At 33.5% G+C, this 121896-nt stretch overlaps 5 protein-coding genes and 1 long non-coding RNA gene across 10 annotated transcripts in view; 1 reads left to right on the forward strand and 5 right to left on the reverse strand.

Annotated features, from left to right (window-relative positions):
* Positions 1–7276, forward strand: part of LOC117318106 — a 13182-nt gene extending 5906 nt beyond the window's left edge. Inside the window, exons 3-6 of the mRNA XM_033873107.1 lie at positions 1–923; positions 1861–1904; positions 4086–4254; positions 4970–7276. The exon at positions 1–923 is cut by the window's left edge and continues 274 nt beyond it. Coding sequence (XP_033728998.1) covers positions 1–923; positions 1861–1904; positions 4086–4254; positions 4970–5292 — 1459 coding nt within the window. The 3' untranslated portion in view covers positions 5293–7276. The remainder of the gene's footprint in view (positions 924–1860; positions 1905–4085; positions 4255–4969) is intronic.
* A 4772-nt stretch (positions 7277–12048) lies between these two features.
* Positions 12049–14915, reverse strand: LOC117317551. The gene is made up of 2 exons (XR_004530196.1): positions 13131–14915; positions 12049–13097 (listed from the first exon to the last, which is right to left on the reverse strand). It is a non-coding gene; the product is annotated as an uncharacterized LOC117317551 (long non-coding RNA).
* A 3488-nt stretch (positions 14916–18403) lies between these two features.
* LOC117317988 lies at positions 18404–34069 on the reverse strand. The gene is made up of 4 exons (XM_033872957.1): positions 33680–34069; positions 28580–28634; positions 19834–20756; positions 18404–19361 (listed from the first exon to the last, which is right to left on the reverse strand). Exons 2-4 carry the CDS (start codon positions 28621–28623, stop codon positions 19201–19203), a joined length of 1128 nt encoding a protein of 375 aa, XP_033728848.1. The 5' UTR covers positions 28624–28634; positions 33680–34069; the 3' UTR covers positions 18404–19200.
* A 1880-nt stretch (positions 34070–35949) lies between these two features.
* LOC117318013 lies at positions 35950–65196 on the reverse strand. Its single transcript, XM_033872988.1, has 23 exons — positions 65087–65196; positions 64174–64221; positions 62325–62447; positions 61039–61098; positions 60402–60446; positions 59553–59627; positions 58373–58450; positions 57308–57352; positions 56740–56811; positions 55553–55618; positions 54758–54811; positions 53585–53650; positions 52950–52997; positions 49446–49517; positions 48842–48928; positions 44885–44923; positions 42218–42274; positions 40735–40818; positions 38268–38324; positions 37723–37776; positions 37337–37503; positions 36698–36817; positions 35950–36184 (listed from the first exon to the last, which is right to left on the reverse strand). The coding sequence occupies exons 1-23, from the start codon at positions 65112–65114 to the stop codon at positions 36077–36079; spliced, it is 1653 nt and encodes a 550-aa protein (XP_033728879.1). The 5' UTR covers positions 65115–65196; the 3' UTR covers positions 35950–36076.
* Positions 65197–66091: 895 nt separating this feature from the next.
* Positions 66092–71459, reverse strand: LOC117317799. The gene is made up of 2 exons (XM_033872734.1): positions 70451–71459; positions 66092–68228 (listed from the first exon to the last, which is right to left on the reverse strand). The coding sequence occupies exons 1-2, from the start codon at positions 71067–71069 to the stop codon at positions 67150–67152; spliced, it is 1698 nt and encodes a 565-aa protein (XP_033728625.1). The 5' UTR covers positions 71070–71459; the 3' UTR covers positions 66092–67149.
* A 3510-nt stretch (positions 71460–74969) lies between these two features.
* LOC117317650 (flagellum-associated coiled-coil domain-containing protein 1-like) lies at positions 74970–116488 on the reverse strand. Of its 5 annotated transcripts, none has more exons than XM_033872513.1 (16): positions 116412–116488; positions 113969–114105; positions 94794–94904; positions 87087–87198; positions 86503–86615; positions 86104–86127; positions 85419–85512; positions 83438–83499; positions 83001–83098; positions 81825–81977; positions 80544–80647; positions 80166–80237; positions 79924–80013; positions 79024–79133; positions 78262–78361; positions 74970–77392 (listed from the first exon to the last, which is right to left on the reverse strand). In XM_033872513.1, the coding sequence occupies exons 2-16, from the start codon at positions 114091–114093 to the stop codon at positions 77057–77059; spliced, it is 1704 nt and encodes a 567-aa protein (XP_033728404.1). In that variant the 5' UTR covers positions 114094–114105; positions 116412–116488; the 3' UTR covers positions 74970–77056. The 5 variants fall into 5 exon arrangements, with proteins under 5 accessions (XP_033728404.1, XP_033728405.1, XP_033728406.1 ...); XM_033872514.1 differs by having other exon boundaries at positions 116408–116479; XM_033872515.1 differs by lacking the exons at positions 113969–114105; positions 116412–116488 and adding an exon at positions 104725–104841.
* Between the last annotated feature and the right edge of the window lie 5408 nt (positions 116489–121896).

Genomic DNA, 121896 nt, shown 5'->3' on the forward strand with positions numbered 1-121896 from the left:
TCTATCGCCTTGTGAGAAGGACTTTGAGTCAAGTCTAGAGGGCAGCACTGAGCCTTCCATAGACAGTCTAGGTGGCAGCACTGATTGTTTGAGTGATAAATCTGGGGAACCACATGTTGTGTCATATGAAGATGATGCTGATGCCGTACTTGAAAACATGGCGGTTCAGAGCGATTCATTTGCAGATGAGATGGCTGTGTCAATAGCAGGAGGTGTAAGTGTTCATTGCAATTCAGAATCAAACAATCAAATTACAGAGGGCATTCTAAGTATTGACATTTCACAGGATTATGACCTGCCATCAGACATATCAGAAACTATTAAGACAGATTCAGCTGAACAGGAAACAGAATCCATATCAGATCCAAGTGATGATAGAGTGTCGTCGGCATCCACACTGAGTCCCTCTGCTCGTCTTCCTGATTATTACTACCAGGACACGGAGCCAGTTCACATGTCTCTCTCTGAACTAGGCATGTCTGATGAGCAGTGGGTTGAACCAGAGCCCATTCACATGAGTGTAAATGAACTAAAAAGATCAAAATCTCACTACGAGGGTGAACGTGAACGACGATCTCATTTCCATACTCCTTCACCGTCGCTCTGGCAGTCTCCACCACAAAACGACGCAACAGAATTACGGAGCTCACCTTCAACGCGAGACCACTCAATTCTTCCTTCAACACAGTGTAGTAATGTTTATGAAACAGTTGATGATGATGATCAGCAGGATCTGGACACAAATTTTCGCCATCCTGGACATCCGGTAATGCACCCTGCCTACATAGGTAATCGTGGAGCGCGACAACGCAGACCGTACTCCGTGGAAGTGTCAGCATTACAAACAAGAAGAGATGAAGATTTTATGAGACGTCTTGACTCGCGACCTCCTGCCATCATCCCAAGGACAAACCCAGAAGAAGGTAAGAAATTTATTATTTAAAACGAAATGTGAAGTGAAATTTGATAGAAATATAACAGGTTCATATTTTACATTTTATCTGTAAATTAAAACGATATCAGGAGGTTTTTGTTTCAAACAATTTCAATTTCCCCTCATTTTGTGTCAAATTTCTTCTATATTGTACAGTAAATACGCAAAACTTCTAATCTCCTTTCAGGAGTGTCCATGATAGTGCTTGATCAATGATTCATGGTTATTCCGTTAAAGCATTTTGTAGTCAAATGCTTGTAATGATGTTAAATATTTAAATAAATGTTTGTTGAATAATTCTTGGTTCAAAGAATGGTATACATTAATATTGAAACCAAATAATTATAACTTCAGATCTAGATAAAATTGAAGAATAACACATGCCCAGTATATATATATGTGTGTGTATTTCACATTTGGTTCTTGAATGATTTTCTCCTTATAAAATATATTTAATTTCAAGTAATTACTTAAAATGCCACTTCAAACACTTAAATTTAACTGGGTAATTGAGTTCTTCAAATTCATAGCTAGATTAATATTGTCAATCCCTGAAAGGTGAAAAAGAATATAATTGTATCTTAAGTCAAATGATGAATAAAATATTATTTGATTAGCTGAAAATAAATTGGGTATTTTGATTAAAATCAGAAATTGCTGTGAAGTCCCTCATTGATTGGTTCAATTTGAACTTATATTCAAATTTGAAGTAAGACAATAGAAATTTTAAGACCAAAATTTTCAATGAAAGAGTCTTAACATTTAGATAACATATATACCAATGTATTTTTTGTTTTATCCTATATCACTGGAGCCATATATATATATATATATAATATATATATATATATGGTCATAAAAAAATTATTAACATATTTTCAAAGTGTAAAAGCTATCAACTCTTGATTTATGTAAAATTATTTCAGCAAGCCAAAGAGACTTCATGGAAAGCATGCGCCAACTTAAAGATGTAAGTATGGAATTAAATGCTATTTATGATATAATGTTGTGATTCATTATTTTCATTAGTAAATGTTTGTCACCGATTTAGATTTACCAAAGGTGATACTGTATTTATCCTCTAATAAGCCCCCTTCCCAAGTGTAAATGTTCAGAACCATATTTATCCTCAAATATGACCCCTCCCCAAGTGTAAAAATTTGATACCATATATATATTTATCATCAGCCCCCTCCCCAAGTGTGAAAGAATCACTTTGAGCTTACTTATTTGAAATTGATGATTCTGCAACAATGAAGAAGGGGCCGGGGCTTATCTAGTTTGTTAACTGGGGCATATTTGTGGATAAATAAAGTAGTCCAGTGATCCTGGCTTTTATTACCTTGGAGTTAAAGGCCGGGAGATCTAGATGACCTACATAAAATCTGTTCTACAGAATTTTTCATAGCTGATCATGACCTTTTATTGATTCTAAGCTAGAGTTTGTGATGTTGCTGAATTGGGTGATAATTATACCCTCACCATATTTTATGGGGATGGGGGAATATAGTATTACACATGTCGGTCTATCCTGTCCTGTTCCATTCCAATCACTTGGTTTGTTTAAATTTGGTTTGTTTGGTTTAACGTCCTATTAACAGCCAGGGTCATTTAAGGACGTGCCAGGTTTTAGAGGTGGAGGAAAGCCGGAGTATCCGGAGAAAAAACAACGGCCTACAGTCAGTACCTGGCAACTGCGCATGCCCCATGTAGGTTTCGAACTCGCAACCCAGAGATGGAGGGCTAGTGATAAAGTGTCGGGACACCTTAACCACTTGGCCACCGCAGCCCCCCATTCCAATCAACAATATACACTAACCCTAGAAACCCCTCAACCTTATCACATTCTCGTGGTCCTTGGTCAACGTTAAAGGCTCAGAGTTCACTTTTGACCCCTTCTGCACAGGATCAATTGTTGCACATATATATATATATATATAGCTTTCATTTCTTACTTACTTTACATTTTCTGGTTTTCTTTGAGTAGCAAGAGCAACCTTTATTTTGGAGTCTTTTAAGGTTTTTTAGCTCACTGGTTACGAGTAACCGTGAGCTAATGCTGTACCCCTGGCATCCGCGTCGGCATCCCACCCCACTTAAAATTTTTTGGGATCAGTTTTTGGAAAGCTTGTAAGTCCAAAAATATACACCTCACACCCTTCTAATTTGGTTTATACATTCATTAGAGGTCTAGGAGTGATGTTATAGCAAAATCATGCTGAAAAAAATGTGATTTTGTCACATTTTTTTGGAAAGTTTTTGGAAAGCTTGAAAGCTTGTAACTCCACACCCTTCTAATTTGGTTTATACATCCATTAGAGGTCTAGGAGTGATGTTATGTGACATGAAATTTCAAAATGACATACTTATACATGTTGCATAAAAATGAGTGCATAGTGTGTGCATAGTGTCACTGCATAGTGTGATTGCTGCTGCCGGTCAGCTTCGCAATCATTGATTGGACTTGTTTACCTGCTTGATATTTTAGATTGGAAAAAAATGATAATTTATCTGAATCAGGTATGTTAAATGTTTGTATGGTCTATATTTATCAGAGAAAATGATCATCGATTCCTGATAGGACAACATAATGAATCACTTTCTCTCTCATTATTCCTGGAATATGTCATGGCAAAATCAGGCACAAAACGAACTGGCTCTTTGAGATCTGAGAATTAAATTAGTTTTGGTTTCACTTGCAAAAGCAGGAAACATATAGGTATCACTATGTCGGCGGTGGCGTCCACACAGAGGTATCCGCGCGATAATTCAAGTTCCCTTGGGCAGATCAAAATCAAACTTCATGCAGATCTTCCTTACCACAAGTGCTTGTTTGGGATTGCTTTTCAGGTCTGAAGGTCAATGGTCAAGGTCACTGTTACTAAAAATAGAAAATCTGTTTCCATGCTATATTTTGATCACCCAACTTTCTGCACAGACGACACATCCACTTCTCGGGAATTCTTGTTTTGTTTCAACCACATTATTGCGATGACTAAGTTTTTAATTTTGTTATGACATTTTTCAAGGGTGCAGAGAAACTTAACATAAACCCTGGAGTATCCAGGATGATTGGAGGTCTGAATCGGTTTAGTTTAAAAAAAAAAAGATGACGGAGATATGATCTGTGTGTTTGATTTGTGACTTTCAGTGCGGTTGGTACTGGGGACCTCTTAGCTGGGACGAAGCAGAAATCAAACTGATGAACAAACCAGATGGCTCCTTCCTGGTGCGGGACAGTTCCGATGACCGCTACATTCTCAGTCTCTCGTTCAACATGCAAGGTCGAGTCCATCACACGCGTATTGAACATCACAAAGGTAAATATCCATAATAACATTTCAATTATATCAGTATATGTTGTTACATGTACCTGGGGATAATATTTCATACAGCTGGGAGGCACAGGTGTATAGTAATTTTTTTTTTTTAAGATTTTTTTTGTGTTTTGCTGGAGATTAGATTACCAGGTAATAGAATCTTTCACTGAATTTAGGGTGAGGCCAAATGTACATGTAGAATCTTACCCTGAGGGTTGGGTTCCTCCTGTCTCACTCTCACGGGGGTGAATTATTATTTTTTCTCTTACCCTGTTTACCCACATATGTATCTAATTTTGCCATTACATCAATGCAAAACAATGTTGATGTGAAGTCATTGTATTGTTGCCATGACGCCACTGTATTGTTGCTGTGATGTCATACAATTGTTGAGAATGCGTGTAGCTTGTCTCAACCCTAGGCTATAAGAGAAATAGCATTCCATTCCTATGTGGGTCTGTAAGACATTCGTATGTTCACTTTTTGTCGAGAGCCCTAGCGACTTCATTTGATTTTTTAAGTGGATTTAATTTTGATAAAACCGTATTTAATACCCAAGTATGAGAATACCTGATACAAGGAAAAGTAAAAGAACATATAGTCTTTTAAATTTATTGAATATATAAATTTTTTTATTTGATTTGATTTTCTGAGGGAACGCTCGCACACAATATCATATAATACAGAAGGATTCTTTCTTCTTTTCTCCAAGCAGGGAAGTTCAGCTTTTGGTCCCAACCTGATTCTCATGGGAAAGCGACCATCCGTGAATTCATCGAACAGTGTGTGAAGAACTCCCGTAATGGCCAGTTTTTGTATTTTATCCGCCCATCTGGCCCCGGCTCGCCTCCCATGCCAGTACATTTGCTGCATCCCGTCTCGCGTTACAAACAGATGCAGTCACTTCAACATATGTGTCGATTTCAAATCCTACAGAAAGTTCGTCGTGATCACATAGACACACTGCCCATCCCTACACAGATTAAAAACTATCTCAAAGACCCACAGTATTATGTGGAGTACCTTGAGGAAGATTAGCAATCAAAGATGACTGACACTCCATACCTGGAGAAATTTCAACGTTATTCTCACTGAAAGAAAATGATAGGATGATTTGTATGGCTTTCAGAGTTTATTCTGCTGTTTTTCTGTACTGAAAAATGGTTATCTCTAAACTCTGATGTCAAAAAAGTATAAACGGAAATCAAATCATGCTTAAACAAAATGTCAGGACATGTATTTTGATGAAAAGTTATTGGCAGAGAAATGGTTATAAATAACCTCCCAGACCATTTATTTTCAAGATGAAAAAAAGGAAATGTACCATTGAAAATATACAGTCAAACCTGTGATATGTGACTTTCCAAGGGAGGCAATAAAAAGGTTACATGTGACAGGTGGTATCTTAGTCCAGATTCTGGTAATAATTTAAGTAATATCTTTGAGAGGGAAAAATAAGGTTACATGTGAGAGGGAGTCTTTTAATTCAGGTGGTCGCTAATTAGGTAGGTTTGACTGTGACTGTTCACAAAATAACCTCATTTTATGAACAGGTACATTTTCAATTTTTGATTTTTTACAAAAATGTGGGTAACAGATTAAATGTGTGATATTTTGAAGTTGGTGGTGTTCAGATTTAAATGATTTGCTCTGTAGTCATTGTAATCTTGAGTTAATGTCAAATTACATTATAGTATTAGAAGTCTAAAAGCCAAACTTTACCAAAGCCCGATATGTGTGTGTGGAACCAATTCCGAAAAGAAAGAACACCGAAAGTCGTTAAATGTCACAAGTCATATTTATGTTGATAACGTACCCAGAAGGAAATGTTTCCTCATGATAATGATCATCATCATCATCTGTTTCAGTTTTTCATTGTTTTGAATATTATATATTTTTTATGTATAAATAAAACTTCTCACTGCTGTTAGAGTAACTTACCAGGGCAGTATAAGTGTTTGAGTGCATGAATATCATTTTGGAGTTGTACTTAATTGAATGTTATAGTATTGTGATGAAGTTTAAATGTGATGTACCCATGTTGCTTAATATGTTACTCTGGCTGAAGACTTAAGTCAATAGGCTGACGGGCAAAGGAATAAGAGCTTCCTTCATTTGAGGGTGGTCCATTTGAGTACAGATGTTTTCTACGAACAACAATATTTTTTACATATCTATTGGGGCAATAGGAATGATGAGCAAACACTCCCATGCCCATTCTCTTCACATTTAATTACATTTCTGTAAGTCTTATTAGTTGTTTGAGAAAGTATGATTTTAAACAAAATACGATGTTAAACAATATCGAATCTCAGAACTTAATCTCAGTAATATAACATTATTTATTTAAAACATTAAAAGCCAAATGTAGCCAATAGTCTTGTGTATATCATTCAAAGCTCTCTTCATTCAGATATCGTTCAGTATTCAATTGTTAGATAAAATGCATAAAATGCAAGGATTAACAATGCTTCATATTTTACATTTAGTACATCTTTGAAATTTATGTTCATTTGTTTATGCTATAGCTATTAGTATCTTAAATATAATGTATTATCCCAAAATGTCATACAAAACGATATCAAATCAGTTTATTAAAAAAGTGTGTACTGCCATTCCAAAATATAAATATATTTTTTTGTATTTGCTCATTTTTGTTAAATTTTGTTTTCCTATTATTTCATCATTTATCCAAATCAGTATTAAGGTTTTATGTTGTGTCATTATATTTTTGTTATTTTCATTATTTTTAATTTTGTTTGATTTGTGTTAATTCATAATAATAATATACGACACAGCTAACTTCATTTAGGGCAATTTTGACTCCAAAGAGATATCACACACTTTAACTAGACTGGACAAAGAGGCATCATCATACACTTTAACTAGACTGGACAAAGATACATCACCATACACTTTAACTAGACTGGACAAGGAGACATCATCATACACTTTAACTAGACTGGACAAAGAGACATCATCACACACTTTAACTAGACTAGACAAAGAGACGTAACCATCACACACTTTAACTAGACTGGACAAAGATACATCACCATACACTTTAACTAGACTGGACAAAGAGACATCATCATACACTTTAACTAGACTGGACAAAGAGACATCATCACACACTTTAACTAGACTGGACAAAGAGACATCATCATACACTTTAACTAGGCTGGACAAAGAGACATCATCAAACACGTTAACTAGACTGGACAAGGAGACATCATCATACACTTTAACTAGACTGGACAAAGAGACATCATCACACACTTTAACTAGACTAGACAAAGAGACACCACCACACACTTTAACTAGACTGGACAAGGAGACATCATCATACACTTTAACTAGACTGGACAAAGAGACATCATCATACACTTTAACTAGACTGGACAAAGAGACATCATCACACACTTTAACTAGACTGGACAAAGAGACATCATCACACACTTTAACTAGACTGGACAAAGAGACATCATCATACACTTTAACTAGACTGGACAAAGAGACGTCACCATACACTTTAACTAGACTGGACAAAGAGACATCATCACACACTTTAACTAGACTGGACAAAGAGACACCATCATACACTTTAACTAGACTGGACAAAGAGACACCATCATACACTTTAACTAGACTGGACAAAGAGACACCATCATACACTTTAACTAGACTGGACAAAGAGACATCATCACACACTTTAACTAGACTGGACAAAGAGACACCATCATACACTTTAACTAGACTGGACAAAGAGACATCATCACACACTTTAACTAGACTGGACAAAGAGACACCATCATACACTTTAACTAGACTGGACAAAGAGACATCATCACACACTTTAACTAGACTGGACAAAGAGACACCATCATACACTTTAACTAGACTGGACAAAGAGACATCATCATACACTTTAACTAGACTGGACAAAGAGACATCACCACACACTTTAACTAGACTGGACAAAGAGACATCATCACACACTTTAACTAGATTGGATTACCTGCCTTAATGTCTTTTCTGCTGCACTCATGAATAAATGTAATTTTGAAGCAAAGCGAAATGGAAAGTAGAAAAACTATGCCAGGTAATCCTGACTATTATTTCAACAAGAGTTAGGGCCTGTTCGTTTATTAAATGTAATATTTCAAATATATATCTTGACGGACCTGTAAATGTTATACAGGCCATGGGAAGTCTTTGTCAAGGCTCGTCTGAAAACAATATAAAATCTCCAGGTCCGTCTTTATTTCATGAATGAATAACACCGGTCCAAGTGGTCTAACCGTTTGGACTGCAAAAATTATATGTATCTCCAAAGGGAGATAACTCACTTCATGTACATCTCCTTTGAACTTGCTTCAGTCCACAGTGTGGTGCATTATCTTAATTATCTGTAGGAACTATTTGTACACGTAAAGCCAGACCAGATTAGATTCATGCTTCCTTTAAAAGTGAATTTTTCTATTTGATAGAGATTCTGACCTCTCATACTGACATTCATTCTTGTATACACAACAAATACATTTAAAAGACTTTAAAACCAAATGTTCCTGGATATCAGTCTGTGTCTTGTAGATGATTATTTGTTGGTCCATAAAATGGGAAACTGATCTATTGTGTTTACATAAAAAGTTATTATATAATTATGGTGCTTGTTTAGTGATTGAGAAGTTTACTTTGAAATATCAATATTGTTTCAAGAAACTACTCTGTATGTTTTGTATGCTTGAATGACTTGCGATAAGATCATCATGAAATCATGTTTTAAAATGTCATAGTTGACTGTTCTACGCATTTCTTTTTTTTTTTTTTTTTTTTTTATTTTCTTTTTAGCATTAAGTTGTTAGGGAAACATATCTGCACAAACTCATGCATGCTGAAAATAGCATTGAGTTGACACACCATTAAAAGTGGTAAGATTTTGTATTTTTGTTTTACATAAATGTATATTTGTTTTATAGGTTTATACCAACCAATGATATATTTTCATGATCCCAAATCAGTTGATATCATTTATCTTTTTTGACAAAATCTGTATTAAAAATAATTCAACAAGGTCTTAACAATGCTTGAATTAAATGCTACAAGTAGTAAGATTATGTTGAAGTTTATACAGTGTACTTTCAAATTAGATGCTTGGTTTTAAGAATCTGTCTTCAATTTCTTTACAACAGCTGTGAAATAACTTGATATATTTGTCACTCTTGTCTGCCCAAGCGAGGGTTTGGCCAAGCAAGGGTCTTCCTGTGGGAGGAAGCTGGAGTATGCGGAAAACCACACTAGATCAGGCAGGTGACCCTCATACCTTTTCATGTGTGATTAGTTAATCATATCCTGGTCTTCCAGGTGAAATACATGTGCATTTCAACTGCATCATTTTAGTATCCTCCGCTTGTACTATAAAGAGGTTCTGAAGAAGCCTTTTATGGGCAGGAACATAATAGAATAAATTTGGTTGTAATTACATTGGAAGTGTGTGATCACATGTATATTGATTAATAGGTTAATAGAGAAATGAAAACTGCCCAGATATTCTATACAAAGTATCTTGTCTAAAACAGATTCAGAATTGTTTTTACTGAGTGCAAGATTAGTTTATTTTTATGCATGTACAAAAATATTTTTTCTCTGCATGTAAAAAAAATACCAACCAAGATAATTTTTGCACTTTTTGAGCGAATCAGTATGTTCTGATTCTGCAGATTTATACATGAGGTGAATATTGTAATACATGTATAACACATACAAATCTGATGTTTTTTCTGCAATTTAAATATTAACTCGAATTTGACCAAAAAATTGTCAATTAATGTTAAGTGGTACCAATTTAATTGGTAAAGCCTTTTTGTCCTTCATTACACATTGTTTACTCATTCATAATTTCATTTTTCAACTGCTCCAAAAATATTCTCCAGAAATCCTAGAATCATCTACTCAGTCATCTACTCATAAATGAAATTTCGTAAGGTGCTTTTATCAAAATCGTGATTTTCATTGCTTCAAGTGGATACAGTTCCTATAAAAAAATTAATATATATATATATATATATACTTCACAATAAATTATTAATTCTGACTTAACTTGGATATTTTTCATAAATTGAGTTTGTGTGGGTTATCATTAGATGGCGATTCTTTCTCAAGACCTGGTAGTTATGTTCATTTTCAATGTCTTGACAGATTTACATGAATATACATGAAAACGTAGATTAAGTGTTATTACATCACCCCGAGACCATAGTCATGAAACCATTCTCATGCTCAAACATATATTCTGTGCTTAATTGTCCCAACTTTCTTTGAACGTACTTTAATCATGGAATAGCAATTTTGAAAAAATCCTTAATGTCGTAAATAATATCACTCCTGAAGTCAATTTCCAAAATTCTGTCAAATCATTAAAAAATATTAAATCGGATATCAGATTTGTTACCAGGAGTATTTGAGGCTGTGTTCAAAATGTGTATTTGAGCATGAGTATGGTTTCATGAATATGAGCTGAGGTCTTCAGGAATGAAGAACAGATTTGTTTTAAAATTGATTAATGAACCATATGTAATTATTAACTACTTATTTGTGGAAAAAAGTATTACATGAGTCTTATTTTAAAGTTCCATATTAGGAGATATTACAATCCTGAACAACCTGTTGTATATTCTTTATATTGGTGAAATTTGTTTATACACGAAGAAGGTTGAGGAAGAGACAACATTTTCTTGCTGGGTCACGGGTGTAGCTGAATATCTGGTTTGTTTTGTTTAACGTCCTATTAACAGCCAAGGTCATTTCAGGACGTGCCAGGTTTGGGAGGTGGAGGAAAGCCGGAGTACCCTGGAGAAAAACCATCGGCCTACAGTCAGTACCTGGCAACTGCCCCACATAGCATTCGAACTCGCAACCCAGAGGTGGAGGGCTAGTGATAAAGTGTCGGGACACCTTAACCACTCGGCCACCGCGGCCCCTGTGTAGCTGAATAAGTTGAGTTTCTTGTCACCAGTGTAAGAAGTGATGATATCCCTTATATGAAACATGGTGACTTGGTACAAATTCCCAACCATAATTTCATATTATGTACTGTATTACTGTATAGTTACCAAATTTCATGGGGTTTACATTTCACAGTTGTCTAAGAAGGACCTAGTTCTCTGTCACGGGTATCAGATTTCACACAACCATGCCTTGTTGTTATTCTGCAGTAAATATTTCTATCTATATGTGTGTATGTATATATGAATATTTGATGGCTATTTGTTTTTGCATTTATTGGCGTGATATTAGCGAATTTGAATCCCCACAAATATTACCAACAATACAATATATGATAAATATAAAAGGATTCTGTATTAGATATTAGATAAAATGCTTGTAAGAAGTAGTACCTCCTTTGAAATGCTTGTTATAGGTGTATAAAATGCTTGTTGCAATATAAATTGAAGTTTTCAGAAATTATTCAACATTTCTTTACTTCAAAAATTTTAAAAAGAATATTATTTTTTTCAACCAATAAGACAAATGATATTGTTTGAATATACTTTTCAAAAGTCCAAAGAACTTGATGATAAACGAGGCCTTATTGAAAACTTCTTGTTCTGGACCTAAATCATGAGTCAATTTGAAATGGAAAAATGTAGTCACTATCAAAATTTATTCTACAGATGTTAAGAGAAGTGTTTTTTGATCTTTTGTTGTATATACACCTATGTATCATTCTGATCTTTTGTTGTATACACCTATGTATCATTCTGATCTTTTGTTGAATACACCTATGTATCATTCTGATCTTTTGTTGTATACACCTATGTATCATTCTGATCTTTTGTTGTATACACCTATGTATCATTCTGATCTTTTGTTGAATACACCTATGTATCATTCTGATCTTTTGTTGTATACACCTATGTATGATTCTGATCTTTTGTTGTATATACACCTATGTATCATTCTGATCTTTTGTTGTATACACCTATGTATCATTCTGATCTTTTGTTGAATACACCTATGTATCATTCTGATCTTTTGCTGTATACACCTATGTATCATTCTGATCTTTTGTTGTATACACCTATGTATCATTCTGATCTTTTGTTGTATACACCTATGTATCATTCTGATCTTTTGTTGTATACACCTATGTATCATTCTGATCTTTTGTTGAATACACCTATGTATCATTCTGATCTTTTGCTGTATACACCTATGTATCATTCTGATCTTTTGTTGTATACACCTATGTATCATTCTGATCTTTTGTTGAATACACCTATGTATCATTCTGATCTTTTGTTGTATACACCTATGTATCATTCTGATCTTTTGTTGTATACACCTATGTATCATTCTGATCTTATGTTGAATACACCTATGTATCATTCTGATCTTTTGTTGTATACACCTATGTATCATTCTGATCTTTTGTTGTATACACCTATGTATCATTCTGATCTTTTGTTGAATACACCTATGTATCATTCTGATCTTTTGTTGTATACACCTATGTATCATTCTGATCTTTTGTTGAATACACCTATGTATTATTCTGATCTTTTGTTGTATACACCTATGTATGATTCTGATCTTTTGTTGTATATACACCTATGTATCATTCTGATCTTTTGTTGTATACACCTATGTATCATTCTGATCTTTTGTTGAATACACCTATGTATCATTCTGATCTTTTGTTGTATATACACCTATGTATCATTCTGATCTTTTGTTGTATACACCTATGTATCATTCTGATCTTTTGTTGTATACACCTATGTATCATTCTGATCTTTTGTTGAATACACCTATGTATCATTCTGATCTTTTGTTGTATACACCTACGTATCATTCTGATCTTTTGTTGTATACACCTACGTGTCGGTGAAATGGTTGCAGTGTTCAAATTTCCCTGCACAGAATTCCCAATAATGTCGTCAAACTTGCATTGAAAGCCCAATTCCCCATGGCTGTTTTTGATGCATTCATTGCATCAAATTTTACTGCAAAATGCAAAAGTGTAGGTATTAGAAATCCTAATTCTTCAAAAATACAATTTTGGTGTCAAAGTAAAATGTTCAGCAATAGTATTGTCAGTTGTGTATTTATGTATATATTGATAAGTGTATGCCTAGAGCTGTTGTTGTTTGTTTGTTACTGAAATCACTCTAGACTGCTGCAGGCTTTACAGATAGAGTGGTTGATAAGCTATTTGTGTTTTACTGGATTCTTGTGAAGTTTTGTGGTGGGCTGACTATCAGTGTTTTTTCGATAAGATGCAACAGAATACAAACTCTGTTCAAATCTAAGATAGATTATTGTGTATATGTATAATTATATTGTCTTTATTGGGGAGCATAATGATGTGTAAATTCAAGTTGAAAACAGTGTTGAACACCAATGCCAAATCAGAAATGTGTTCATTTTGCATAGAGTCACAAAGTAAAGTTATTCTAAAGGAAAATATAGAAATAAGATAGATATTGCAGATGGATATATTTAAAATGTAAACATATTTTTTCTGCTTTACTTGACCCAAATCTCCAACACAGATTCCATAGTATTGTGAAAACTTTACCTAAGAACATAGTGTAGCTCAAATCTTCAACACAAATTTTATACTTTTGACTTTCTTTCAATTAAATTGTGTGAGCATTTGTTTTGCAGAAGTGCACATATTGTGTTAATGCAATTTTTTATTTTGAAAATTTCTACATAAATTTGGTAAGAATGGTATCTGGTATGCTTCCTGGTAATGTATCATACTAAGATTTCCATAAAAAGTTAGATTTCCACTAGATATTTTAAAAAGTTTTAACTCGAATAAGATTTCTGCCAACACATTTTTTCACTAAAATAACGTTTTCGCTAAAATAAGATTTCAACTATAACATTTTCAATGAAATAAAATTACCCCTAAAATAAAATTACCCCTAAAATAATATAACATTAACGCTAAAATAACATTAACGCTAAAATAAAATTACCGCTAAAATAAACTTACCGCTTAAATAAAATTACGGTAATCTATTCGTCATGGCTATGCACCCATTTTCACAAACATACTAAATATGGGTAATTTGTTGAATTTAGCTTAGACCAATAAAGAAATCTCAAGTTGTGAAATTTCTTTCTTCCTTTGGCCTGTCATTTTGCTATTGTCTTCATAAGAACGTTGATGAATTAGAACCTACAAATATGTCCGTTTTTAATTTATATTGGTTAATACCGATTTTGAAGATGTTGCAAGATATCTCTAAAATATGTAATATATACAAATTGTGTTTGTTATATGTATTTGATAATAGAACCCGTCTGTACATTATCAAATCCCCATTCTTATTTGATGTTGTGATTCATGCCACACGGATAAATATCTATAAATAGTTTTTTTATTCGACACTCCTCTAATTGGGAGCAATTTGTATTGATGTTGTACCAATCCTCAGAATTGATGACGTCATTGATTGTGTTATGCCTATTTATTGAATGTTAGCTATGTCCTGGTGATATTTAATATATGAATGTTGTAATCACCCCCTTTGTATGGTTCTCATCCCCAAGGAATGAGTATTTTGCTAGGTATGCTATCCAGATGATATTCGTTCCGAGTGAGCAAAATATCAATTTATTATTATCAAAGAAATAAAAACTTTGAAAAGAAACTTGTTTTCTGTAGTTAATGTCCACAGGCGAATTCCGTGTTATCAGTTTACTTTGGAGGAGGGGAATATGGATTAGAACACCCGACTCCTTCTTTTAACCTTGCATGAAATCGCCAGGTTTTAACGAAAACTTTCACTTCGTGCCAATATTGTGGATGTTTTATGACAAAGTGTTGGTTATTCTTTAAAATCTGCTTGACCAATGCGTTCTCACATACATGCCTACTTCAAAAGATGACGATTTGTTGCAAGACTGAAATCGGGTCTCGCGCATCGCCGTTTATTTATTTCCCTATAGAGTGAAGGTAACTGTTATCTGATTTCGTACACTTTTTAAACATATTTGCATTTGGGAATGTGATTTCGTACACCCTTCAAATGTGTGATTCTAAGAAAATATGTCAAATGTTAGCATATGTAGATTTAATTCAGCATATTTTAACCAGGTCTGCCGATTTTCAAACAATAGAAATGCCTTTTGATAGAAATATGAACTTTTTTTAAAAACGTCTCACTTTTTGTGATGCCATCGACCTGTTCTGTGGGAATACAGCAACTACAATACATATATTTTTTAAGGATTATCTGGCTGGAATTGTTATAAACAATTTTAAAGCTCCGTGCAGTTTTTAAGACCAAAAAACAAATAATTATGTCAACCATTTTCGGAATAATGAATAGTCCCTTCGATATCTGCCCTGTCGATGATTGGACTTGTACGTCAATATACGGTGTTATTTAAATTATTGGGGCTTCTTATTAAAATATTTTTGATGAAAATGGTAAAATATTATCTGTTTTCAATAATCACACAATTATCACAGGTCAGCTGGCTAGATTATTTTTCAATTTATGTTTTTAAGTTACCTCGGTCCCATTCTGCAGACGACAATATGCAAATTCTAGTGCCCTTTTGAAAACGAGGTTATTCTATATTTAGCATCACCGAAGAGGTATTATGGCGGTAGTTTACCGTGGGAACGATTTCAAACCTCCATCGTAGACGATCGATTGAAAAATAAGAAAAAGCAATTTATTGTACGAAATCACGTCCTGTACGAAATCACGTACCCTTACTCTATATACCTAGTTATGTTAAATTTTTCCGGCTAGTTTGTCCGCAAGGGGAATCTGTTGATTGGGCTTCTGAACTTTCAAGTGAAAGAAAACGTTAAACATTGCTGTGAGTCGCTGGGAATTGTTATTATTGTTCGACATTATTGTTGATATCACAACATTACAGAAATACTGATGTTGGGTAATTTTGGTGTTGCTATACTTGTATGACAGCTTTCCAGAAATACGTATTTTTTTTTAATTATGAGTTGCAGATGAGAAAAGCAATTATCTCGTCTACGAGCAAATGCATAATGAGTTAACAAATTTAATAAAGAAAAAGTACAAAAAATTAAATCATAAAATGATCTAGATATAGGTCTAAAATGGTATAGCTGTATGCTTTCGAGGACCAAATGACGATCCCGAGGCGTGTTATGGAGAGCGGTTGTATTGTTATGGTCAATGTATATTTCATTGTGTCTTCCACAACATTGTTGTTTCTAGTTCCTTTCTCCCATCATCATGACATATCGAGAAAGACAATACATGTCAACAGATGTTTATACAAAATACACAAAAATGTTTAAAGCTCCATCAAGTATACATCTATTAACAGATTCAATTGACGCCGAACGTCACAATACAGGAACATCATACAGTTGTCTCGTCGTTCTAGGACTCGTCAGTAATGCTAGGGATATCATACAGCTGTTTCGTCGTTCTAGGACTCGTCAGTGATGCTAGGGACATCATAAGTTGTATCGTCCTTCTAGGACTCGTCAGTGATGCTATAGACATCATACAGCTGTTTCGTCCTTCTAGGACTCGTCAGTGATGCTAGGGACATCATACAGTTAATTCGTCCTTCTAGGACTCGTCAGTGATGCTAGGGACATCATAAGTTGTATCGTCCTTCTAGGACTCGTCAGTGATGCTATAGACATCATACAGCTGTTTCGTCCTTCTAGGACTCGTCAGTGATGCTAGGGACATCGTAAGTTGTATCGTCCTTCTAGGACTCGTCAGTGATGCTATAGACATCATACAGCTGTTTCGTCCTTCTAGGACTCGTCAGTGATGCTAGGGACATCATAAGTTGTATCGTCCTTCTAGGACTCGTCAGTGATGCTAGGGACATCATAAGTTGTATCGTCCTTCTAGGACTCGTCAGTGATGCTATAGACATCATACAGCTGTTTCGTCGTTCTATGACTTGTCAGTGATGCTAGGGATATCATACAGTTAATTCGTCCTTCTAGGACTCGTCAGTGAAGTTAGGAACATCATACAGGCCTAATCCATATTTTTGTATACTGTATAGTTCGTAAAAACAAAAATCAAACGAGTATTGATATATACTAGCGAATAGAAACGCATGTTGGGTTTTTATGACATAACTTTTAGACAAGTGGTCTAATTTCAATTAAATTTCACACTAAGCTACCTCCGTGCACGATGAAAATGTTCCTCGATTAAGATTCAGCTGACCGTGACCCTATGGCAAGCCAGGTTGTCATTTATTCGCGGAGCAATATTGATCCAGCATTTTACCAAATTATATATGTTTATAACATATCTTATATAATATATGATATCTTATATCTTTTATAAGATATCTTATTTAATTTCCTTTATAAGATATCTTATATCGTTTATGATATATCTTATAAATTATATAAGATATCGTCTTTTATGAGACATCTTATATATTATATAAGATATCTTATAAAGAAAAATGTGTAAGATATCTCATTTTATATGTAAGATATCTCATTTAATATGTAAGATATCTTATAAAGTATATGATATCTTATTAAGTTTTTAAGATATCTTATATTATTATATCAGATATCTTATATAATTTGGTAAAATCCTGGATCAACGTTGCTCCGTGAATAAATGACAACTTGGCTTGCATGACCCCGTTGGATGCTGCATGCTTTCAGCAAATTTATCAAGGAAGTACGTATAAGGCAAGCCAAGTTGTCATTTATTAACGGAGCAACGCTGATCCCGGATTTTACCAAATTATATAATTTTATAAAATATCTTATAAACTTTATAAGATATCATAAGCTTTATAAGATATCTAATAAAATATTTAAGATATCTCATAAAAGATATCTTATAAATAAAATTGAATAAGATATCTTACATATTTGATAATATATCTTATATATCATGAGATATTATATAAGATATCTTATAAAGGAAAATTTATAAGATATCTTATATAATTCGATTATAAGATATCTCATAAAGAACGAGATTTGAATTTAAGATAATGAATTCTCCACCACTCGATGAAGGCGACGAGATGAAGCTGAAACTACGTATAATGGTTTGAAGCAGATTTATAATTTCCATATCTGCTTTTTTCCGCTAGTATGTATTCACAAATGGAAAGAAATGTTTACAACGAATTGTTGGAAATGCTCGAAATTTAATTCGCAAGAACTAGTCCTGACTGTGACAATCGAGAAATATTATCCCCCAGCGAAATTTAACAACTTACACCATTGGACAAACATTGTAAATATTCGATGATATAGGATACACTCGTCTTGCCGACCACTATATGGTCATCGAACTATTGATCTGGGGCTCTTAAACTGAGGATTGAACTGCATATTATATAAATAATCTGACAAATTACTGAGCTTTAGTCCGGAAAAGTTACAAATGTATATTACATTATGTTGGTAGACCATGCAACCACGACCAAAGGACAGCGTTTCTGGACAAGAGAAAATATTTGCATCCATAGTAATTGATGGCATAAAAAGCTTACATATATGTATATTATGAAATGACGTTCGTTCGTTTTTATTCAATTAATATTTCTTCACACGGTAAGTATACCAATCTAATGTATACTTGTCTTGATGTATCCCGATACTTAAAGTAAGTCTGACTTTTGTAGTTGTTTTTAGTGTTAAATCCTCTCAGTAATGAGATAACACACAGTGAATTCTGTACTTCTATTTTGTCCGCCGCGTCCAGTAAATTTGAACTGACCTTGTCTCTTTTCGACGTCGTTAATAAGGGTTTAAGTTATTTGTACAGTTGTTGATATACCTATGATTATATGTTCAATGATGAAACTCATTGCTGATGTGACAATTTCCTGTTTCGTACTGTTAAAAAAAACTTTGGGAATTGACTTTGTCTCTTCGGTTGAATTTGGCTGTAGTAATCCTCAATGACAGCTAACTTCATGCTACCTAACGCTATCCTTGGTCGTACTGTATATTCCAATATTCTGGAGATTGACTCGGTCTCTGTCGCTCAAACTTGGCTGCATTAGACATATAACCAACCCTATCACACATCCCATGTAGATGAGAAACTCCATCCGGGTATACACTTCATACTGGGTCACTACAACAAACATAAAATATATTTTCTCAGTAAACTGTATTAAGTTGTAAATGGAGATATTTTTTACCCTTGAAATGAGACCAAAATATAACTTCTGAAGAACCTATACAAAGTCTTACCCGTGAAATATCAAATGAATAAACATTGTATTATTACCGAGAAAAATTGTATAAAGTCTTGTTTAAAATGGAAATGTTTTAGCTAGTTATAGATATAAAATCTTAAAGATAGGAATACGCGTGAGTTCTAATTGTTCAATATTATGCAAACTATTCATCATTTCAATGATGATCACTTTTTGGTGTTACATCGGAATCTTTTATATACTATAATATTAATGCTTAAGGTACTTATCCCATATGATCAGGAACACCAATAACAGGCAAATAACAATCTTTTAAGTTCACCTAATTGGAGAATTATCATTCTACAAATGATTTCATGGTTTATGAAATAGTAATATCAATCTTACCTCTTGGGGAATTGTTAAGAATCACTGGTATGTTTTTGTCCTTTTCATCTGAATTATAAGCGAGATATACGATGGTTGCAAAGCAAACCGCAGCGCCCCCTGTGATAAATGTTCCATATGCTGTCGGAGAAACACATATAATCTGCAGTAAAATCCTGCTCCACAGGTGTAGTGTTGTTACAAAGAACACCGAATAGTTCTTGAAGACATTTTCTAATAATAAATATAGCGTCACAACCGAGGCAGCCGAGGAGAACAATCCAGTTACGATAAATGACGTCACGCTAGGAATCCCAAGAAGTCCAACAATAAAAATCAGTAACATAAGAATCGACACATATGTACATATCATGGGCATGCGCAGCACGAGATGTATATTTCCGGCTGCTAATTGCTTCATAATGATGTTCCGCAAATTAAAGTAAAATATTATAGATACTGAAAATAATATATTGCCGGTGCCGTCGGCATGATGGTATGACGTCATCAATAATGCGCCACACGTCATCGTACAATGACATACTAATGCAAAAGGCGTTTCCCACATTCCAGTACACGTCCGATTCTGTAGAACTAAGATTAGTAAGCCAAGAAAAGCTACTGGTGTGAAACATAAGTTCTTGGAATGATGGGTAAAGTATTCCGATAAAAATATTCCAAAAGTATGGCAAACAAAAAATATAACAATTCCTTCAAGTTTGTCGCTGATATCCTTACTCGATATTGTATTGATCGAGAAAAAAAGTATAAAAGTCACAGTTTCCAGGATACAATGTAATGTCGGTAGAATCAGACAGTTCATATTGACGAACAGGTCATCTCCTATGACGATGAATTTATACTGAAGCCACTGACCAATCATAAAAAGGACGGTAATTATGGAAGATAGAGCAATGAGGCTGTGACTGGCAGTTTCTTTTACTCTGTAAAGAAAATGGACATGATTTTAAAAGTATGTAACAGAACAGACACAAGATTAATTACTCATTTAGATATATTTTTAGTCATGGGGTCAGATGAAGCCAGACAATAGATAAAATCTTGGTTATATTTTGATTCGCTACATAAGAAAACTCGAGAATAAATGCCAACAATATATATATTTGTCAACACCAAATACGAAATAAAAATAATAAATGCTTCATGGTAAATGTGAATTTGGTGTACAGTAATATAAAACCAAGGATCATTGTTAACTGTATTCAGGCAAATTATATGACACGTGTAGTTTTTTCTATGAAATTCTTATATAGCGTATTTCAGCAAGGGATAAGACTCAGACCGTTATACCATGAAACTGTTACCTTCTATAATAATGTAATCTACTGTAACAACTAATAATGTAATCTACTGTAACAACTAATAATGTAATCTACTGTAACAACTAATAATGTAATCTGCTGTAACAACTAATAGTGTAATCTACTGTAACAACTAATAATGTAATTTACTGTAACAACTAATAATGTAATTTACTGTAACAACTAATAATGTAATTTACTGTAACAACTAATAATGTAATCTACTGTAACAACTAATAATGTAATTTACTGTAACAACTAATAATGTAATCTACTGTAACAACTAATAATGTAATTTACTGTAACAACTAATAATGTAATTTACTGTAACAACTAATAATGTAATCTACTGTAACAAATTGTTATCTACTCTAATAATGTAATCTACTGTAACAAACTGTTATCTACTCTAATAATGTAATCTACTGTAACAAACTGTTATCTACTCTAATAGTGTAATCTACTGTAACAAACTGTTATCTACTCTAATGATGTAATATACTGTAACAAACTGTTATCTACTCTAATAGTGTAATCTACTGTAACAAACTGTTATCTACTCTAATGATGTAATCTACTGTAACAAACTGTTATCTACTCTAATAATGTAATCTACTGTAACAAACTGTTATCTACTCTAATAGTGTAATCTACTGTAACAAACTGTTACCTTCTCTAATAATGTAATCTACTGTAACAGACTGTTATCTACTCTAATGATGTAATCTACTGTAACAAACTGTTATCTACTCTAATAATGTAATCTACTGTAACAAACTGTTATCTTTTAATAATGTAATCTACTGTAACAAACTGTTATCTACTCTTATAATGTAATCTACTGTAACAAACTGTTATCTACTCTAATAGTGTAATCTACTGTAACAAACTGTTATCTACTCTAATACTGTAATCTACTGTAACAAACTGTTATCTACTCTAATAGTGTAATCTACTGTAACAAACTGTTATCTACTCTAATGACGTAATCTACTGTAACAAACTGTTATCTACTCTAATAATGTAATGTACTGTAACAAACTGTTATCTACTCTAATAATGTAATCTACTGTAACAAACTGTTATCTACTCTAATAATGTAATCTACTGTAACAAATTGTTATCTACTCTAATAATGTAAGCTACTGTAACAAACTGTTATTTACTCTAATAATGTAATCTACTGTAACAAACTGTTATCTACTCTAATGATGTAATCTACTGTAACAAACTGTTATCTACTCTAATGATGTAATCTACTGTAACAAACTGTTATCTACTCTAATAATGTAATCTACTGTAACAAACTGTTATCTACTCTAATAATGTAATCTACTGTAACAAACTGTTATCTACTCTAATAATGTAATCCACTGTAACAAACTGTTATCTACTCTAATGATGTAATCTACTGTAACAAACTGTTATCTACTGTAATAATGTAATCTACTGTAACAAACTGTTATCTACTCTAATAGTGTAATCTACTGTAACAAACTGTTATCTACTCTAATAGTGTAATCTACTGTAACAAACTGTTATCTACTCTAATAATGTAATCTACTGTAACAAACTGTTATCTACTCTAATAATGTAATCTACTGTAACAAACTGTTATCTACTCTAATAGTGTAATCTACTGTAACAAACTGTCATCTACTCTAATAGTGTAATCTACTGTAACAAACTGTTATCTACTCTAATAGTGTAATCTACTGTAACAAACTGTTATCTACTCTAATGATGTAATCTACTGTAACAAACTGTTATCTACTCTAATGATGTAATCTACTGTAACAAACTGTTATCTACTCTAATGATGTAATCTACTGTAACAAACTGTTATTTACTCTAATAATGTAATCTACTGTAACAAACTGTTATCTACTCTAATGATGTAATCTACTGTAACAAACTGTTATATACTCTAATGATGTAATCTACTGTAACAAACTGTTATCTACTCTAATAATGTAATCTACTGTAACAAACTGTTATCTACTCTAATAATGTAATCTACTGTAACAAACTGTTATTTACTCTAATAGTGTAATCTACTGTAACAAACTGTTATCTACTCTAATGATGTAATATACTGTAACAAACTGTTATTTACTGTAATGATGTAATCTACTGTAACAAACTGTTATTTACTCTAATAATGTAATCTACTGTAACAAACTGTTATCTACTCTAATAGTGTAATCTACTGTAACAAACTGTTATCTACTCTAATGTAATCTACTGTAACAAACTGTTATCTACTCTAATAATGTAATCTACTGTTACAAACCGTTATCTACTCTAATAATGTAATCTACTGTAACAAACTGTTATCTACTCTAATAATGTAATCTACCGTAACAGACTGTTATCTACTCTAATAATGTAATCTACTGTAACAAATTGTTATCTACTCTAATAATGTAATATACAGAAATAAACTGTTATCTACTCTAATGATGTAATCTACTGTAACAAACTGTTATCTACTCTAATAATGTAATCTACTGTAACAAACTGTTATCTACTCTAATGATGTAATCTACTGTAACAAACTGTTACCTTCTCTAATAGTGTAATCTACTGTAACAAACTGTTATATACTCTAATAATGTAATCTACTGTAACAAACTGTTATCTACTCTAATAATGTAATCTACTGTAACAAACTGTTATCTACTCTAATAATGTAATCTACCGTAACAGACTGTTATCTACTCTAATAATGTAATCTACTGTAACAAACTGTTATCTACTCTAATGATGTAATCTACTGTAACAAACTGTTATCTACTCTAATAGTGTAATCTACTGTAACAAACTGTTATCTACTCTAATAATGTAATCTACTGTAACAAACTGTTATCTACTCTAATGATGTAATCTACTGTAACAAACTGTTATCTACTCTAATAATGTAATCTACTGTAACAAACTGTTATCTACTCTAATAATGTAATCTACTGTAACAAACTGTTATCTACTCTAATAATGTAATCTACCGTAACAGACTGTTATCTACTCTAATAATGTAATCTACTGTAACAAACTGTTATCTACTCTAATGATGTAATCTACTGTAACAAACTGTTATCTACTCTAATAGTGTAATCTACTGTAACAAACTGTTATCTACTCTAATAATGTAATCTACTGTAACAAACTGTTATCTACTCTAATGATGTAATCTACTGTAACAAACTGTTATCTACTCTAATAGTGTAATCTACTGTAACAAACTGTTATCTACTCTAATGACGTAATCTACTGTAACAAACTGTTATCTACTCTAATGATGTAATCTACTGTAACAAACTGTTATCTACTCTAATGACGTAATCTACTGTAACAAACTGTTATCTACTGTAATGATGTAATCTACTGTAACAAACTGTTATCTACTCTAATGATGTAATCTACTGTAACAAACTGTTATCTACTCTAATGATATAATCTACTGTAACAAATTGTTATCTACTCTAATAATGTAATCTACTGTAACAAACTGTTATCTACTCTAATAATGTAATCTACTGTAACAAACTGTTATCTACTCTAATGATGTAATCTACTGTAACAACATGTTATCTACTCTAATGATGTAATCTACTGTAACAAACTGTTATCTACTCTAATAATGTAATCTACTGTAACAAACTGTTATCTACTCTAATGATGTAATCTACTGTAACAAACTGTTATCTACGCTAATGATATAATCTACTGTAACAAACTGTTATCTACTGTAATAATGTAATCTACTGTGACAAACTGTTATCTACTCTAATAGTGTAATCTACTGTAACAAACTGTTATCTACTCTATTGATGTAATCTACTGTAACAAACTATTATCTACTCTAATAATGTAATCTACTGTAACAAACTGTTATCTACTCTAATAATGTAATCTACTGTAACAAACTGTTATCTTCTCTAATAGTGTAATCTACTGTAACAAACTGTTATCTACTCTAATGATGTAATCTACTGTAACAAACTGTTATCTACTCTAATATTGTAATCTACGGTAACAAACTTTTATATACTCTAATAATGTAATCTACTGTAACAAACTGCTATATACTCTAATGATGTAATCTACTGTAACAAACTGTTATCTACTCTAATAATGTAATCTACTGTAACAAACTGTTATATACTCTAATAATGTAATCTACTGTAACAGACTGTTATCTACTCTAATGATGTAATCTACTGTAACAAACTGTTATCTACTCTAATAATGTAATCTACTGTAACAAACTGTTATCTACTCTAATGATGTAATCTACTGTAACAAACTGTTATCTACTCTAATGATGTAATCTACTGTAACAAACTGTTATCTACTCTAATAGTGTAATCTACTGTAACAAACTGTTATCTACTCTGATAATGTAATCTACTGTAACAAACTGTTATCTACTCTAATGATGTAATCTACTGTAACAAACTGTTATCTACTCTGATAATGTAATCTACTGTAACAAACTGTTATCTACTCTAATGATGTAATCTACTGTAACAAATTGTTATCTACTCTAATGATGTAATCTACTGTAACAAACTGTTATCTACTCTAATGATGTAATCTACTGTAACAAACTGTTATCTACTCTAATGATGTAATCTACTGTAACAAACTGTTATCTACTCTAATGATGTAATCTTCTGTAACAAAGTTATCTACTCTAATAATGTAATCTACTGTAACAGACTGTTATCTGCTCTAATAGTGTAATCTACTGTAACAAACTGTTATCTACTCTAATGATGTTATCTACTGTAACAAACTGTTATCTACTATGATGATGTAATCTTCTGTAACAAAGTTATCTACTCTAATAATGTAATCTACTGTAACAGACTGTTATCTACTCAAATAGTGTAATCTACTGTAACAAACTGTTATCTACTCTAATAATGTAATCTACTGTAACAAACTGTTATCTACTCTAATAATGTAATCTACTGTAACAAACTGTTATCTACTCTAATAGTGTAATCTACTGTAACAAACTGTTATCTACTCTAATAATGTAATCTACTGTAACAAACTGTTATCTACTCTAATAATGTAATCTACTGTAACAAACTGTTATCTACTCTAATAATGTAATCTACTGTAACAAACTGTTATCTACTCTAATAGTGTAATCTACTGTAACAAACTGTTATCTACTCTAATAATGTAATCTACTGTAACAAACTGTTATCTACTCTAATAATGTAATCTACTGTAACAAACTGTTATCTACTCTAATAGTGTAATCTACTGTAACAAACTGTTATCTACTCTAATAATGTAATCTACTGTAACAAACTGTTATCTACTCTAATAATGTAATCTACTGTAACAAACTGTTATCTACTCTAATAGTGTAATCTACTGTAACAAACTGTTATCTACTCTAATAATGTAATATACTGTAACAAACTGTTACCTTCTCTAATAATGTAATATACTGTAACAAACTGTTACCTTCTCTAATAATGTAATCTACTGTAACAAACTGTTATCTACTCTAATGATGTAATCTACTGTAACAAACTATTATCTACTCTAATAATGTAATCTACTGTAACAAACTGATATCTACTCTAATAATGTAATCTACTGTAACAAACTATTATCTACTCTAATAATGTAATCTACTGTAACAAACTGTTATCTACTGTAATGATGTAATCTACTGTAACAAACTGTTATCTACTCTAATACTGTAATCTACTGTAACAAACTGTTATCTACTCTAATAATGTAATCTACTATAACAAACTGTTATCTACTCTGATAATGTAATCTACTGTAACAAACTGTTATCTACTCTAATGATGTAATCTACTGTAACAAACTGTTATCTACTCTAATGATGTAATCTACTGTAACAAACTGTTATCTACTCTGATAATGTAATCTACTGTAACAAACTGTTATCTACTCTAATGATGTAATCTACTGTAACAAACTGTTATCTACTCTAATGATGTAATCTACTGTAACAAATTGTTATCTACTCTAATAGTGTAATCTACTGTAACAAACTGTTATCTACTCAAATAGTGTAATCTACTGTAACAAACTATTATCTATTCTAATAATGTAATCTACAATAACAAACTGTTATCTACTCTAATAATGTAATCTACTGTAACAAACTGTTATCTACTCTAATAGTGTAATCTACTGTAACAAACTATTATCTATTCTAATAATGTAATCTACAATAACAAACTGTTACCTTCTCTAATAGTGTAATCTACTGTAACAGACTGTTATCTACTCTAATAGTGTAATCTACTGTAACAAATTGTTATCTACTCTAATAATGTAATCTACTGTAACAAACTGTTATCTACTCTAATGACGTAATCTACTGTAACAAACTGTTATCTACTGTAATGATGTAATCTACTGTAACAAGCTATTATCGACTCTAATGATGTAATCTACTGTAACAAACTGTTATCTACTCTAATAATGTAATCTACTGTAACACACTGTTATCTACTCTAATAGTGTAATCTACTGTAACAAACTGTTACCTTCTCTAATGATGTAATTTACTGTAACAAACTGTTATCTACTCTAATGACGTAATCTACTGTAACAAACTGTTATCTACTCTAATAATGTAATGTACTGTAACAAACTGTTATCTACTGTAATGATGTAATCTACTGTAACAAACTGTTATCTACTCTAATAACGTAATCTACTGTAACAAACTGTTATCTACTCTAATAGTGTAATCTACTGTAACAAACTGTTATCTACTCTAATGATGTAATCTACTGTAACAAACTGTTATCTACTCTAATGATGTAATCTACTGTAACAAACTGTTATCTACTCTAATAATGTAATATACAGAAACAAACTGTTATCTACTCTAATAGTGTAATCTACTGTAACAAACTGTTATCTACTCTAATGATGTAATCTACTGTAACAAACTGTTATCTACGCTAATGATATAATCTACTGTAACAAACTGTTATCTACTCTAATAATGTAATGTACTGTAACAAACTGTTATCTACTGTAATGATGTAATCTACTGTAACAAACTGTTATCTACTCTAATAATGTAATCTACTGTAACAAACTGTTATCTACTCTAATAATGGAATCCACTGTAACAAACTGTCATCTACTCTAATAGTGTAATCTACTGTAACAAACTGTTATTTACTGTAATAATGTAATCTACTGTAACAAACTGTTATCTACTCTAATGATGTAATCTACTGTAACAAACTGTTATCTACTATAATAATGTAATATACTGTAACAGACTGTTATCGACTCTAATGATGTAATCTACTGTAACAAACTGTTATCTACTGTAATGATGTAATCTACTGTAGCGAAGTGCTCTCTGTTAGCTTCTGTATTGTTGTTAGAATGCATTGGTAAAGAGAAGAAAGACTACTTACTTTTCTAACCTTGAAACATGTACAGGTGTATGTGAATCACTCATGATGGCTTATCCTAAAAAACATAATTCATAGGGTATTAATATTTGATATCATATTAGCAATACTGTTATCTACACATGGAGAACACAAACCCGTTACGGTATTAATATAGTTTCATGTTACAAACTTTCACTAATCTAAACAAAGAGTAAAGACTGATTATCGTATGATTTATCTTTACAATAGTTCCTCCTGATCAGTTGAAGCATCTATTGCAAAGTGCGTTAAATGTATTTCAGATTTATTGTGAAACTTGGAAGCTTAAAATTAATATAAATAAAACAAAAGTTATGGTATTTTGTAAGAAAAAAAGCAAACAACATCATGTATTTTTATTGCAAAATGAAACTTTAGAAAATGTAGATAATTTCACTTACTTAGGAATTACGTTTAATTACAATGGCAATTTTGTCAACGCGAGACGTAGACTGATCGATCAGGCTCAAAAGTCAATATTTTCTATATATAAAAAAATCAGGAATCTTTCTCTTCCGATAGATATACAACTAAAACTTTTTGATTCCTTAGTAGAGCCGATCCTATTGTATGGGTCAGAGGTATGGGGATTCGAAAATTTGAAAATGACCGAGCAGTTTCACCTTAAGTTTTGCAAAAGGATTCTGAAAGTGAGGTCTACTACCCCAAATTTTATGATTTATGGTGAGCTAGGTCGTGTGCCGTTAGAAATAAATGTTAAATTAAGATTGGTATGTTTTTGGAATAGACTGTTAAGCAATGATAATAAATTAAGTAGCATTCTATTACAATTAGCCCTACAATTGCAAAATGACGCTAGTTTTTCCTTTAAATGGATTAAATGTTTACAAAATATTTTTAACGAAACTGGATTTTCTTTTATATTTGATAATAAAATACAGATGCCTGATAATTTCTACAAAGATGTTTTGAAACAACGTTTGATTGATCAGTTTATACAAAGATGGTTTTCCGACTGTGCTAACTCATCTCGTGGACAATTCTACTCTGTTTTCAAAACAGAATTTTGTATAGAAAAATATTTACTAAATCTGCCAGAACATGCCAGAATACAAATAACAAAACTGCGCACTTCGAATGTTAAATTCCCAATAGAAACGGGTAGATGGTATAATATCTCTAGAGAGAATCGTTTATGTAATTTATGCGCGGAAAGTATTGGCGACGAATTTCATTACTTGTTTGTATGCAACAATACTGCTTTATCTTCCCTAAGAAACAAATATATACCTCGCTATTATTATACAAACCCAAATATCGATAAGTTAAAGGGTTTTTTATCAATATGCAACCAACAAGTTCTGATAGGTTTATCTATTTTCGTAACCAAAATGTCTCCTCTTTTGTAATTAATTCTTGTGCAAATGTTCATCTATTCTGGTTTAAATATTAAGCTGTTTATAATTTATACATTTATAAACATAGTGTATATTTATAAGAATGAGTTATATATAGGTGCGTGTGCGAGCGCGTGTCTAAATTGTATAATTACACGCTCATGTATGAGAATATTATGTTTTTGAACGTATGCATTGTGTGTGTGTGGCTGGTGTTATTATATACACACATGTACATGTAACTGTTATTACCAAAGTTAACTGTCCATTCTGTCAAATGTATTTGTATGCCTCCTCATGTTACACATATCTTATGTGTCTGAGTGTTGAATAAAATCTGAAATCTGAATCTATTCCTAGAAGGACCAGCGTGTCTTAGTAGCTAACACCAATAATGTGGATAACTGTTGAAGTCGCTTTAGAGGGAAACGTGTGGCACGCTGTATGTGTATGTGTATTTATTGCTTTTAAATATTTGCTGACGTATAGTAATTCATGAATATTTATACAATGTACTAAATATATCATTATTTTTGGAGTTAAGTTTGATTGCCATTAAAGTTACATCATTTTGCCATGTTTTGCTTTGTTTGTATTGCAGTAGTACATTTGTAATTCAAAAATATTCCTACAATGTACTAAGTCTATATAATTATTTTTAGAGTTAAGTTTGATTGCCATTAAAGTTACATCATTTTGCCATATTTTGCTTTTTACGTATTGCAGTAGTAATTTATAAATATTCATACAATATACTAAGTCTATATAATTATTTTTAGAGTTAAGTTTGATTGCCGTTAAAGTTACATCATTTTGCCATATTTTGCTTTATATTTATCGCGGTAGTAATTTATGACTATTCATACAATGTACTTAATACATGAATATGACATCATTATTTTTAGAATTTAGTTTAATTGCGCCAAGATTTTGTGTGACAGTCTCCCATTACTCCTGTGTTAAACCAGATGGTATTGATCACTGTATAAATGCAGCCCAGATCACATCACGTCAATTCCGTCAGCGTCAAATAAATGTTTGGCAATGAGTTGAAGGTGAATGAAACCTAGCAAGGATTTCGACTTAGAACAATCGCGTAAATATGACGTCATTTTGGTGCTTTATTTATCATAGTCACGCCGATGCTTTGTATTACACATCAATTTGAATGCAAACCAAGCACTACAATGAAATCGATTTCACATGTCCCATTCTTTGAATTGAACAAACAGGGGAATAGCTGAAATTAAACCCCAGATTTAGCAAAGAGAAAGTGAAGTTTAACATATCTTAATGTAAATATAACAATTAAACGCTTGCTAGATTGTCATTTATTGGCAAGATCACTGCAATCTGGGATGAAAGATAAATATTCATGACGCCCTTTCCTAACGGGCGTCATTCTATTTATCTGTCACCCAGATTGCATTGATCTAGTTATTAAATACAATTTACCAAGCGTTTAATTGTTTAATTAAAATTACATCATTTTGACATGTTTTGCTTTGTATTTATTGCAGTAGCAATTTATATGCTCATACAACGTACTTTAATATATGACATCATTGTTTTAAGGGTTTAGTGTAATTGCCATTGAAATTATATTATTTTGCTATATTTTGCCTTGTATTTATTAATTTGCAGTAGTAATCTATACATATTCAGACAATGTACTTATTCTATGACATTATTTTAAGAGTTTAGTTTGATTGTAAATAATATCCCATTTGCAATTTTCTGTATATGTAATGTTATTGTGTCTTGTTGAATAAAATAACGTTTAAACTAATATTTCAGTATTTTGTGTCATGTTTTTCTTCATAGTGTTGTTCTATTTTGTACAGGATCTATGTAATTACTATTTATCGCTATTCTTTCAGTTTCTGTATTGTGTTGGTATATTTTGTATGCAAGATATTACGGCGACCTTTATCCGTCACCGAGTTTCACTGTATATTACATTAATGACGTGTTGTATGTAAATAACAAGATATATATATTGACTTTATATAGTACTTACCCCCAGGAAAATTGATATTTAAGATAACACGAATAAGATCAATACTTTCTATCCTTGCCTTTAACTACGCTCAATAACTCATTCACCACTGAGATAATGCCATTCCGAATGTAAAGTGCAGCTTTTGCTTTCATGTTATAAACCTGGCTATATGTGACTTTGAAATGAGATAGAGATCTACATTTTAACATTAAATATTCAATTGTTTCTTTTTAATATTTGTTTTGAATATCACTATTAAATGTTAATATTGACTTCACATGAACTTATTATGTTTATGTTAGAAAAAGCTACACATCTGTTACTGACTCACATTTAATCAATGAATTGTTCAAACAGACTACAGTCTAAGGTTGTATTGTCAGAGGTGACATATGGTCGGAAGATATACGTATGTGGTCATGTGTTATCATATATCGAATAAAAATGATATTTAAATTGATTACCTAGCTTTATTTTTTATATTACATGTATACACCGGTTTAAATTATATCGTATATCTACAATTTCCATATTACCATGGCGAGTCACTCCAAAATAATGATGACAATTTTAAAGCTTCTGGATAGATAAGGACAACTGGCAGAAAACGTCACATGACATGGAGGTATGCAGACTTATGAACGCCAGGTGGTTAGGTCTGTTGTCGTTTTGGATTTTTTCTATAAATAGTCAGATGCATTTGCTAGTCCGTTAAGTTGAAGAAAATCACCATGATTCTCATTTTAAGAACGTGGTATTTCTGGTGGCGTCAAAGAGACAGGAGAAGTTTGCACATTTAAAAAAAAAATGAAATACAGTGTTGCTTACACGTCAGTATTCTTTTGCTTTATGCTTCCTTTCTATTAAATGTTTAATGTAATGAAAGACATTCCTTTATGATTGATTATTTACATTTAAATAATCAATAGTTAGAAAACAACCGAACATACCTTCATGATAACGAAATCATAATTCAAAAAGATTATAGCAGATTAGAAAGGTACGCACAAAATACGTCAAGTTTGTATTCTTCCCAATAATTGTTTTATATTTAAAGTCTTTGATGTAAATGTGGTCGCGTCTTATGAATTGCTACAATAAGATCAGCATGCATATCTACTGTCTGTATTAACTACATTTTTATGTCGTGTGAGATAACTTCACTCCTAACAACCCATTAATAATACCTTTATTTACAAAACTAAAAACAACGTTAATGATAACACAGGTCAAATTAAGTTTTAGCTATTGTACTCTGATAGTTAAGTGTTGCTTTTGGCAATTAATACATATCTAAAGAATTACCTGTAAGACAAAAAATATTAACACCTTTCAATACAAATTGGTAGCTATATACCGTAGACCCAAAATGAATTAAGTTGCTGCTTACAGTTGTTTAACTCTTTTAGGAATAATCAGTGATGATAAGGGGCTAAAGGAGTGAGACATCTCAAAGTATGTAAAAAAGAGAAAACAACAAAATCATAATCTAGATGGAAGAGTGCAATAGCCCTGTAATCCAATATTGAACGTCAAGTACAAATGCTGATTCTGAACTGTGTCGCTATTTGAATGCGTTAAAACATGGCATGGATGTGAAATAACGCATTAAATATTAATGAGAATATGTAAGAGAAATATGCAAAATTTGTGAAAGTTTCGCTAACTTTGCAAATCAAAGCATTACATGAAAATGATTATAAAATATTCGCAATCACTTACCAGTTAGTGATGTATGTAGCTGGATACAAACTGTCTCTTATTCCTTACCTGTAATATACGTTCTATGGATTTTACAAATCGCCTCCTGGCTGTTCAGAAAAAAAACCTTCGGCAATATACAAACAGGTTACATAAGTAAATACAATTAAACTTCCGCCCTAGGATGTGTTCATGTTCGTTTGTTTACTAATTGTCTGAGTGATGTTCCGAGACACGTGGATCATAACGGTCCTTGTTAAATTACAGACATGTTATTGATTTTATAATAACATACATTCACCTCTCCTATACATGTTTATCCATATCCAATACTGCCACGCAGAGAGACCATAGGGTGTTGGTTCTAAATCCAAGACACTGTATAGCATATGTTAGCGTGATATGTAGCGTAACAAAAGTTGTGTTTATGTGTACGAATGCTGGATGACTACATGTCGATTTGGGAGCAATTTCTTTAATATAATATATAAACATACATTAATTCGTGTCAACATATTTTATCTAGATTGATATCTGATTAGACTGATCTAAAGGTATACTGTTCTGTATGGATTTTTCAGATTTGAGCATACGGTGCAAGCAGCAACAGATGGGCCGACATGCTGAATACTAATCCACAGACACTGTTATCTGGGATATCAAGTAGTCATTGCTAAATTAACCATGAAATGGTTGAGATATCAGGTAGTCTTTGCTAAATTGACCATGACATTTTTGAGATATCAGGTAGCCATTGTTATTTTTACCATGAAATGGTTGAGATATCTGGAAGTCATTGCTGTCTTGACCATAAAATATTTGAGATATCAGGCAGTCATTGCTAATTTGACCATGCAACTATTGAGATATCAAGCAGTCATTACTAATTTGACCATGTAATGGTTGAGATATCAGGCAGTCATTGCTGTTTTAGCCATGAAATGGTTGAGATATCAGGTAGTCATTCCTAATTTGACCATGTAATGGTTGAGATATTAGGCGGTCATTACAAATTTGATCATGTAATGGTTAAGATATCAGGCAGTCATTGCTTATTTGACCATGTAATAGTTGAGATATTAACCAGTCATTGCTAATTTGACCATGTAAATATTGAGATATTAACCAGTCATTACTAATTTGACCATGTAATTATTGAGATATCAACCAGGCAGTGTCAATTTAATAAGGTTATGGTAGATACATCATCTAGTGCTTATGTGACGATGGAATTATTGAGATATCAGGCAGTCAATGCTAATTTGGCCATGAAATAGTTGAGATATCAGGCAGTCATTGCTAATTTGACCATGAAATAGTTGAGATATCAACCAGTCATTGCTAATTTGACCATGTAAATATTGAGATATTAACCAGTCATTACTAATTTGACCATGTAATTATTGAGATATCAACCAGGCAGTGTCAATTTAATAAGGTTATGGTAGATACATCATCTAGTGCTTATGTGACGATGGAATTATTGAGATATCAGGCAGTCAATGCTAATTTGATAATGTACTTGTTCGTATATCAGACAGTCATTGCTAATTTGATAATGTCATTGTTGAGAAATCATCCATTGCTTATTTGACCATGTAATGGTAGAGATATCATGCAGCCATTTCCTATTTGAAAATATCATGGTTGGGGAATCATGCAATATGCTAATTTGAACATGTAATGGTTTAGATGTCAGGCAGTAATTGCTAAGTTAACTATGTAATGTTTTATAAATCATCCAAAGCTAATTTGACAACGTAATGGCCGAGAAATCACAAAATACTAATTTGACTATGTAATGGATGAGCTCTCGGGTATCGCTATTATGATAATTCAACGGTTGAGATATCATCCGCAAAATGCATATTTGGCCATGTAGCGACTGTGCAATCAGGCAAGTAATGCTAATTTGAACATGTGATACTTGAATTATTAGTCTGAAAATGCTAATTTATCCATATAGTTGTCCATCTATGAGTCCGCCAATGTTAATATATCAGTTGTTCAGCTATCAGTTTGACAGTGCATCTTGTCCGTGTAATGGTTGAGCTATCACTCAGCCAGTGCTATTTTGTCTATGTAATTATTCAGCCCGCAGTCCGACAGTATTAATTTGTCCATGGAATGCTAATAATGTAATGTGTCCACGTAATTATTCAGCTATCAGCACGCCTTTGTTAATTTGCGCAGTAATGGTTGAACTTTCAGTCTCGCTAATAAATCACCTTGATAAACTTCCATTCTATATTCCAAGCTGTACGTATAAAGGGGAAACACAAAAACTATTCTACAGATGCAATAAAAATTTAATCTAATAATAAATATAACTGATTAAATCAGTTGATAACATTCAGACGGTATAATAAGGGAGGCAACCAAGTCTTGAGGGAAGTAACTAGTCCATCACAGATCCAGTTACCACTTTAAAGTGTAATAATTACGGGCGGAATGGATGTAACTATCTCTACTGTCCACGGGAATATAAAACAGAGACAGACCATGGGTACAGTCCTCAGAGGCTATCTGAAATCAGAAATAATATTCACCCATTAAATATCGGCCTATTTTTCGTGACGTCATTGTTTTATTGTTTCTTATACGTATTTATATTTCGGCACAAAAATTGCATACGTTTCTAAAATATAACATCAAATAGCTAAATAACGCAGTATAGTTAATATAAATAGGTGCTCTATATATAAGATAGAGCAATTTAGAAGGTAACTGCCACGCAAAGAAAATAGATTTCAGCAGCAACGTAATATTACACTGTTCATTGATTATTTTCATGAGTTCATGGTTAAATAACAAGGTACATCAACTAAATATCCAAACTGAAACTATGATGCTAAATCTAAAATGTAATTATAGTATAAATGTAGTGACAAAATATGATATCTTGATCATACTATGGAATACAGCGAATGTCTGTATAGTAAGTGCACATCGGGCAGAAAATGCAGAAAAAAAAGAGGTGTTTTTTGTTTGTTTTGTTTTTATTATTGATGAGAACCATTTCTCTCTTCTGTAACTTACAGTCATATGAGTACCGTTGCATCCGAGGAACACGCCGGCTAGACCATCATGAGTGTACACAGGGCCGGCAAAGGACGCGATGGCTGAGTATTTAGGTATACTGTCACAATTGGGTATCACCTATATTTGTGGATAATCATATTTCCTCTGACATACCTTGTTATATGACTTAAATATAACACCAATCATTTATATATGTAAGCCAAGAGGAATACTGATTTGTTGCCACCCTGTTTAACTCCAGTGTTCAATTTAACACATTAAGCATAACTCCATTATAATTCTTTGAAACGTTTGATGGCATGATTTCAATTTCAATGTTACCGGAACTATGATAAGTATGGACACTGAGCCTAATACATGGTATGCTGTTAGTATCCCAGAATGTATATCTTGTTTATTTATTTCAAACTTATCAAATATCTAAACAATAAAACTCAAATTGTTGGACCAGTTTATCAAGGGTTTTTTTTAACTCCTTAACGTCCACTCTAAATTTAATATCAACACATTTTGCTCATAAGCCTTAAACACCCTTTTTGGAAGAAGCATGTTTAAAATATATTTGAATATGATGCATATATGCCTCAATAAGCAAATATAACACTGCTTGAAATGACTATAAAAATGTCGACATGCCTGTTGACCTTTGATCCAGTTAGACGAATCAGTAGCGTTACACAATTTCATTGGCGCAGCTTCAGAGAGGGCGTGGCTTCCATCACTGCACGTAAAATTACCTTCCTTTACGATTGCGCCATATGCCAGCCCAACCGTCAAGGAAAGGGGGCTGCACATTTTGACATCTATTCAAGAAAATAAAATTCACATTCACAAATCAATTTAACTTATCATAAATGCGTTTAAGCATGTAAATATACAAATTTATGATTAAACTTATATTTAAACTTTATTTAGATGGCCGTGTTTAGCACTGGGCTTCTTTACCAATTCCTGCTAGCTCGAATCAGTTTTAGACAGACGGCTGCTTCAAACGCATTTGATTTCAAAGGAAAATACCTTACCGGGCACAGTAGCCACGGAAGATGGTGGTAGTGTTGTTGGTATTGTTGATGTTGCTGCAAATATTATGAAATATACATCATCCTATGCAATGTATAGTTTGAAAATGCATTTTTTTTCAAATTTTGTACTGACATAGGCTTATATCAGGTATGACAAACTTATTTTCTACTAGATGTACTATATTACTATTATTATCTTTTCTAACTCTGCACGATTTATGAGAGTTGAACTTGAATTTATCTGAATTATATAACACTGATAAGCACAATGTCTATACAATTCAATGAGAAAGATTAAAGAGATATTCCGCACAAGGGAGAGTTTCATTTTATGTTCGTTATCTATACATATATTAAACGTTAAACAGTATTTACTAATATCGTTATGGAATCGAGTGTGAAGGTCTATGATTAACGATATTCAAATGGAAGTTAGAATATTCTTATGTAAGGTTTGAAAAAAAATCACTTGGAATGAAATGTTTGCTAATTTCAATATCAAAACAATTTAAATAATTTCTAAAATATATAATGCAAACACTTACCGACACTGACGCTGACTGGAGAGCAACTGCATTTGTGCGTGGCATGAGAAACTGAAACTGGAATCGACCACAAAGTTGTTGTATATATTTAGTTTTAAATGATATTGTCATTTATGACTCAGCATTATTGATAAGTCCATGTTTTTATGAACAATACTTGACATGAAAGAATATTCATACATGATCCGAAATATTCTAAAGAATACACAAGAGAAATTTGAATGGAAACCAAGTATATCCAACAAAACAACAATCGTAAAAACAACACGAAGACGGAAACCAATAAATACGACAAAAATTGAAATTGCAGCCAAGTGGTTCCTTTCCCTTCTCGAAACAAAGTCACGACGTACGATACCCTGCTCCAGATCAATTCCGACCCATTTTCTAAAGAGGTTAATAACTTGCTTCATCCATGCCCCAGCCTGTTTCTGTTTGCTTTTTTGCTATATTTGTCCCCTTTCCTATTTACTGGTAGATGTATGACTTTTTATAGAGTTCTGGTAGAAAAACGATAGAGAAATCATACATTAAAAAGAAACAGTAATCCTAAATTAAAATCGATAAAGCCTGGGTAAAATACAGATTTACATGGAAACATGTACAAAGTACAAGGATTATAAGACCATGTGTTCCAGTAGAGTAAGTGTATCCTGCTTCATTAAAGATACCTGTCATGCAAAACCGGGTAAAATCTGGATTAAGTAATGCTCTCAAAATGAGAATAAGGGATGCTAACAATGGAACCACTAGGCATATACACAAGCATCGAGCACATCGGATGTCATACCACACAAGGAGTTAGGATATTTCCTGACGAGATCATGATGTCGGCCATAACGTCTGATTGTTACCTTCACTGTCAACTTATTTAACATAACTTGTTCATGGCAAGCCAAGCTGTAATTTATTCAAAGAGCAATGTTGATCCAGTGCTTCAAAGTATATAAGAAAACTTACATTTTTATGGACTATCTTATATGTTTATAAGATATTTTATTTATAGTTTATGAAATATGTTATATTTGTTAGAGGATATCATAAACAATATATCACGGTATTGATAGGATGACGTACACGTATATAATTTTGATCTTGTTTTTAATCGATCATGAATTTTCTACAACTCTTTTTTCGGAGATGCAGTACAGGAACGAATTCCTAGTCATTCCAATCTCATTAAAATCTCGATGGTCATTCTCACTACGTTACACGAAAATCTCACAATATCCCATAAGGGGTCACGTCAGGGTGACCTTTGCGACGTGTATTTCACTTTCAGGACGAATTGTCAATTGTCGACGTTCTGATGACCTTTGAGACGTGTATTTAACTTTCAGGGCGAATTGTCAATTTGTCGATGTAATTGAAGCAAACCATTTCGTCATCATGAATCTGAAGCAAACCATTTTATCACATCATGCATTTAGCTATATGCTTTGTGGGACGGAATGACTCGAAACAGATTGACGGATTATGCAAGCTATGCACTGTAGTCATGCTAATTAGCACATATAAAATTCACTTCCAAGATTCTGGAAGTAGTCATTTGATTGGCAAATCCAAAAGGTTACCCTGACGTGACACCTTATGGGATGTTGTTAGATGTTCACGTAACGTTGTGAGAATGACCATCTATATCTTAATTAGATTGTAATGATCCCTCCGTGCATGAAATGTTGTTCAGCTGTCACCAAGCATACTCATATCTAAGCAACAGGTAAAAAAAATGAAGCATTTTTGTAATCTCGTGGATATTTTCTGAAAAATTAGTCCCTATTGCAATCCATTGTATATGGCGGGAGTTATCTCAGCAGCAAATTATCAAACGTATCTCGTAACGTAATACCGTAATTTAATCATTAGGTCCACATGACTTTAACATTATTGTACCTGTAAGATCATGATGTGTCACTTAATATCAAACAATTCTCACAAGTTTAGGCTTCGGCTTCTAATTACATACGAGACCCGATTGATCGTTCGCCAAAGGTACGCTACTTCAAACCTTGACCACGAATATATATATACAATCATAATAGACTTGTTTTATTGAGCGTCACATATAGATATCTAGAGATGAACTACATAGAACAGAGAAAACTATATCAATATTCTACCAAAGGTGGCAATAAAACGTACAAGTAAGCTAACATTAAATAAGATTATAATTAAAAACAACACTATTTTACAATAAGATATCTTATTGGGTTTTTTTTTGGGGGGGGGGGGGGGGGGGGGGGGGGGTTGATTACTTGATCAATACTGTTCAATGAATAAATGCTACCTTGGCTTGCCATACGTGTTTTATATGCATCTGATGTAGAAAATTAAATACAAAATGCCGGACATTTATCGGAACACTTCAGTGCTATTTATAGAATATATACCATTTACTTTGTACTTCAAACGAGTAATAACGTATTTCATTACTAACAGGTTACATTTAAATCCATTAATAACTTACCTGCTAAATGTGAGATAGCATCTTTTTGACACAGGGCATAGTTGCTGTTAGTGTAATGAGGGATTTGTGCCAGGCCTTTCCACACTGTGAGATATAACAAAAAAAAGAAAACCATATTTTAATATGTATCATATAAAACATTTAACGACTATCAAGCAAATTTATTAATAGCATATGACACCAACTTTTCATTATGAAAAGAATTGATAAATATATCAATAAGCTAGATGCTGATTATCGAATGATTTTAATATGATTTAAAATAGGTTATTGAACAAGGAACACATTTATTAATAGCTTATGAAACTACTTAATGATTTTGAAACGAATTTATCAATATCATGTGAAACGAGCTAATTGAATAAATTCATATTAAATTTCAATTCCATGCTTTGTATTAGTAAACAAATTAAAAGAAATATAAAAAGCAAAGTGAGAATCTTTTTGAAAGTTTGAAAGTCACTTCGATAAACTTTTTTTATATAATAATAGCAACTTATGCATTGATGTTCTGAAAGTACCGTAATTCAAAAATTTGCAAACAAGCATTAACAAAATATAGTAGTCAGAGGACATGACGTGGATCTCAACAAAAAAGAAAATTGTAACAAATTTAAAATCCATAAATACATCGATTGCTAAATAACACGAAGCAATCATTTTTATTTCGACATCGTTCTGTTAAAACTCAAAATAGGATCAACCTTTTAGGTCTGGTATCACTAGACTATAGTATATTGTGTATACGCTGAAGTCACGTACCTATTGTAGAATGATTACAAATAATCATTCAATGTTTGCCTCACAAATTTTCAGAATAAAAATAAAATGCTCTGGTAGAATTATAATTGTTTTAGGCACCATTGTTTTGACGATTATTGTTTAGATATATTTTAATCAATTTACATTAAATCAACTACAATTAGATTTCATACTCATTAAAGCGACTATAACTATTGATTTCATACCCATTAAACGATGATTCCCTCTTATTACAGAGTAAACAATGTTCTATAAATATATGTTTACCGGTTTTAAAACACTGATTTCTTATGTTGATTGTTGTATACTATGCTACACGGAAAAAGTCAAATGGAGTCACTAGGGGTGCTGAGAAAGTCTTTGTTTTAAGATGTGATTTTAGAAGAAAAAAAATAACGTTTATTTTCTATATATAGTCGATTCAAAACAAAGGTTAAACCAAACAACTTATTCACTTATTTACTGACTTTGGGATTGAACAAGACAATGAATTCATCTATTGGAAAACCGAACAATTCCCGATTCTTTTGCAAATGACTTAACCAATACATGTCATATTTTTGTGTATGACGTAATCAAAACATGTGCTATTTTTTGGTCACGTGTTAAATTATGTGGAATCATTTGAGGTATTTTGACTTTTGTAAAACTGTAAATCAAATAAAAGCGAACAATAACAAATTATATCAAACAAATAATGCGTTTTATTTGACGTACTCACCAGTATGATGTGAGGAGCACACTTGATGGCTTGAGTCAGCCAGATGTGAAACAAGGGCTGTACCATGGGAAATGAACAATTAATAGATTTTAAAATGTCTATGCATATGAAGAAACTTTTCACTGTACCAAAGATTATGAATCCCGATACGATACAAACAACAACAGAAGTTAGACAAATGAAACATTATATATTACATAAAAACAAAGGTAACGCGCACCGTGGGTTCAACGGAGCGGTCACTCACCAATTGCTAACCACGCTCGAAGTTGCTTAATTTCGGTACACGACAACCAACCACACAAATCAGGTGAAATGCCCATATTGAAGAATCGTCGATTAACGCATTGAAAAAAGACACTGTCGTGCACCCGTTAGGGAAGATAGCGGGTCAATATTAAGCTATAAAATCGCTTATTTATCAGATAACTTTGACTGCGACAAGTACAAAATTTAATTCAAAAATAATTAAAATCTATATTACAACATTTATCTGATGTCATTTAATTGTCGGAAAGACTCCCCGGTGACATCCCCATTTAGCAATTTGAGGATCACTTTTCCGATGATATTCAGAAAAAAAAACAAAGTAAAGCTTTTACATTACGAATGAGTTTTCCCCAAAAAAACTGTAGCAATTAAAGATCAGTCGAAAACGTTACAAAATGGTTCCAAAAAATGAAGCGGCAATCCTATTTCAGTGTTTTTTCACGTTGAAAGTCTCCACCGAAATTATTATTGCACTAATTGCAGTTTCTGAACATCTTTTTTCTAATACTGTTTCCGCGCCAATTCATTATTGTGCTTATCTATTTCAGTTCAGTTATGCGCTGTTTGAGTATACTGAGTACAAAGTTTAAAGACAATAAGACTTGCTGATCCGGACTTCATCGACAGCACTTGCTATTTTAACGTGCGCCTGTGCGAACATTATTGTCCGGCAATAATCAATCAATTTAGGTGTCGAATATGACATATCTTAAATAGATAAATTATGTAATGATGTTATTATTGTTTTCTCTTGTCATTTATATTGTATAAATTTCATTCGTTTTCTATGTTTCAATTGTTTTTATTACCATTATTCTTGTTGTATATTTGTTATTGATATTATACATGTATATTTTGATATAGCTATGGTTTTAACCTATTCTAATGCGGTGCAGTTATTATTTTCAGACAAGATTATAACATCTTAGTATCGACAATTATCCACATCAATAACAAAGATACAATATAAATAGCTTATATACAATATAAATAGCAAAGATATAATATCAATGACAATGATACAATATAAATAACAAAGATACAATATAAATAGCTTATATACAATATAAATAGCAAAGATATAATATCAATGACAATGATACAATATAAATAACAAAGATACAATATAAATAGCAAAGACACAATATAAATAACAAAGATTCAATATAAATAACAAAGATACAATATGAACAACAAAGATACAATATAAATACCAAAGATAAAATATAGATAACAAAGACACAATATAAATAACAAAGATACAATATAAATAACAACTATACAATGTAAATAACAAATATACAATGTAAATAACAAAGATACAATATAAATAACAAAGATACAATATAAATAACAAAGATACAATATGAACAACAAAGATCCAATATAAATACCAAAGATACAATATAGATAACAAAGACACAATATAAATAACAAAGATACAATATAAATAACAAAGACACAATGTAAATAACAACTATACAATGTAAATAACAAAGACACAATATAAATAACAAAGATACAATATAAATAACAAATATACAATATAGATAACAAAGACACAATATAAATAACAAAGATACAATATAAATAACAACTATACAATGTAAATAACAAATATACAATATATACAACAAAGATACAATATAAATAACAAAGAAACAAATAAATAACAAAGATACAATATAAATAACAAAGATACAATATAAATAAGAAATATATAATATAAATAACAAAGATAGAATATAAATAACAAAGATACAATATAAATAACAAAGATACAATATAAATAACAACTATACAATATAAATAACAAATATACAATATAAATAACAAATATACAATATAAATAACAAATACACAATATAAATAACAATGATACAATATAAATAACAAATATACAATATAAATAACAAAGATACAATATAAATAACAAAGATACAATATAAATAACAAAGATACAATATAAATAGCAAAGATATAATATCAATGACAATGATACAATATAAATAACAAAGATACAATATAGATAACAAATATACAATATAGATAACAAAGATACAATATAAATAACAAAGACACAATATGAATAACAAAGATACAATATAAATAACAAATATACAATATAAATAACAAAGATACAATATAAATAACAAAGATACAATATAAATAACAAAGATACAATATAAATAACAAAGATACAATATAAATAACAACTATACAATGTAAATAACAACTATACAATGTAACTAACAAATATACAATATAAATAACAAAGATACAATATAAATAACAAAGATACAATATAGATAACAAATATACAATATAAATAACAAAGACACAATTAGAATAAAGAAAAATACATTGTATATATAGTATGAACGCGTACTAACTTACAATTGTAATTTCCATTGTGCATACAGTGTGGCAAGGATCCTGAAACAGATATCAATTAATCAAACATTCATAATACCATCACAAATGTCATATGAAACAGACATTTAGAATGGTGCACAACACAGAAACGGTTGGACTGTTTATAGTGTTCTACCTGCTCTTCCACTTTCAGATTCGTTTATAAATGAAAATATTAATGAATGTATGCCTATAATGTTTCTTCTTAAACTTTAGAAAAAAAAATATATCTCAAAGAAATTTTCGGTCTAAAATCCACGCGCTTTAATACAAATAAAAATTGTATCATTCTGATTTTTTTTTTTTTATAATTCTTTTATTTTTTGAAGATTTTCACATATTAAAACAATAGACATGGATGACAAAAATAAAAACCAGACAAAGAAAAAACATACATACACACACTCTTACACATACATGTTGTGATGATGATCATCATCATCATATCATCATCATCATCTTGCATCATCATCATGTATCATATAAGTAAACATGCATTATCATCATATATTATCACCATCATGCATCATTATCAGCATATATATCATCATCATCATCATCATGCATCATTATCAGCATATATCATCATCATCATCATCATCATCATCATGCATCATATACATCATCATCATCACGCATCATCATCATCATCATCATCATCATCATCACGCATCATCATATATCATCATCATCATATATCATCATCATCATCATCATCACGCATCATCATATATCATCATCATCATCATCACGCATCATCATATATCATCATCATCATCATCACGCATCATCATTATCAGTATATATCATCATCATGCATCATATATCATCATCATCATGCATCATATATCATCATCATCATCATCATGCATCACTATCATCATCATCATCATGCATCATTATCATCATATATCATCATCATCACGCATCATTATCATCATATATCATCATCATCATGCATCAGTATCATCATATATCATCATCATCACGCATCATTATCATCATATATCATCATCATCATGCATCACTATCATCATCTCCATGCATCATTATCATCATATATCATCATCATCATGCATCATATATCATCATCATCAAGCATCATCATCATAATAGTCAAACACACATCGTCATCATAATGTTAATCATCATCATGTAATGTCATGCATCATCATCATCATCATCACGCATCATCATTATCAGTATATATCATCATCATGCATCATATATCATCATCATGCATCATTATCATCATCATAGAGAGATTGTTGGGATGATACAGGATAAAACTTCTAAGTTAATGTATATGAAAAATATTATATCGCCAGAAACTGTGATAATCATTTCATAATATTACAATAAACACTGATACAAGAAAAACTAGAGATTGGATATTTTCCCCCATTTTTTCCACTCTTTCTCGAATTTTTCCCGTACCCTTTCACCCTGACTGTAGGCAATATATTTTTGCAAATTATAGTAATCTTTTATAGTGCTGATAAGACTATTGATATTGAGGGACTTGTGGAGGCATCTCATACTGTATATATATTGTTTGATAAGAAGAAGTATTTCGTTGTCAGCTTTGTAGGAAATAGAGTTTGGAGATAGCAATCCAAAAATAAAGGATTGTTTATTAAAAGCAAATGGAATCAATAAAGCATCAAGTAAGATTGTGAAACCAACAAGTAAGGTTTGTACTTATTGGCACTCCCACAAAGCATGTATTATTGTTTCCGTTTCTGCGTTGCATAAAATACAGCGAGGAGTAATGGCAAGACGCGCCTTGAAAAGGAAAGAGTTTGTTGTTAAAATGTGGTGGTTAATCCTATACTGGATCCATTGTAGTTTGGTATTTTTAGTGACAACGAAAGGAGTTTTGTATATTTGAGCCCAAGTTGCATCATTCAGTTCAAACTCTTTATTCCACTTAACTTTCCCCAGTAGGTATAATATTATTTTGTATTAAAATGTTATAGAAATCTCTGGATCCTTTTCTTTTCCTCAAAAATACTTCTATGTTCAAAGGTACCAAAGGATATTGAAGCTTTGATTTAGGAATTTCAACTGAGGATAAAAATTGTTTTACTGCTGATAAGATACTATGGTAATGAAGGAAATTTGTAGTACCCTGGGGTAATATTGTATATCTGAAGAAAGTCATGAAAAGTGTAGAAATCCCCCAAACTATGATCTTTTATTAAGTCATTAACTGTAAGAACATTTTTCTCAAAAAGAGATTTAGTAAACACTGACTTCCTTCCAATAGTTATATTCCTGTTAAACCAAATGGGTGATTTCAGAATGGAATCTTCTCTAAAAGTATTTTTTTCATTCATAAATATTAGCCTATTCCAAGCTTTAAAAACATCAATCCAGAACTTTTTTTTCATTTTTTTCTGACAAATCTGTACATAATCTTCACCACAATTGGCTAGCACATCTATGTTTATAAAACTTTTAAGAATGACTTGCCATTTGGCTGTGGTCTGATAAAGTCTTCGTATCCAACATAATTTTAAAGAATCTACATATGCTTTCAAATTAATCATTTTCAGGCCACCACTTAAAAAATTTAGAACAACTACTTCTCTTTTGATTTTGTCTGTTTTGCTATTCAACAAAAATTCAAATAGAATGGTGTTGAGTTTCATAAGAAAGGATTCATCTGGATTAGGTAGAGAGATAAATATATGGTTAAGTTGTGATATCAGAAGTGATTTAATAATATGTATTCTTCCAATAGGTGTTAAAGATCTCCTTTTCCAAATTTGTAATAAAGTTTTCAATTTTGTCAATTTTTTATCAAAATTCATTTTCGGCATCTCATGTAAATTAACGTGAAACTCAATACCTAAAAGTGTAAATCTCTGTCTACCCCACTGTAAGTTTAGCTGTGGGAGATAAGTGTCCTCAGAATCATTGTGATTTTATGCCCTTATGTTCTGAAGATTTTACAATATATAAGATTTAATAAACTGTCTAAATCTTCAAAATACTATTTCTATTAAAGTATCTTCTTTGAAATAAATTCTTAAATAGATTATGTTTAGGTTTGTATATTTCTGATAAGGTATATTGCAACAAATGGTCATATGCAGAATATCTCATAACTGATGGTAAGTAAAACAATAACCTACTAAGCAAGGTCTTTGTTATCTTCGAAATACCAAGTACCTCATATAGACAGGGGAAAAGACATTCAATTTTCAATATTTACATTTCCACTGTGTGTTCTCTATATCAAGGTACTAACAAAATTAGCGTTCATTCCTAGGTGAACAATTAACCTGCCGCGTATGAATACATACAGTACATTGTTGACGGTGCCAATGCAGAAGTGTGAATATAAAATCGCGTTTGAATACACATGAAATGTTTATCAACTTTAAAACTTGTTAATAATTGTAAAATTGAAGACAACATTTCAATATTTTTCTTTCATGATGATTAAAATAATGAATTTGTGTGGAACTATATTTTGTGTACCTGTGTACTTGATTACCTTTCTCGCCAAATTGGAGAACTATCTGTTACGCTGTTACATCGATCATTCAGCTGTTTCGTCACTACGTATAACGAACGTAGAATACTGTTTCTTATGATTTTTTTCAGAGATTACGTTGAAAAATAGTTTTGAAATGTAAATATCAGAAATAATTGTTATTATTTGTTGTTCACTGATGTATGAACGGCATTTTTTGACAGATATTTCAACATGACGCGCTGGCGCGCGTCATTTAAAATATCTGTCAAAAAATGCCGTTCATACATCAGTGAACAACAAAAAAAATAACAATTATTTCTTAATTAGTACTAACTAATATCGATTATCATCTCAAATAGCATTTGAATCAATTTGAACACAGTTGCTATAATAATAACATCGCCTGAGTAGACACAACAATCCACTGGCCATTACGATGAAATTGAACTTACCATGCGGATCGTTGTACAATTTAAGGGGATCAAAATGTGTACTACAGGTACAGTTTGACGGTGTGTGTGAAAAATGTCCGTATGCGTCTGGAATTAAAATATATGAAAGTTTTGGTAATACAATAACAGATTCTACTGTTATCGAATGCAATAAGGGTCTACATGTATATTCATTCATTCTTCATTCTGTTCACTTTTTCTACATCTCAGTGTCATCTTTCTATCCATTTATTTACTGTCAATCTCAAATAATAAATGACCAAATGACTCTTTTTATGGCCAGAAAAAAATGACGAAAAATTGCATTTTAGCTGTATTCTAAATTCGACATCCTAATATCACAACGAAAATAAATATTTCGTCATAATTATAAAAATGAATTAGAAATATTTTCTAAAAAAATTATAACACCTATTTTCGTTATCTCGAACTGTGATAGCTGGAAAACTCTGCTTTATTCGAAGTAAAAAAAACCATCAGTTCAGACGGTAAACATTCTGTGTAAAATATCTTCGGCTATCTCGAAAACTCGGAATATCTTAAAGTTTGTATATGTCCCCCACCAACTTCGAAATAACGAGGTTCGACAGTACAATATACTTACTATTTAATTTGTCGATAATTGCTATCCGACACGAAGTGCTGTGACCAGACAGATTATTGAGATAGCCCCAAACTGAAATTAAACAAAGTCATAACAAAAAGCCCGATTGGCCTGTATCAGGCGGCTGTTAATAATAGTTTAAAGAGCATGAAAGAGGTAAGAAAATATAATTTTTCTTTTATCCCGGCGTGAGATTTTCTTATCTCACCCTAGGGTTGAAACAAGCTACACGTACTGTTCCCACGTTCGCAACAACTGATTCTTCAATTGACCGCCGTCACGGCGACAATACAATGACGCCACGTCAACATTGCCTTGCACTGATGTAACATCATTATTAGATACATAATAGAGTAAACAGGGTAAGATAACACAATTATTAACCTTCTTTTGAGTGAGACAGTGGTATTTAAATCTCCTGGTAAGTGCTTAAACTACAAACATTCAGCAAGCCTCGTACTTGACAACTTAAGAAGCTTCCCCAAAAGAGGTGGAAGATTCCATTATTCTTTCTATTCATTCAATTACATTGTTGCAAAATCCGTGCGTGAATGGTCATTCAGAATATGATATAAACGTATTTGAAACCAATGATACTGAAAGTGAGCCAATGTAGTGTTACAGTGTATTTGAACAAATTCTCCGTCATCCCAGAGTGTTACAAAATCATCTCTGGGTTATACATGTGGATATGAAGCCCCAGTCAATGTTGGTTATCTTCAACGTAGGACATTCATTCAAACCGATTTTTCCTCGTCCGAGCATGGCACTTTACTTATAATCGCTATGTTGTCATTAACTCATATCTCCAATTTTACCATTTACCAATAACCGAAGTGGTACTCTTTTCTTTTAACCACAATTTTACCATTTAATGCTAATCGCAGTGTTACTTTTTACTGATAATCACAATGGTACTATTTACTTATAATTGCAGTCTTACCATTTACTGATAGCTACTATGTTACCATTTACAGATAACTACTATGTAACCATTTACTGATAACTACTATGTAACCATTTACTGATAACAACTATGTAACCATTTACTGATAACTACTATGTTACCATTTACTGATAATAGTGTTACCATTTACTGATAACTACTATGTTACCATTTACTGATAACTACTATACTACCATTTACTGATAACTACTATGTAACCATTTACTGATAACAGCAGTGTTACCATTTACTGATGACCGTAGTGTTACTATTTACTGATAATTCTAGTGTTACCATTTACTGATAACTACTATGTAACCATTTACTGATAATAGTGTTACCATTTAATGTCAATAGTGTTACCATTTACTGATAATAGTGTTACCATAAACTGATAACTACTATGTAACCATTTACTGATAACTACTATGTAACCATTTACTGATAACAACTATGTAACCATTTACTGATAACTACTATGTAACCATTTACTGATAATAGTGTTACCATTTACTGATAACAACTATGTTACCATTTACTGATAACTACTATGTAACCATTTACTGATAACTACTATACTACCATTTACTGATAACCGTAGTGTTGTCATTTACTGATAATAGTGTTACAATTTACTGATAAATACTACGTTACCATTTACTGATAATAGTGTTACCATTTACTGATAAATACTACGTTACCATTTACTGATAATAGTGTTACCATTTATTGATTACGACAGTGTTACAATTTACTGATAAATACTACGTTACCATTTACTGATAAATACTACGTTACCATTTACTGATAATAGTGTTACCATAAACTGATAAATACTACGTTACCATTTACTGATAAATACTACGTTACCATTTACTGATAATAGTGTTACCATTTACTGATAAATACTACGTTACCATTTACTGATAAATACTACGTCACCATTTACTGATAACTACTATGTTATCATTTACTGATAACTACAGTGTTGCCATTTACTGGTAACCACTATTTAACTATTTACTTATAAAAGTGTTTGTGCCATTTTAAATTTCGCGGACTTTGTAAGATGCGGAAGGTGGAAAGGGGTTATATGCGCATGCGCAACAAATCAGCTGCAGGAACACAAAGGAAAACGGTTATATCAGGTCAGTCAGTATTTTCATTTAATTACAAGTAATTGCGAAGTTTAATTTCAATCCGCCGCCATCCCCTCCTCCTTCCGTATATAATCTCTAATGTGCGAATTTTGATCATGAAAACAACTTTATCATTACTAGTGTCCATCTGTATTCTTATATGGAGAACAATAGTGTTCATTTGTATTCTTATATGTAGAACAATAGGTGGCGGGTTTTTTTTATCCCCACCTAGGACCAAATGTTTTTCTTGTATATCAAGTTGGATGTCAGACTTGATAATTCATATTTTCAAGTCCGTCGTTTATATATAATAAACGGCCAATTTCAATTCTAACTAGTCTCTGTGTTGTCTTTATCGTTGTTTGTATTTGATCCAACGAGCTTGCCCTCACGACGGTCATGTATAAAAAAGTGTTACCATTTACTGATAGTCGTACTGTCACCGAGGACGAAGTCCAAGGTTGACATTTTTTTAGGTTAATAAAAAACTATGTATTGACCGAAATCAAAAGGCTACTATATAGTTTTATAATATAATGACTGTTCTGAATTTTAGTAATCAGACACTAATGTAAGTAACACTTGTATTTGTAATGACAGAGACTGATTTGTGAAGCATTTGTAAATAATTCATTATATCTTATAAACACTACACAATGAAAAGTAAACTAATTTATTACATTTTTACCAGTGAAATATCAAAAATTATTCATTCTATAAAAGTGATATTTTTCATCATATTTTTCACTAGTGAAAAATATCACTTTTGCTGATTTGACCAACCAAATTAATGATTAGAAAATACCAAAATAATTGACCATTCAGAAAGCCCGACATATATGTCAGCACCTGGACAGGGGGAACTACTTTTTTGTTTACAAATTATCGCTGTAGGTCGTGTTAGCATACGGGGTAGGTTTTCCGTTGATAATAAATGTAATATTTTGATATTTTTCACTCGGTCTGCGCACTCGTGAAAAATATCAAAATATTAGTCCCACTCGTGAAATATATTTGGTATTACTGAAGACACTGTTAGATATCCTCTATACATTAAAATGCATTCAATACACGTAGTCTTACGATAATCTAATATTCTAATAATCAAAGATATTGTTCGTCATGTTTCAAAACCTGCAAGCTATTTAACACCTTGGACAATACCAAGGGGAAGTAATTCATAAGTAATTTATTTAACCAGCATTTTAACAGCTCTTTTTTGTATGGCCGGTCAAAATTACTTTTTATTGGGAATATTGGGAATCACGTGTCACTATTTTAGCCAATCAGAGAGTGTGAAAAATATGATTTATAATGATACGTAATATCAAACTTCTTAGGTGGCTTTATAGTTCAAATATATATAACAAAAGGAATTAGGAACCCTAATTAGTATCTTATCATACAGTTAATTACCTTCGTAATGACTCATGCAGGTGTCATGTTCAATCATCGCGTTAAGGTCTGAAATAAAGAAACAATTGCATTGTCTGCGTTGTCCTTGGTATGAACATATGTTCCAATGTAATTCATGACCAGTAATATAATACATTTTATTATGGGTCATCTAATCCGAAATCCAAACAATTATTCTGCATATATCTGAAGATCGACTGTGTAACATTGTAACCTATATCGGTAACCTTGCAGGGTGGTTATTTTCGTTCAAATAATAGCGAATGATTTGAATTCGCAATTGACTCTACTCGCGTACTAATTAACACGACAATAAATCCCAATCGGAATAAGGGGTTTAAAGTATTTATATTATGTACAACAAACGAATTAAACTGTGTTTTAAAATAATTCTATAGACAAACGTTGGTATCCAAAAACGAAATATAAACATATCTTATTTGAATTAACAATGTGCAGTATGACAGAGAAAATATATCCTGTCGTTTTTTTACAATATTCTTACCAGGATGAGAAAGCCGGAGCATTCAATCATTCAAAAAAATTCCAACATCTTAATTTTAGCTTAAGTATACAGTACATCAAACAATGATTCAAGAGAGTGTGTAAAATCAGCGGAGAAAATGTGTACTCGCCTTGGTACGCGGAATACTGCAAACACGAATGTGTGGTGTGGTGAGATGTCCCTCCACCGCTTCCGCCTAATAAAATAATCCCTCATCATAAAACTCTTAGATATAAATATACCTCCTAGCAATATAACTGTGCCATCCGACCATCGGGCAAAACTTCTTGTACTGCGGGAATGAATAAGTAATCCTCTGACGTCAGTATACATAAATAATGTAAATCACAACACATGAATAATATAATAACTTTCCAAGAGCAACGTTTACTGTATATCATTTTACTTAAAGAATTTGAACATTCCACCCGAAGGACGCATCTTTGATAATTTTTGTACGAATACGTGAGTAGAACGTAGTACAACTATATATCAGAAAAAGGGTTATCATGATTTCTGGACGACGACTTGTTCTAGAAAATACTGAAATAGTTTGATAAATAATTAATGTAAAAAGAAGAATCTCACTCTGAATCCATGAGTTATAGAAAGTTTAGCTCGATCAATTTCAGGCTGTTTATGTTCAAATGTATGATCTCATTGACACTTCTATAACCTCATCGGTGATTAATTATTTTTTGCTAATTACATATGAAATGTGTGACTAATTTGATTGTATTACGTGCATAGTACACAATTGCAGAACAATACGGTTCGTGAGAAATTTGTCTTTCACTGGGAAAAAAACGAAGACAACAGAGAATACCGACGAAATAACGAAGCAGCACGTGTAATTTCTATTCAAAGGAAAAAAGAAAAGAGCAGAATATGAACAAAATATAGTGATTGATATGGAAACCATTGAATAGGACAAGATATAAGACCAAGTGTTCCGAAATAGTAAGCGTCTTCTACTTCATCACAAATTATATTAACAGATATTACATCGCTTACATTTGATTTTTTTCCATAAAGTACCGGGTATGATTTCTTTATTTTTCATACATTTGTAAAGCGAATGTTTTTGAAATATACATCAAACGTAGGAGGTATACCTATTAAAATTTCAATAATTTACTTAAAAGAAGATATTTTTTGTGAAAATACACTATTTCAATTATACATCCAGGTCGTTACTGTTAATTACTCTCTCAAATTATGTTTAAAATATTCATGGAAAGTTTCTTTAGTAAAAAGGAGCATGTAATACGACATTAAAAACGAAAGTACGTGCAATATTTACCGTTTGTTTTTTCGCATGTACATCTTCTGTCAGGGTTGTGTGAAAAGAATTTGTCTGAAAGAAAAAAGAAAAACAAAAAAAGAAAGAAAGAAAAATAGGAGACATCACGATAAAATCAAAACAATTATTTCGTGATAATAATCACCTTTTCAGATTTTAACATACAAAAACAGCATTTCTCGATTTTATTTATTTCATGTTTTGTTGTTGTTGGGTTTTTGTTTTTGTTTTTTTTTTTGCTTTATTATTATTATCTATTTTTTACACATTATATAGTTGTATTATATTGTATATTTACAGTTTGTTTAGTCAGAATCGCTCTAGAAGGATGAAACAGCTGTATGATGTCTCTAACATCACTAACGAGTACTAAAAGTACGAGACAGCTGTATGATGTCTCTAACATCACTGATGAGTCCTAAAAGGACGACACAGCTGTATGATGTCTCTAACATCACTAACGAGTCCTAAAAGGACGACACAGCTGTATGATGTCTCTAACATCACTTACGAGTCATTAGAGTACGAGACAGCTGTATGATGTCTCCAACATCACTGACGAGTCCTAAAAGGACGAGCCAGTGTAATATGCGGAAGACATCATATCAGGTATCTGTTACTAAATTCGTATCTAAATGTGTTTCCTCACTTATATGTCTCTGTATAATCCCTTACAACATGTTGTAAAATCAAAATATCACGGCGTTGTTGCTTTCCTTAACATTTGTATGTTATTGGTATTATAAAGAAAGTCTTCACCTTAAAGAAACCATTTATACCCAATTTAATTCATACCATGAAATTGTTCCACCAAATCATTGAAGCAACTGCTTTCTGATATTGCTGCCAACTTTCCCCATTCTGAAATATCAATACAACAATTATTTGAACAAACGCCGATGAAAATATGTTCGTTTGTGCTATTTCAAGATACATCATAGGGTTGATTTGAGTTCGGTGTATGCGTTCTAATTTTGTATTATATTTAAGACAGTATCCTTAAAACTCTTCAATACTTATAAAATACAGGAAAACTTTTTTCAAATGAGGCTTACTTTTGATCCAGTTTATATGGTAAGCGATTGTTGTACCCACATTATTTTTGAAGTACACTATATAAACTGAATTATCTTATATTTCTATTTTCAAGAAAGGCTTATTTTCAAATAAGGCGTGTTTTTATGCAGGGTTGCTCGTAAGAAACTACAGGTTTATTCAGGTAACATGGGAAAATAGTGAATATATATTGCTTTATATATATGATAAAAAAAACTCTCTGGCAAGTGTGATATCATAAACCATCTACGTATTTTACAAACAAGTGGAGGATAAGAAAACGCGATACTAAGTGTCACAGGTACAATCTAATTAATTAAAATAATTAATTAATATAATATTGTGAATTGTCTATACACGTTACATGTACTTGTCAGTGCTGTGTTGTAATGTGGAAAGTACCTTGTCTAATTTTAGTAACGTAGTGTGATGTACGTGTAGTCCATACTGTGTATGTCCATTTTGGTGGTGTTTACGACTTATATGTAAATTAGGGTATGAAAGTGTAAGAAATCGTGAAAGGGTGAGAGCGAGAATAGTAAAACCGGTGGGTTAGGGTAGAACGCCGCAGTAGCCGTTCATAGGTCGGTAGGACATATCCTCTGGGGTCCGGTGACCAATTATGTAACAGATATGTGTAGACACTTGTCGTTTTACCAGACATAACAGTCTTGGAAGGGGTTTTCTTTTGTATCAAGTTATGTCCTAATACCCGGTAATAAAATATAGAAAGAACCAGCAGGACTGTGCTCGTTTTCCTTCCTGTGACATAAGCGTGAGTTCAAATCATTCGTCTCCAAATGTCTTAAGTAAACATTTTAAGTGCTGTCTACGTCAGGATTTTCGTGATAGATACGACTTTTGCTTACAACCTGTCATTTGATTATTTTTTACATGATTTACGAATATTAGAAACAATTACATACCTTCAACATGACGGGTGCACATCCGTGCATCAGTTGACGATTTACTTGGATAGAAGGTTGTGCCGTAGATATCTATAACGTTAGGAACAAAATGGAACTATATGTAAGACATATGGCTGAATTTCAATAATCTTAAATATCGTGTGAGGTGGCTTATACATGTATAACTGCGAAATAATCATTTTTCATCAATCTTTTACAGTATATTCATAATTTTATCATTATTTCAACACTGGAAATTAAACCACAGTTAATTTCATGTTAAATAACGCGTCACAAATTGTGAATACATATTGCTAAATGAATACACTTTTCCGTTTCCTGTGAAAAACTAAAACAGGACCTGCCCTTGCTGTCGAACCACCGAATCAAATCTAGCGTAATAAATGATTGACATATGATAATCGATCAATGATTGATGTTGATGGGAACGTATATGGGTGTATGCATATTGCGAACATGCATGTGTTACTCTTCTTTAAACATTTTTTTTTTTGACAAATGCAATGTGTTATAGTTCGTATGACACTTTGGAACGGAAATGGGGAATATAGAAAGCGTGACTTACCTAAATAGTTATCATCTGTGCCTCTGCAATGCGTTACCTTATCAGCTGAAAGTAAAAATATGGGTCACCAGGTTAAAATATGAATTGACACTGTATGTGACGGCGTTTCATGGTGTTTACATATACATATACATTTACCATTGAAACGTTATTTATTAAGAACGCCGATGTGGCGCAGTGGTATAAGCTGCGAGTATTTCTGGCTTGGGGGATTGAGTGCCGTAGATCGTGAGTTCGAGGCCCAGTCACGGCACGAATCATAAAGTTGTCTTTCTTCGTCAATTGTGTTACTATGTTATATATAACGCACGCGTTGGTGTTTCTCTATTATATGTTATGTGGTGTAAAGTGTCCTGTCGATGTCTTTTCGAAGTGCCAATTTCGGTGTGACGTGTGTTCAGAAAAGGAATGTTGATTCGGTATGAAATCGTATCTGGCAGCGAGTTTCATTGGTCGGAAGGGTCGAGTGTATATGCATGCGTTTTGCCAGTCCTTTCCCTCGTTCAGACGTATTATGTGGTCATCTATCTATACATGTGTTGTTGTAGGTTGCTGTGTAGTATTAATGTAATCAGAGAATATGAATAAACCAGTAAACGAGATTGCACGACTCTTTTTGTCTTAACAGCAAGAAGCACGTGACATATGTAATAAGTTGCTTTTTCAGGAACTAGGTTTCTGATGAACATGTTTTCCTCTATCTTTCTTTTCTTTGATTTAATTATTTTCAATCCTTGTGATGACTTATTGCCAAGATTACGCACATGATGTTTAAGTAAGAATTACGCTTAGTTAACGTCATGCATGTGATCTTGCAATATATCAGCTTTAGTTCTTTGACTTGTACGTTTTGTGCAACGCTTCTACACAAAAGACTTAAAGCGAAATGCTGACGACGACGACGAAAAATCAACATCGCACTTTCGCTTTCGTGTGGTTTTTATCGCAGGTGTGATGAGATTGGAAGAAAACGCAACATTTTTTTTTCTACACAAAATATACGACACATGAAATCAACATAAACATGTTACATAAGATTATACATAATGTAACCAATCTACTTACTGTGCTCAGTATGAGTAAGTACAGTGTTGGAGGAGGAACACACACAGTTTGAACCCGCAGGATGGGCTTGATAGTAATCTACAATGCATGGATATTACAGATATAAATGTACCTAGGTCATTTACAATAGAGATTGATCACTTCTATCCTTTAACATGGTATAGGCTTGTGATAAACCAATACCCTGTGAAGAGATTCTAATTAAGAGTTTCTAAGTATTTGAATTGATGAATGTTTCTATAGAATTGAAATGGATTATTCTACATCATTCAGTTCCATTCATCGTCATTCTTCTGAGATCCACTCTTGTTGCTATAGGAACAATTAAACAAAAGACATTTTCATTTCACAATGAAGGTATACAGATCGAGTGTTCAATCAAAACATGCAAAGGTGATTCACAAAAAAACATGTAAAAATAACGTAACCAGTGTACAGTAAATGGGATAGAATGTGGTCGTCGTCATGTACATTTGAAAACATATGATTACTTTGGTACTTCATATTGTCTGCTGTCAAAAATCTAATTCTCTACGTGTTTTGATTAAATACTTTCGTTCATGCATTAAGCTAGGCCCAGGAGGTTAATGCAAGGTTTTACCTAGGAGTTGTAGAAAATTTCATAAAAATCATTTCAGAACTATGTTTTAAAATGAAAAATAAACAAATGTTGTATAAAAAACATTTATAATTTGAAAGATACGGACTGTCAAACACACCTCATATCACCGTAAGCAATAACGACCACAACTTTTAGAACAAATATGGCTTCTATTAAAAAACAAGAAAAGATTAAATAATGATATTTTTTTTTTTTTTTTTTTTTTAAGGTACAAGAAATTTTAATGCCCCAGAACATTTAAAAATTTGGACTGCTGCCAGGGTTGAGGCCCTGGATTCAGTATCCTGACAAATATATCCTCATACAAGAGGGCTCTCATTCATCACCTTACATTCATTTACACATTTCATTCCTTTATTTTCTTTCATTGTATTACACACATTCATACACTGGATTCATTTCTTCCTAAATAATTTCACTCACCATATATACATATTTAATAATGATAAATTAATTTCAAATATATATATAAGGAAGCAACGAATGATAAAGAGCCAATTCTGAGTAAGTTAAAATAAAAAACTAAGGAAACAAGAATTTACCTTTTAAACTTCTTACCTCGAAGATATTTGGCAGCGTCGCGGGCGCAGTGAGGATGGTTTGATGTCGTCAGATGGTAGAGGTAGTACCATTCTGTATTAGACAGATTAACATTGTAGACGGATGTCTCTATACTATATGAAATGATGTCGACATGCAATTTTACTGTCGAGACCATAAATCGGACTGCAGGATTATTCTTTAGTGTATTTAAGGCAAAATTAAAACTATTCGAAACATTAACGTTATGCACTAACAAAAGACTAAAACGTTTTGTATCACTACCATTGAAAAGCTGATAACAAGTATAAACACATTTTTTTTTGCGAATGGACGAACACTTTTCTTTATAACAATTGTGTAACTTAAATTCATATGATTATGTTTGCTTGTTTATTGAACGGGCCTTATCATCCGATGGACAATGAGTTCAATGGTGACGCGATATTTCCTTGTAGAATAAGGTGGCTACCTGACTGGGCATTACACGAGATACTCTTCGCATGCCATTCACAACAACTGAAATAAGGGGCCTTGTCCGAAGATATATCCACGACAGTACCCGACTGTCCCTGGTATGAGAAACGCAAACGACAGATGATCGAATCACAAATGAGATTTTTACTCGAGGTTGCTTACCCGCCTGATGCTCTACCTACTGAACAATAACTGTCCCTAACTAACATAGAACATAAACATATTACCTGATTATGGTATTGGTATATGGTTAGTGCATCTTACAATATCAATCGCAGTTATATCAGAGGTAAGAATAGACTCGGTTACGTCGAATACTTGGGGTATCTCGTTTTTGTCGTTACCCTACTGGCTTCGAGATAACGAGGTTTGACTGTATGTCATACGTACGATCATCCATTGGTGAACAGCTGTCTCCAATAAGGCTTTTCAAATCTGAATATAAATTCCATAAATGTATTGATTTTACACGTATGTGTTTAAATTTAAAATCCATCATAGTCAAAATGTAAAATTTCCATCTTTTTAACTTTAGTCATATTTCCATTCTATTGACTTTTGTCAAAATTCTATCCTATTTTCTTTTTCATAATCTCTTAAAAGTACATAACAAATACTACATTTGTGATTTAAGGAAAATTAGACCAGGCGTTCCGGAATAGAAAGCTAACATTATAATTCAACCCTTCGAGTGCTACAAAGATGAATCAGCCTAATGGTGCAGTTTAATGTATCTTGACTTTATATTTGTTTTAAAAGGTCCACAATGTACATGTTGTTGACTATAAGAAGGGTACGGACATTGGTTTTGTTCAGCATAGAAAGGGTACTCGGTAGTTTTATCAAATTCACATTCAAACATATACCGTATACTTGCATTTAAATGAGCTAGTCCCTTGTGATTTCTTTGACTTTTTATTAATAGTATAACAATATGTATTCCCTATATCATTCATTTATTGTTAATGAGCTACGCATATGACCTTGACCTTAGGTACATCAATGTAATCATGAAAGACATACGTACGGTTATAGTTGGAGTCGTGTAAACACTCGGATGACTCAGAGAAAGTCGTTGTGGAAGAACCTAGGAGATAAATCACAAAGAAATGATTAATTTAAAATCTTGTCATATTAAAGTTATAAATGAAAAGGATATTAAACTCTTGGATATGTCCGAATTAACCAGAAGAGAATAACGTACTCCAAGCTCGCGATGAGACAAAATATCTACAAAATATAGATTAACATGTACAAATTGATCAATTGAAAATGATAAAATAAGAATCAGACCAGGCGTTCCGGAATAGTAAGCTAGCATTTTAATTCAGCAACTCTCCACACTCACATTGGACTGGTACCTTGTCTTATGATTATTACATACATGTTACTTGTCAATATAGCAAAATAGTTTAATATTTTCGTTAAGCAATTTTTGAGGTAATAAATAAAAACGTATTATGTTGTGCAGGTACACCCGAAAACTATTAAATTATTTACGTATGTGTGATTATGTATGCATCATTACATAATAGTATTAGATGGTAGTTTGAATTGCAGTTTTCTTCATTTTGTATTATAACAATTATAAGTTTATATCCGACAAATTAAAATGTGAAAAATATATTCTAATAAAACAGAGGTGGAATAGCCAATTTTTTAAACTTACCCTTGGAATGAATTGCAGTGCATAAAAAATTACATATAATTGAAATTGTAGTTTATTCAAATTCAAGCATTTTCGACTTTAATTAAATCTTTTTTATGAGAACAGGTATGAACAATGACATTATATTCGTTTGAATATATTGTGATATTTCTCGTTTGCTTTCCTAATTTCGAATCCTCAAAAAAGTACACTTTTTGATATGTGTTTTATTAAATAAGTTATCAACAGGTGTGGCCTCACAAACCACGTGTCTTCTCGACAAATAAATTTGATTCCAGCGGGAAGGCGCAGCAACTAAACCGATGACGTCATATTTTGACTAAAGGCAAAACAAATCGTCATTGTGGAAACAAATATTTACCCAGTCGGAAAATTAAAACATTATTATAAATGTCATTAACTTATTACGTGAACGAATGGGACATTCTAAAAAACAAACAGTATCAATGAGATGTTATCAGGTATATTACGTGAACGAATGGGACATTCTATAAAACAAACAGTATTAATTTGATATTACATGTATATAACGTGAACGAACGGGACATTCTATAAAACAAAAACAATCATTGTTGTGTTACCAGGATTCTCTACACATCAAATCTTAAAACTACCCATGCTTAATACAGAAGAGTTTAACATACCACTTGATGAGGAACATCTTCTACAAGAAAAACGACAAGTGTTCCGAACGTCATGAGAGGTACTACAGTAGCCCTCTCTAGCCCAGTGGTTGCAGTTGGAGTTGTTGTCCACACACGAATGATCTGGAAGAGAACATAATCACTTAACACCATTGATGGTCTCTAAGTAAACATAGTCGTCCAATCAGAAGTGTCCTTCTATAATACATAGGCTTGAAGAAAAAGGAAGTACCCAATCACAGTTTATGTTTTGGAAAACATTTAATATAATGAGGTGTTGACGACAATAACGGAATGTAAACAATGACAAGACGTGTAGACAACAGACAATATGTAGAAAATGAAGACAACATACAATATGTAGATGAAGACAACAGACAATATGTAGATTATTTAGACAACAGACAATATGTAGATGATAAAGGCAGCAGACCATATATAGATGACGAAGACAACAGACAATATGTAGATGATGAAGACGACATACAATATGTAGATGATTAAGACAACAGACAATATGTAGATGATGAAGACAACAGACAATATGTAGATGATGAAGACAACAGACAATATGTAGATGATGAAGGCAGCAAACAATATGTAGATGATGAAGACAACAGACAAAGTGTAGATGATGAAGACAAGACAATATGTAGATGATGAAGACAGCAGACAATATGTAGATGATGACGACAACAGACAATATGTAGATGATAAAGGCAGCAGACAATATGTAGATGATGAAGACAACAGACAATATGTAGATGATTAAGGCAGCAAACAATATGTAGATGATGAAAACAACAGACAATATGTAGATGATGAAGACAACAGACAATATGTAGATTATTTAGACAACAGACAATATGTAGATGATGAAGACAACAGACAATATGTAGATTATTTAGACAACAAACAATATGTAGATGAAGACAACAAACAATTTGTAGATGATGATGACAACAGACAATATATAGATGATGAAGACAACAGACAATATAGTATATTGATGATGAAGACGAAGTTAAAATAGAGGTAAATAGATCTAGACTTGAACTCATGAAACCAGTGTTCTTTACTGTGGGAATAATCATTCTGACATTAAAAAAACAAAAACGAATATTTAATATCTAATCATGGAGATTATAACCATAACTTATCAAATGAACAGATTAGTGCAACGATTAAATTGGCGATCTCAAAATACTGGTCGAGGAAAACTATATTTTTCTTTCTTTTTTAACAGTGTTATTGAAATGTTTTGACTATGATAATTCAGAACGCGATTTTGTTAACACCGAGCAAATTCAAAACCATTTTAACATGCTATGTTGTTCTTTGATCCGTTAAAAAATGTTTTAAAGTAGGTCACCGTTCATGTTATAAAAACATCATAAAATTATAAATTTCACTACTAAGTTTTTGTCTCAAGACGTAATTGTCCAATCCTATTTTCTCTTGATTTATTTGTCGGAACTCATGCTCACCGGGACTAGAAAAATACTGAAACAGCCCGATCTTCAAGCTTTGTTCGGCAGTGACGATGTATATCGAAAGCGGGCCGATATCAACAGCACCACCAAAGCGTAATGCCGCATGACATGCTTCTCCCTTTTCTCCCTTTGACGTCATTCCAACACCAACTTTATTGTTGTTTACTTATACGCCACCAATTAAAGAAAGGTAAGCTTAATACGAGTAAAAAAGCATCGTTAAATATAAACACGTGTAAAGTTACAACCCCATCGCCAGGAAGTGACTCGAGGAATACCGGGTATCATACAATTACCGAACTAAAAATATTGTCCTAATGTAAACTGTGAATATAGATATCCCGTAACATACTTACCATATGCATGGGTTTTCCTCAGTAGCACAGCTATTAGAATCGAGCATCCTTAAACAAAAGAACTTGATACATGTTGATAAGTTGAATATAATCATAAACAACAACAATCGAATAGCATTCCCTCTATCTCTTTGAACTCTTACGTCAGACTTATTAAGTTATTTCTTGCATCAGGATTCTTCCACAACCTACCCTGGGATCTTACTCTTACAATATATTTATTCTGCTACCTTCATGAAGCACTACAGTACTTAGATAGTTAATCGATGCCACTGGGTTTGTTAAGACTGGGCGTCATCATACCTAGGCTTTTTTGTTTTTTTTTTTCTTCTTTGCTTGGTTTATCGCCCCGTGAACAGCCATGGTCGTTTGGAGGTGGAGTCTCATTGTAGTAGTTGGTGACTACCTAACTGAACAACATAAGGAGGGCCGTTGCATGCTATCCAAAGCAATAAGGATAAAGTGTCTTGCCCAAGGACAAAACCATGACAGCACAGGCCGCGGCTCGTTTCTCTGCTTCCCGAGAAACACCAACCGACACGGGGTAAGGAAGTTACGTGGCCAGCGCTCTAACCAACTTAGTTATCGCGGCCTCTTGAATACTCAGGCTGGTCAGTCTTGCAGCAATGAACAATAAGAACAATCTCATGCAAATATAAGTCTAAAATCACCCCAAGCACAAGTGCGATTCATCGGTATTTAGTTCAGGTAGGACGAGCATTCGTAATATGCAACTAAATTTGGGATCTATATTTTCTCTTCTACAAATGTACTATCCAACCAGCATTTCAACGTTTCCGTTTCGTGTGATCCTTTTTATTGTGATTTATATTGTAGCTAGGAATTGCCATTTGTTTATAAAAAAAAAAACCCATCAAAACGGAAGCCAACATTTGAACCGTAACATACTCACCAAGGAAATAGAAAACCTGGCCATTCATGTTGGTATACAAATGTATGTGGCGAGTTTCTAGATCGCGCTCACGTTGGCTGTAGATTGAATTCCACTGTGTTATCTAAACAAGTTCATGACCTCAGACCACTTATCAATGACACATGTATATACGTAAAAATGTATACAGTTGTATATTGTTTCCTACACTGGCGTCCTATTGTGACACAGAAATAAAAAAAAAAAAAACTTCTATAACATTATATCGCATAAAGCAAAACCCTATTCCACAAATTCTACTTCTAGAGATAATGCTTACAAGTTAATATTCTTTCACTTCCAGGCAAAGCCACACAAACAAAACGGAACTTTTCCAACCACATTTACACCGTATTATCTTTGATACCGTCCCTCGTTTAAAAAGGCGATAAAGAATATCGACAAAATAACGAAACTATAATTCTAACTTAAAATTGATATCATAAGTTGGGGGCAACGTATGAACAAAAATATAGATTTGCATGGCCGAAATATCATCAGAAACACGTGCAGCTGAAAATCGTGACCATCATGACGTCATTCTGTGTGTGACATATGTTATGGTGACGTGGTGCTGATTGTGTACGCTCAGCTATGGCTTTATCCATCCGTGATTCTAGCCGTCACTTGAAGGGGAAATATTTAATATAATAAACATTTCATTAAGATAATTTTGATTTTCTTTGTTGCGTGTAATTTCATTGCCTATCTTTTCTCTTTTCTTTTTAGTTTACCATTCCATATTGTGATATTAAAGTTTTCACCAAAGGAATCAGCTGTGTGGACTGTGGAGCAATTCGAATTCAGTAGGAGATTGAGGATTAAGGTTATCGTCGTGATCGTGTAAGGAAATTCTAATACTAAATACGATCTGGTGTTAAACCTGCTCTTTGATAGGCCTGGTGGTTCCATTGTCTCCATCCCGGGTCTATGTTTGAGTTGAGGATTAACTTGAATTTACACAACAAAATAACAAACGATGTAAGATAAATTTACAGTATTTATTAAAAAGTTTGCAGATAAGGGGTGCATATCACCTTAGCAGTTACCTCCCTTGGACCGGGTGGGGTATAGCCGTGGGCTATTTGAACCCCGTAATGCTGAAGAGCATGGTGCTGAAAAGCTATGGCCAACAACCCGTTGAGAACATGACTTGGAGGTATGGCTGACCTGAAGCTCATGGGTACCATAGCCTGGTCGCTCAAATGTCCAGGAGTCGGCAAGAGTTGGGAGTTACATCACTTAGGCTTGGGGTTCGACTTGCTGTCTTACCCTGGGCCAGATAGAGTTGATGTATGCAGTCCAGCTAACCCTTGGTTCTGGGGTTGGATTGACCGATTTGTGGTGTATAGCAGTAGTCTGGCATCATTAATAGTCCATGATATTATGTTATTACATGGTGTCAGTTTACTGCCATAGGCCCAAAGGAGTATGAGAGACATGGTTTATAAGCATGTGATGATACGAGGACCCCAAAGAGGGAATGTAGGGTATGAGACACCTTTATCCCCAGCGCCACCGGGAGAATATGACATAATTGAGAAGATATACATCAAGTCATAGACAAATTCTGGCAGAATGCCTCAGTATCGAATACAGTTATTGTCCTCAGAGGTACTTAGGTGTAAAAGAAAACAGGGTACTAATGTCAATGACTAGTAAACATTTAGTTCGGTTCTGTATCCCAATTCGGAATGTCCAGATGTAATCCTTACAAGAATGCTGGCCTGCATGGCTACAGAATGTGTTCTGTTACCTTCGTTTCTGTTAGTTGTTGAGTATGAGGGCCGTAATAGTACCGTTTAGATATACTCGCCCTAAACGAATACACACATATATCCCATCTGAATGGTGACAGATAAGCACATTTACACACATATAAATCCAATGGAATATGCACATAAATCCTGTGTGAATGATGACAGATTAGCACATCAATATACATGTTAATCCAGTGGAATAATTAGTACTCATTATAGATATACTCGCCCTATAAAGAGTACACACTTAGACTCCTATGAACACAGAAGGCAGCCACTAGGCTACTAAGTATCAGGTGAAATCTTGCACATTTCTGCTTGAGCTTTCCGGAGAATATGATGAGGGGTACGGATGTATCGACAGTAGCTATCCAATTGCCAGCGTCCAAGCACTTTGATGAGGTGATCGGGGACATCTGACTGGGCGGCAGTAGTTGCGGCTCCTATTCTGAAGGAATGTCCTGTGTATAGTGAATGATTTAGACCTAGTCGGATCAAGGTCTGTCTTAGTTTGACAATGAAAACATGTCGAGTCAAGGCAGCAGAATGAATGGAAAATAGGGGGTCCGAAGGACGACAACCATTCATGAATCTTTCTGTTAGCATTCTGATGACAGCGGCTACAGCACATACATGGTGATGGGTGCGGAACAGGTGAATGGTGACTCCTTGACGAAAGGGGTCGGTTTTGGACGCCTTGAGGCGCAATGTCATGTTGTTACTGTCCGGTGCTACTTGAATGTCTCTGATACACAAGTGAATTGAAGAATCAAATGTGTTAGTGGTGCATGTGAATTCTCCGCACCGTAAGAATGCGAAGAAGGCCACACAGCAGGCAGCCTCCATAGTAGTGTCTGTGGCAGGATCGAAAACACCCTGTCGAAATGCTGAGCATAACTTAGACAATATGTTGAAAGTTATGGGGAGTCTAGGTTTTGCCGGAGTTCCCTGTAGTTTCTTTAATCCCCGTAATATGGTCTGGAGTCGGTAAAGTGGTAACCCATGAGTATTCACAAGCGGGTTGCTGAGCCGCTGCATAGTACAATGGAACTTAATTCCGTATAAATACAGCTTAATTGTAGAATATTTCAATCTGAGGTTATGATAACAATGAGTCACGAAGAGTATTAATAATTCTTCTGTAACGTTGGTAAACACACTTGCTTGGTCGTTTATACCATTCATGAGGATGAAGTTCTTGAAACAGGAAACACCTGATGTGTAGGTAGTTCTAGTCGAATGAGCCACTGCAGCATTCCATAGGTCACGCACTGCTGGTTCTAGTATAGAGGCACATTGTCGTAATCCGGAATGGGATTTTGGCTCTTCTTTGCTGCTGGTGCCAAGTCGTGGAACCGGTCCATCTGGAAACGAGATAAGGCATCAGCAATATTATTCTGTTTTCCAGGAATATGCACGGCTGTGAGAACGAAGTTGTGGATAAAAGTACACCAAGTTAAACGTCGCATAAATGGCATGATATAAGCGCATTTAGAACGTCCTTTCCTGATGATATCAACAGTTGCTTGATTGTCACAGTGTAGTCTAATTCTGAGACCTGACCACTTGTGTCCCCATATCATACAGGCCAGTACGATAGGATATAATTCCATGAAAGCAATTGACATTTCAGAACTGTTCAAGGATATTTGATGTGGCCAGTGACCGTGGAACCACTGACCGTCATAAAAAGCACCAAATCCAATTCCTCCGGCTGCATCTGTGTAGAGATTTATATCATGAGCTAATGTTGTCGTCTCCTGGAGGAAGATTGAATTTCCGTTCCATTGATCTGTGAAAGTATACCACATAAATAAGTCCTGCTGACAGGCCCCAGTAAGTTGTACATGATGATGCAACTGTTTGACTGAGGCGGCAAGATTTAAGAGATAAGATATAAACGAGCGTCCTTGAATGATCACCCGACTAGCAAAGTTCATATGTCCCAAAAGGCTTAATAGTTCGCGCTTTGTGACCTTTTTGCGTTTACAGAAAGATTTGATTGTTTGAGTTATTCTCTGCACTTTATTTGCCGGCAGGCGTGCTTCCATGTTACTAGTGTCCAGAGTGATTCCTAGAAACTCTAAACTCTCAGATGGACCCAATGTTTTGTGAGGAGACACTGGAATATTGAGTGCTGTAAAAACCTTGGACAAAATTGCCATTGTTCGTTCAGCTACCACATTTGGTCTGTCGATTGTAAGAAAGTCATCCAGGTAGTGAATTATGTATTCTATCTGATAGTTAGTTGATAAAATCCAACAGAGAGCGGTTGATAAAAGGTCAAAGATCTTAGGACTGGAACGACACCCAAAAGTGAGTTTGGTATAAAAATAGTACTGTTGTTTCCAGCATATACTATAGAAAGGCCAGAGTTTTGGAGAAACAGGTATAAGTTTAAAGGCATATGTTATGTCAAGTTTACACAGCTTGGAGTGTCTTCCTGTATGCTGGATTTGATTTATGGCGTCATCAACACTAATGTACGACAATGAGTATTCCTCTTTAGCAATTAATTCGTTGATGCTGTTACCTTCGGAGTCATGGGGGGCAGAAAGGTCCACGATTAGACGTTTCTTGTCAGAGTACTTCCCTGTCACTATTCCAATTGGGTTAATCCTGTATATATCAAAAGGGGGTTCTGTATAAGGGCCAATTAAGAATTTCTTGTTAACTTCGCTAGTTATAAGTTCATCGACGATGTCTGGTTCAGAAGTGGCACTTTTTAAGTTCTTGCAGATTAGAGATGTCTCTGGTAATGCAGACATTCCAGTGTCAAAGCCGTCTGATAATCCAGAAATCAAAGACTGCACAAAGTTCTTATCAGGGTGGTTTTCTAGTTCTCTCTCCAGTGCTGCTATATTGATAGGAGTTGACGCCTTGAAATCCTGGAGGTTAGCCTTTTGTCATTGTTTAACTGATTCGTTGGTTTTATGTGTTTTAGCAGATTTAATTGAAGATTTCTTAATGTGAAGGTAGGGGCAATTGTCACGGTTACAGCCATCTTGGTCATTGTAATTGTTGCAGACCTCTTTACCATGGTGAATGACCCTGGTCCTTCCTTTACTGTCCGTGTTGCTGTCCCCATTCCTATTGTTTCCTTTACGGTTTTTTGCTGATGATCCTAGTCCATTCAAAATGAGAGGACAGAAGTCTTCGGTATGATTCATGTTGTTGCACAGTTTGCAGCTGTTACTCCGAAATCCGGAACATATCGTGGTGTAAAGTTGATTGTCCCGAATCGCCCAGTTGACCTTAATGCCACGCTGGTGTAATAGTGCTGCGGCCCTAGTGGCGAAAGCTTTATGGTATTCATAGAATACAGGACCAGGGTATGTTGTGGCTAGTTCTACTATGTCTCGCTCGTAGATGTCTAGCTCCTGTCTGCGATTAGGGTAATATTCGCACATGATGCTCCTGTATATCGAGAAGGCCCTGACAAACTATCCGAGGGTGAGAGATTTACATAGACGTGGGTCTGTTTGGAGCGGGACAGTACGCCCCCCAACTTCAGTGAATCGATTGTAGCGAGTGCAATCATAGTCGTAAGATGGCAGTAATAGTAGAGCTAAGTTGACGTCCTTACCTTCTATTATCTGCTGGCGTATGGCTTGAGGTACGACTTCTATTGATGGCAGAGATTCTGATGAAATTCCTGTCTGTTGTAGAAGGATAGCAGGCTGAGGCACATAATTGTTTGGTATGCCTCCTGCTACAGCTAGGGGCTCTAAGGTCGGTGAGGTTGGTGAGGTTGTTGAGGTCGCAGTCAGGACATGACCTGGTACAGCTGGGGCCTGTCCGACTGCTACTGTATTTTGGCACAGTATTAATTGCTCCAGCCTGGTAACATGTGCTTGTAGAGCCTTCATTGCCTCATTTGATGGGAGATTCCTGCTGTGGTAGCCAGGCTGTGTAAGGTCATTCTCAGTAGGTGGCGTAACATCACTGTTACCATCACTAACACTGGTATTATTTTCTTTGTACAGTTTGACCAGCATTGTTTTTGTAAAACCACATGGTGGTCTGATGTTCTGCTCCAGCAGTCGTGTCCTTAGTTCACCTATAGTCCAGTTTTCTGGCTTATTAGGGTCCCAGTTGCTGTCATTACCGCCTGTCGTACTGACAGCAGAATTAAGAGTGTCATTAATGTCTTCAGGTGCCCTTCGTTTGCGCCCACGAGGTTGACCTTTTCCACGTCCTGACATATCTTTAACTGATGAGTGTTTTAGAAGAATGTCTTGCTGAGGATGTAACTGTTAAGTTGTGACAATTTCGGTGAATGGATGAAGTTGTAGTAGTCTCTGATGAGAGGCCAACAAAACACAGAGAGTTTTGGAATATGACTGTTTGTTCGAGCAGTTAGAACAACAATGGCAATTTGGATAGAATTTCTGAGGAGAAATTGACATTAGCCATGTGACCGAGCGTGGTCTTCTGATTGGATCTCTTGACATCCTTACCTTGTTAGTAAGGGGCTGTTTAATTAGAATATGTAAATTAGGTGCAGGAGTGAAACCTCCCTTCATAGATAACCGTAGGGTCAGGGAGGTCATAGATAGAGCCAGACTGGTCAAGACTGGGTGATAAGGGTAATTAGATTCTCCCAAGATGATATCTGCATGCAAGTCTTATCTGTGCCCATTACATTCAGACTGGGAAGTTGCTTTGATAAGGTTTGTTTATCTGAGAGACAGAGAACATAAAGACTAGCAGGTGCTTTGAGTATATATTTCCACATGTGTGCAGTTGACAAGCGGACATGAGATGTCCTTTGATACAGTTTATTTAGCCTTGGCATGACCTGTACTGGTCAGCAAGGAGGAGCATAAATCTCCAAAAGCTTCAAGTGAAGCCATGCAGTATGTTAAATTGACTGTGTTTGGATGACAGGCAGGCCCCATATCTGCTGTGTAAACCTGCCTAATATTTAATATTAGACTTTAAAACATTTTTTATGTTATGCAGATAAAAATATATGTTATGAAGATTGATCATAAAGACGGAATGTAATCTAAAGAAACTGGGAAGCTGTTTACGATAAGAGCACATCCAGGTGTGTTTTGTATAACATAAACAATATATTTAATTCAATCCTTATCAAAAGCGACCATGCGAACGGCGACCTTTGGACTGATAATTGTTTAGCCAATGAAAATGCCTGTTACAAGTAAGATTAGATTATCATTATATTGCGTGCATTTTATCTAGGAACAGATGACGTTTACCACCCCTGAACACTATTAAGTCTTATTCTCATTGAAATTATTCTATGGCATCCAAGTAAATATTTCTTTTAAATAAATTTTGCCTTTGTATTATCAATTCTGAGATGGAATTATTATTTGTTTAAAATGTGTGTTCTTTTTAAGTTTCAGATTGCCGCAGGAATCCAAAACCTGTTTTGATCTGGCTATTCCAACACTGGTGTAATGCATACAGCCACGGTAACAGTTCTAACAAATAAGTAAACAATAAAAAAATTTTTCATATTTATTTTAATCTTCACATTAGAAAACAATCGTACTAATAAAATATCTATCACAGATTTGCAGGAAAGCTCTTTTAATGCTTCTAAGAAATTTCCATTAAACAGAATACTTTTTTTGATAAATCAAAGTTGATTTAACTAAAAAAAAATAAAAAAAATAATACAACATTATTCCTCCTACTGGTCTTTCTTTTCTCCCTCCAACCTCTCAAATAGACCCTTCTTCGGCTAGATAAAGGTCTCTTTTTTGGTTCTGACGACATGACGCCTGTCATAAGTTGTTTGGTATAAGAAAACTTCCTTCTTTTTTTTCTCCATTCAACAGAGAAAGTGAATAATATATAAGAAATGTATTGCTCCAGTCCTTTCTATCTCCAAAAAAAAAGAGGTACATTATAAGTTTCTAAGATAATGCAAGAATATCACCACACTAGCAGTAACAACTCTTCAACTAACAACTCTTTAAGTTCTGTCATAAAATTTTCAATACACAAAAAATACAATAGGGAATAAAATTATCAAATTAAACAATGTCTGTGAATTTCTCTTTAAAAACACAGTAAATTAAGCATGGCTATATTTTTACATCATTGTTTTCGAAAGCTAGCTGTAATTTTTTTCAGATTTCACGTCACTCATTTCCTCGAATAATAACCATTCTACCATGTTTGCTATGTAACGCCAGTTTTGATTGGTTAAAAACCATGTATTATTTTCCAATAACCCACGCTCGTGCCAATAATACACGCTCGTGAGTCACGGCTGTTACAATTTTAAATATCTAATATTCACCCGTTTCTTAAAAGGTTACTATAGCCGAGTGGGCTAATGGGTTAGTCTTACAATATATTTTTATCACGACGCGAGTTCGAATCCTACGGAGGCCCCCACTTTTTTTCTTTTTTTTTTATCCTTTTTTTTAATTTTCAAAATCAATGCCATATGATAGATGCTCTTGATCGTAGTACTGTATTGCCTGTATATTTCATCAACAAATAATGCAATACTCAAGAAATAAATTACAAGGTTTTCCCGGGGTTTCTTTGCTGTTTTTCTATTAGAAAGAGGTCGATCTCAGAACTAAACAGTACATGGTAGAATAGAAATAATCAACTTTGACTCGTGTATTGTTGCAGGATATACAACTCGGACTCGGATATTTTGCAATTTTAATTAATAACTCAGGCCTGCGGCCTTCGTTATTAATTTAATTGCAAAATATCCTCGTCCTCGTTGTATATCCTGCAATAATACACGAATCATCGTTAATTATTTCTTAAGTATAATGAGTTTCAAGATAATCAGAGTTCATATTAAGGTCATATTGACATTACACAATCACATCACATATGCAGCAGGAAAGTGGACAATATACAGTTAATCAAAATGACCACAAAACCATACTGGTAAAATCTAGCATATCACTGATCTATAAGCTGTATAAAGAAAACAGATTCAGTTTCTCTTACAGAGACATATATTTGCATGGTTTTTACAAGAATTAATTTCCCTGAAAAGAAAAAAAAATTATCCGTGTTGATTGACAGGTTAAAAAGAAATTGATTGTGTATGAAAATAAATCATGCCAAAATACTAAATCCAAATTGATTTCTCCATAAACTATTATAAAAGGCCATGCGTAAGAGATTTATAACTCAAATTTAAAATGAAATCATTACAACCAAATAAAGTTGTCTTAGTATTGAATTACTCTCAAGTGGAAAGAAAATTCAATAATAAATTATATATTGTCAATACTTTATTTATGATTTGTCAGTACTTTATTGATAATGTCTTGACTAATAATTGTGGTAGAGAATTACATCTTGGTGGGGAAATTAAAATGTAATACCCAGTTTGTGTTGTTGAACATCCTCTCATAGGAACAGAGTTCAATCAAATATCTAGTCAAACATTTCAACAATCATCTGTATTTAACACTGTTGTCATATGATGGTGATACAGTGGAAATGAAATGCAAGGAAAAACTGATATTTGTAATTAATATGTCAATTTTCTTCATAAAGAAAATGGAGGGAAATAACTTACTGTACTAGTTACTATCTCAACATGACTCTGAATTAATAACAACACTTTAAAAAAATCAAATCAATGATACAGAAAGCCCTATTTCATTTAACACATAATTAAAAAGTGTTCTGTAAAATCTATTTACATGAAAATTAACCACAAAATCCAAACTTTCAGCATATTAAATATTTCTGGCAATGCGAGATTAGAAAACACCACAAAATTACAGAAAAGCTAAGATACATGAAAAAAAAAATCCACTGCTATAAAAAGATTTCCAAGTCCCTTCTGTAAGACAAGTAGCAACATTTATGCAGACATCTATCTTATATTCTTTTGTCTCTAAGAAGCATATCTTACAAGGGAGATATCAATTGTGTCAAATTAAAGGATTTGGAGGTACTTTGCAAGGTGTCTGTTTGTCATTTTTTACTCAAATTATCCAAATCATCCTTTGGTTATAATTTCTGTAAGAGATATTTAAGATATTTTAAATATCATCTTTGTGTTGGTAAGTAAGTATAGCCAATGGCTTCCTGAGTTCTTTAGGAATATGTCAATTCACGAATAAATAAATTGGATTTAATTTTTTTTTTTTTTTTTTTTTTTAAATATTTTGGATTTTGATAAAAAAAAAATATCAAAATACAATGTACTGTAAATGTCATTTGTACAATTTTCAGTAAAATACCAACAGATTTTCCAAATTTTAGGACAGGGTCCAATTCCTAAAACACATGGTGAAATTCCCAATTTCAAGATAAAAAGTCATATACTTCATAATCAATTGTTTCTGTGCAATTTTAACATACAGGTAGCTATGCATGGAAAATAAAATCTATTACTGTTATACATTTGAAATCTATTGATTACAGTCACAGACTGCCTTTCTGAATCAACTGTTTCAGCATATGTTAAGTCTAAGATAAGCAGGTTTAAGTCTGAAACACAAAACAATAACATCATAACAATGAGATTCATGTTTTTGTTACTATCATGAAACATAAAATAAATATTTGAAACATGCTTACACAGAAATCAAAATTTTAGATGATCTATATACTCCATGATATTTGATGAAAATGATAAGATTGACAATATTTACCCTATAACATCTTTAAGTACATTTCAATTCATCAATAAGAATTTCCTCTATGAAATGTATAAGTAATTTCCAAGAAAACAGCCCTTTAATTAACAACAAATATTTAATACTTGACTATTGCTTCATACTTGAATTTGGCAATCATTAAAAAAGTTGTTAAAAAGTCATTTATTAGAGGTATACATTATGCAAAAACAAATTTTCATTTCAATAGTCAGTTGATCATGAAAGGAATACAAAATTACCCTTACATGTACTTCACCAAAATATGTATCCAAAAGTAAACGATTCTGCATTGATATAATTTGTCTTAATTTTCATATATCTCTCCATCCTTGCAACAATTGGGCATATACATGTTAAAGAAAAAAATTCATAAAAATGACACAATTTATTATAAACTTAATCATTAACATTTTTTTATATATCCTCAGGACTGTTCCAAAATGATCCGTGTGAAAGGGGTGGGAGGCATTTATTCAGAGACCCCACCACACATCAAATATTAAACCATATTTAGTATAAACAATTCTAGAAATATGGGTCCTTTAACCCCACTTCCTATCCGACCTATCCCACACAAATAATTCTGGAATAGCCCTTACAGTTTTTGGCATGTGGAAACTCTCATTATTTTATACAACAGTTACCATAGAAATAACAATGTGATTGAATAACATGGAAAGGTCACAGAAAATATCTGAAAGTTCTGATAATATAATGAAACAATAGACTACTGGTATATTTCAATCTCTCTCTCAGTTTTCATTGAAGGGAGTAGAAGTGATCTTTCTAGAAAACCAATTCTTCAAATCTTGTTGAATTAATTCATGATTTAGAGCTAAAGTATCATAAAATGAAAAAAAAATACAGCCAATCTCATGGTCGTTTCATAAGAATTGTTTTCTATATTTCATATCTTTCAATGCATTTTCCAATTGAATTTTATTTGAAAACATTTTACAAAACAAAAATGAAATTTATCTCTCAACTCTAAGCAAATCTAGTCCTATAAATGTCATGATTGCAAATTGTGATAATAATTATAACATTTAGTGGCAAAAAAAAAAATGAAAAAAAATGGGATATACTACTGAATTGAGGTAGATCTACACACTAAAATGAGATTGATATACAATAAAAAAATATCAATATTCTAATTTTACAAAAGGAATTTATTTCATAATTTAGATAGGGCTCCCATTATCCTGTCTGTATCATTTCGCAGTGTTAAAGAAATTAAATAGCCTTATGATTTGTTTTAAAGAAATTTGCTGTATTGACCTCAGATTTAAATTTCCAGAGTTTGTATAGTAGACAATGACTATAAGATGCACTGTGTACAAATGTAAATCGTACACAAACTTGGACAAACCCTTTGGCACTATTTTTATAGAGTTTTTAAAGGTCAATAGACAATGACTCCCATGAGAAATTATCTATCATTATAAGCAGATCGCAATAACTAAGTTTATACAAAAGCATATTTGTGTATTTGAAAGAAAATAATTAAAATGTATACTCATTTCTTGATCTGATAAAACCTTTTTAAGTCATTTTTGTTTGTATTAATCAAATAAATCCAATCTAAGTTCTTCCTCCTCCTCCTCTTTATCCTCTTCCTTCACTTTTTCCCTAATGTCCTCTAACAGCTCTTTCCTCATCCTTTCCACTTCCTCACTGTCCCCTGGTAGAATCACTGAGGGACTGAAGAGGGCTTCTTCCTCTGCGTCTTGTCTCAGCAAGTCCTCGAATTTCCCTGCACATTGTTGAGCACTGTCCAACTCCGTCCGTGTTATTGGGGCACTCCCAGGGCGCTCCAGTTGGGGCTGGTTTTGTTCGGACTTGGGTTGGACCGCGGGGCTAAGGCTGACATTGGCTTTGTGTTTAGATTTAATCATTGACTGGAAAGAAGAAAAAAATTGTCAGCATTTACAACAAGTTTATATATTATCATAAAATTAAAGATTTCATGATTTTTTAATTTTTGTTGAATAAATAAAAAAACACTGATGTGTAAAAAGATTTAAAACAAATTAAATTTGTCAGAATAAAATTATGAAATCATGAAAAAAATATGTATGCCATCGACGATTTTTATACAACAAGAATATTTAAGCATTGATGTCAATTTTTTTTAGTTTCATCGGGGTATGAAAAAAATTTGTTTGCAAATTGTATGAATCTGCATAGCGGATTCTTAAAGAAGTTTGCAAACAATTTTGTTTTCATACTCCGATGAAACTAAAAAATAATTGACATCAACGCTTATAATTAATTTTTGAAAATAATTTTCTTATTTAAAACATGTTTTATGTACAATTTTACTGATTTTATATGGGATTCTTTTTCTCAAATCAATACGCAACGTCAATTGTCGTATTGTGACGTCACATTTTTTGCGCCATTCTCAGAATTTTTTTCATAGTGGTATGAAAAAAAAATCTCAATCAGAAAACCACATTCTGCATACAAACAATGGAAAATTAATTATATGAATATGAATGCTTGGGATGCGGTATAAAATACAGTACTGATATCATGAAATGAAATTATTAATAGACACATCAGGTGTTCAGCGGCGGGGTGCCAAAAAAGGTAATGAGCATATTTTTATTTTTTTTTTATTGAAAATTTAAGGTAAAATTTCATTTTCACTTTTAACACATCACATACATTCAGAAAAAAAAATAATAAAAAAAATTGCTAATAATAAGATTAAATTGATTAATTTATATGGTTTCTGTAGTGAGGTAAATTTCAGTTTTCTTACATGCATGACTTCCTTTGCCGACGAAACTCTTGCTGCCCGTGTTGTTTCCCCCATTACTTTTTCATTGTACAATTCCTCACATTTTTCTACATATAATCGTCTGTAAAGAGTAATAAAACAATTAAGCATATTATTATTATCATGTAAAACAATTGATTACATTTTTACCAGTGAAATATAGAAAATTATTCATTCTATAAAAGTGATAATATCACTTTTTCTGATTTGACCAATCAGAACACTGCTTACAAATGACAATGGTGAAAATTAAGATTCTCATATAGCTCTCTGTCATGTCATATGACGTCATAATGCAAGATAGAATACATAACGTTACAATTTGGCGTACATTTGTGAGCCGTTGACAATTTTATTAATTAAGGGACTTCAATGAATTTTGGGAGAGATTGAGCTGCCTCGGTATATTTTGCTATTAAATGTAATAAACAGAATACCTAACAGTGTCTTCAGTAATACCAAATATATTTCACTTGTGTGGCTAATATTTTGATATTTTTCACTCGTGCTTTGCACTCATGAAAAACACCAAAATATTAGCCACACTCGTGAAATATATTTGGTATAACTGAAGACACTGTCAGATATCCTCTATATTTATTGTGACACTAATCAATATCTTATCTGTAAATTGTTAGATGATTAAAGTTACAGTTCTAATATAAGTATCATAGATATTTAGGGTGACATTAATAGATAAACCATTCATGCGTGGAGATTATTACTCTATCAATGTTAACTTACCTTAGCTCTATATTCTGTGTCATTAGGTCATGGATTTTCTTCTTGTACTTCTCGTCAACACCCGACACTTTCTCTTCAAACTGTTCTTCATAAGACATCAGTTTGACTCTCTGTGTTAAGATAAACAGGTTTGAAGTGACTTTATTGCAAATATTCCATTTTTTTTTTCAGTTCGTTTTTTCTTTTAATTTTTTTTCTTTTTCTAATCTTGTTGCCAATTTTTCAATCCATTTTTTTTTTTTTAATGTTTTTTTTATAATTAACTATCACCTCTAATACAAGAAAGAAACATATTATCTCTAGCTAATTGATGTACATTTTGTACAACAAGTACCTTAATCTTGTTAAAATGAAAACATAAACCAATATTAAAATTATCAACAAGAGATCACAGAGGGATCTTGGTGCCCACCACCAAAAAACCCTTTAATGGATCTCTGTAAGACTGATCTTTTCTCTATTTTTTCTCTTCTTCCTTTTAATCATTTGAAAACAAGGAGAAACCTACATATCAAATCTTAGAAAAATTCAAGAAGAACTTTCTGAAAGATAGGGTTAATAAACTTCAACTAATAGAAGAGGAATCTAAATGAAGCTCCAGAAATGCCATGAAGACCTTACTGAGAAATAGCAATAACAAACTTCAACTGTCAAAAATTCAAAATGGCCACCTGTTTGCTACCTTGAGTTCTGATCGATCTCAATATTAAACATGTATAACTATGGACCAGGGGGAACCTACATATGTAATTTAACAATAATTAAATAAGTACTTCCCAGGAATAGCGATAACAAGATTTGTTAAAGGATGAACAGATGAACACTGGACGGAAAGCGATTTTAATAGCCAACCATCTGATCACGGTGGACTTAAAAAAACAAAGGGAAGATAACTCTTACCGCATCAGCAAGTTCCCGAGTAGTGTTTGCCATCTGTTGACAAGTTGAGTCATAGGCAGTTTTTACTTGTTCCATCTCTACTTTCACCTCCTACAACATGTATTATAAAATGAATATAAACTACATCAATAATTCTAGAAAGTAAACACTTTGTTGATAATTGCAATTAAAAGTAAAACAAAATTTAAGGAGAGATACTGAACATCGAGTAATGAGCATTGAGGTGTGATGATTGCTACCACCTTGAGTTCTGCTGTAGTTTTCTTGAGTCGCTCCAAGTCAGCAGCCACATTGGAAAACCTCCTGATTACCGACTGTAGGCAGAGGAAAAAAACAGAAACTCTTATTACTGAAGATTAAGAGGACATTTTATTAGTGTGTTGGCCTAATATAATGCAACTTAGAATATAATGGAACTTGGAATGTATATTTATATTTAGCTACAATTTTTGATAGATACATATAATCAACATCCATGTGTATCAAAATAATGCAACTAAGATCCACTTTTCATATTATATAGATAATTTATACGAGAACATTCTCAAAGTCTACATACATCTACTAATACTCATTGTACCGCTTAAATATATCATAAGATTCTATTGAAGACAACATACATCTAACTCTTTCTTGTGTTCTCTGCGTAGACTGTCCATTTGGCGACCATGCTCCTTCCCTGATGAGATTCTCTCCGAATTCTTTTCCTGCATTATCTTTGCCTCTGTTAGAGAAATTTGTTTTCCATCATTTAAAACATATTTAGTCAGTTGTGAGTGAACATTTTTTTGTTTTGTATGTCAAAACAAACATTGGAATTTAATAAAATGTAAATAAAAATACAAAATACAAATACATGTACATATAATTACATAATTTTGTTTCTCATCCTCTGACATGGATCTTGAATAACTTTATCAGTAATAGAAATTCATGTTAATTACAGGACTGTAATGCCATTTTCTAAAACAATTTCATTTTACTTGAATCAATTTTCAACAGATCTATAAATGTTGAAAATTTGTTTCTGATTCCAAATTAAACTTTATAAATTATTGTATATTATACAGTGAAACATGACTTATATCAACGACATTGTATGAGACTGAGTGTCAAAATCAGTGTCCTTCATGTCACTGTAGTGGAGCATGTCACTTATTAAGTGGATATGGTGGGATGTTGCAGGATGTTGTTAAAGTCAGTGGTCAGTAAAGCCAGTGGTCAGTTAAGTCAGTGGTGAGTAAAGCCAGTGGTCAGTTAAGTCAGTGGTCAGTAAAGCCAGTGGTCAGTAAGTCAGTGGTCAGTACAGTCAGTGGTCAGTTAAGTCAGTGGTCAGTAAAGCCTTTGTTCATTAAAGTCAGTAAAGTCAGTGGTCAGTAAAGCCAGTGGTCAGTTAAGTCAGTGGTCAGTAAAGCCAGTGGTCAGTTAAGTCAGTGGTCAGTAAAGCCTTTGTTCATTAAAGTCAGTAAAGTCAGTGGTGAGTTAAGTCAGTGGTCAGTAAAGCCAGTGGTGAGTTAAGTCAGTGGTCAGTAAAGCCAGTGGTCAGTAAAGTCAGTGGTCAGTACAGTCAGTGGTCAGTAAAGTCGGTGGTCAGTAAAGCCGGTGGTCAGTAAAGCCAGCGGTCAGTAAAGTCGGTTGTCAGTAAAGTCAGGTCTCAATGTATTCTATAAGATGTTTTAAACAGAAAATAATCTTTGATGAACTTCTTGATATTGCTCAAAGATTACATTCTGAAATTTTTCCTACAATAAACACCTGCAGCTCTATAAGCCAATCTGGGTATTCTGTATTGCTGACATAGATATTCTTGTCTTACAAGAACATACTGGCTACATGGCTACAATTATCTTCCAGTTAGAAACAGAAAATTTCTAATTACATGATTGTATGAATGATCTTACTGAATTCATGTAGGGAGTTGAGTTTCTGTTCCTCCAATTCTGCATTGAGATCTTGTTCCCGTTTATTCCATTTTTCGTTCATTTCCTCGTGAAGTGAACTCTTGTATGATTCAAATGCCCCTTGTAGAAACTCAATCTCCTTCTTCATCTTGTCTGTATAATGATCAAAGACATACACTTATCCACTACTAATGTCTTTTGTTTATATATATCGATAATAATTCATATATTTCCATAAATTATTTAATTACCTACAATTTAAAATTTTATTACACATAATTTGGTCCAGACCTGACATGTCTCTGGAGTTAAAACCTTTATGGTATATATACTGATCACTTACTGATCAGCACTTTTGTTGTACATGTAATCCGACAATAAATCTATACTGAAACTATATATAATACTGATAACATTCTTCTCTGAAATCTATACTGAAACTATACTGATAACATTCTTCTCTGAAATCTATACTGAAACTATACTGATAACATTCTTCTCTGAAATCTATACTGAAACTATACTGATAACATTCTTCTCTGAAATCTATACTGAAATTATACTGATAACATTCTTCTCTGGAATACATACTGAAACTATACTGATAACATTCTTATCTGAAATCTACACTGAAATTATACTGATAAAATTCTAATTTGGAATATATACTGAAACTATACTGATAGCTTACATGTAATTATATCTGCACTTCTATTGTCATCTCACACTAATTCTTTACTGTAAACTAAATCTACACTATATATGTACTGTAACTTATTACTACTGATTACCTATTGATCTATCTCTTGTGATTTTACGCTAAATCTATACTGAAATTATGCTGATCACTTATTGATCTGCACTTCACTGTAAACATCGTAACACTAAATCTATACGGAAACTTACTAAGTTAAACACTTTTATCTGGAATAAATACTGAAACTATGTACTGATAACATTCTTATCTGAAAAATATACTGAAACTAACATTCTTATCTGAAATATATACTGAAACTATACTGATAACATTCTTATCTCAAATATTTATATTGAAACTTAAGAATTGATTGTGTTTCAGTTGTGATCTTGCAATAAATCCATACCAAAAATTTACTGATTTGCACTTTCATTCTGATTCATCGCCAAATCTATACTGAAACTATACTGCTAACTTACTGATCTGAGCTTCAGTTGTGATTTTATACTGATTGTGTTCCACACTTAGTGTGTTTGTAAGTTTTTCTATTTCCTCTTGTTGATCTTCCTGTAGCTCTCTGTCAAAACAAAGGAAATTATTCAGTAAAATCTACAACTACGGTATACGTGTATTCCATAAGCCATTTATTTCTACATCCAGTTGAGTGTTGTATCAAGTTAATTAATGTTCAATTGAACCAGTAATATACAATATATTTTTGAAGCAATCTTTTAAAGATCAAACAAGATTTACTAAATTTCTTATTTATTTTGATTTTCTTTTTAACGTCAGAAATCATTATTAATGCAATATGACCTTATAAAACATAGTAAACTATATTTAGAAGCTTTACGATTTCAACTAAATTGTACAGTTATTAAAAAAACCAAAAAAAAAAAAATAAAAAAAATAAAACCTGATGTTATCTTTGTGCTGATTGTTCATTTCTTCCATTTTGTCTTTGAGGAAATCTTCTGCCTGAAAAAAAAAAATATCCTGAGTCAATGAATCCTTAGTAGATTTCTGTTGAATATACAAAGCTTATTCTGCCTGTATGGAATGTATATTCCTAAAAGTTATTGATTCTCTAGTAGTCATACAGTGAATTGTACCAGGTAATCAAACTGGTATACTCCCAACACCACCAATCTTCACCCTCATATCAAACTTTCATGATTTGTTGGGGTTTTTAAAAAAAAAATATTGAAATTGCATCAATGGATATGGATGTAGCTTAAGACATTAAGATTCTATCTTCCTGACAGACCTTATCGTCAAGGTCTTTAATCAAATTCTTCAAAGGTTTAGGCAATATTACCGTCAATACAAATACAGTGGAACCTCGTTAACTCGAAGTCGACGGGACCACGAAAAAACTTCGAGTTATCCGAGTGTTCGAATTAAGCGAGTTATCGTTTTCGGTGAAAAGTTTGGTCAATATTTGTCAACATTATATAATCATTATAACTTCGCTCTGTCGCTCATCAGTTTAGTGTGAAGACTGGTCAATACATGTAAATATATATGTAATGTTTCGTTATGTCACTTGTAATTTGGTGCAGTTTTGCCGATATACAGTCACGATAAAGTTTCTTTCACTTAGTCACTTCAATAACGATCTGGTGTGCAAGTCATGTTTGCAAAAGGTAAACGATAAAACGGAATTCGACAAAATAACAAGTTATTAATGTCAAAACAAATAACCGTTTAAGTTTAACACAGATTGCATACAAAACGTAACAGAACCATTACCTTTTATTGGACATATATAAAATACTGTTTGATCGGCCTACTTACTTTTTATTGATAACCACGCCATTTCCATGTGTATTAGCACCGGAAGTTGGGCTGCGCATGTGCGTATAAAATGTTACTGTAACTGAGTTGGCGTTTTATCCGATTTAATAGACAGCACTTGTTTCAGCTGTTTAAAGATTTAATAGGCGCCGGTGACTGTGTCATTTCTACACCTGTAAAAACATCAGCCGGGTAGATCTACCGGTGTGTCAGAGATTAGTTCCGCTTTAGCGAACGGGTAGATGAGTTGTTGACTATCGTGTGTACTGATATCGGCGACCGCCTTGGGAAATTACCTGATGTAAGTAAAGCAGTACTTTTTATCACCAAGACTTGTTGTTATAAGATTCAACCGACAATTTCTTTTATGAATTTATGAAACACTTATAATAGCATGTAGGTTAGCAGTGCCGATATGTTCAGTATTACAAATGGAATTTAGCTCTTAAAAAATGTCGGCGTTTGCTACCGATCGACGAAAATTATACTTCGAGTTATTCGAACATTTCAAGTAGGATTTTTATTGTTGGGACCAAATTTTTACTTCGTATTATCCGAGTTTTTCGAGTTATCCGAATTCGAATTTTCCGAGTTTTTTTTACTAAGATAAAGAGAGAATTCGGCCGGGACCGGCGAGGTACTTCGAGTTAAGCGGGGTATTCGAGTTATCCGAGTTCGAGTTAACGAAGTTCCACTGTACATATATATGGGGTAGTAGTGAGGCAGAATCTTGCGAAGTTTTAACAATCTTCTAATCCAAATAGTGGTTTTAATTCTGGCCTTTGTAGTAATTAATATGACTGGCTTACAAAATTTAATTTTAAAAATAATTTAGTTCCTCCTCCATTCCACCTACAGTCTTGAAGTAAACTTGAATATAATAGGAAAAGTAACCAATACATAACACAGATACATAAGGGTATTACAGAGTTGTCTTTCCTTAGAAATTTTAAAGAGTTTAGACTTTTTGTATCAAAGGAATAAAGAATTGTCTTCCCTTAGGAATAAGGAGTTGTCTTCCCTTAGGAATAAAGAGTTCTCTATCCTTACTTTCCTTGTCTTTCCATGGGAATAATTTAGAGTTGTCTACTCTTAATTACCTTCTGTTTGGTTTGTCGATGGTTTAGCCGTTCCTCTTCCAGGTACAAACTGAGGTCTGATATCTGCTGCTGTAGTTGACTGATGAGGGAGTCCCTGAAACCATACAAGATTTTATAGATGTTAACTACTTAAATCAATATACAGCACTGGGAGAGTGATTTGGTACCATACTCAAACACTATGGGAGTGACGGTCGAATGATGAGGATTAAAACTACCGTGTGATGTTGCTGCAAAGTCGCTCCCACACCAATGACATGAGCGATGGGGATTTATATATATGTTAGGTATAAATGTATCAGTAAATTTTGTTGAGACATACATTTGTATTCAGAAAATTTATAATACTGAAAATTGCCTGTATTTTTAAGACATTAAAATATATTTATTCCTCTGGCCTGACTGTGCTAGAAATATAACATTCATGTTTCACTACTCTATGTGTTCTTAAGATATATTTGATATTTTGGTAGGGATTGAAATTAACACTCCTAATATTTACAGTTGCATGATAGTTTGGAACTTTGTTGAGTGCAAACATATAGCATCTAAAATCTACTACTTTAAAGTGTAGCATCATAATGGAGTATATTTCTAAGCTATAGTAGAGCCTTAAATAATTTTCAATTTCTTAAAATCGTTAAATGAATGTATTCAGCACTGCTTACATTAAGGAAGGACTTACCTTTCATTGTTTGCTTGTTTCTTCCTAAACAATGGAAATTATATACAGCATTTAGTACAAAATTACACTGTTATATTTTGAGAAAAAATCTATTAAAACCTAGAGCAAGGCAGATTGCAAAATAAACTACAACATTTCTTTATTTATTTATCTATTTATTCATAATTTTAAGTCAAATTAACAAATTTAAATGGCAAGATTTTCCTCTCTTTTTTTCTTTTCCAAAGAACCTAATTAATCTGAAATATATCATTTTACGACATACATACATGCCTTGACTTGAATATGACTTACAATTAATTTATCGTATTATTTAGTGAGACATCATCATTCTAAGGCAATTAATGCATGAAAACATTAAAACATTGAAAATGATTATGCTTTCATACATATACTCACTGTGATTCCTCCACAACTGGGTCAAAAAATTCATCTTTGATTGTGACTGCAAATTTACTTTTACTTCGAGACAGAAGGTATCCAGGGGCAACCACACAGGGCACCATTGGGGGCTTGAAACAAAGATGAACAGCACTTGGAATTACTATCATTTTTATTATCCTGGAGAGTGTTTTCATTTATTTTCAAACACAAAAATATTTTGGCTAGACTTTGAATGAGTTCAAAAGCCTTGCTTCCTCTCAAATAGCACATATACCTCTTGTGATTATTTTATTTTTATTTGTGAAATAATCTCCCCATGTGACAACCAAACACTGAAGCTTTTATGGGATTTACTGCCCCTTTCACAAAATATTTAGTGAATGAAGTATTCATATACTTTTGATTAGTAATAACTAATTTCATGTTTTGGACTTTTTTGTCAACATGGGCATGTACAATGTGTCATAATTGCACATCTATTATTATCTATACCCAATTAATTTTTCATCTTAGAAAAATTCTACATGTATTTTCTTTAAAAACTTATTGATATAAACACTATACATGTATATGTAACAGTTTTTTAAATAACTTTTTACCTCCACATTCTTCATCCATGGTGGTGCCTTGGCCGAACGTTTGTGGGGTATGTGCGTCTCGAGATTGTGTCTGCGTGTCGGCTCATGCTCTACCTGGAACACTCGGTCACACCTGAAAATAACATATCATAATTATTTCTGGGATGAGCTTACCCTTCCGGAACATCTGGTCCTATTCTCCTTTTTAATTTTTCTAATGTCTCTGTATTTTGTTCTTATTTTGCCAATTATCTTATTGATTTTGAGATCAAACTACAATGTATAATTAAATCTGTATTATTTGTTTATTATGTCTCTAGTACTAGCAATAAGTTTGTGAAATCATACAAGATATATGTGTCTGATTTCATAGAGCTGGAAAGATAATATTCTTCCATTTTGTAAAACCAGAGACATATATACAGAGAGATTGGCAGCTCTCTATTTGCCCTTGTGTTTACATAGTGGCCCCTGACCTTCCCACAATCCTTTGCGGTCGCTCGGTTCAGTCTTCACTAGACGCCATATTGGAGAAAACTTGAAAACCAGACACATAATTATCGATAATTTCTATTTGAAATCATCAGCAAGATCCAATTATGTGCTTTAATTTTATTAATATCAAAGTGCAGAAGTGTCATCAATATGAAATATATCACAATTTGCTGTCCAAGTGTTTGTATTTTGAGTATGAAAGTCAAGCACAACGCAGGAAAGATCGGCGGGAATCTCCAATTTTCGAAAAGTCCCTATGGGTTTTTCGAAAATACGGATAAATGACAACAATATGCATGATCAATAAGACTATATCCCATAAGTTTGATAGTTTTTGGTTAATGTGGTAACTTTTGTAGTGGCCAAAATAAAACGATGTGCTTTTTGTGTGCGTTTAAAATTGACGATGTTTTGGTCGGACGTAATGGCGGCTATTTACAAACTTGGACATGTCGAATAGGACCCACTGGATTTTAGAAAATACGGATAAATGACAACAATGTGCATGATCAATAAGACTATATCCCATAAGTATGATAGTTTTTGGTTAATGTGGTAACTTTTGTAGTGGCCTAAATAAAACGATGTGCTTTTTGTGTGCGTTTAAAATTGACGATGTTTTGGTCTGACGTAATGGCGGCTGAATTACAAACTTGGACATGTCGAATAGGACCCACTGGATTTTCGAAAATACGGATAAATGACAACAATGTGCATGATCAATAAGACTATATCCCATAAGTATGATAGTTTTTGGTTAATGTGGTAACTTTTGTAGTGGCCTAAATAAAACGATGTGCTTTTTGTGTGCGTTTAAAATTGGCGATGTTTTGGTCTGACGTAATGGCGGCTTAATTACAAACTTGGACATGTCGAATAGGACCCAATGGATTTTCGAAAATACGGATAAATGACAACAATATGCATGATCAATAAGACTATATCCCATAAGTTTGATAGTTTTTGGTTAATGTGGTAACTTTTGTAGTGGCCAAAATAAAACGATGTGCTTTCTGTGTGTATTTAAAATGACGATGTTTTGGTCGGACGTAATGGCGGATTAACCAGAACATGTCGAATAAGTTCCAATACTACGATACACACATGCGCATAGCCCGATTTACCTGCGCTCGCGTGTGTTTGATAGGAGACAGGACGCTCTCGATAAGGGATATGCTTGAGTGGTCACGAATAAAGGGAGCCACTATGTGTACGGGGAAATAGCGATGTTACTAATCTCTCTGTATATATGTCTCTGGTAAAACTCAATTAGACAAACTTCAGAATCTTACAAGTTGACAATATCTTTATAGTGAAGAATTTTCATAATAACTTTTTTCACTTCAAAATTGGTGAATTTGTTTCAATATGCAGAACAATTCAACGGAGATTTTTTCCTCATATCCCTGAATGAGTCTAGAAAGCCTTTGTATATTGTAAAGGATGGATACCAAATGTATGTACTAAATCATTAGAACAATGATATCCTTTCTTCTCATGTTGTATATATTTTTTTGTATTTTATTATCATACAAAATAAATCTTAATATTTCTATTTTTAAAGATACAAAAAATTACAGTGTGTTTCTAAGAAAATGTTATCTTTATATTAATTCATTAAAATATGATATATAAATTTCACATTTTCTGATTAGCTCAAATAGGGTCACATGATTTCCGATAAAAAGTCATATTGACCAGCTGTGCAAAAAAAAGTTGTTTAATATTATTTCATAGGTTAATAAAATCATGTACCAACCTCACCAAAAGGCATTAATTGTATAAGATCGGTGCAATATCTTCTATGTAAATGTCAATACAAACAATTTTACATGGAATGGTAGTATATTATGTTGAAGTATACGTAGTAGATATGTAGGTTAGTGACCAGGGAATATGTCGTTTATCCAGCTGTAACAATATTGGTATATCAGATAGAAATGTGCCAAAGGTCAGGAAAGCTAGCTTAAGTATATATATATAGAGAGAGAGAGAGGATATTGAATGGTTTCCCGTTAAATAAAGCATATATTTCACAAGTATGACAGAATATATTGATATTTTGTGCGAAGCACGAGTGAAAAATATCAAAATATTTTGTAATACAAGTGAAATATATGTTATATTAAACAGAAAACCATTCAATTTTCTGATTTTTGCATTTCATATGCTTAAAAACAAAATTTAAAACATTGGAAAATCAATAGTGTTAAAAAGTGCGGGAATCAGTAACATAATTTAGGATGACATCTCTTTGTGACATTACTCCACGTCAACTTGATGGCGCCATTTTGAATTTTCTGGTGTTATCAGAGAATCTGTGCATGAATAGCTAACGTCAAGTGAATACTTTGTCAAAAACTAGTCTGAATATTTCAGAAATACAGAAAAATAACCAATATATCTATCTTCACTTTGTTTGGAAAAATTGGCAAGTTTCAATGAGGTGAATACAAATTACGGTTCATTCTGATTGGTCAAAAACCAAAAAACTTATATTTTCACTGCAAAACTTATACTTTCACTGCAAAATCTTATAATTTCACTGCTCATCGCCGCAGTGAAAATATAAGTTTTATTAGCTTGATAAATATCTAAATTATTTCACTGGCAAAAATACCCTGATTCAGTAGTAGAGTAGTTGGTATACCTTGTAATCATACCTTAGTTCAGTAGTACAGTAGTTGGTATACCTTGTAATCAGACCTTAGTTCAGTAGTACAGTAGTTGGTATACCTTGTAATCATACCTTAGTTTAGTAGTTCATTAGTTGGTATACCTTGTAATCATACCTTAGTTCAGTAGTACAGTAGCTGGTATACCTTGTAATCATACCTTAGTTCAGTAGTTGGTATACCTTGTAATCATACCTTAGTTCAGTAGTAAAGTAGCTGGTATACCTTGTAATCAGACCTTGGTTCAGTTGTACAGTAGTTGGTATACCTTGTAATCATACCTTAGTTCAGGAGCACAGTAGTTGGTATACCTTGTAATTAGACCTTGGTTCAGTTGTACAGTAGTTGGTATACCTTGTAATCATACCTAAGTTCAGTAGTACAGTAGTTGGTATACCTTGTAATCAGACCTTAGTTCAGTAGTACAGTAGTTGGTATACCTTGTAATCATACCTTAGTTCAGTAGCACAGTAGTTGGTATACCTTGTAATTAGACTTTGGTTCAGTAGTACAGTAGTTGGTATACCTTGTAATTAGACTTTGGTTCAGTAGTTGGTATACCTTGTAATAAGACCTTGGTTCAGTAGTACAGTAGCTGGTATACCTTGTAATCATACCTTAGTTCAGTAGTACAGTAGTTGGTATACCTTGTAATCAGACTTTGGTTCAGTGGTACAGTAGTTGGTATACCTTGTAATCATACCTTAGTTCAGTAGTACAGTAGTTGGTATACCTTGTAATCATACCTTAGTTCAGTGGTACAGTAGTCGGTATACCTTGTAATCATACCTTAGTTCAGTAGTACAGTAGTTGGTATACCTTGTAATCATACCTTAGTTCAGTGGTACAGTAGTTGGTATACCTTGTAATCATACCTTAGTTCAGTAGTACAGTAGTTGGTATACCTTGTAATCATACCTTAGTTTAGTAGTACAGTAGCTGGTATACCTTGTAATCATACCTTAATACAGTGGTACAGTAGTTGGTATACCTTGTAATCATACCTTAGTTCAGTAGTTCAGTAGTTGGTATACCTTGTAATCAGACCTTGGTTCAGTAGTACAGTAGTTGGTATACCTTGTAATCAGACCTTGGTTTAGTAGTACAGTAGTTGGTATACCTTGTAATCAGACCTTGGTTCAGTAGTACAGTAGTTGGTATACCTTGTAATCATACCTTAGTTTAGTAGTACAGTAGTTGGTATACCTTGTAATCAGACCTTGGTTCAGTAGTACAGTAGTTGGTATACCTTGTAATCAGACTTTAGTTCAGTAGTACAGTAGTTGGTATACCTTGTAATCAGACCTTGGTACAGTAGTACAGTAGCTGGTATACCTTGTAATTAGACTTTGGTTCAGTAGTTCAGTAGTTGGTATACCTTGTAATTAGACTTTGGTTCAGTTGTACAGTAGTTGGTATACCTTGTAATCATACCTTAGTTCAGTAGTACAGTAGCTGGTATACCTTGTAATCATACCTTAGTTAAGTAGTACAGTAGCTGGTATACCTTGTAATCATACCTTAGTTCAGTTGTACAGTAGTTAGTATACCTTGTAATCATACATTAGTTCAGTAGTACAGTAGTTGGTATACCTTGTAATCATACCTTAGTTTAGTAGTACAGTAGCTGGTATACCTTGTAATCATACCTTAGTTCAGTAGTACAGTAGTTGGTATACCTTGTAATCATACCTTAGTTCAGTAGTTCAGTAGTTGGTATACCTTGTAATCATACCTTAGTTTAGTAGTACAGTAGCTGGTATACCTTGTAATCATACCTTAGTTAAGTAGTACAGTAGCTGGTATACCTTGTAATCATACCTTAGTTCAGTTGTACAGTAGTTAGTATACCTTGTAATCATACTTTAGTTCAGTAGTACAGTAGTTGGTATACCTTGTAATCATACCTTAGTTTAGTAGTACAGTAGTTGGTATACCTTGTAATCATACCTTAGTTCAGTAGTTCAGTAGTTGGTATACCTTGTAATTAGACTTTGGTTCAGTTGTACAGTAGTTGGTATACCTTGTAATCATACCTTAGTTCAGTAGTACAGTAGTTGGTATACCTTGTAATCATACTTTAGTTCAGTAGTACAGTAGTTGGTATACCTTGTAATCATACCTTAGTTCAGTTGTACAGTAGTTAGTATACCTTGTAATCATACTTTAGTTCAGTAGTACAGTAGTTGGTATACCTTGTAATCATACCTTAGTTTAGTAGTACAGTAGCTGGTATACCTTGTAATCATACCTTAGTTCAGTAGCACAGTAGTTGGATATACCTTGTAATCATACCTTAGTTCAGTTGTACAGTAGTTGGTATACCTTGTAATCATACCTTAGTTCAGTAGCACAGTAGTTGGTATACCTTGTAATCATACCTTAGTTTAGTTGTACAGTAGTTGGTATACCTTGTAATCATACCTTAGTTCAGTTGTACAGTAGTTGGTATACCTTGTAATCATACCTTAGTTCAGTAGTACAGTAGTTGGTATACCTTGTAATCAGACCTTAGTTCAGTAGTTCAGTAGTTGGTATACCTTGTAATCATACCTTAGTTCAGTAGTACAGTAGTTGGTATACCTTGTAATCAGACCTTGGTTCAGTAGTACAGTAGTTGGTATACCTTGTAATCATACCTTAGTTCAGTAGTACAGTAGTTGGTATACCTTGTAATCATACCTTAGTTCAGTGGTTCAGTAGTTGGTATACCTTGTAATTAGACTTTGGTTCAGTAGTACAGTAGTTGGTATACCTTGTAATCAGACCTTAGTACAGTGGTACAGTAGTTGGTATACCTTGTAATCATACCTTAGTTCAGTAGTACAGTAGTTGGTATACCTTGTAATCAGACCTTGGTACAGTGGTACAGTAGTTGGTATACCTTGTAATCATACCTTAGTTCAGTGGTACAGTAGTTGGTATACCTTGTAATCAGACCTTGGTTCAGTGGTACAGTAGTTGGTATACCTTGTAATCAGACTTTGGTTCAGTAGTACAGTAGCTGGTATACCTTGTAATTAGACCTTGGTTCAGTAGTACAGTAGTTGGTATACCTTGTAATCATACCTTAGTTCAGTAGTACAGTAGTTGGTATACCTTGTAATCATACCTTAGTACAGTAGTTGGTATACCTTGTAATCATACCTAAGTTCAGTAGTACAGTAGTTGGTATACCTTGTAATCAGACTTTGGTTCAGTAGTACAGTAGCTGGTATACCTTGTAATCAGACTTTGGTTCAGTAGTACAGTAGTTGGTATACCTTGTAATCATACCTTAGTACAGTAGCTGGTATACCTTGTAATCATACCTTAGTTCAGTAGTACAGTAGTTGGTATACCTTGTAATCAGACTTTGGTTCAGTAGTACAGTAGCTGGTATACCTTGTAATCATACCTTAGTTCAGTAGTACAGTAGTTGGTATACCTTGTAATCAGACTTTGGTTCAGTAGTACAGTAGCTGGTATACCTTGTAATCATACCTTAGTTCAGTAGTACAGTAGTTGGTATACCTTGTAATCATACCTTAGTTCAGTAGTACAGTAGTTGGTATACCTTGTAATCATACCTTAGTACAGTAGTTGGTATACCTTGTAATCATACCTAAGTTCAGTAGTACAGTAGTTGGTATACCTTGTAATCAGACTTTGGTTCAGTAGTACAGTAGCTGGTATACCTTGTAATCATACCTTAGTTCAGTAGTACAGTAGTTGGTATACCTTGTAATCAGACTTTGGTTCAGTAGTACAGTAGTTGGTATACCTTGTAATCATACCTTTGTTCAGTAGTTCAGTAGTTGGTATACCTTGTAATTATACCTTAGTTCAGTAGTACAGTAGTTGGTATACCTTGTAATTATACCTTAGTTCAGTAGTACAGTAGTTGGTATACCTTGTAATTATACCTTAGTTCAGTAGTACAGTAGTTGGTATACCTTGTAATCATACCTTAGTTCAGTGGTACAGTAGCTGGTATACCTTGTAATTAGACTTTGGTTCAGTAGTACAGTAGTTGGTATACCTTGTAATTAGACTTTGGTTCAGTAGTACAGTAGTTGGTATACCTTGTAATCATACCTTTGTTCAGTAGTACAGTAGCTGGTATACCTTGTAATTATACCTTAGTTCAGTAGTACAGTAGTTGGTATACCTTGTAATCATACCTTAGTTCAGTAGTACAGTAGTTGGTATACCTTGTAATCATACCTTAGTTCAGTGGTACAGTAGTTGGTATACCTTGTAATCATACCTTGGTTCAGTAGTTCAGTAGTTGGTATACCTTGTAATCATACCTTAGTTCAGTAGTAGAGTAGTTGGTATACCTTGTAATCATACCTTAGTTCAGTAGTAGAGTAGTTGGTATACCTTGTAATCATACCTTAGTTCAGTTGTACAGTAGTTGGTATACCTTGTAATCATACCTTAGTTCAGTAGTTCAGTAGTTGGTATACCTTGTAATCATACCTTAGTTCAGTAGTACAGTAGTTGGTATACCTTGTAATTAAGACCTTAGGTATATAATGTATTAAATTTCCTACATAAAACTGACTGAACTTACTCGGAGCGAGGTGACCCTGACAAAATGGAGGCTGCCGTTTTAGGACGATTCATTCTTGCTGGAGATCCTGTTCCATTTTGAAATGAAACCCTCATGGTGGTAGGGGTGGATCTGAAACACATTGGAAAAGAAACATTCATAAGTTTCACTACTTGAAAAATGTCCTCACTATCCAGGGTACACACGTAACTGCGGATCTTTTTCTTTCACAAAGCATAATATTATTTAATGCCTTTATGAAATGCTTATTGATTAAAAAAACAAGGAACTTGTCAGAAGACAACATAGTTGCCACGTGGTTTATTATTCAGAATAAGTTTTTTAAAGTAGGTCAAAGCTAGGTCATGGTCAAGGTCAGCTTATCCAGATGTAGTACCAATGGAAAGGTTTTGTCACACAGGGGCACACATGTCAAATATGATAGGCCGTAACCTCATACCATTAACATACTGTAACAAAGATTAAAGTCTTTTAAAAGTAGGTCAAAGGTCAGCAGGTCCCAAAATCAAACAAAAAGAAAGGTCTTGTTACAAGGAACACATTTGTCAAATACATGTACATTTGTACCTAAGTTGTATCCTCATTAGTATTGGCAAAACACTGTTTATCAAACTTTAACTAAGCACACTGATGTCGAGGTATATCAATTATAATATTCCTCGGACTTCATCGCAGGGAGCTAATAATTAAAATGACTCATGAATTTCTCCACCTTTAATCAGCTTTACTGTTTGATTTCAAAGAATTTCCAATCAGACTACCGCTATATCTGCTTCAATGGTGTACATAAAGAAATATTTCATGTGATAGTTTGGATCCTTTCACCTTCCAATATGTTCAAGGTCATGAGGGAGACATACTTTTTGTGAATAGAAATTAAATCTGAGAAAATTTAGCTTCGTTTTATTTTACACAACTATTACCACTTAAAGGAAATCCAGTAAAAAACAATTGATAAATATCAATGTTTACAGAGGACAAAAATTAAGCGAAAATACCTGGAAACCAAGCTTAAATGATACATGTATAAAAAAGTATCTTTTAAAAGTCTTCTCACAGGAGGTAGCTGACCCAAGGCATGCGACCTTACAGATATACATTTGTACTTACAAGTAGCTAACGAGTAATTTTCTCGGATCCTCATCAGTTTTGATATCCTGTGATTCAGATTCCTGAGAAATTACTTCACCATCTGAAACATTGATACTATTGCACACACCATTTTCTTCCTCTGCGGGTGATTTTGGCTTTATTTCAATTTTTTGTTGCAATGTTGTCAATCGTTCATTTAATTCATTTGTCGTTTGGTTCTTTTCTAAACTTGCAGTTAAGGATTTATTTTCAGTCTCAACATTAGTCCTTGGAAATTTAACAACTCTTTCGGAAAATTTTCCAGAATTTTCAACCAAATCTCTTGACTTTGGAGGATTTTCCAAATTTACAACAAATGGTAATTTTTCCACTTCTACATGCTGTGAATATTTAATCAATTTGTCTGAACGATTTCCACCAAATGTGTGAAAAGTTAACGATCTTGTGTTATTGCTAACATGAGGTAAAATCCATTCAGTGGATTCCACAACTCCATGTTGCCATGGTGATACAACAGGATAGGATGTCTTCAGCATGATGCTTTAGAATCAATATTATAAAAGTTTGAGATTCAATGAAATAAATTTTCACTACAGGTTGAAAGTTACTTTACAATACTGTTCATTTTTTTTTTTTTTTTTAGATTTCTACTGTTGCAAAGAAAACTCACGAAACCTTTTTTTTTTTTTTTTTACATTATATCATGTAGGTAATACACAGTTCACTGGACAGCCATCGGTAATTTCCATTTCCAACACTTGCAGCTATTTATGACTGATAAACTTTACATAAAATTAATTCCTAATTTTGGGTCACAGAATATATCCAAGAGAAAGAAGATCGAGCTTTATAAATCCCATGTTCACAGCATGTTAAGTTCCTCACCAAAAACATATCCATACCACATACCTCACTGGTCAAAAAAGTCCACACAAATACTTGCCACAACATCACAACCACTACAATATATGTCACAACATATTACAGAGTGACCAAATGGCAAAAACTTCCTTTTAAACATTGAACTCTACAGTGCCAACATTACCCAAATCCCTAGGCACTACAGGGAAAACACAACCAATTAACATATTATAATTCCAAATTGAGTCGAGCCATTTCACACACATTTAAAAATCCTTTCAAATTTTCTGCACTGGGTAAATGAACTTTAATGGAAGTTGCCCAAACATAGAGTTTCCGAAGATCTCTAGTATAAAGCCTTTCATTGAGCCAGACTTTTAATCAGTGGAATCTCCAGTGAAAACTGTTTACACTGGCATATTTACAGTGACTGCTAGATCAATGATGTGTTCAGCCTTTCACATAAAATAATGAATGCATACTTAAAGAAAATATAATAAAAGTGTTCAAGAGTTTTTTGTAAGCTCTAATACACAATGTATTGAAGAATTGGTATTTTGTCAATTAGTACACATTGTACTTCCCCTATTTACACTCAACGTGATCACCAATATGCATGCAATTTGATACACAATTAATATCAATCATAAACATTTTTTTCCAATCCAATTCAATTCTTAAATAAACTATTATAGGTATGACTCAGGGAAAATGTCAAAGCTTTTCAGTTTTATGAATACAAGTACGTGTAAACTATTGAGGTGATTATTTTTGCTCCTATATCAGGACAAACCAAAAATAAAAAAATTCCCCAATATCAGACACAGCACCTTGACTAAGTTAACCACATTTGTGTGACTGAGGTAACCACATTTGTGTGACTGAGGTAACCACATTTGTGTGACTGAGGTAACCACATTTGTGTGACTGAGGTAACCACATTTGTGTGACTGAGGTAACCACATTTGTGTGACTGAGGTAACCACATCTGTGAGAATGAGGTGACCACATTTGTGACTGAGGTAACCACATTTGTGTGACTGAGGTGACCACATTTGTGACTGAGGTGACCACATTTGTGTGACTGAGGTAACCACATTTGTGACTGAGGTAACCACATTTGTGTGACTGAGGTAACCACATTTGTGTGACTGAGGTGACCACATTTGTGTGACTGAGGTAACCACATTTGTGACTGAGGTGACCACATTTGCTAGACTGAGGTAACCACATTTGTGACTGAGGTAACCACATTTGTGACTGAGGTGACCACATTTGCTAGACTGAGGTAACCACATTTGTGACTGAGGTGACCACATTTGTTTGACTGAGGTAACCACATTTGTGAGACTGAGGTAACCACATTTGTGTGACTGAGGTAACCACATTTGTGAGAATGAGGTAACCACATTTGTGTGACTGAGGTAACCACATTTGTGTGGCTGAGGTGACCACATTTGTGTGACTGAGGTAACCACATTTGTGTGACTGAGGTAACCACATTTGTGTGACTGAGGTAACCATATTTGTTCGTCTGAGGTAACCACAAATGTTCGACTGAGGTAACCACATTTGTGTGGCTGAGGTAACCACATTTGTGTGGCTGAGGTAACCATATTACCTTGACTGAGGTAACAACATTTTCAAGACTGAGGTGAACACATTTGCTGGCTAAGGTTAACCACATCTGCTATTCTGAGGAAACAACATTTGTTCCACTGAGGTAACTACATTTGCTCATTACTGAGGTAACCACATTTGTTCGACTGAGGTAACCACATTTGTTCGACTGAGGTAACCACATTTGCTCAACTGAGGTAACCACATAAAATTTTGCTCATTACTGAGGCAAACACATTTGTTCGACTGATGTAACCACATTTGCTAGACTGAGGTAACCACCTTTGCTTGACTGAGGTAACCACATTTGTTTGACTGAGGTAACCACATTTGTGTGACTGAGGTAACTACATTTGTTCGACTGAGGTGACCACATTTGTTTGACTGAGGTAACCACATTTGCGTGACTGAGGTAACCACATTTGTTCGACTGAGGTAACCACATCTGTGAGAATGAGGTTACCACATTTGTTCAACTGAGGTAACCACATTTGCTAGACTGAGGTAACCACATTAATTTTGTTCTAGCCGAGTTGCTCAACTAAGATAACCATTTCAATGAACTGCTAATTATAATAAAGACATGGGTTCATGGGCTTATATCCAGGCATGGGTTTACAACCAAATCAATATGTAACATTCTATCAGTCCATAAATACTTTGGTATTAACATTTCTATTACCAGGATTCTCAAGATTCCATGTGTGTAGAAACCTACAACACCTTTAATAATCAGACCGGTATGGCATGATATTTTGAAGCCTGGTGAAATGAACTGGGTCAAAATACCATAATGGTAAAGTGAACCATGGTTCCATGGGCTTCACTTTACCATGGGCTTCACTTTACCATACTACACCTGGAACATGTTGGGTGGGAACATCCTGGTACAAAGCTATCAGACTTATTCATTTTCTAGACGATATTAAAACCAATCCATTACCAGTTGACAAGATAACAGACACCCTTTGTGTAAATCATTTGAGGCCAGTAACAAAGCGCCCCGAATCTCGGAACACAACAACAAAATACTGTTTAAGTGGCAATACACCATTAATTTTATGACAATTTTCTTCTATTATCACCTATTTCATTAAAGGATATAAACGATGTAAAAGGGTAGAAAAAAAGTCTGAAGTACGTATGCATTATACAGTTAATGGTACATCAATCAATGTTAACTATGTAGGGCGACGTCCTATTGCTGGGAACAGGTGGAGATTTCACAATCAATGATCAATGTATTATCTGTAAGGAGTCAACAAATTTTTTATCAATAATAATTAGATTATAGCTAATAATACTAAATGCATTAGTGTATATTCAGTAAGGAGTAGATCATTTCTTTATCAATAATAATTAGATTATAGCTAATAATACTAAATGTATTAGTGTATATTCAGTAAGGAGTAGATCATTTCTTTATTAATATGTTAGATTATGGCCAATACATGTAATACTAAATCTATTATTAAATACTTGAAATTTTGTCAATAGTTTTTGAAAATATTGCCAGAAAGATGAGGCAAATTTAGATGTTCATTAATTATGATTTTAAAGGGACATTGTTTTTAAAGTTATCATTTAGTTTTAATGCAACAAAATGTGAGAAATGTTGTTATTTTTGCCATTAAAATGAATGGAAAGTGAATTATGCTACTTATAATCCTTGCTCTTTAAAAGCTTATTGATTTGTCATATTTGATTAACTGACAACATTTCATTTTCAACTAATTTATGACATTTCATGAAGGTTAATGTAATTGCCATTTTGATCACTGTTAAAATAAATTCCCCATCAAGGAATGTTCCATTCTGGCAAGGGGTCAACATCACATATTCATTTAAAGATTGAACAATTACATGTATTCATATGTTCGGCAACTTCCTAAAATAAGAAATAAGGGCATTAAAAATGATTTTTGTATGTAAAAGCTATTGACACAGACTAACATTCACAATACACTGTGACACTCTGACGATATTTAGATAAAAAAAACAATGTGCACCCCTGCATCAAAATGTGCAATTAACATAATTTCATTAGTAGGTAATTTTATTCCAATTAGAATATTAAAATCTAAATTCCATATTGAGGTTGACTAATAAAGTCACTTACTTTGTATCTCCTGTCATGGTTATAAGACTGAACTGATAATCCACACATTTAATCCATAGGAAAAAACAAAATCAGCAAAACAATTGTTAAAATTCTAAATGATGTATGTTCATATACATGCTTATCAGACTGAACCTGATATTGGTTTGACCAGCTACAATGTTCATTTCCCACGAACTTTTCACAGAATAATTGGTTAAATGAAACGTAATTCCAGCCATTAACAATCTAAATGTTTAATATATGCACCAGCTAGCTATATATATAGTCTAAGAGGAATTAAAGGTTTATAAATTCAAGTCAAACTTTTGTTATGATTATGAGCAAATAGGCTTTAGAAGAATTATTTTTGTCTCTGAATTATACATTTTTTATGAATGATTATTTTGAAATGTATATAAGTAAAACTGAAAAGTAGGTGATTTAAAACTCAACTCTATATGGCGGCGTAGACTGTTACAAGTACATTACGCACGTCTGGATTAAAGAATTCTGAACAAGTCATTATCGTAATCTCTGAAATCCATCTTGGTCACAATTATACACAAATTGTAAGGGAATTATGACATAGATATTATAATTAGGGGGTATTTTAGAGTGTATTTCAGTTTTATGGTGGGTATTTTAGCTAAAGAAATTGTTATTTAACGCGAATTGCAGAATCTCATGTTTCTTGTGACAGTATAAATGCCAACACAAAAATCTCAAGAGAGTGTTGGACAGAGGTTCAATGAGTCAGTGTCATTCATCTGATATTAATGATCTTTAATATGGGTCAAGATCAAATTTAAAAAGCTATATGTTATAGGGAAGTAATTGTGCCGCTGGTATTGCTATGTCAATATATCAGGCATTTTATATGGTTACATGAACATTGTTTTTATTGTAATTCTAAAAATGTCAATTAAGCCAAATTGATCCCTTTTGGCCTTGCCCCTCAGCCCCCCGGGGATCAGCCCCAACAATTGTACAATTTTGAATCTCTACCCCAAGGGGATGCTACCAGGCAAATATGAGCGATATATATATATCCATTGCTTAGTTTCATAGAAGAAGTTGTTTATATCAATTTAGCCAAATTGACCCTGTTTGGCTCCGCCCCTCAGCGGCCCGGGGAGTCAGCCTCACCATTTGTACAATTTTGAGTCCCCACTCAATAGTGATGCTACCAGGCAAATATGAACGATATCCATTGCTTGGTTTCAGAGAAGAAGTTGTTTATATCAATAGAGCCCAATTGACCACATTTGGCCCCACCCCTCAGGCCCCTGGGGGGTCAGCCCCATCATTTGCACAATTTTGAATCCCCAAGACATAGTGATGCTACCAGGCAAATATGAACGATATCCGGTGCTCGGTTTCAGAGAAGAAGTCGTTTATATCAATAGAGCCAAATTGACCACATTTGGCGCCGCCCCTCAGGCCCCTGGGGGGTCAGCCCCATCATTTGTACAATTTTGAATCCCCACCACATAGTGATGCTACCTGCAGGCAAATATGAGCGATATCTAATGCTCGGTTTCAGAGAAGAAGTCGTTTATATCAATAGAGCCCAATTGACCACATTTGGCGCCGCCCCTCAGGCCCCTGGGGGGTCAGCCCCATCATTTGTACAATTTTGAATCCCCACCACATAGTGATGCTACCAGGCAAACATGAGCGATATCTAATACTCGGTTTCAGAGAAGAAGTCGTTTATATCAATAGAGCCCGATTGACCTCATTTGGTCCCGCCCCAGAGACCCCCAGGGGGTCAGCCCCATCATTTGTACAATTTTGAATCCCCACCCCGTAGTGATGCTACCAAGTAAATATGAGCGATATCCATTGCTCGGTTTAAGAGAAGAAGTTGTTTATATCAAAATAGCTAAATTGACCCCTTTTGGCCCCGCCCCAAAGGCCCCCAGGGGGTCAGCCCCATCATTTGTACAATTTTGAGTCCCCTACCCATAGGGATGCTTCTGACCAAATTTGGTGAAATTCCGATCAGCAGTTATGAAGAAGAAGTCAAATAAGTCAATTGTTGACGGACGGACGGACGACAGACGGACGACGGACGACAGACGCCACAGTATGGCATAAGCTCACCTTGGTCCTTCGGACCAGGTGAGCTAAAAACAATGTGCACCCCTGCATCAAAATGTGCAATTAACATAATTTCATTAGTAGGTAATTCTATTCTAATTAGAATATTAAAATCTAAATTCCATATTGAGGTTGACTAATAAAGTCACTTACTTTGTATCTCCTGTCATGGTTATAAGACTGAACTGATAATCCACACATTTAATCCATAGGAAAAAACAAAATCAGCAAAACAATTGTTAAAATTCTAAATGATGTATATGTTCATATACATGCTTATCAGACTGAACCTGATATTGGTTTGACCAGCTACAATGTTCATTTCCCACGAACTTTTCACAGAATAATTGGTTAAATGAAACGTAATTCCAGCCATTAACAATCTAAATGTTTAATATATGCACCAGCTAGCTATATATATAGTCTAAGAGGAATTAAAGGTTTATAAATTCAAGTCAAACTTTTGTTATGATTATGAGCAAATAGGCTTTAGAAGAATTATTTTTGTCTCTGAATTATACATTTTTTATGAATGATTATTTTGAAATGTATATAAGTAAAACTGAAAAGTAGGTGATTTAAAACTCAACTCTATATGGCGGCGTAGACTGTTACAAGTACATTACGCACGTCTGGATTAAAGAATTCTGAACAAGTCATTATCGTAATCTCTGAAATCCATCTTGGTCACAATTATACACAAATTGTAAGGGAATTATGACATAGATATTATAATTAGGGGGTATTTTAGAGTGTATTTCAGTTTTATGGTGGGTATTTTAGCTAAAGAAATTGTTATTTAACGCGAATTGCAGAATCTCATGTTTCTTGTGACAGTATAAATGCCAACACAAAAATCTCAAGAGAGTGTTGGACAGAGGTTCAATGAGTCAGTGTCATTCATCTGATATTAATGATCTTTAATATGGGTCAAGATCAAATTTAAAAAGCTATATGTTATAGGGTCAGTATTCTCTGCATGTCATGGACATATTTTGCAACAATTTATTACTCTGTATGGTAAGAATTTTTGCTTGATTTTTTTCCCATTTAATTAATACACTCCTGCAAACTTAAAAAGAATACCCTGTAGGTATTGGACATTAGAATTGTACCTCAGCTGCCCCCACTGCAGAATATGGTAAAAGGTGTTACTGCATGCTTATATAGCACTCTGAGTATTTGGGAGTTGATTACAACTTGTTCACCACTTATCAGTATAATTTGACCGGGTGGTGTGTCCTGCTGGGTATCTTCGGCAGTATACTTCAGTGAGGTGGCACTATAAAGTCAACATCACATTCGTGCAATCACAATGATATTAACACAAACATACTTAAGCCTGCCAAAATACAAACTCACTCATCATATACATGCATCTCGCACACAGGGGATCGAGGCTGTCCTTAAATAGCCTGAGTTGTTGATAGGACATGGGACTACTTTCGCTGTTATATACAAGGCTTCAACAGGTCCTGATGAAGCCTAGCTTGCATATAGAGACGGAAGTAGTCGGCCAATAAATTACCCATTTACTAGTGATGCATGGGTATGTTGTGACTGAAACCACTTGGATTAATTTTTATATTTTTTTGTCGCCCTGCTTTAAACCTATAGGTTTCCATCCCAACGTGCAGTACCCACTGATTAACCAATACACTCGACTGACCTTGACTCTTAGACTGATAGGTCTCTGGATGTAGTCCTAGAACTGAAATATTCAGGCTTGATGAATGTAATAACATTTTCAGTCATATCTAAGTTAATTGTTGTCATTATAAGGAACCTGAATCTCGTCCCTAATGTTTCAAGGATTTTATATATATATACATGTATGATCATGCATACCACAAGAAAATTCCAAAATGTGCAATTATAATTTGATGTTATTTTTAGAAGACACAGAAAATGACTGAAATTTTCATTTTCATATAATTTTTCAAGTATTTTGAAATTGTCAACATAGATGCAAATGAAAATGTGCTACCATAATTTGTGTTGTTGAAAACCTGAAATTCTCAGTCAGAAATTATTTTTTTATGATATTTCATAATTATATATCAATAATAATATTAGCAGATCAAAACTGCTAAAAAACAAAATCAAACATTGACAATATTACAGAAATATTGTGAATATTATCACTATACTTACCTGGACTCTGAGAACGGGTAGAGTTGATACATTTTTGTCTGGATGACAGATGAAGTCATATGCTATTAGCTTCACGGATCTAATAGTATTACTGATGTAGATTTATTTCCCACAATAGAATATATATATTATATATCAACAGCCGCATCCACATCATAAAGGGTAAATATGAAATGTCTGTGAATCCCTTTTGCTCTTTAAGTTTCACAGATTCCAAACGAATTGTCACAACTGTTAAAATGTCATAAACAGATTTGAAATCTTGATCTCACACATGCTTTATACAATGTACATCAAAAGGTCTTTTTCTTTCTCTGAAGAAAAAGCACTATTTGTTGCAAATGTCGGAAGATTTGTAACTCATATGCTCAGTTGGACGTGTCAAGTTTGAAATATGTCTGTGTCCCTGCCAGAATGTTCTGAAGATTTGCTTTCTCTACTGATGACATTAATCAGTATAGAAATTATTTCTGTCGTAAGAATAATGAGACAAGTACTGTACATTGGATGTTCAAACATAATTAAGGAGTCTGTCCAATCAATACACTTAAAGCTTTAAAACTGTTAGGATGTACCAGCCTCTACCATTCAAACCCGCTATATATCAATACATTTAATGCGTCAATGTTTTTCGCATCGGATATAGAGAGTTCTGTATGATTTGTGACAACATTGAGGGCCGAGATAAACTTAACACACGTATACCTGTATACGTCAGTCCATCAATACCTGAATAGCAGGTATATTGTGTCGAGATGGCTACAGTCTAATATACACAAACTTATAAACAGCTATCTATTATGCAATTCACGGATGGCTGATATGCTTTAACAGATCATCTTTATCACTATCTTAAAAATACATAAGTGTAATTTATTTCACAATATTACATGATCACTACAAAAAAAGAAAATTCAAAGGTGCATTTTCAGGCGAAATACAATCAAATTTTAAACATTTCGTATAACATGTAGGTTTATGCATAAGTTTAAAGCTTACTTTTAGATCTAATTAGATTTCAGGTCTAGAAATTGGTAAAGGAAATTATATTATCCTGACAACCAGTCCACATCTTGCAAACATAATTTTTATATCCAATTAAGATTAATTACCCTTAGTCAAAATCTGAAATCTAATACAGCAGAAATGGATTTGAAATAATAATTTCATCATTATAATATAACCATTTTCATAACTGCTCTAACAACAAAAGATCAATCAATAATGTCCCAAAAAGGGGGAAGGGGATCTTCGATGGTCAAAATAAAACTTGCATAAGATTTTAATCTCTACAACCTGTTTATACATGTCATGATATAAAAACAATTTCACGAATCAAAATGTTTGATCGTATTTTGCTAACCCAAACACTGATAATTTAGAGAATTAATTTGAACAAAAATTCAGCTCCAAGAATAAGAATTTTATATAAAATATACTCGGTTACCTTGAATAGTAATAATTTAAAGTTTTTTCATGGCTCCATTGACTTTGGGGCAACAAGGTTTGACTGTATTATAACCAAGTTGTACAGCTAATTTTTTTTCCTTAGATGTACTATGTATACTCTTACACTGTACATGTATTAAAATTTTTTAAAAGATAGAAATTACCCAACAGCCGTTTGATACTATTTGTATGAAATCTCAATAAAAATTACAAAATTATAATCCAATTTGTCTCTTTTTCATTTTCGAACCTGTTTCATAGATGACACATAGATTTGCATAAAGCATAAAATTCCATGCACTATAGAGCGTAAAGAACTTCCTGCTATATACACAAATCTTCCTTTTTGGGCAAAAAATTATTCCAAACATCCAGAGTGGAAAATAGGTCCAAGTTCCTTATACACAACCCCACAATGTACACTTCAGATAATATTACCGATTTTCAGTGTATATATAGCTAGAAGGCTTAGAATACTGCAGTAACTCCAGAGAAATTTAAATTCAACAGAATGTGGTTATCAACTCCAAGTCATAAATATATCTGATAGAGCCGTGAACTTTCTTGATGCCTTTAACTTAACACTACCCAAAAGTATAGTTAGCTTGGCAAATTAATGATTTGCAATTAATTATTGATACATTGAACAATTAATATGAAAGTTTGGTGCAATAATACGCTACTTTAAGTGTCAGTAACACATTCTTATGCCTCATATCAATCCAAAAATATTACAATTTTTTCGTTAGAATACAATGGGTACAAAATCAATAAAATTTTGACATTAAATATCATAACTTCAAAATTTATCTTTTCTGTCTATAAAACATTTTAAAATAATTGCTGTCCTAGATAGATAAAAATAAATACACTAAGCAACAGTTATGATTACCTGACTTACATGTAGCAATTAAGATTGAGCTAAAACAAACAGAAAACAAAGACATTTTATGGTAACTTAATTGTATACCCATCCTTTATTTCTTTTGATTTTTGGAATAGGACCTTGGTCTAAATCTGGGAAATCTTATCAATAAGTAAGTTTAGGGTGGGTTTACATCTTAAAATGGATTGGTCATAAAATGATGGAATCCGTCCAGGAAAATGTCATAACCAGCTGACAAGGCAAAATATCCATTCAGTTATACACCACATGACTGTATAGGATCCTAACGTGTGACACACACTCCACATTGATTTCAGGATCCCAAGGTGTGACACACACTCCACATTAATGTATAGGATCCCAAGGTGTGACACACACACCACATTAATGTATAGGATCCTAAGGTGTGACACACACTCCACATTAATGTATAGGATCCTAAGGTGTGACACACACTCCACATTAATGTATAGGATCCTAAGGTGTGACACACACTCCCATGACTGTATAGGATCCTAAGGTGTGACACACACTCCACATTAATGTATAGGATCCTAAGGTGTGACACACACTCCACATTAATGTATAGGATCCTAAGGTGTGACACACACTCCCATGAATGTATAGGATCCTAAGGTGTGACACACACTCCACATTAATGTATAGGATCCTAAGGTGTGACACACACTCCACATTAATGTATAGGATCCTAAGGTGTGACACACACTCCCATGAATGTATAGAGTCCTAAGGTGTGACACACACACCACATTAATGTGTAGGATCCTAAGGTGTGACACACACTCGACATTAATGTATAGGATCCTAAAGTGTGACACACACTCCACATTAATCATATAGGATCCTAAGGTGTGACACACACACCACATTAATGTATAGGATCCTAAGGTGTGACACACTCCACATTGATGTATAGGATCCTTAAGTGTGACACACACTCCCATGACTGTATAGAGTCCTAAGGTGTGACACACACACCACATTAATGTATAGGATCCTAAGGTGTGACACACACTCCACATTAATGTATAGGATCCTAAGGTGTGACACACACTCCACATTAATGTATAGGATCCTAAGGTGTGACACACACTCCACATTAATGTATAGGATCCTAATGTGTGACACACACTCCACATTAATGTATAGGATCCTAAGGTGTGACACATACTCCACATTAATGTATAGGATCCTAAGGTGTGACACACACTCCACATTAATGTAGAGGATCCTAAAGTGTGACACACACTCCACATTAATGTATAGGATCCTAAGGTGTGACACACACTCCCATGAATGTATAGAGTCCTAAGGTGTGACACACACACCACATTAATGTATAGGATCCTAAGGTGTGACACACACTCCACATTAATGTATAGGATCCTAAGGTGTGACACACACTCCACATTAATCATATAGGATCCTAAGGTGTGACCCACACTCCACATTAATGTATAGGATCCTAAGGTGTGACACACACTCCACATTAATGTATAGGATCCTAAAGTGTGACACACTCCACATTGATGTATAGGATCCTTAAGTGTGACACACACTCCCATGACTGTATAGAGTCCTAAGGTGTGACACACACACCACATTAATGTATAGGATCCTAAGGTGTGACACACACTCCACATTAATGTATAGGATCCTAAGGTGTGACACACACTCCACATTAATGTATAGGATCCTAAGGTGTGACACACACTCCACATTAATGTATAGGATCCTAAGGTGTGACACACACTCCACATTAATGTATAGGATCCTAAGGTGTGACACACACTCCACATTAATGTATAGGATCCTAAGGTGTGACACATACTCCACATTAATGTATAGGATCCTAAGGTGTGACACACACTCCACATTAATGTATAGGATCCTAAGGTGTGACACACACTCCACATTAATGTATAGGATCCTAAGGTGTGACACACACTCCACATTAATGTATAGGATCCTAAGGTGTGACACACACTCCACATTAATGTATAGGATCCTAAGGTGTGACACACACTCCACATTAATGTATAGGATCCTAAGGTGTGACACACACTCCACATTAATGTATAGGATCCTAAGGTGTGACACACACTCCACATTAATGTATAGGATCCTAAGGTGTGACACACACTCCACATTAATGTATAGGATCCTAAGGTGTGACACACACTCCACATTAATGTATAGGATCCTAAGGTGTGACACACACTCCACATTAATGTATAGGATCCTAAGGTGTGACACACACACCACATTAATGTATAGGATCCTAAGGTGTGACACACACTCCACATTAATGTATAGGATCCTAAGGTGTGACACACTCTCCACATTAATGTATAGGATCCTAAGGTGTGACACACACTCCACATGACTGTATAGGATCCTAAGGTGTGACACACACTCCACATTAATGTATAGGATCCTAAGGTGTGACACACACTCCACATTAATGTATAGGATCCTAAGGTGTGACACACACTCCACATTAATGTAGAGGATCCTAAGGTGTGACACACACTCCACATTAATGTATAGGATCCTAAAGTGTGACACACACTCCACATGACTGTATAGGATCCTAAGGTGTGACACATACTCCACATTAATGTAGAGGATCCTAAGGTGTGACACACACTCCACATTAATCATATAGGATCCTAAGGTGTGACCCACACTCCACATTAATGTATAGGATCCTAAAGTGTGACAAACACTCCACATTAATGTATAGGATCCTAAGGTGTGACACACACTCCACATTAATGTATAGGATCCTAAGGTGTGACACACACTCCACATTAATGATAAATAAGAGTATCAGTACTTTGTATAAATAGTTGGATTGTATTGACAATGAGCCCAGTATACTTCGATAGCTTACCTTTATTGACCAATTCAATATAAACAGTCAGGTCCTTTGAAGTAAAAGTATGCCAATAGTTCAGCAAGTCGTGATTTAAAGAAACTGTTCAAATCAAGTATTAAGAGCAATAAATGTGTCTGTCTACATGCGTATAATATAGGTATGCTGTCAGGATATCTCCATGTATAAACAGTGTGTATTGAAACTTAGAAAATGAAATAAATTCTGATTTAGGCTTGCATTTGATGAACAAATATATTATGAATTGACATATGCCATATATATAACATTTAACAACTATTCAAACTGTTTAGCTATGACTTATTTACTATAGAATTCACAAGTGGACTCAAATATGTCCAGTCTACATAAAGGTATATTTGTATATACTGGCAATTTGTTGATTTCTCTACTCAAATGACGATTATGTAGTTAAATCATGTTATTATTGACGATCGAAGGCATCATTGTTATGATATATACGATGATTAAAATTGACAGCTTATACACTTAGCATAACTGCAAGCTGATAAATTACACATGTACATAATATATTGCACTATAGTATACCGAATGTTTATTATCAAGTAACATTTACATATTTCCTACAAATTCTTTAGAAATCTCAACTTTCAGACTTTTATTGAATTTATCCTAAATAATTTTAACTAATATTGATTTAGAGGTTTATTTTTTCTGAATATTTGCCATACTGTAGTTAGGCAATTCGTTTATTAATTCATAAATTATACATGATCTAGTCAGAGCTGTTGATAGATGAATTTTAAGCAATTTGTTTTAATTAACACCATAGAAGTAATTGGATTTGACTCGTAATGGCATGTTTTTAAGGACATATTTAAATTTTTTAGACCTGCCTGTGAAATGCAGATTTCTAATATAAAAGGCCCTTAATTTTGAAAGCCTTGGCCTGGCCTGTCTTCAATACTAAATCATAAAATAAAACATCAAATTATAATTCACGATTATGAATGTTATTTGAGAATTCCTGAGAGGTTTGAAATAGCCAGTATTCTTTTGCTTAATCGCTTATTAAAAAACATAAATATGTTAATAAATGGATTAAGAAAAGGTAAACTGGGTCAAATTCTGCAATTATTAAGCACTTTGTCAAATGAAATAATACTTGATTAACCATGAATTGACTGGAGACAGCACTCAAAGGTGCTGCTACTTTCGTTTTCTCCAGTACAACTTAATATATATACAAGCTTGCATATTAAACTATAGCTTCTCACCAATAATGAGAGTACACAGGGCAAGAACAATTCTATAAATAGAAAATAGCTATTTGATAACAATCCCATTGTAAATAGCTCTACAGTATGACAGACATGAAATTTAATCTATAAATATTGACACAAACTTTTACTTATGCCAAGGGACAAAAGCTGAGAATAATTGGGCTAGCAGTATATTGGGATTAGTGCTGTTCTGATTAATTGAGTAATCATGGAGTTTCACTTGTTTGTAGTGTTTGTTCAATTAATCGAATAAGAAATCTTAAATCGAATGTCTTCAGAAATTACAGCATGATAAATGTCATTATGATAATAGCTGTATGGCAATATATAACATTTGAGGAAAACTTATAACAATTCATCATAAAATACAAGTGTCCAGATGACTGGAAATTCCAAACGGTGAAGTAATTAATTGTTTTGCAGGAATGTAAAACAAAAAATTTAAATCCGCAGAAAGATAATTAAAAATTAATCAATTTTAATTGATCAGTGATTGGAATGACAAATAAAACTGATGATTAATCAGGAAATTTTGACCAATTCCCATCACTAATTGAGATATTTCTATAATAAATCTTAGCGTATACACGTAGCTTAAGGGTGTAGGTTTTGTACCTGCTGCCCCCCTTGCATGATCGTAAGAGGCAACTTTATTTGGGATATTTTTTTCTCTGCTTTCTACTAACTTTCTTCTTAATTTTTCTCTTGACAATGCGTCACTTTTGGCCTTTAGTTGAGCGTTTGCCCCAGTGAGAGAAGCTTGAATTCTGCCTCCTAGCCAAGACAAACAGGAATCTATGAAAGTGATAGTTTCTAATCCTGCTAAAGCATTTAGCATTTTTGGGTTTTGGGAGTGCAGAATGACTGGTTTTCCTATAGGTGGTGTACTACCAGGTGGGGTATGCGTGTCCTGTTGGGTGTCTTGAGCAGTATGCTTTAGCACATACATGTATCTATATATCTGTATCAAATATGAACATACCGCAGCCTCCCGAAACACACATACATTCAGCACACACACGCATCTTGCAAACATGAGAGGCTGAAGCTGTTGATAGGATTTGAAATGATATACACCGTAAAACCAAACCAATCTATACTAAATGCGTCTCATTTTTTAACATATAAATATTTGTACTGGCATACATATTTTTTTTGTTCATAAGATTTGCTGAAGTCCAGAAATCACAGTACATATTGAATACTGTATATAAATGACAGACCACAAATTATTTTTCATAATTCATGTACATCGTACATGTATCATATTAGAGTGGGACTGACATACAGTGTAGTTATTATCTACAAATGTATTCTGGTGCATCTTATATAATTTTTGGTATTTACACCTAAAGAAAGGGTATAAACCTAAGGTTTAATTTAAACCTGACTAAAAAGTATAAAACACATTACAAGTAAGATTATCTGAACAATTAGATTTTAATAACAAATTGCTTTAGCCAAGACTGCTCTAGTTATCTCCCTTGATCTGAGTATTTTCACAAATCTTACAAGAATTTAGGACTATGCTTAACCAGGGTTAAAAAAAAACATTGACCAGGGATTTAAAAAGAAAAAAATTCTTGGAAGAGTGTGAATTAATTGGTTAAGAGAAATAGCAATTCAAACATTGCTGGAGTTATATATTCCTGTAAACGACAAACTGTTCATGAAGACAGAAAGTACCTTATAATGATATGTTACGTCTGACATCTTGGCCAATGTGGAATTATCTAGTGTTTTATAAATTATATACAGCAGAATTGATTCTGTTCTTTTATATTATGATCTGATTATTTGGCGTACCTTCATGGGCAAATTGTTACAAAACAGTTCATTTTACAAAACAATTTACTCATAGCCCTAAAAGATTCAAGTTATTATAAATTGATTGTTTATGTTTACCTTAAATCACTGGACAGAAGTAATATATATATTTGTCATTTGCCTTTGACATTTCATGTGATAATGATATCAAAGTAGATATTTGGGTTACTTACCTTGGATATTTGATATATGAAGCATATAAGAAGGTATGGGCTACGTACCTGTCCATAATAAGGTACAGACTACCTGTCCATAATAAGGTACAGGCTACCTGTCCATAATAAGGTACAGACTACCTGTCCATAATAAGGTACAGACTACCTGTCCATAAGAAGGTATGGGCTACCTGTCCATAAGAAGGTACAGACTACCTGTCCATAAGAAGGTATGGGCTACCTGTCCATAAGAAGGTACAGACTACCTGTCCATAAGAAGGTACAGACTATCTGTCCATAATAAGGTACAGGCTACCTGTCCATAAGAAGGTATGTGCTACCTATCCATAAGAAAGTATGGGCTACGTGTCCATAATTAGGTACGGGCTACCTGTCCATAAGAAGGTATGGGCTACGTGTCCATAATAAGGTACCGGCTACCTGTCCACAAGAAGGTACGGACTATCTGTCCATAATTAGGTACAGGCTACCTGTCCATAAGAAGATAAGTGCTACCTGTCCATAAGAAGGTATGAGCTACCTATCCATAAGGAGGTACGGACTATCTGTCCATAAGAAGTTAGTACGGGCTACCTGTCCATAAGAATGTACGGGCTAGTGGGCTACCTGTCCATAAGATGGTACAGGCTATCTGCATGTCCATAAGGTACGGGTTACTTGTCGATAAGAAGGTACGGGTTACATGTACTTGTCCATAAGAAGGGACGGGCTACCTGTCCATCAGATGGTACTGGCTACCTACCTTGGGCGTTTGATATGAGACCCACTGTCGGAAGAACTATGTGTGGTCCTACTGAAAGAATCCGCTTGGTACATCCCCACACGGCTGGAAGGCCTGGCAGGGTATCCAAGTACATCTGCACTCATTTTTGGTTTTTACTGAAATAAATAAACAGAGGATGTCAACACGAAACTGATTTTACGATAGTACCTACTAAAGTAAGCTATGATATTGTATTATGAAATAATCAAAACCAAATTTAAGATAAACTTCTTTTTTTTTGAATGATCAAAACCAAATTTAAGATAAACTTTTTTTTTTCTATTTTGTCACTAAATTTTTTAATATCATAAGTATATGGATATACCATCATACATGATTATTATGTATTCATTGATAATTAAAAAATATCATTTTTAAACAATTTCAATAAAATAATTAAAAATCATTTTCATGACTTATAGTCAAAGTCATAGAGTGTACAAATGTACATGAATAAGGCCTAAAAAAATAATATGGGTGTTTCCGCTAAAAGGCCATAAAAAAAACGGGTAGGAAGGGGGAATTTTTTTTTCTTCTATTTTTAAATAGCTTTTATACCGGTATAGGTAGACAAGGAATCTAAACTTTAATAGTCCTTCCTTCAAAATGGACAAAAACTACAGGGCAGACTAAAAAAATCAGGGTCAGAAAATCATGATATATATATGTATGAAAATGCATGTGTTTCTCCTGGCCTAGGTCCATTCATATAAAAAAAAAATTTCAAATTTTAATTTCATTTTGGTTGGTTTCATTCATTTCTGGTAAAATATTGATGAATGAATTAAAGTAAATCTACGTATTGAATGAAGATATAAATCACATACAGACAGATTTTATAGTATTTTTATAATTTTTGGAAAAAGATCAAGACATCTTAATTCTAACTTAATTTCAAACATGCACATATTCCTATTTGATCCTATATTACAGTAGATGTCCATGTACATAGTAGAATGAGCCAGGGCAAATCACACACCAACTCCAGAAAATAGTGTGTCACAAAGTCCCAAATTCCTCTGTGTTGTCAACCCAGGTTAGGTACAATGTAGGTCACAACATACAAAATCTGTCAGCTAAAAAAGAATTAACTGACTCCCAAAATACACAGTAAACAATATGTTTTTATGATGGAAGTGAAATATATGTACAGATGAGAAATACGTCTGCTCACACTTGTATGTATACCTGGTTCACAAATGAACCCCTCTATTGGTCTTAGTCTTACATGTGTTTGTTAAGCCCTAAGCTAGCCATTAGACCTATAATTGTACATCGATCTATCCAGTGCTGAGGACTACAACTGTAACAGACAGGAGAGGAAAAATAGAACGACCAGACTGGGACTCGAACTCTAGGCAGACACTCTGACCATTTGAACTACCTGGGCGCAGATGTTCAGCTCAGTCCAGTTACACTACATTCTTCCCTCCTTCAACAAAGTCTTCCACCCTGAATTCACATGTACATGTACAAAACCCTATACCCATACACCTCCGTGTGTATTTTGTTGGGTGCCAGAGGTACCAGGGGAGAAAAATGCAACAACCAGACTGGGATTCGAACCAGGGACCATACTCTAGACAGACACGCGTTTTAGCTACCTGCAGCTGACTAATGCATTCAGTTCAGTCCAGTTTTGCTACACATGTACATAATTATGACATTAACGTTGAAAAGTTGCATTTCTGGTACGCATTTTAGAAATATTGTACACAACATATGTACGTTAAATACACCTAATGTGACATATGTGCATTATTAGCAATAATATTAAAACTGCATAAAAATCCTGACATCATCAACAAACAGTTACAATTCACTAAATTCATGTTGTTTTTATCTTACAGCATACAAAATATCTCGTTTCTAATCTTAAACTTATAAACCACATCTCTGCTACAAATGTATTAAAACCTTTGACACTGTCTATTATCCTGAAAGAAGCATTACATCTTTATTTGATAAACCCACAAAATAATCTACATTTTCAAGAGATTGCGCCTTTATGAAACACGTAAAACTAAAATGCCCGTCGAATCAGTCAAGTCCCAACTAAAAGTTTAACTTCTGGTTTCACCTTAAATGCCATTTGTAGTTTACCCCGTTTTTTAATAATAATATATCTAATGGAATAATGTGGTAAGAGGTGATACTCTGCTGTTAAGTCATGTCTCAGACCTGAGAATTAACAGGCCTACAGAGCTACTATGTCTGCTATCTTGGCATGCATGTGTTGAAAAATTTCTTTTTTAAAATTTAGACACACGGCCAGAAAAAAAAAGTAAAATTATGACACATTTCCTGGTGTAGTTTAACTACAGTGAGATACAGAATATGTTTTCATGGTAAACGGTTCAATGAATGAATACTATAATAACACGTCTGTCATAATGACTAGGTTAACAGTTCACTTACCTACCTGTTTATGTAGATCTCTTCATACACTTCTCTATCAAAACAGTAGCCATGTTTGTTTCCAGGTACGCATCATCCGCGTCATACACACGCTAGGCTATTTCGTTACCAACATACACAGTTATGACCGTGATCAACAAGGTGTGCGTTTTATGGCGGGGAAATTTGAACATAATAAAAAAAATGTGGGGCATCGATTTCCTTGCCAATACCGATGCTGTGTAATATATCAGTTTTGATAATCAATTTGTTATGTCGATGTGATATTTTCTAGTAACAATTGAATTTTCCCCATGCCCCAATTTAATCCAAACTTGGTGTTATTTGTAGCATTTCGGAAGACTACCTTTGGAAGTTTAAGAAAAATGCAAAAGTCTCCAGTGGCCTGCGTTATAAATGAAGCTGCCAACTGAATTATTCTGCGTAATCTTGTCAAGCTATCAATAGAATAAAAATAATATAAAAAACAACAACGGTTTGGCCAGATGGTTCTTTTGTTTCGTTGATCGAATCTCAGCTGCTGTGCATTATTCAAGTATTCAACTGTCAAATAAAAGAAGAAAAATAAAGGTATGCTTTTGTTTCAGTCTTGGCAAAAGCAGGTTATTTTGTTTCAATAGATTGATAAAGTTAATTAATTTTGTATTTTTAAGTGACAAATATGACAATGTTTCAGGGAAAACAACATTTCCAGGTGTTCCGGACAAGTGTTTCAACTCGGTCCGGAAAATACGGACAATCACTTTTAAGCATAAATAGTGGATATTGAAAAAAACGCTGTATGCAGCAAATTCAATTTTGAGCTATTAAATTTTATCGTTGATTCAACACATTTAGATTTATAATACTTATTTATTTTGCAGTATTCCTAAGAAATACATTTCGAAAGGAAAAGGCAGTTGCACAAAACACAACTACGAAGATATGGAAAAGGCTATGAAATGTATGAAAAGGAGGAAAAATCGATACGGGTTGCAGCGGAAGAGTTTGATGTAGCGTAATCTTCATTCGTTGATCGTGTATCTGGTAAAACAGATATTTATGGATCAAGTGGTAGAAGCCCGTTTCTCCCCAAAGATGTTGAAAAAACATAAGCAACTGCAAAGCGCAGTAAAGGACTTTGGGATTACCAGGAAGCAAAGGCTTTCAAGAATAGGTATTTTATGTAAAAAGAAAAAAAAAAAAAAAAAAAAAAATGAAGGGTTTCAAAAATGGAATTAATCCAAACATGTCTGGTAAGGGATGGAAAAATGGAATACGGAATTACGTAACTTACGAAAATTTGGAGAGAAACAAAACGACGGGCGAGATGACTACATAGAACACGCTGGCACCACGAGCAATTACGTCACTGCGCGTAATGATATTAATGTTGCAGCCGCCAGTGTGTAAGATGAGTATATAACTAATGCTGTAGCCTCTATTAGTGTCAATCATTCTTACACTCTTCCTGTGGATGTTCATCACGGATTAGATTAATCATATCCCTTTGCAAGCGTATAGGCTTAGCTTCAGACATAGAAGGTCCAGAGTCTTTGTACTTTGTTGAATGTATTTGTAATAGCGGAAAATGACGGTATTGCTGAGTTGCTACCAAATCTCTGGAATAGCGAGATAGAAAGAATTTAAGGCGGAAGCTAAGTCCCTAAAAAATAAAAATAAAAAGAAGAAAAGACCAGGAATATTATTACAGATACTAGAGAGTGCCAAACCTTAATCTCCATAATGCTAGCCCCTGAAATAAGTTTGAACCGTGACGAGACGGGGAAGCAATCAATGAACCCGTTCGTGTCATTGACGGTAAAGGTACAAAAATTGACGAAATAAACTGGAATTTTCGTACATTATTTCCAGCGAGCCAAGCTAACAGGGGAGATACAGAGAAATGTTACATGAGGATACACGGATCTACGATTCAGAAAGGAGATCTTGTCTGAGAGAAGAAACTTGTCCATGATGGAAAGTACCTGAATGCTCCACTTAAGCCTATTATTATCAATCGATGGACTGTTATGGTGCGTCATTGATAAAGAAGTTCAAAGAAACGTCAACAACAAAAATCAAGGAATGAAGAAGTGAATATTGGAAAGAGATAAGGCAAAAATGATGATAAAGAGCAAGCTGAATCTGAATAGGACACAGTGCCATCTCAAGGCCCTTGCTCTCGGAAATTGAGGATGCTGGTAATTTTAGGGGTAGTTGTGATGATCGCACTCCGAGGAAGAAATTGGCCAGCCTCAGACTGTTCAAGGGCAGGTCTTGAAGAGGAAGACTAAACGGCATCTGTATCAATACCGATTGGACCAGACAGGCGCCCGTCCCTTTACCAGAGGATCAACAAGAAACCGAAGCCTCATTAACATAGAGACTGTTTTCGCACAATTTATAGGGCTCTATCCCTGAAATCTGCAAGCCAAATTTCATGATAGTAGGTCTTTTAGTTTGTAAGAAGTGGTTTAAAAGTTTGAACACCAATGACCTTGAATATAGGTAAAGATAATTTTATTTCGCAAACGTCGTGGGGCTCTATCCAAGGAACCTACACATGTATCTCCCAAATATCAGGACTCTAGGCTTCTTTGTTACATTAATAAAAAGTAGTTTAAATGGAAAAGTTGACGCTGGAAGGACAACGAACAATTTATTTATTCATTATTTGTAGGGGAAGGGGTGCTCTATATTGGTTAAAATTGTACCTGCTACCCCTTTACATTGATCGTATGAGGCGACTAAATTTGGGATCTTATCTTTTTCCCTTTCTTAATAACTTTCTTCTTCCTAATGTTTCCCTTGACAATACCTGTTCCTTCCTATTGGCCTTTTGCCGACTGGTTCGCCCGTTGTCAGTATAATGTGACCAGGTGAGGTGTCCTGCTTGTAGCTGCGATAACGTAGCTCTGGACGACGGACGGACAATTTCTGACAGATGGTCGTCGTCAGAGCTACGATTCCCTCCCATTACTCGTAATGTAGCAAAACAGTGAACCTCGAAAATGCTACAAATAGCGGATATCGTTTAACTTTGGAGTAATAGTTCGTATAATTAAACATTTCTAATACAATTTTGCAATGTATTAGCCTACCGTCTAATCTAGAAATCTTTAATTCGCATATTTTGATATCATACTGCTCGGAGTTGTCTCCGTGATCCGCCATGATACTTCTCGAAGAACTCTCGCGAGGATTCTAACCCAAATATGGAAACCGTGATCCATATATGGATGAAGCTACTACGATAAATAAATACATAATCAGAGATATTTAACCACTCTTTTGTAACTCTTGTGAAGAAAGCGAATCTTACTTTGCGTAATTAAATAATTTCAGAATGAATTGACCTTCCTTACCGAGATATATTACTCCGAATCTGTTTTTCTGTTGAAATCTCGCGGGAGACCTCATTAACATCATTTTATTTTGATTTCCTTATAAGGAAATTGACCTTTACACTTGTATCAAAGATGGCGGTATGTTTGAACTGATATCTCCGTGTGTCTTGCTCGTTTTGGATTTTACTATTTATTGTCAAACATTTGAAGTAATGTGCAGGTTTGTTGCTTGAATATTCATAATAGATACCAGAATCATCAATTTACATGTGTTTTTTTATCCGAGAAAATTTTTACCACTGCTAATACTGCCCGATGTGAATCACATCGGGGCTTGCTACACTATCGGCAATGGGAGGGACTTCATACCCTGCCGGAGAGCAGTGTAGGCAGGGTATGAATATTCGTTCTATCCTGCTTGGTGTCTTCGGCAGTATGCTTCAATGAGGTAGCGCGCACTATAAATCGGCAAAAGTTCTGCACTATCACAAGGCGACTTAATACGACCATAAGGCAGCCTCCCAAAACACATCCGCACTCACCACACGAATGCATGTCGCACGTACGGAGGCCGTCCTTAAATGATCCTAGCTGTTGATAAAACGTTAAACAGTAATATACCTTACCTAAATTAAAATATTCTACATTTTTAACTCTTTCATTACGAAGACATATATAACATTTTTAAAACAGGGACGAGTTGTGGCAGGTTGTTAATTGAGACGTAATTTACATATATTTGTGATGGTGTTTGTTCCTGTATTGATTTAAGTTTGTAGATAACTATGAACTGTTGATAAAACAGTATGTTTTGAGCCACCTTGATGTTATTTTACCTCAATCCGCGACATCCACGTCTCTGTCGGAGGTAGAAATATGGAATTTTTCCGAAGACAGCTTCTCAAAAGCAGTATGGCTTCCAAATCGAGCTCAAGTGACAGGATATTTATATGATTTACAACCTTTAGGATGGTTTTATTTGATTTTATCGTTCTACTTCCGACTATTTTTTCGAAACGCAGTATCACAGGGACTGATAATTTGTTGAACCATTGCAGCGTATCCCTGTACCGCAGAAAAAAAGAGAATCTTGTGGGCCTGCACAAGCTTTCGTCTGCTACGTGTGCAAGTCTCCTATTTCTCGCTGTAAATAGACGACCACTTTATCATGTAAAATGATACTTCAGTAACAGAAGATACAGATAAGTTATTCTTCTACATGTTGTTGGTACGGGAATCGGACGATGTTGTTTTTTAATACATGACGATGAAGTGCATATTGTGTAAATGTTAACTTTTTGATAAGTCGGTTATGTCGGGGAAAATCATAAACATTTATTTATATAAGTGTCCTATGATGTAGTTTAGTTATTTTGAACAAGGAAGATTGCCCTTTATATCCCTTGTTAAACCGTATACAGATACATATGATAATTATCGGCCCTGTAAGTACATATTCAATTGGTTAAGGAACCTATTTTTTTTAAAGTGCGCGTAGTATATGTATGATGTAGCAAATCTGAGAAGGTAGCACCTGATTCAACATACATCTGTTAAATTACAGCAATTGATAGTACATTATTTGTGCGGTGCATTCATTTGCAATTTTTAAAACTAAGATATAGAGAACAGGTCCTAAGATGAACTTGGCGTCTCTTAAAGTGTTCATGTTTGGGCATAACACGTGGACATTTAATCTTTGCTTGGTAATTAAGACTATAGCAACTATACTCTCAACTGGATTATGTACCCGGAGCTGATCACTACCAGAAAGCTACGTGGTCCGTCGTCGTGCAGACAGGGTCACGTGGTTTCAGTGTTTCCGTTGGAGGTTCACTACTCTTTGTCAAAAACTTCCGATCTAAAGAATAGTCCATGTAAAAATGATATTCGAAATTTTGATACTTGCTTGTCACACGAATCATTGGAGTCTAAGAAAATTAGCAATTGTTTGTTGTTGTTTTTACAATGAAACAAATGCGAATAAATACAAGCAAAAAAGCCAAATTAACATATCAATACACCGTTCATGACTTCCGGTTGGTGTAGCTGTGTACCACTACATATGTGTCGTCTGCTACAAATTGTCCTATTCTCTTTGTGTATTATGCATGTACTTGTGCGTTTGGTAGGATGTTGATAATATTGGTCATAAATGAT

This window comes from Pecten maximus, chromosome 19 (genome assembly GCF_902652985.1).
Source record: "Pecten maximus chromosome 19, xPecMax1.1, whole genome shotgun sequence".
Classification (NCBI taxonomy): domain Eukaryota; kingdom Metazoa; phylum Mollusca; class Bivalvia; order Pectinida; family Pectinidae; genus Pecten; species Pecten maximus.

Bases quoted from the DNA above. Each gene is read 5' to 3' on its own strand.
- LOC117317988 (XM_033872957.1), bottom strand. From the start codon at position 28,623: ATGAGTGATTCACATACACCTGTACATGTTTCAAGGTTAGAAAA. The intron at 20,757-28,579 runs GTAAGTAGTCTT...TTTTCTTTACAG, and splicing joins CATGTTTCAAGGTTAGAAAA to AGTAAAAGAAACTGCCAGTC. The intron at 19,362-19,833 runs GTAAGATTGATA...TGTTTGTTGTAG, and splicing joins TCTTAACAATTCCCCAAGAG to TGACCCAGTATGAAGTGTAT.
- LOC117318013 (XM_033872988.1), bottom strand. From the start codon at position 65,114: ATGAATGGCCAGGTTTTCTATTTCCTTG. The intron at 56,812-57,307 runs GTAAGTCACGCT...CTAACGTTATAG, and splicing joins CACAGATGATAACTATTTAG to ATATCTACGGCACAACCTTC. The intron at 42,275-44,884 runs GTAAGTTAGTAC...CCCATGGTACAG, and splicing joins GCACAATGGAAATTACAATT to CCCTTGTTTCACATCTGGCT.
- LOC117317799 (XM_033872734.1), bottom strand. From the start codon at position 71,069: ATGTCAGGACGTGGAAAAGGTCAACCTCGTGGGCGCAAACGAAGGGCA. The intron at 68,229-70,450 runs GTAAGGACGTCA...TCTCGTTTCCAG, and splicing joins ACGCCAGCAGATAATAGAAG to ATGGACCGGTTCCACGACTT.
- LOC117317650 (XM_033872512.1), bottom strand. From the start codon at position 96,421: ATGCTGAAGACATCCTATCCTGTTGTATCACCATGGCAACATGGAGTT. The intron at 87,199-94,793 runs GTAAGTTCAGTC...TGTTATTTTCAG, and splicing joins TCAGGGTCACCTCGCTCCGA to GTGTGACCGAGTGTTCCAGG. The intron at 85,513-86,103 runs GTAAGTCCTTCC...GTATGGTTTCAG, and splicing joins AAACAAGCAAACAATGAAAG to GGACTCCCTCATCAGTCAAC.